The sequence below is a fragment of the Spermophilus citellus genome (assembly GCF_964194105.1).
Source record: "Spermophilus citellus genome assembly, chromosome: 4".
NCBI lineage: Eukaryota > Metazoa > Chordata > Mammalia > Rodentia > Sciuridae > Spermophilus > Spermophilus citellus.
In genome coordinates this window covers 20,309,498-20,453,583 of record NC_138185.1, presented here as the reverse complement: position 1 = coordinate 20,453,583, position 144,086 = coordinate 20,309,498, and the positions used below count along the sequence as shown (strand labels likewise).

Sequence of the window (144,086 nt, the reverse complement as noted above, 5' to 3'; positions counted from 1 at the left end):
TACATCTGCCTGATTCACCACTGTATTTTAGCACTAGTTCAGTGGCTGCCACAGTAGAAAGAATGAATGAGTTCTACCCATGTACTTCTTTGTACCAGAGGGTACTGTATGGAGTGAATAGTAGTTAAATAAGTATTAGGTATTGTATGGAGTGAATATTAACTTTAGGTAAACATGTTTTGATGTTGTGCTACAAGTGTGCAGCATGTTAGGTATAGATAATATTAACTTTAGGTAAACATGTTTTGATGTTGTGCTACAAGTGTGCAGCATGTTAGGTATAGATAATATTAACTTTAGGTAAACATGTTTTGATGTTGTGCTACAAGTGTGCAGTGTGTTAGGTATAGATAAGATAGTGATGAGTGCGAAGTGTGTTAGGTATGGATAAGGTAGTGAAAAACAAATGATGTAAAGGAAAAACCCCAATAAGATGTAAACAAGTTAGGCTTAGTATAAATATAAGGCACGGAGGACAGGCAGCACCTCTCAGGTCAGGCACTGACACCAGCCGCCTGATTGGTCCGTCCGGTCTCTGCTCCGCTGCTGCTGTGTGAGGACTGCTGTGAGAATAAACGAAGCATTGGAAAGACATCTCCGTGAGTGGGTGTGGTGTGTTCGCGTCGCCGGGGATTCTGGTCCGGGTAGGACACGGCCGGGGACCCGCCTGCGGTTGACCTCCGAGACCAAGGCCCGCTCCAGCTTCGGGAGCTGCTCGCGACAGGTGAGAAGGAGAGGAGTCCAGAGAGGCAGGCAGGGAATGAGTTCTTTACCAAACTTCGTCCTAAAAATGCATGGGATTGGCAGGCAGATAAAGCTCTTGAAGCAGTAGAGACCTGACCAGATTCACACAGCCTATCAAAGACAGGCTTGGGAATGGGCTCATGCCCCCAAATTCTCACAATAATGAATTCTGCCTGTGTCCTGGGCCAGGTGTGCCTCTTAGACATGGGCAATGCTGCCCTTGGCGCTGAGGAGGAGGGGGCCTCCCAGGAAGATTTCTGAGTTCACTGTCACAGTGGAGAAATCCAGAATTGACCTACACAACCACGAGGGAAATGAGGGTCATGGAGTGTGAGAACACCACATATTCTCTACCTGGGAGAAGTCCATGGGATTCTGAGACTCTGAGAATATTGGACATGTGGGGAGGAGCCTTGAGGTGCTGTGGCTGGGAGGACGCTAGACAAAGGGCTCAGGATGCATTCTTGAGGCCACACAGTCCTCTCCTGCCTCCTCCTCTTGCTCCCACTCTTCATGCACCCCCTCACTAGTGACCAGCCTTGGTTTTTGATTCTGAAAAATGGGTAGTCGTGGCTCCTCCCTTGTAACTCTGCTGTGAGAATTAAGCCAGAGGTCCCTGTGGGGTTTCTTTTTCTTTTTGTGGTCCTGGGGATTGAATCCAGGGTGCTGTACCACTGAGCAATAGCCCTAGCCCTGTGGTATTCTTCGTGAGGCAGAGAAATCGTGCTTTGTTTGACAAATTTAAGGTCTCCCTGTCCAGAAGAAATATAATGCAGGCTACATATGTAATTTTACATTTTCTAAGTCACCTTTAAAATTTTTTTTTAAAAATAAAAATAAATTTTAATTATGTATTTTTATTTAGCCCCATACTGTAACTAAAATATTATGGCAGCATGTAGCAATAGTTTAAAATTACAAATGAGATATCTACCATTCTTCTTCTTGTATGAAGTCTTTGGAATGTGGTGTGTTCACATTCACAGCATATTGCATTTCAAATTGGCTGTATTTTCAGGGTAGGGGAGCTCCACATGGCTTGTGGCCCCTGTTCTCATCAGCTCAGGTGTGAGACACTCTGGCTTTGGTAGTCCTTTGGAGCTAGAAGAGAAAAGCAAGCAGGAAGCCAAGAACATGTCCTTCCCATTGCCCCTGCTTCTGAGCCTGGACACCCTCCGAGGGGCTTGCCCTCCTGCCTAATTAGACTGAGGCCCCTTTGCCCTCGACTGGAGAGTAAGGCACAACTGCCCTCAGAAATCAGGGGATGGACAGAGCCACGATTCAAACCTACATTTTCTTTTGCATTACTCATCCCCATAATGCCAGGGAGGTCATCTTGGCTGGTCCATTTCTGCATTCCTAGTGCCTACAAGGAGGCTGAGCATCTAAGAAGAGTAGTCGAGGCTTGTTAATCATGGTGTGACAAGGATGTCAAAATGGATGTTTCAGCTGATGAAGCACAAGAAATTACTATTTGATAGGCAATAAAGAGTTGGATAGGCATGTGTGTGAGTGCGTGTGAGTGCGTGTGAGTGTGTGTGTGTGTGTGTGTGTGTGTGTGTGTGTGTTGTATACTGAGCAGGTACTTTACCACTGAGTTACACCTCCAGCCCTTGCAAGACTTGTTCTTACCCAATAATGGTCAGAAGAGTTACGAGACCACCCTGATGTTTTTGTAGGAACTGGAAAAAGACACTTCTGTTCAGCAAGTATAAAGAGACACTTGTAAATGATTACATACCAGAATAACTCCTGCATCGCATTAATGATGGATTTGGCTACAGCTGAGAAGGCAAAATTCTACCATCTGGGAATCTGTGACCTCATAGTGGCTGAGGGATCCTCAGGGCCTACAGCCCCTTCCCTTGAGGAGATGGAGTTGGGGCTGACTGGAGAGATTGTTCCAAGGAGGTGTTGCCTAGGGTCTAAATGAGAAGTCAGCAACTAGCCACATTGGGCCTACAGGAGCCCTAACCCTCTCCCCACACCACAAATGGAAACCATGCTGAATATCTTGCTGGGTCTATTCATTGTCCTGCTCTGCTTATTTATGATCCTCTGTTACTGTGCGTATCAGCAGCAATAGACTTGGTCTCCTGAAGTCTGGGACTAAAACATGATGGACACATTGGCCAGCCCAGTCGCCCAGGGCAATTCAGCTGCTCTTGATCTGCCCCGGAGACTACTATATATGTTTGTGTGGGTTTTGAACTGCACAATTTCTCGGAGCATTATTCACATCATAGTCTGTGGTTCAGAAGCAGCGATGCTGGAGGAGATTGACTGAGCTGATGACTCGGAACATCTTTGGCTACAGGGAAAGAAGATATTTTCCTAGTAAGCCCCCCTCAGTGCAGCAGAGTGACCCTCTATTACATATTTCAACGCATAAATAGTGAGACCTTTTAATAAAGACCCTTGAGCACTTTTCTCTCCAATTCATGAAGTCAAACAGAAGATAATTAAACCTGGTATAGTGAAACCTGGGCAGGGCCACTAGAAAAAGAGAAGGGTTTGCAAGCAGTGGGGAGATTTTCTGGGAAATACTGCCCTTCACTCCTCTGACACATTCTCGTTTCTCAAAGTTACTTTCTGAGAGTCAGTCGTTTCCACTCTTTCAGCAGCTCTGGGAGGAATCAGTCACCTCAGAGGTCTCAGAGGTCCCTGTGTCATCCTCAGAGAAAAGGAGAGTGAAACACTATCCCTGAAGCACCCATCTCCACTCCTCAGAATCTAGGGCACATAAGGGAATAATGGGAGTAGGTCCACGCCAGAATGTCCAGTGTCTGATGGGATTTAGTGCTATCTGCAGAAAGCTACTTTCTTGCATGCAGGCCAAGTTCCTTGAAATGTGGTCATACAATTGGACAAAGCAGGCTAAGCTGATGCTGATGCTGTCACTGCTTCTGTAATCTAGTAATCTAATCTATAAATGCCCCCTCCCTGTGGTGACTGGTCCAGAGGGCAGTGCTCATCCAGCTGGCTCCTGCTGGACACAGTGTCATGGGGATGGAGGGACTATTGTCTTATAAAGCACCAGAGGCACTGTGTGAAGCAGGTGTACCTGTCCAGCCCCTCTACCCTGAACTTTCTGGCAAAGCACCTGTCTGGCCTGCTCCACAGGACCTTTCTGACAAAGTATCTGTCTAGCATGTCACCACTGGATCTTCCCTGTAGTCATTTTTCAATAAACTTTCTGTCTCACATCCCAATTCTGTGTTTCTTCTTTGGACTCTTGGCAACCTATCCTCTCCCACTGGTGTAGTACAGCTGGGCTACACCTGTAGTCCATTATCTAACTTATCTTGAGGGTGTATTGGGAGGCGTTCAGTGTGTAAATGTCACCTCTCAGGGGCCCTGTGGCCTGAGCTTGGGATGCTCAGCCAGATCCTGGCTCCTGCCTGGTAAAGCTCACCCAGCAGGGCCTGCCCTGTGTGACGGTGGGCTTTGCAGGAGGGTGCCTGAAACCACTGAAAGGGAGGAGGGACAGTTATGTTAGTCAGCTATCCATTCCTGTAACGAAATACTTGACTGAAAGTATCAGCTTAGAAGGAGGATAGATTTATTTTGGCTGACAGTTTCAGAGGTTTCAGTCCATAGTCACTTACTCCCATTGATTCTGTGGCAAGGTAGTACATAGCTGCTCACCTTATGGTGGCCAGGAAGGAAGTGAGGGCAAGAGGGGAAAATCAAGAACAAAATATACCCTTCAAGGATAGGCACTCCAGTGACCCCTCCAAATAAACCCCACCTCCCAGTGTTTCCACCACTGCCCAATAGCCCAAGAAGCTATGGATCCATCTGTGGATCCATCCACTATGAATTTGTTCCCTCACGATCTAATCACTTCCCCAAGGCCCACCTCTGAACACTGCTGCATTGAGAATCAAGCCTTGAACACAAGAGCTTTGGGGGAGTCTTTAAGATCCAAACCTAGGGCTGGGGTTGTGGCTCAGCGGTAGAGCTCTCGCCTAGCACGTGTAAGGCCCTGGGTTCGATCCTCAGCACCACATAAAATAAAATAAAGATATTATGTCCATCTACAATTAAAAATAAATATTAAAAAAAGATCCCAACCTAATAACAGGCATCAGGGCTTGGGCATCAGAGCTTGGTGTGGTGAAGCACTCCTCTAATCCCAGCGGCTCAGGAGGCTGATACAGAAGGATGGCAAGTTCAAAGCCAGCTTCAGTAACTCAGTGAGGCCCTAAGCAACTCAACCTTGTCTCTAAATGAAACATAAAAAGGGCTGAGGATGTGGCTCAATGGTTAAGCACCCCTGGGTTCAATCCCTGGTACCAAAAAAAAAAAAAAGAAAGAAATTAACTAATTAATTAATTTAATATTATCAAATACATTTTCTGCATCTATTAAATTGCTCTTGGATTATGTTATGGGTTTGGTTTTTGACTCTGACACCTTCTTTTGGGAGAGACAACCTGCTGTAGGCCCTGATTATCTTTGTACATCCTTGCTGGCCATGCCCTGAATGCAAAGCCATGACTAGAGTTTATCTGGGCAGCTTCTTTTTTTTTTTTTTTTTTTTTTTTTTTTTTTTTTTTTTTTAAAGAGAGAGTGAGAGAGGAGAGAGAGAGAGAGAGAGAGAATTTTTAATATTTATTTTTTAGTTCTCGGCGGACACAACATCTTTTGTTGGTATGCGGTGCTGAGGATCGAACCTGGGCTGCACGCATGCCAGGCGAGCGCCCTACCGCTTGAGCCACATCCCCAGCCCCTGGGCAGCTTCTTAAGGTTGTGTTTTGCAATGTGCAACCTTGTAAGATAAGGTAAATGCACCTTGCAGACTAAAAACAGGCTTACTTCTGTTCCCCCAAAGCTCAGTGGTCCTCATCTAACAGCCTGTGTATGCATGCACCCATCATGGGCATTCAGCTGCGCCATAGGACTTGTAAGGCAAGAGGAACTGATGTGAACATCAAGCTCTGTCTTTTGCTTTTGCTATGAATAATAAAGTCCTTAGACTCTGACTTCGGAATTTCCTGCTCACTGCCAGTATCTATAAAACAGAAACAGGCTAACATGTCGGCTTGCAAGTAGAGTTAACTCTTAGACCATGTACGGTTCTGGACACACTAACTTCATGACCTTGGAGTAGTTAATTAATCTTTCTGAGCTTTTATTTTCTCATTGACAAAGGGGATGATAATAATAATGTTCGGGTGCCGGATGGTGGCATCACCAGAAGGCGCCGTCCTCGCGCGGCGCCTGGTGGGTGGCGACATCCCTCTGTAGCCTGTAAGCTCCGCCGGAGCGGCTGCAGGCGTTGGGCGTTCACCGAGGCGACAGGGCTGCTGTGCTGTAGGCGAACTTGTGCCAGAGAGCTCTTCCTGGACAGGGTCGAGAAGGTCTGTGCTGGTAGTGGAGGACTGTAAAGTATGTTTATTGTCTTTGCACAGCCTGAGGTTGCTGACTCTGGCAATTTGGTAAAAGAAAGAAAGAAAAAAATAAATCCCAGCATGAATAGCAGAAGGGGCTTTGGAGGAGTTACTTCACTGAAACCTGAAACTTGGGAAACTCCATTTTGAAAATGCCAGAGTGCCCATCCCAAATATTCTTGAAGACGCTGGAGTCAGGTTCAAGGACATTTGGCTCTCTTCTTTCTTCAAACCATGGTGGCAAGACATAATATTTCACTGGATTGGAGAATTGGAAGTTTTTCTCCTGGACAGCTGTCAAACCTGCAGTAGAACACATGCAGTGGAGGATCTCTAAAGGATCTTAAAGGAAAAGACTTTTAGGAATGAGTCCCAAAAACTCTTCCCATGGGATCAAACCTTTCTTTCTTCCACTTTTCTGGGAAATGAAAATCCAAAGTTTAAATAAATAATGACAAACAATAAAAACAAAAACAACCAAGTAATAATAATGTTCACCCTGTAGGATGGATGTCTTTGCCCATTTTAGGCTGCTATAACAAAATACTACAAAGTGGGTGGCTTATAGACAATAACAATTTATTTCCCCAAATTCTGAAAGCTGGGAATCTGCGATGGAGGCACAGTAGATTCTGACCTGTGGGGGCCCACTTCCTGGTTTACAGAGTAATGGCTTCTTCTCACCGTGTTCTCAAATGACCGAAGAGGGAAACAAGCTCTCCAGAGCCTCTTCTAAGGACACTAACCCTATTTATGAGGGCTCCACCCGCATGACCTGATTAAACCTAAACACCTTCCAAAGATCGCACCACCTAATACCATCATATTAGGCTATAGAGCTTCAACATATGAATTTGGGGAGCATTTGTCCATAACAAATGTTCCATGCGTGGTCGGTGAGTGCAATAATGGACGGAAGGAATAATGATTGGTTGCAAGGAAGCTTGAATGAGCGTCTTAGTGATCTTAGTGGTATGCTGATTAAATGAATTAAAATTCCTGAAATACTTGTGCTCAAAAATATTAGTCATTGATTGACATTATATTAATATTCTTTAATAGCATTGACAGAAGGCACTATACCAAAAGATACACTAGAGAAGAAGTGTTCATCTACTTCTATGATATTTACATCTTCAATAGTTTCACATTCGTACATTCCTAAATAGAAGTTACTTATCATTTCATGATTAGTTCCTACTTTTCCACTAGACTTTAGATTAAATATTCTTTCTTCAGAGAAGCCCTCCTGTTCACTAGGCTAAATAAGTCACCACTGATATTATATTATACCATTCTACCCACTTCCTTTGTGGCACTCATTATGATTTTTAATTATTGTATTTTCTAACTTGTTTATTATTCCTAGTAGGATATAACCAACAAAAAGTCTGTCTTCTTCGTTTCATTTTCAATGCTTAGTCCAGTCTTTGATAAAAAGTAGCTGTTCGCAGGGTTGGGGATGTGGCTCAAGCGGTAGCGCGCTCACCTGGCATGTGTGCGGCCCGGGTTCGATCCTCAGCATCACATACAAACAAAGATGTTGTGTCCGCCGAGAACTAAAAAAATAAATAAATAAATATTAAAAATTAAAAAAAAAAGGTAGCTGTTCAGTAAGTTTTCTGGATGAATGGAAGTCTAGATCAGTTGATGGATGAAAAGATGAATGAATGTATAGATGCATAGATATGTATAGTTATTTAAATGGATGGGAGGATGGGTGGCTCAATGGTATAGATGAATAATTGGATGGATAAGGAAGCTGATGTTCCATAAATACTTTCTGCATATGATGCAGATGCGTGGTCGGTGAGTGCAATAATGGACTGAAGGAATAATGATTGGCTGCAAGGAAGCTTGAATGAGTCTTAGTGGCTGATTGAATCTCAGCTCCGCTCAGCCAGGGGCGCTGCAGGGCCACTTGCTCAGCCGCCACTCTAGGCTGCGCTCGCGCGCGCAGCCGCAGTTCGGCCGGCACTGCGGGGCGTAGAGAGCGTCGCGTAACTGCTGCGGGATGCTTCTCAGCACTTTTCTGCACCTGGGTGCATTCCCTTCGGTAGCTCCGAGTGAGTCCCTGAGGGTGCGCGGTCCAGGCGTCATCTGTGCGAGGACCCCAGGTGGCCTCCAGGAGTCCTTGTCAACCCCGGGGAACCGAGGCCCCGGGGGTGGAGCAGCCGCCGGGTCAGCGCTAAGCAGGGGGTCCATCCTGCGCGCAGGGCCGGGGGCCTCCCGGGAAGAGGCCCTCGGTGGGCAGCGGGCTCCCTCGGCCGCCCCAAGCCAACTTCAGAGGCGCGCGGCCTCGGCTCCGTGTCGGTCTGCGCCCGGCCAGCGGCGCGCCGGTGGGCCCGGAGCTGGGCGGAGGACGCGCAGAGCCTCGGGTTTTTTTTGTTTTTTTTTAATATTTACTTTTTAGGTTTCGGTGGTCACATCATCTTTATTTTATTTTTATGTGGTGCTGAGGATCGAACCCAGCGCCCCTCGCATGCCAGGCGAGCGCGCTACCGCTTGAGCCACATCCCCAGCCCGCCCCGGGGTTTTTCACACCCGGTTCTCCGACTCATGGCATTCGTCTCATAGGGTCAATCTTTGTGTCACGATGAACGTTCCCCTCGACAACTTTTAAAAGCAAGAGCTAAAACCCATTTTGAAGACTGGTTGGTTGAAGTTTAAGTTAAGGACACTCTAAGGGCCCAGAGGGGCAGCGTCCGGACTCGCGTCCCTCTTCTCACTGAAAGCCCTTTCCCCGTGCTTTTTTCTGCCTAGGCCTCGCTGCTGTGCGCCTCTCTTGCAGACAGATGACAGCTCTTCCTTGGACGTTTTCACTGGTTCTGCAACACCCAGTGTCCCCTTCTCTCCGCACTCCCCGGTGGGCGCCCAGTGTCCAGGGGGAGGATGTCCCTGGGTAAGTGTTGCTACTCATGAGCACCTGGAAATGGGGGGTGCCTCCTATATTGCTTTTGTGGACACCAGTAGAGGGGAAGGTGATGGAGCTCTACCACGTTCTGAAAAACGGTGTGGCAAAGCCTGTGTGCAGATACCTGTGTAGGTATTGGGGTGGGGTACATGGCTGAGTTTGGGGACCAGAAAGACCTGGGTAGATCCTGGCTAAGTTTCCTCATTTTCCTGAGCTTTACTTTCTGTAAAGTAGGGAAGCTGCCAAAGCTCTGGCGGGTGAAGGGTTTGTCTGCTTTTGTTTTGCTTTTGAGCCTTTATGTCTGGCTACATGTAGATGCACAGTAATTGGGTGGATGAGTGAATGAATAATTTAGGCGTTTTGACCAGAAGTTGGTCTTCCCATGAACTTTTTTTCAATACTGTGCATTAAACCCAGGGTCTTGTACACTGAGCTATATACCAGGCTCTTTTCATTTTTTATTTTGAGACATGGTCTTGCAAAGTTGTCCAGACTTGCCTTAATCTTGACATCCTCCTGTCTAAGCCTCCCAAGTCACCAGGAATTACTGGCATATGGCACCATATCCAGCTTTTCCTGGGGCAGGTGAAGCTTATGTTGGAAGAGATAACTGCATAGTGCTTAGGGTTATTTGAGCTTGACACTTAGACAGTCAGCAAGACTTTATCCATTTGAGTCTCTTTGGCAGAGGATGGGTCCAGGTGATGAGGGAACCCTCTAGAACCTCTACAGTGTTATCAGAGTTTGCACAAAAATGATCTGAAAAGTTCTCTATGGAAGATGATTATTTGCCCCTGTGGAATTGTCAACTTCTTTCCTTGTTCATGAGGAAATGGTGTAGTTCATAGATTAGTACAACAGCCCACATTTGTTAAACAGCTAGTTACTGTGCTAGAAGCTCTCCATATGCTTACAAGGATGAGTTTGACTAGGTGACATTTAGGTGACTCATCTGGTACTTCTTGTTTATTGGAAAGGTGGTACCTTAGTGCAGAGGGGCCTGTGAGAAGTGTCTCCATCCTGCCAGAAAATAGCTGGATGAGAGTGCTCCAAAGATGAGGTCTGTCCCCTGGAGGTCTGGGGCTTTGGTTCCCCAGGCATCACATATTCTGGGAAACAGATGGAAGTGAGATGAAGGGGGATTCTTGCTGGCTCCCAGTTTTATCCTTCCTGGGGTTTTTGATATGCATCTGGTTGTTGCTCTGCCTGCTTGGGTTCAGAATCTTCAGGGATCCCTTCTTTGGTGTATTGGCAGCAGAACATTTACATGAACAGCAGGAAGGGTTTTGGTATCATGCTAATCTGTACCCACATCTCAGTTGCTTCACTTCTGCCTCCTATCTTTGGGAGCTTCTCTTATCTTCAGTTTAGTTCCCCAGAAAGCAGGAATACAGTGAACCAGTTGTTCGAGGAGCACAAGTCCCTGTCTTTCACAACCTAAGAACTCCATCAGTTTTCTTTAGAGGTGTCTTCCCTTTGCCTTACCTATCTGGGTCATGATGAAGGAATTTTTGTAGTATTAGAAACATTTGCTGGGTTCTTGTGCTCAGCTGGGCTGGCTGCTCCTGGCTTCTGCCTTAGTCTCCTTTTATGGCAAGCCTTCTGTCCTTTTCTGCCCCTGTATTCGTAAGTGATCATGGGGTGTTCATGTCATGGTCTTTGGTAGTGCAGGTAGAGGAAATGTGGAAAGAACTGTCCTGTGTTTGGAAGGTCTTACCCTGGCCTTCTGCTTCTGGCAGCTTTCCCACACTCCTTCTCAGTTTTGCTCATACCTTGGACTCCAGGGCATTGGCAGCTGCAATGTGTGTGTTACTACTGCTATTGGGAACAGTCTATGTGTGTTGTTGAAGTTCCTTTCAGCAGCCAATAGAGTCACTGCCAGGCAGCCCGGAACACTCCCACAAACCTGCTTTGGCATTCATTTCAGCCTGTTGCTGGTTACATAGTCAGTATTGATTGCCTTGCCTTTGACCATCTATTTGTCTCCCTCTTTAGAGTTAACTCTTATTTGTGAAGAAATGGTGTGCTTGCCAACATTTTTAGGATGCCTCGTGTCTGGTAGCTACTGTGCCAAACTGTTTCCTGGTGCTTACCATGTCCTGCTGTGAGCAGTGACACCTGGGTGCCCATCAGTGCTCCTTTTCTCTTGCAGATGAGTCCACTGTGTACAGAGGCATCATGGGAGTTGTCATTGTCAGGAACATTCTACACCCCAGGAATCTTGAGGTAAGATTTCTGGTTCATTTTCTGATCTCTTGTATCGGATACAGCCCTGTTCCCAGGGGCTCTGGGTGATGATGTAGGGGAGCTGAGAGGTGAGATAAAGGTGGTACCATGGGTCCCCAAATCTACCACCCACCCAACCAATTCTAGATCACACCTGACCCTTCACATACCTTCAGTGGCTGCTGAGGGGAAAGCCTCCAAGGTCCCACGTGTGGAATGAGAGGTCTCTGGGACATCTGCCCTCTCTACCTGGGCACCAGCAACAGCATACTGTAATGATAAATGGGTGGCGTGAGAATCCCTTCTGCTGCTGTCTCAGGCACTCTACCACTGAGCTATACCTCCATCCCTTTTGTATTTTGAGATAGAGACTTACTAAGTTGCTAAGGCTGGCCTTGAACTTAGGATCCTCCTTGCCCCAGCCTTCCAAATTGCTAGGATTAAAGGCATGCATCTCTGCATCAAACAGAACCTAATTTTTTTATTTGAAAAAATGAAGTGGTGACAGAAATGACTTTTGTTGTACTTGAAACCCCATGATTCTGACCATTACAACCCTAACATTTTTCCACTGTTTATGTCCAAAGTGACTTCTCTTTGATTCTCCTGGGCAAGGAGTTTGTATGAGGTTTCTCTAGAAAAGAACGGTCATGGTTGGGTCCTGTGTATGGCCGGCTGGGCTATTTTCATGAATTTTCCCTGTACTATGCCATAGGCTACTAGCATCTGCTGCTCTTCCTGGACCTGTCTCTGCCTGTGTGTGTACCTGCATTCAAAAGTGATCACGGGCTGCCTGTGCTCTGATCATCCATAATGCAGGGAGAGGAATTGCTGAAAGCCATTTCCCGTGTTTGGAGGGTCCAGTCTGTCCCTCTCAAATGCTGGTGCTTTCACACACTCTCGCTTCTTTCCTGCCAACATATTCTGATCTCAGGGATGCTGGGGGCCGCTGAATAAGAATCAATGATGGGAGACATTATGGCTTAGCCTCCTGTTATCAGAGACCAAACTACATCTGCATCAAGGTTTAGATACTTTAGATGTTCAAAGGAACCAGGATGAATGATGTATAATGAATAACTGTAATATTAAATGACACGTGTTTGTGGCCACAGAATTTTCAAAGGGAAGCAGTCTTTTGTAAGCGTAAGGCTAGGCAGGCAGTGTGCTGGGCAGTAGGAACATACCCCAGGGAGTAGGGAGCAGCATGAGGAAGACTTAGAGGTTGAGTTGAGCGAAAGCTCCTGTCCCACCAAGGAGACAGATGTACAGGCCAGTAGTGATAGCAGGGAGGGATAGACTTTTTGATTGTTCTCTAGTATTGAGGTTCCTTTTTCATTTGGCGCGAAAAAAACCTGGTAGCTCATATCTAATGGATTGGGTACATTCTTATTGATGTCAGCATGAAGAAAAATGGGGTAACCATTTAGCCATTGGAAACCAAACACTTGGGGTAGGGATAAGGATGTAGCTAGTGTACAGCACTTGCCTAGTATATGTGAGATCCTGGGTTCCATCTCTATCACCACCAAAAGAAAACAAAAGAAAAAGAAAAAGCACTTCATTAACCTCCCCTTTCTGTGGCCCTCTCCTCACTCTAGGGATGCTTCCTTGGATCTGGAGATTGTGGAAAGAAGGCCCAAGGGATAGAGGCACTGACCCTTTCAGGATGGTGACATGGGGTGCCAGCTCTCTTTATGGTGATTTATTGCCAAGAAGCCAAGTCAACCTGTGTTTCTGAGATTGAGATAGAAATTCTAAGCCGCTGGCCTGGACTAACTTTCTCTTGGTCTGTGGTGTTGATTGTGGACACTGGCACAGCAGAAAGTGAAGTGTGATGTTGCCACGTGACACATTGTCAGACCTTGCCACTGTTGCCTCAGCACAACGTGGAAACTTTTACTCTGTATGATCAGGGCAAGGAAAGCCCTGGATTCTGGGGACTTGGGGTTCATAGGTGGAAACCCTTCAGCTGGCTCTGCCTCTCCTCAGCAGTGCCACGGATCCCTGGATGGGAAGACTGGTGTCCATCTCATGTGTGGCCAGCTTCTGTGTCTTCTTGCCTATTCCTGTTTTAACTGTTTAGATCTAAAAAAAATGCTAATGACGTTTTCTATGCTGTGTCCTTGTCCTTTTACCTCAATAAATTTTGAAACATGCCCTGCTGCTTGTTCTTTGCTTTTCATTTATTTGTTTGCTAATAGCTCTGTGCACCAGCCAGGCTGAGTGTAGAGAAGGTGGGTCACAGGAGCAGATCTTCTGGTTTCATTCATTGAGAATTACCCCTTGGCACACTCTCAAGGTTTGCCCTGGGGACTATGAGATGGGATGTAGGATTTTTCCTAGAGATTGAATAATCCTATGTGCTTCTAGGAGCTCACACGTAGAAGTTAGAATTGAGTTGGCTGAGGGAAGGGGTGTAGGCCTATAATCCTAGCACCTCTAAAGATCAAGGTAGGAGGATGCCAAGTTTGAGGACAGCCTTAGCAATCTAGGAAGACCCTCAGCAACTTAATAAGACCCTGTCTCTACATAAAAATTAAAGGGCTGGGGCTGTAGCTCAGTGGCAGAGTGCATGTCTAACATGTGCAAGACACTGGGTTCTATCCTTAGCACCACATAAAAATATAAAAAAAAAAATAAAGCCATTCTGTCCATTTACAACTACATTTTTTTTTTAATTAAAAGGACTGGGGATGTGTCTCTGTTAAAACAACTCCAGGTTCTATTCCCAGTACCATAAAAAAAAAAAAAAAAAAAAAAAAAAAAAGAAAAAAAGTTGAAGAAAATAGTTAACTGATAAATTATTTTTAACAATTTTTTTCTTTGGTACTGGGGCCTTGCTATTGCTAAGGCTGGCCTCAAATTTGCAACCTCCTTATCTCAGCCTCCTGAGTCACTGGGATTATGGGTGTGTGCCACTGTGCCCAGAGGGGTCGGGGCTTTGGGAGGGAAGATGATAGTGGGGTGGACATAGCAAAAAGGCAGGGCCAAAGATCTGGAGGAAGGCAGTGGTGCTCTGAGCCCTAGGTGATGAAAGTACACCAGGATCTGGAGTGAACTTAGGGGGATGGTTTTGAGCAGAGGTGGGAGTAGAGTACACAAGGAGAGTCCCTCGGAGGACTCTGGAAGCATAGTAGGCAAATGCCGGTGTTGGGATTTCTATTTATCACCAGGTCTATTTGCTCTTTGGGGATTATGTTCAGTAGCAACAATGCGCTCAGCATGTGTGTGTATAACCACCTGTGAGCACATGATCTGTCTTCACTTTTCAGGTGAGGTCCATACAAAGGAACACTCCCAAAGGCGTGACAGAGAGGGGAGAGTCCATTGGTTTATTTCTTCAATTGAAACTGAACTCACTGTGACGGGCTGAGGGGAAACCAAGCCCTCAGACACCTCAAGGCCAGCAGGCGCATTCTTAGGACTGAAGAGCACTCTGCCAATCACTTCTTTTTTTGTACTAAGTATTGAACCCAGGGGTACTTTACCACTGACCTACACCTTGAGTCTTTTTTTTTTTTGAGACATCCCACTAAGTTGCTGAGGCTGGCCTCAAATTTGTGACCCTTCTGCCTCAGCCTCCCAAGTTGCTGGATTATAGGCTCTGCCAGCCGTTTCTGGCAGAGGTCCATATCTCTATGTTGCCCTCCACCATAATTCTTACCCAAGGGCCATTTGTCATCTCCCTTTTGCTCTCTGAAAGATCCACCCTGCCCCAATCCCTTATGATCAATTTCGAGCTACCATGGTCCTTGTCCTGTCCCCCACCCCCACATTTCTGAGTCCACTGACTAGTTTTAGTGATGTTTTACTGTTGGTTCCTTGATGTTGGTAGCCCCCTCTTTCTTTAACAGACTGACTATTCCCTCATGGCTGAGTAGCTCCCTTCAGCAATTGAGAGCAGGTTCTACTTCCCTCCCCTTTTGTGTCTCTGTGCCTCTCTCATCATAGTTTTCCTGACTCCTGATCCTGGGGTCTCTGATGCCCTGCTTAGCCTCTGCTCCACAGGAGAGGACAGTGATGGAGCACTGGGAAGGAAAGAAAGAGATGAGATTGCTCTGACTGGTGGAGAGGAGTAGGGCGATGGGGAGCCTCAGGGGTCTGGGACATGATCATTTAGGTGGCTTGGCCCACAGTTGCCAAAATTTACTTCTTAGGAAGGAAACTGATTTGTGAAGGGTTCACAGACTGCCTTCTCTTTTTGCATCCTAGTGACTCCATAGATCACAGGCGAGGTCTCCTCACTGCTTGTAGTCTGCCTGTGCACTCTCACCTCACACAGCCCTCCCCACAAGAATCCTAGCCCCAACCTCTACTACTTACAGGTCCTCAAAATGTTCTTTTCCTGCTATGCACCTGAGAGTCATTTCCCACTTCAGAAAGCCACTCAGCTGTCACTTCCTTAGCTACACCTCCACCCAGATTGACTCTGTCCTTCCATTCATTCATATCAAGTGTCAATTATGTGCAGGTAAAATTCTAGGAACTGATACACAACACAATCAAAGGAGCAAATCCCTGTTTTCATAGTACTTACATTTTGGAGAACAGCGACATATCATAAAATAAGGTACTAAAATATGTAGTATATTAAAGAAGTACTAAGGGAAAAAATTATAGGGAAACAAGATAGGAAGTATTTGGTTAAGTTGGCGGAGTGACCTTTTGCACTGAGGAGACAGGAAGGCCTCGTCCGGGAGGAGTGATTTGAGTGAGGGCTCTCGCCCCTGAGCATTGACTGCAGCCTACGTAAGCTACAAACTATCACACTGGCTATGGTTTAGATATTAGGTGTCCCCAAAAAACTCATGTGTGAAACAATGTGAGATGGTTTAGAGATGAAATGATTGGATTATCAGAGCCTTAACCCAATCAATGCATTAACCCACTGATTAACTGGGTGGTAACTGTAGAAAGTAGGTGTGGCTGGACATGTGGGTTACAGAGGCATGCCTTTGAGGTATATATTTTGTACCTGGTGAGTGGAGTCTCTCTCTGCTTCCTGGTGCCGTGTTCCCAGCTACTTTCCTACACCACACTCTTCCTCCATGATATTCTGCCTTGACTTGGACTCTAAGGAATGGGAATCAGCCATCTATGGACTGAGACCTTGTAAACTGTGAGCCCCCAAATAAACTTTTCCTCCTCCTAAATTGTCCTCATTGGGTCTTTTGGTTGCAGCAGTGACCAAACTGACTACAACAACTGGGGATGCTAGAGAGCTCTCTCTACCAGGCCCAGTGACCTTTGGAGGCAGGAGGTGTCTGAGGCCATTGCAAGGCTCCTCCTGTTTTTGACCATCTGTCGGCTTGAGGTGAAGTTGACATCCAGATGAGACCAAGATCAACAAGTCAGCACTGCACTCAGGGCCAGGTTCCCCCTCTTGACTCTGCTTGCCCCTTGCCCGCGATCATAAGTTCAGTAATTGGTAAAGCACAGTCACCCGAGGGCAGCCATTGATAGACCTAACCCATGACCTTGGTTCAAAACCAATAGCAGTAGCCGGGAATGGTGGCACATGCCTGAAAGCCCAGCAACTTGGGAGGCCGAGGCAGGAAGATCACAAGTTCGAGGCCAACCTCAGCAATTGAGCAGGGCCTAAAGCAACTTAGTGAGACTCTGTCTCAAAAAAGTAAAAAGGGCTGGGGATATAGCTCAGTGGTAAAGCACCTCTCGATTCAATCCCTGGTACCAAAAGCAACAACATAAATAAATAAATAAATAAAACCTAAACCAACAACAGTGATAACCAAGATTCCTTGTGGGGGAGCTTCTCATAGGTCATGAACCTAACTGTTTACAGGAACAGAAACAGGAAGACATAGAGGGTCGGCACCCAGGAGTTCGGAGCATTGAGCTCCTATTTCAGGTGAGAGAACTGTTTCTAGAAGTCTTACAGGTGGAAAATACTTCAACTTCCAAAGCACATTCGTACTCCACAAGGTCTGGCTGTGGGCAGCACTCAGACTTCCACAAAGCTCAGGTTCAGTCTTCTCTGAATTTCTGTCTTTTTTTTTTAATGAGAAATCTTGATGTTTACCACCACTGTGCCCAATACTAGAGGGAGCACAGTGACACTCATTACAGCCAACAGACACGCCAGCATAGTGCCTGACAGCTGGAAAGTGCCTATCAGCACTCAGGAATGGGAATGAGGCCAGTGGCAGCCTGGACAACATGGAACAGGAGTAGTTTTTGTAAGTCCTTTGGCCTCCAGGGCTACAAATGCCATGTCACCAGAATGCCCTACTTGGCCTGCATTGGGAAACCACCTAATGAAATCATAAGAACCTGGTATGGCCACTTAATTGCCGTGAGGCCTGAAGTACGTTCTTTTGCCTCCCTGAACCTCAGTTTCTGGCTCTGTAATTTGACCACAGAATAGCACTTACTCCAAATAGCAAGGATTAAATCAGATGATGCATGTTAAATGCATGATAAGGTACCTGCTTCATGCCTCAATAAATGTCAGCTATTTTTATCTGATGAGCATATATCCCAGTGGGGCTCGTGTTAATCATCACTATCACTGGTTGAACTTTTATTAAATGCCATGCACTGTATTAAGCCCACATATATAATTACCTCATTTAATCTTCATACCACAGTGGGGTAGATTTAATTATCTTCCATTTTACAAATAAGGAAGTCCAGACAGGGAAATGAAGGGACCTGCCTCACACCTAATACCAGTTTTCCGTTTCCTGGTATATTAGTGAAAACTGTTGCAGCCCGATTTCATAAAAAGCATGAGTATAACAGGCTTCAGAAGCTTCTTTGTACTGGGAAACTGGAAATTGGATATTTTACTAGTCCTTCCATTGGCTTCAAATTATTGCCTGTTATCCTGTCTTCCTAAAAGATTCTCCATCTAGAGGTCCTGCAGATTGAACTTGTGACCCTGACATGTATAGGGTCAATAGCCAACACCCAAATATCAAGTGTCCTTCTAACAACTGTTGTCTGAAGCAGGAGTCATCCCAGGTCTTTAGAACTGGAGGAAATCTGAGAAGGGTATTACTGAGGTGGCCCAAGAATCAGAATTAACGTCAAGAAAAGTCATGATCCTACCTGGGAATTACTGCTGGGTACCAGAAACCTATGTGAAGCAGCTGGTGGGAGATGACATGACAGAATCAAGACAGGAAGATGGAGAGCTAGACTGAAGGCTCATTTGTCCATCCAAAGATATACGTATTAGGCATGGTGCAGGGAATAGAGATATGGTGATGAACAAGTAAGTTTCTGCCCACAAGAGGGTCACATGTATGCAGATAAGTTCTGTTGATTCACACATCAGGTATTAATAGATGAGTCACTATGCATTGAGCTCTGATGCACAGTGGGCATCAGCGGGGCATACAGCTCTGAACAAAGCAGATGAGGGTTCTTAAAAACTGTTATAGTCTAGAACTATGTTGTCCAATAGAACCAATATGAGCCTCAGTACCACAAAACAAACAACAACAACAAAAAAAAACACATTGTTTTCTGTGGTAACTACATTTGAAATGAAAATAAGCAGAGGAAATAAATTTTTAGTAATGTATTTTAGTTAGCCAACTATATCAAAAATATCATTTCAACATGTAGTTTATATTAAGAATTATTCTCACATGTGGTGGCACACACCTGTAATCCCAGCTACTCTAGAAGCTGAGGCAACTTCTTAAGGTCAGCCTCAGCTTAAGGTCAGCCTCAGCAACTTATCAAAACCCTGTGCTAGTCATCTTTTCCTCACTATAAACAACATACCTGACAAGAACAACTTAGAAGATGAAAAGTTAATTTGGGTTCATGGTTTCAGAGGTTTCAGACCATGATCATCTGGCCCCATGGCTCTGAGCCTGAGGTAAAGCAGGAGGGCTTGGTAGAGGAAAGCTGCTTAGTTCCTGGCAGTCAGGGGGCAGAGAGAGAAATGAGGAGAAAAGATATAGTCCAAGGGTACACACCCAGTGACCTACCTCCTTCAGTCGTGCTCTACTTGCCTACACTTAGCACTCAGCAATCCATTCAAATTACTAATCCATCAAATGGATTAATCCACTAATAAAGTTACATTCTCATAATCTAATCATCTCACCTCTGAACATTCCTGGATTGCCTAACATGAGATTTTGGGGGGATACTAAAGATCTCAAAATTAAAATTTAGGATGTAACTCAGTGGTAGAGTGCCCTGGGTTTAATCCCTAGTACTACTACTGCTACTACTAGTAATAATAACAACAACAATACCAACAACAACTAAATAAAACTGCAGCCAGGCATGGTAGCAAAGTCTGTAATACCAGAGACTAAAGAAACCAAGATGGGAAGATCGCAAGTTTGAGGCCAGCCTGGGCAACATAGCAGGACCCTGTCTCAAAATAAAAAATAAAAAGAGCTGGAGATGTGGCCCAGTGGTAGAAGGATTGCATAGTGAATCTTTGGGGTCCATTCCAATACTATAAACCAGCCAACCAACCTCTGCAGGTACACTGCCCCCAAGCAGAAGGTATGTGTGAATTGGGCCTTTTTTACTTGAAAGGGTGTTTTCTGGGACACGAGTGAGCACCCAGTGAGAGCCCAAGCTGGCAATTAGGACTACCTGGAAAATGGTGCCCTTAATAGTGGAAGAGGTGGGCTCAGGGGAGTTTAAGAAGGCCATAGGCAAGAGGGGATGACAATAGTGAGGGCAGTCCAAGGGTTTGCATGGGCTAGGGCAATTTTTTTTTTTTTAGCATGGTTCCTTTCAGTTCCTGTCAAGTCCAGACACCAACCCTTCAAGTTTTTTTTTAATTATAAAATATTTCATTCCTGATTAATTTCATACTTATCATCACAGGAAGTTACATTGTTTAGAACTCATTATTCCAGCAGTATAGATATTCTTGATTTTATACTTCCCTAGACTTTATTCAATGCTGGATATGTCATTAGTCATGACAGTTTATCATCTGGTTGATAACTTTTTCTCAAAGATTGTTACTATGCCTCGCTGATGAGAACTATAAATATAAGTCTTACCCAGAGTATGCAGGAAAATGTGAATAATTTATTTTCTAGTCATGCTAAATTTACCATTTGGGCTTTTGTTTTATAAACATAAAGCAACACATTTTCCAACCATGTGTTAACTATTCAGGCCAGATTGTTTATTTTTGGTACTGGGGAATTAACCCACGGGTGCTTTATCACTGAGCTACATCCCAAATTCTTTTTATCTTGAGACAGAGTCTTGCTAAATTTCTGAGGTTGGCCTTAGACTTTCGATCCTCCTGCCTCAGGCTCCAGAATCACTGAAATTACAGGCATTGGCCCCCATGCCTGGTTCTGGTTTGTGATGGCTTTAGATGCTGATTTTTGCTGCAGCCAGCAGGGAGCAATACAAGGGGCCTGTGAGCAGAGTGGGAAGAGCAGTCTCCATTTGTCTCTTTTTCCTAGCCTGAAGACAATGACAGAACAATGTCACTGCATCAGTTGGAGGTGTGACAGTACATGTGGGAAGTACCTGTGGTACTATGGAATGATATATCAAAAATCTTGGGGCTGGGGATATGGCTGAAGCGGTAGTGTGCTCGCCTGGCATGCGCGGGGCTCTGGATTCGATTCTCAGCACCACATAAAAATAAAAGATGTTGTGTCCACCAAAAATTAAAAAATAAATATTAAAAAATTCTCTCTCTCTCTAAAAAAAAATCTTCCAAGGATATCATGAACAGAATATGTATGTCCCTGCCCTGCCCCAAATTCGTATGTTGAAGTCTCATACCCAGGTAATGATTTAGATAAAGGCATAAGGTTGGAGCTCTGATGATGGATTTGGTGTCCTTATTAAGAAGAAACAACAGAGCATCTCTGAACCATGTGAAGGCATAGCAAGAAGGCAAACCAGGAAGAGGGTCTTCACCAGGAGTCAAATCATCTGGCACCTGGAGCTTGGACTTTTAGCCTCCAAGACTGTGAGAAACAAACTACCTAGTCTGTGGCATTTTGTCATAGGTTAGACTGGGTGGGGCCAGAAGAATTAACCTGGGTCCCATGTAAAACACCTCAATCCTGTCCAAGGCATGCCCACTGTTGAGTCAAGGACCTCCCATTAGGCTCCACCTCTTTAAAGTCCATGCCATCTTGCTTTAGGGTCCAGCCATCAAAGAGACTTGGGAGACTGAGGCAGGAGGATCCCAAGTTTGAGGGCAGCCTGGGTAACTTAGCAAGATCTTGTTTCAAAATAAAAAGGGCTGGGAATGTACCTCAGATGTAAAGTGCCCCTAGATTTAATGCCCAGTAACCCCGCCTCCCCACACACAGAGGGGTCCACACCAACTCCCAACACCGCCATCCTAAAGATCAACTCTCCAACATATGAACCTTTGGGGGACACACTTAAACTGTATACAAACTGTAGCACTAAGCCAGGGTGGTTCTCTACAGTTACAGAAAAAGGAAAAAAAAAAACAAAAAACAAAACCAAATTGGCTACAGGCCTTCTTCACATGCAGCTGTTCAGTTAACATTTTCTCAATTATGGCTCTTGAAATGATCCATTTACCACTACTTGTATGATTTACCCCAAAACTTAATGGCTAAAACAATTACAATACTTATTTCACTCATGAATCTGCTCCATGGAATGAGTTCAACAGGGTCAGCTTATTTCTGTTCCTTTTGGTGTATGTGTGGGGAGGGACTTGAAGTCTGGGGCCTGGGATCATCTGAAGTCTTCCTTATGCAGATCTCTGGCCATGGATGCTGTCAGTTGAGATTTAGCTAGGGCTGTTGGCTGGAACCTCTGTCTGGGATCTTTGCATGGCCTGGGCTTCCTCCCAACATGGTGGCTGGGTCCCTAGAGTCAGCATTGTGATGGGGAGCAAGTTAAGTGGAAGCCTTCTTCTCTTAATGACCTATCCCGCAAAATCACATAGCTTCAATTCTGTCTAACCAGTCAACTAGTCACAAAGGGAGGGAACAATGTTTCCACCTCTCAGTGGGAAAAGTGTCAGTGACATTGCAGTAAGGATTGTGGGGTGGGTCACACTGATTGCTGTGGCCATTTTTGAGAGCTTGTTTGGAGGTTCTAGCAGGGGAGCGCAGCTACTCGTATACCCTTGACCGAAGACCGGTCCTCCTCTATCCGGGAAGGTCGTCCTCTTCGACCGAGCGCGCAGCTTCGGGAGGGACGCACATGGAGCGGTGAGGGAGGAAGGGGACACCCGCCTAGCCAGCCAGATCAGCCGAATCAACCCTGGCGATCAATGGGGTGACAGATGTTGCAGCCACATCGCCCTCACATCCTGCTGTGGCCATTTTTGGAGAACATCTGTCACAAAAGTTTACACCACTGCTTCTCCTTTATCCAATGCAATGCCTTTCAAACACACTTTACAAAGTGACACTTTGACATTACAGTTTTAGGCAAAGATACTCCCCAATTTGTTGTACATCTCTGGCCAGTAATCATGCTTTGGAACAAAAGCATGTACAGCATTTCATATATCTTGTAGTTTGTTGTATATGTACACTTTTCTATGTTTCAAAGTGTTTGGATGTTTAGTCTTTAATTTTCCCTCAAGGCTTGTGTATATGCATGTGCATGTTATCTTTATATTAGTTTAAGCAAATCCCTCAGAAGTTTTAAAAAATTAATAAAGAGTACAGGGGGGAAAATCACCTTTTAAAGAACTACTCAGTTGCATCTCTTCTCCACCAACCCCCACCTGTGTTAAATCTGTCTTTCTGGTCAGTGCCATCAGTTTTTATACCTTACATTTTATGTAAAAGCCAGATTTAAAGCAAAATAATTTATTGGTTATATAATTTTGTTGCCTTGTTGCATTGACTTTTTTTGTTGCTGTTAAAAATATTTAGGTACTCCTGAGCAAAAGAACAAAGCTAGAGGTAGTACGATACCTGGCTTAAAACATCCTACAAACTAAGTACCAGATAAAGACACTTCAAAGAAAGAAAACTACAGACCAATATCCCTAATGAATTTAGATGCAAAAATCCTCAATAAAATTCTGTCAAATCGGATACAAAAACATATCAAAAAGATCGTGCACCATGACTAAGTGGGATTCATCCCTGGGATGCAAGGCTGATTCAATATACAGAAATCAATAAATGTAATTCACCACATCAATAGACTTAAAGATAAGAACCATATGATCATCTCGATAGATGCTGAAAAAGCATTCAACAAAATACAGCATCCCTTTATGTTCAAAACTCTAGATAAATTAGGGATAACAGGAAATTACCTCAAAATGGTAAAAGCTATATACGCTAAGCCTCAGGCCAGCATCATTCTAAATGGAGAAAAATTGAAGGCATTCCCTTTAAAATCTGAAACAAGACAGGGATGCCCTCTCTCACCACTTCTATTCAACATAGTTCTTGAAACACTAGCAATTAGACGAAAGAAATTAAAGGCATAAATATAGGAAAAGAAGAACTTAAATTAGCACTATTTGCTGATGATATGATCCTATACCTAGCAGTCCCAAAAAATTCAACCAAGAAACTTCTAGAACTAGTAAATGAATTCAGCAAAGTGGCAGGATATAAAATCAGTACCAATAAATCAAAGGTATTCCTGTATATCAGTGACAAATTCTCTGAAATGGAAATGAGGACAACTACTCCATTTACAATATCCTCAAAAAAATAAAATACCTGGGAATCAACTTAACAAAAGAGGTGAAAGAGCTATACAATGAAAACTACAGAACCCTGAAGAAAGAAATAGAAGAAGACCTTAGAAGATGGAAGGATTTACCTTGCTCATGGATTGGTAGAATTAATATTATTAAGATGGCCATACTACCAAAAGCACTTTACAGATTCAATGCAATTCCCATCAAAATCCCAATGACATTCCTTGCAGAAATAGAAAAAGCAATCATGAAATTCATCTGGAAAAACAAGAGACCCAGAATAGCTAAAGTAATTCTAAGCAGGAAGAGTGAAATTGGTGGTATCACGATTCCAGATTTTAAACTATACTATAGAGCAATAGTAACAAAAACAGCATAGTACTGGCACCAAAACAGGCTGGTAGACCAATGGTACAAAATAGAGGACACAGAGACAAATCCACAAAATTATAACTACCTTATATTAGACAAAGGTGTTAAAACCATGAAATGAAGAAAGGATAGCATCTTCAACAAATGGTGCTGGGAGAACTGGAAATCTATATGCAACAAAATGAAATTGAATCCCTTTCTCTCACCATGCACAAAAATCAACTCCATTGATCAAGGAGCTAGGAATCAGACCAGAGACTCTGCGTCTAATAGAAAATAAAGTCGGTCCTAATCTTCATCACGTGGGGGCAGGCCCCAAATTTCTTAATAAGACACCTATAGCACAAGAGTTAAAACCAAAAATCAACAAATGGGACGAATTCAAACTAAAAAGTTTTTTCTCAGCAAGAGAAATAATATGCGAGGTGAATAGGGAGCCTAGGGGCTGGGGATGTGGCTCAAGCAGTAGCGCGCTCGCCTGGCATGCGTGCGGCCCGGGTTCGATCCTCAGCACCACATACAAACAAAGATGTTGTGTCCGCCGAGAACTAAAAAATAAATATTAAAAAATTCTCTCTCTCTCTCTCTCCTCTCTCACTCTCTCTTTTTAAAAAAAAAAAAAGAATAGGGAGCCTACATCCTGAGAACAAATTTTTACCCCTCAAACATCAGATAGAGCTCTAATCTCTAGAGTATACAAAGAACTCAAAAAGTTAAACAACAAAAAAGCAAATAACCCAATCAACAAATGGGACAAGGACTTGAACAGAAACTTCTCAGAAGAGGATATACAATCAATCAACAAATACATGAAAAAATGCTCACCATCTCTAGCAATCAGAGAAATGCAAATTAAAACTACTCTAAAATACCATCTCACTCCAATAAGAATAGCAGCCGTTATGAAGTCAAACAACAATAAGTGCTGGAGAGGATGGGGGGCGGGAAAGGTACACTCATACATTGCTGGTGGGACTGCAAAGTGGTGCAGCCAATTTGGAAAGCAGTATGAAGATTCCTTGGAAAGCTGGGAATGGAACCACCATTTGACCCAGCTATTCCCCTTCTCGGACTATACCCAAAAGACCTAAGAAGAGCATACTACAGGGACACAGCCACATCAATGTTTATAGCAGTACAATTCACAATAGCTAGAATGTGGAACCAACCTAGATGCCCTACAATAGATGTAAGGATTTAAAAAATGTGGCATTTATACACAATGGAATATTACTCAGCACTAAAAAATAATAAAATCATGGCATTTGCAGGCAAATGGATGGCATTAGAGCAGATTATGCTAAGTGAAGCTAGCCAATCCCTAAAAAACAAATGCCGAATGTCTTCTCTGATATAAGGGGGGTGACTCAAAATGGGATAGGGAGGAAGAGCATGAGAAGAAGACTACCACTAAATAGGGAAGAGAGGTGGAAGGGAAAAAGAGGGAGTTGCACGGAAGATGGAAGGAGAACCTCATTGTTATACGGAATACATATATGATGTTGTAATGAGAAAAAGAAAAAAAAAGTGTGTCACATTAGATTGGATACAGAGAAAGGATGGGAGAGGAGGGGAGGAGTAGGGAGTATAGGAAGGGCAGCAGAATAGACAATGTGATTGATGTATGTACATTCCATGTATATATTATATGTCAAATTACATTCTACTGTCATGTATGACTAAAAAAATAAATAAAAATTAAAAAAAGAAACTAAAATGAGATACCATCTTCCCCTAATTAGAATGGCTACTATCAAAAGGACTAAAGATAACAAGGGCTGATGAGATTTGAAAAAGAGGAACTCTCATCAACTGTTAGTGGGAATGTAGATTTGTACTGCCATTATGGAGAACAGTATCACAGTTCCTCAAAAAACTAGAAATAGAACTACTATGTGATCCAGAAATCAGTTATGTTTTTTTTTTTTTTTTAAGAGAGTGAGGGAGGAGAGAGAGAGAGAGAGAGAGAGAGAGAGAGAGAGAGAGAATTTTCAATATTTATTTCTAGTCCTCGGCAGACACAACATCTTTGTTGGTATGTGGTGCTGAGGATCGAACCCGGGCCGCACGCATGCCAGGCGAGCGTGCTACCGCTTGAGCCACATCCCCAGCCCATCAGTTATGTTTCAGAGACATTTACATTCATGTGTTTACTGCAGCACTGTTCACAATAGCCAGGAATCAGCCTAGGTGTCCACAGATGGATGAATGGATAAAAAAGTGATACACACACACACACACACACACACACACACACAATGGTATAAAAATGATATTGCCAGGTGTGATAGTACACACCTGTAATCCCAGTAATTCAGGGGTCTGAGACAGGAGGATTGCAAGTTCAAGGCTGGCCTCAGCAACTTCATGAGATCCTGTCTCAAAATAAAAAATTAAAAAGGTCTAGGAGTATAGCTCAGTGGTAAAGTACCCATGGGTTCAATCACCAGTACCAGGGGAAAAGATTGAAATTCTGTCATTTATAGCAACGTGAATGGAACTGAAGGTCATTATGTTGAGTGAAATAAGCCAGGTACAGAAAGACAAATACTGCATGTTCTCACTTGTGACAGTTTAAAAGTTGATCTTGATGTAGATAAAGGTAAGGGGAGAGGGGCATGAAGAAAGAATTGCATAGGAGGAATAACATCTAGTGTTCTGTAGCACAGTGGGATAACTATTGTTGTCAATAATTGAATATTTCACAATACCTAGAAGAGAGGATTTTGAATGTCATTGTCTGTATGTCTGAGGTGACAGTTACACCAATTACCAGCTTTGATCATCACTCATTGTGTACATGTTTGAAATGTCATACTATACCATATATATATAATTATTGTGTGAATTAAAAAGAAACATTTTAACAAAGATGATAAAAACTAAGTGCTATTATTTTAAGTAGAAAAAATCAATTCAAAATCATATCTATTATGGTAAGCATAATTATGAATGCATATAAAAATGACCATGGGAAAAAATAGATGATTGTGAGTAGGATAATAATGTGTGGGATTTTAAAATTTCTATTATTTTTTAGAGTATTATTTGTGAAATAAAAACAATAATAAAACAAAAATCCTAGGTGTTTAGGTTGGAATTGAACACACAACTTTTCTCATTTAAATCAGTAAAAATGTACACCATTCCATTCAAAAGCTGCCCATAAGGCAGGATTTCAGGAATTAATTAAAGCCACAATGTGGGGGGATGGAGGTATTTTCATAATCTCAAAGGCTTTTAAACATTTAAAGCTTCTCTCCTCTGTATCTGTCACTCTTCCAATTCCCATCTCCTGTTTCTCTTCTAATCTATTACAGGTGTTCATTATTCATTGTTAAGAATGTGTCTGGTTGCAAGTAATAGAAAACTCCAGAAACAGAAAACTATGGCATAAAAAAGATTCTCCCCTCATAAAACGGAAAGGTAATACAGGGTTTGCACTGGTGCCTGGGTATGCCCTTTTGTCTTTCTTTTCTACCTTTCTTAGTACAGTCCACTCATGGTCTCCAAATGCCTGTTGCATCTCCGTTCGAACAGTGAAGTAGGCAGAAGGAGAAGGACACAGATTTCCCAATACTCCCCTTTTATTCTAGGTTTCCCTGGGCCTATATAAGTCTATATCTTATTGTGCAGGACTCTGTCTCACTGCCACACTTGCAGGGAGCTTGGTGACTACATGCTTTGCTTTTTAGCCTCTGTAGTGTAGAAAGGGAAAGGAGGGGTGGCTGGAATAGATATTTTGTGAGTTTCCTAAAGTATGTGTCACATTGTATTTAAATGTTTGATCCACAATGTGTCCTGGCACATTCTTACCCCTTTTTCCTCTTCATTTCTGTAGCTACTTTCCTGGGCTTGAGGAATTGCTCTCCTGTTTTATCCGTTCTGGGGGAATACCAGTTCCTTTGCCACTCCTTTCAGAGGGTGAGGAGTTGCATTTTCTTTCTCTCTTTGCTCTTTTCAGACAAGCATGCCTTCAGCACTACTCAACATCCTGATCCCTCCCCCTCCGAATATTCAAGGTCAGTCTCAAGGCTAGCCCTTCCGTGAATTTCATCATTCCTCCCTCCTCTTTTCTCTCTGCCCAAGTTTCCCCCTTTACACACACACAAGGTACTTGGGCTAACCTCATTACTGGTATTATTTTCTTCGTTGAAGTCGAAACCAATTATTTAAAGTGGTAGTTAGTCTGCAAAACGTCTGGTGCATGGCAGGTGCTCAAATCAGCATTTCTTGCTATTAAAAGTCTTATCTCCCATATCAAACTCAGTTACTTAATGAGAGGCTCTGAACTGATGTCTGATTCATCTTTTTAACCCATACCAGGCCTGGCTAGAACGCTGCTCTTAACTAACGCTGTGCCTGTCTAATAAGACGCCGGGCAAAAGGCATAATTTCAAAGAAAGAATGCTGAAACGGTGGGATGTGAGAAATTTCTGCAGCGTGAGTGGCAGCCAGGATCTTTCAGAGAAGCCCTTTACTCCTCCGCACTGGTAGTAGGCTTGAGTCTAGATTGTCGTATGAGTCATTGGGACACAGGTGGAGTGGCTCCCCGGCTGCACAGAGGTACCGGCATCCGTCACTTCACTTATCGCTCTCCACTGGAGCCGGAAAGGGAGGAGTGAACATGCCTCGCGCGGCCCTCTGGGATGGCTGCGCACGCGCAGCTTCCGGATCCATGTCTCGGGAATTATTTGACACCACCGGCTCGGCCCCTCAGAAGTCTCTGATCAGGCGCACCGCGCAAGCGCAGTGTCCCATTTGGCTGGGGAGTTATTTGACGCCGCCGCCCCTGGCAGTCGGAAGTTGCCTGAGCACAGCCCCGCCGGCCGGCCCGACCGGCCTTCGTCGTCCCCAGGCGCCCTGGGAGAGTCACCGACTGGGGTACTGACTGACCGCCTGAGGACGGCCGGCCGGGGCGGTGAAAGAGCAGGCCTAATGGCGCGGGTCGCGTGAGGCGGAAAGCTGAGTGCGGCCGGCGGCGGCGCCCGCCCCAGCGATGCGGGCCCCGCCCGTCGCCTCAGGTAACCGGGCTGTCGGCCCCGCGGCGGCTAGACCCTCCCCTCCCATTTTCTCCTCTTCCCTTTGGCGGTCGCTGGACTGCTGAGGCTTGTTTCTGGGCTCTGGGTGCTCCAGGCGCCTGACCTTCGGAAGCGCATCTCCGAATTTTGAGGGAAGCCACCGGGGTAGGGTACCTTGGCCCCAGGGTCGGCGGCTTCTCTCTGGTCTGTGCAAACCCAAGCTGGCCCTTGGGAGCTGCCCTGGCCGGGCGAAGCTCTCTCCTGGGCAACCCGCGGGAGGGGGCGGGTCTGGAGCCTGGAAGACAACTCCGCGAAGAATTTGGTCCAGCGGAAGGGTTGGCGGAGTTGCTGCCGCCCAGTGGGGATGATGCTGCCCATTGCACGGTGACGCTGGGATGAGGAAGAGTTGGTGATGAGAGTAAACAGCTAATCCTTTTCAGCGCTTGCTGTCCTGCAGGCTTTGTGCCAGGACGTACGTTCTGCACATCTAAGTTCACAACAACCCCTTGAGGTGATGGGTGTTATCCCCATTTTATTGGCGAGGTAACTGAGGCCCTGAGCTGTTAGGTGACTTAGGTTCCCAAGGTCACATAGCTGGTAATTTGAATCCAAGCCGTCTGGCTCCAGAGTCAAGTTCTTAACAATTAGGTCAGTGGCTGTCCAACTTTGCTGCATGGTAAAATCACCTGGGAAGCTTTGAAAGATTTTTGATTCCCATATAACACCCCAGACAAATTAAATCAGAATGTCTAGGTGGTGGAAGTCAGCTGTCATTATTTTTGGAAGTTCCCCCTGTGATTCACGTGTTCAGCAGAGTTTGGACCACAACAGTAGGTAATTCTGCATCTCAAAAGCTGCATCAGTGTTTCTCTAGCTTAAGTGTGCAAGAGAAATGTCTGGGCACTTGTTAAAAGTACAAGTTCCATCCATAGGGATCTTTTCAATAGGCCCACTGGCTTCTATTACACCTGTGATAGGCTATTGGGGGTGGGAAGTAACTTTCTTTGCAGGAATTCTGAGTCACCTGGGCCTTTAAAATGAGTACATCTCCTGTAAAATTGTTGGTTTGCAATTTCCTAAGTAATGCAATACTCATTGGTATGGTGTTTCTAACCTTTTGGTCTTCTTTGCATATGCTGTTCCTCTCCCTGGCCAGTCCTCTAAGCTTTCTCAACACTCTATCCAAACACACACTTCTGCTCTCTCATACATACAATACACATATCCTTTTCTTACTGTCTCTAGCTGTGTAACTACCACATTTCCTTCAAGATACCTCTGCCCCAACCCCCACTCACCTTTGTTTTTTCAGTCTCCTCTTTAGCACCATCATAATGGAATTTACCAGTTATTTTCTACAATGTTAGTTTTGTCCCTTCTATTGGATTATGAGTAACTTGAGGGCAGGGACCATATTTTCTCCATCTCTGTATTCCTTCCAGTGCTTTACATAGATACTCATAAAACTTTTAATGCAATATTTAAGTCTCTTTTATGCTGTTGATAAACTTTATGCTGCAAATAGAATTTTCTCTGTTTTTATTTTTATAAAGGAACTTGGTAGTTTGTAGTGTTTGAAGTTTTTTTTTTTTTCCTCCTTTTTTATCTGTCTAGCAGTCTAACAAACACATTGAGTTCTTACCAATGGCAAGGCACTGTAGGACTAATCGTGTGCAATCAACAGCGGTTGGTTTTTAATGTCTCATTTTATCATACTCAGATACAATCAATTCTATGATGGAAACCTTTCTTTTACTCTTAGGCTTTTGCAAGTGTTTCCCCTCTCATTGTCCAGAAAAATGTTTAGTTGTCATACACTGAATACTGTTGCCTTGTTGGTATTAGTAAATGCAAGTAAATGAAATTGCAGTTGGTTGTAGTTCATTCTACTCACTAGCAGAGAAAACTTAAGAACTACTTAAGAATTGACAAATTCAGCATTGCAGAATTCTGAACTGCCATAGCCCTACATGTTTACAAGTTTTAAAGAAAACAGACTAGTAATTCGGTTTGGACTTGGTTTTGGTTAATCTTAAAACCATGTAAGGTTTATAAAGTAGGTGAGTATGTTTGTGAAGATCATTATTAGAGTTTGGGGGCAATAAAATTTTTTGTACCAGTTAAATATGGTGAAATATGTAGACTGAATAAAAATATACACTTCATATAATGACATTCTTTACAGTGTAAAGGTTTTTTTTTTTTTTTTTTTGGTGTGTGTGTGTGTGTGTGTGTGTGTGTGTGTGTATGTGGTGCTAGGGACTGAACCCAGCGCTTTGTGTATGTGAGGAAAGTACTCTACCAACTGAGCTATATCCCTAGCCCTACAGTGTAAAGATTTTTATGGGATAATTTTTCTTGGTTCACTTAAGTACTGTTTGCTCAGTTTTTAGGCTAAGGTTAATACAGAAACTGACGGGATAATTCATGTTAAGTCCAGGTACTCAAGAAACTTGTTCTTATTTTTTTGATCGCATGACCAGAGTATCCAGTTCTGGTGGTAGCACATGGAAGAAGCTCAGTCTTTTCATCTGAGGTTTAAGTCTCTAAAATAAAGATGAAAAATTCTACATGTTCATGGAAAGATTGAAAGTGACTGTAACTGAAAGATTGAAAGTGACTGGTAACCTGAGAACTGTGGATTCCTTTCAATTTGGGGTATACATCAGTGTCAGCAGGTGTCTTCCCTGACATATATAAGGCCTTTTGGATAGAATACATGATTTCTTTTGGTACAGGATGACTAAAATTTTAGTATTAGAGTCTGTAGCATTTATTTCTAACTTTAATAGATGAAGAAATGAAGTAAGTATCTTGCTCAAGGTGGCATGGTTTGCTTCTAGCACATCCAGAATAGAAAGCAGGCCTTCTTCCTTTGGGTACAGTGTCCCCTTCCATGACCCCTTCCTCCACCAGAGGTTGTCTTGTTTGTTGTTAGATTTGAGTGCCTTTGTATTGGAAGTGGGGAAAATGGACAGAGTAGTCTGCTATATTTGAGATATCCAGTTAGATAGGTAGGTAGCAAATGCTTGGTGTATGATATGCACTTTGCTATGTAAACTGGGATACTAAGAGATGTGAGACAAAATTCCTTTCCTCAGAAAGACTAGTCCAGGTGCTGGAGTTGTAGCTCAGCAGTAGAGCACTTGCCTCATACGTGTGAGGCACTGGATTCGATTCCTAGTACCATATATAAATAAGCAAATAAAATAAAGGTTCGTCAACAACTTAAAAAATAGTTTTTAAAAAAGACGGTAGTCTAGTCAGAGTTGTAATAAAAATAAAAGTATAGTATCTAAAGCACCTCTGTGAAACAGAATTTTCTGTTCAGATTGAACTGTATCTACATCTGGTGTGTCCAACATGGTCATCACTAGCCACATGTGATATGTGAAATATGACTGGTGCAACTAAGGAATTAAATTTAAGGAACTGAATTTTTAATTAAATAGTTTCCTATTCCTATAGATACTATGTTGGACAGAGTAAGTCTGAGGTTTCAAAGAGGAGAGCTGCTGGCTGTGGTGGTACCGGCCTTAATCCCAGTGACTCAGGAGCCTGAGGAAGGAGGATTGCAAGTTTGAGGCCAACTACAGCGATTTAGTGAGAACTAAATAAAAAATAAAAGGACTAGGGATGTAGTTCAGTAGTAAAGGACTTCTGGTTCAATCCTAGTACTCCACCCCCATCCCCCCAAAAAAAAGGCTGGTAAATGGGGGCATGTGGGGTCTAAATATTTTCTTTGGGTAGACTAGAAAAAGCTATCTTTGGGGAGACATGTAAACAGAACCTGTCTTTTCTTCCTTTAACTTGAGTGTTGGATAAGATCTTTAATAGAATCTGGTACATAGGTGATTGCATTTTTTTCCAAGTTGATTGATGTTTGCCTTGTGGGGTCAGTGGGACTGTAGAAGAGATTATGAACTGCGGTCCTTTTGCGTTTATTAGTCATTAAGTTATATGGATGAACTTGAATTCACCTGTGTGCCTTAGAATCTAGCACATTTCATTTATTTGCTCAGTGTTTTGGCACCCTATACCTTGTTTTTCTCAAGAGAAGCAGGCATACCTTATAATGTGTACCTTGCATTTGTATGTCCCTGAGTATATTGACTTAGGTTGCTTATTTGATCTTCTTCTCTAAGTCACTTTAGGTAGGTATTCTCCCTGTTTTACAGATGAAGAAACTATGAAAAAGAAATGCCAAGTGACTTGTCCAAGGTCGTATAAGGAATGGAGTCAGACAAAAGGAAGAAGCATTGGACTTTGAACAAGAGTTGGAGTTTCTTGTTCTAGCTCTATTGTTATTTGATGTAACCCTGAGAAAGTCATAGCCGTAACTTTTTTTTCTTACCTAGTGGCTATTGCAATAAAATGAAGTAATATGTGAAAGTTCTTTGAAAACAACCAGTTATACAAAGGTACATGAGATTTCCTGTAGGTTTCTTTTGTATTATGCTGCTTTCACTACTCATCACATCAGTTATTGTATTAATACTGCATTATGGTGTCTTATTGATTTCTCTCTCATCCTGAGTATGAAAACTTCTGGGCAGCCATTGTGCCCTGTTTATATCTCCATACCTACATCTTAGGACAAACTGGATGCATAGAAAACATTTAGTAAGTGTTTAATGAAATAACTGATATGTGGATTTACCTCATAGAGTTTTAAAAAATTGTTCTCTGTAGTTAAACTTGAAGCTGCTTGGGAATAGGGATGTTTATTTACTATTATATTCTTTGTGCTTGGTGCATAGAATGCATGTAATAAATAGTGGTTGTATCAATTGATATAATTAATGTCAGGCTGTGGTCTTAGTATGTCCACCAGTGTATTGATTATTATGGTAATTTGTTATTTAGACTAAACTTACATGTAACTCTGAGGAGGTACTTACAAGCTGTAAGCTGTTCCCCGGCACACAGTCACCTGATAATAGAAACTTGCAGAAGGAAAACCTAGAATGGGTAGATATGGAGTTGAGAAGGAAATTAATGAATCTGTAGGGGAGCAATATCATCTTCCTGTATTCACTTTTGGAACACTAAAGGTGGCGACTTCTCTGCTAGCAGCTCAGGTTGACAGCAGATAGTCTGTGGGAGGAGATTTATCATTTGACTTCAGTTATGTCTTCATATATCTCACCACAGTGACCAACTCTGCCCTTCCCCTCAGTGTACTAGCCACATTAGAGTTTGCTGTTCTATTGTCTCTTCAGCTTATCTTGGACACTTTTGTCAAATTACTTTAATGGAAATTCATTTCCTGTTGTATCATTCCTATGGTAAAATTAAACTTTTATTCTCTGCCTCCAGTTTGTTCCTATATATTTATTTTTCTTTTTTTCAGCATTGATTTTTTTATTTACAGGTTTGTGACTTGACAGCCCATCCCTGACCTAGGCCCTGCTTCTTCTACAAAAGCAATCTGAAATGGGGCTTCTCAGTTGGCATGGGGGAGCCAGCACGCTATCTAGGCCCAGCCAAAGAACCTGGGGGAATAGTAGCTTTGAAACTCAAGCCACAGTCATTGGAAGGGAGGGAAGGAGGGCAGGACTTCTAGTTCAAATGGGCAGTGTGCTGATGAAGTAGACAAGGAGGCTTATGAGGTCTGTTCACCTTCCTGAGCCAGGGCCCCAAAGCTGGGGGAAGGAGTGGCAGAGCTGGGGAAGGGACAAGTCAAAAGGGTTTTGGAGTTAGGTGAGGCCAGATTAGGTCTTTCAAGCCCAGTAACCTCTCAGGACTCTATGTCTAGGAATACACCTCCACAGCCATACTTAAAACCATACCCACCCACACCCACTCTACGTGCATAGAGGTCTGCAACAGCATTGAACCACCCTGGATTCCTAGGATGTCTCTGAATTGGTACCTAGCCCATGGGTCCATGGCAGGTGGAACTGCCAAGGGATGGATCATCTGCATTGTTGCTGATTGGCCCCTCACAGACAACGATCCAACTGATGTACACATTCACTGATTCTGACAGACATGTGATGTCATCTAGAATTCCTCTGGGAATGCTATAGAAGAAATGACTCCAGTGTTGTGGTCATGGTCCATTTTAACATCATGAAACTTAAGTGGTTGCAAAGGGTCAGGTGAACTGGGTCTCCAGGGTGTCTTCTTGGAGTTTGGCATCTGATTTGACTTTCTGCATCCCATGTCTATAGCTGGGTGAACCTGTACTCATCTCCCCTTCTATACATTTTTCTCCCATTGAGTTCTAGAAAGGTAAATGTAAGTGATATTGCTGGGTTGTAAATGGTATTACTGAGTCAGGTTACCTGACATTGTCATCTCTTGCTGTATACTGATAAACATTCTTGCTATCCTTGATTGAATGCTTAAAAAATGGCATATCATTCTGAGGTTCCTTACAAATGTGCCATTTTATTAACACAGTTGGTCTGCTAGCAGACCCAGGGTAAATGGATCAAGGCACGGCAGGATCCTACCATGGTGCTGTCCCAAGAGGTGGATATGGATATGTATATCCTTGCCCAGGAGAGCCTTGGCTGTGCGGCCGTTCTGGCTCCTAAAAGTGATGATGTTCTCTGAGATCTCATATGTGTGTCTTTGGATAGCCTCAGCTGGTACAGCAAGAGGAGGTTCTTATTTGTATATTTAAGAGTAGGCTGGTGGGCTGGGGTTGCAGCTCAGTAGTAGAGCATTTGCCTGGCACATGTGAGGTGCTGTGTTTGATCCTTGGCAGCACATAAAAATAAGTAAATAAATAATATAAAGGTATTTTTGTCCATCTACAACCAAAAACAAATTAAAAAAAAAAAAAAGTAGGCTGGCAATTGCAAAACTGGGCTAAGTGAATTCACCCTACTAAATCTGTTACACCACACTCTGCCCTCATCCTTTTATCTCCCCAATAGCAACAAAAATGAAGTTATAGGACCTGCATAGTTGAGATGTAAGCTTGGCTCCTGTGGCAAAGATGGGTCAGGGTGACTTCCAGGGTTCTTACTATGTCCTCCAGTACTGTTGTGCAGGTCTTCCTTTTCTTTTCTGAAATACTCATTTTATTTTCAGGGCAGCAGCGTGTCATCCATAATGTGTGACTCTCTTTCCTCCCTCCTGAAGAATTATACTAATTCCATTACCAAAAGCAATGTGTGCATTTTATCTCAGATCAGAGGCATAAACTAAACCATAGAAGTTGTTTTTAAGCTCACATGTGGATTTAAAGAAAAAAATTTTTTGTAGTTGTAGATGGACAGAATGCCTTTATTTTTTTTTAAAGAGAGTGAAAGAGGAGAGAGAGGAGAGAGAGAGAGAATTTTTAATATTTTATTTTTTAGTTCTCGGCGGACACAACATCTTTGTTGGTATGTGGTGCTGAGGATTGAACCCGGGCCGCACGCATGCCAGGCGAGCGCGCTACCGCTTGAGCCACATCCCCAGCCCAGAATGCCTTTATTTTATTTGTTTATTTTTATGTGATGCTAAGGATCAAACCCATTGCCTCACATGTGCTAGGCAAGCACTCTACCACTGAGATACAGCCCAGCCCCATTGTGGAATTTTTTAAAAAAGAACTTGAATTTAGTTTCTAGTTTTTCAAGAGAAGGATATTTCACAGAAATATTCAAATTCCTGTGTGTCTTGAAAAATTAAATTATCTTTTCTAGTTGGATTATCATTTACTGAATAGTAGCTGTGCCTTTTAATCAGAGCTTGTATACTCCATTTTGTCATAGTGCCACCCTACCCACTTTACTGCTTACTACACTTAGTTCTTTCTTTCTTTATTTTAATTAGGTATATATGACAGCAGAATGCATTTTGATTCATTTTACACAGTTGTAGCACAACTTTTCATTTCTCTGGTTGTACACCATATGTGCAGTTATACATGTACCTAGGGTAATGATGTCCATCTCACTCTACCATCTTTCCTGTCCCCAACCCCTCTCTGCCTTTGCCCAATCATACTTCCTCCACTTTTCCCATGCCCTCCCCCTGCATTATGGATCAGCATCCATTTATCAGAGAGAACATTTGGACTTTGATTTTTTTGGGATTGGCTTATTTTGCTTAGCATGATATTCTCTAACTCCATCTTACACTTAGTTCTTTAACTGGTGGTTTTCAGTCTTCACAGATCTAATACTTGGTAATGATTTCTGGTTTTTAATCATGAAATTAATAGATAATGTCTAATGTACTGTCTTCCAGAATTTTTAAGAAATCAATGGAACTCTATTACAAATGAAAAACATAAATTATTGCCTTTCTAATACAATTAGAATTTCAGCAAAAATACTCAGGGACAACTATACAAAAGAACATAATAAAGTTGCCAGATGCTCATATGTATAAGTTGAGAAGTAAGAAAGTATATGATACTTTTTCTGAAGTTTGACATTTTGAAGTACAGGCTAAAGAAGTATACATGTAGTTCCTGTGATTGTGTTTCTGACAACAGTGTGTGGTATTAGCAATTTATTCCATGAGTGGCATGGCCATTGGGGATAGAATTTTCCTAGAATGATAAATTATTACTAGACAATTTAATGTATTAAAATTTATATTGTATTTATATGTAAAATTGAATTGAATTTTGATACTTAGTTAAGAACAGTGATTTTTCTGGCAGATGTTTAAAAGTCATGTGAGATGTAGTATAATTGCTCATTGTGCAGGACTGCCTCATGCATTGCAGGATGTCTGGATTTCCTGAATGCCTGAAAATACCAACAGCCCACCCAGTCATTGTGTTTACCCGAACACACTTAATATTCTCACAGTGCCTCCTTGAGGGCAGGGTTTTTCTATTAAATATTATTGACCTTACGTTTTGAGTATGTTCTTATTCCTAAACAGAGTTAAGTTGTACTGCTTGTTTTGCTAGTTTAATAGGTACAAAAAAAAAATACCTTAAAGTTACTTTACTTTGAACTTCTTTGATTTCTTTATGTTTGCTTCTGATGTTTATTTTTCCTTTCATTGTTTTGTTAAAAATATTTTTAGTTGTAGCTGGTTGCAATACCTTTATTTTGTTTATTAATTTTATGTGGTGCTGGGGATCGAACCCAGGGCCTCGCACATGCTAGGCAAGTGCTCTACCACTGAGCTACAACCCCAGCCCCCCTTTCATTGTTTTACTTAATATGCTTGTGACCATAGTCCAGTTCTTTGTCTTAATGTATTTTTTTTCTTTTTAGTATTTTGTTAAAATATAGCATCTGTTTTTCTGATATGTACCTTTCAACATTTCAATATTGGGTGCCTGTGACTACTTTTTCATTGTAGTCTTTCTCTAACTTTCTATTTACAGGTTTCTTGAGAGCATTTATTTCAGCTGGGTTGGTAGTGCATGCCTGTAATTCCCAAGGCTTGGGAGGCTGAGGCAGGAGGGTTGCAAGTTCAAAACCAGTCTAAGCAACTTAGCAAGACCCTGTCTCTAAATAAAATATAAAAAGGAATGTAGCTCGGTGGTTAATCATCCCAGGCTTCAATCCTTGATACCAAAAAAACCTCCCCAAAACCCCAAAACAGCATTTATTTCATTTTCTTACATTTAGTCATTTAAAAATTACTGTTTAGAGAATGGAAATGTATTACATTTAAAAACTTTAAAAATGTTTCGAGTAGGGTAGAATTTAAGAGCTATTAATTCTGCTTTGATTGGTCTTTTGTAGAGTTTTTAAAAGAATGATACTCCATTCTTCAGATTTGGAGGAGTGGTAGCCATTTCTTTTCTTTTACAGTACTGGAAATTAAATCTAGGGGCTTATACATTATAGGCAAGCACTCAACTGCTGAGCTACATCCCTATGCCTAGTAGCTGTTTCTTAAAAATGCATATTCATAGACTCAAGCCTAAACCTACAGAACCAAAATTTTCTAGAAATGGTGCCCAAAAATCTACATTTCAACTAGAGTCTTCTAGATGATTCTTGTGTGTACAGTGGAGTTTAAAAGCTAGTTTAGCTTTTTCAATCCCCAAAAACCAAAGACTGAATGTTTTCTCTGATAAATGGATGCTAATCCATAATGGGGAGGGGCATGGGATGAGTGGAGGAATTTTGGATTGGGCAAAAGAGGGGGGCATGGGGATAGGAAAGATGATGGAATGAGACGGACATCATTATCCTAGGTAAATGTATGATTGTACAAATGGTGGGACCCTACTTCAAGTATAACCAGAGAAGTAAAAAATTGTGCTCCATTTGTGTACAATGAATTGAAGAGCATTCTGCTGTCATGTATAACTGATTAGAACAAATAAAATTTAAAAAATATTTTTATTAGTTATTGATGGACTTTTCACATGCTAGGCAAGCACTCTACCACTGAGCCACAACCCCCCAGAATAAATAAATTTTAAAAAATAAAAAAGGAAATATATTCTCAATCCCTCTAATAAGATTTCTCCAGGAAATATAATATTTGCCATTTGTTTTACATTTTTTAGCCTCTATGTTAATGCAAATAAATAAATTAATTAAAAATGTAAAAGAGCTAGTTTGGCTTTTTATTTTATTTATTTTTTCCCTCTTAAATTTTTCTCCAATAATGTATTGTTTGAAATAGATAAATATTAATTATTCTTTTAATATTTGGAAATCATTCAGCATTTATTTTTACTAATAATTATCTTAAAACAAGTTGATATTTTTCAATTTTTATTTGTATGTGACATGTGAGCTTGAGACATACATTAGTGGAATAGAGGGAATATTGTGCTGATATCTTCCTTTTCTCCCATTGGTAAACCTTGACATGGTCTAACATTTATTAATTATCCACTGTGTGTCAGGGACTTCTCAAGAATTCAAGAGTTAAGGTTCCCACTCAGAAAAGCCTAATGTTAGCCAGGTGCAGTGGCACATGCCTGTAATCCCAGTGGCTTGGGAGGCTGAGAAAGGAGAATTGTGAGTTCAAAGCTAGCTTCAACAATAGTGAGGCACTAAACAATTCAGTGAGACCCTGACTCTAACTAAATAAAATACAAAATAGGGCTGGAGATGTGACTCAGTGGTTGAGTGCCCCTGAGTTCAATCCCAATACAAAAAAATAATAATAATAATAATTTTTTCCCAATTTAAAATAATCAACAATAAATAAAATATTGCTTAGAATTCTAATTAAAATTCTAATTCTATCACCTTTTACTGTTAATGTCTATAAACACTCCAAGCTGTAGCCACAAGTAACTACTGATGATTGCTCAAACCCAACAAATTCTTTCACACCCTATGTAACTAACTGTTCATACTACTCCTGCTAATTGAAAAGCCATCCCTGAGTTGGGATTAGTGCCTCTTTGTTGCTGAAGCTGGCTTTGAACTCGTGATCCTTCTGTCTCAACCTCCCGAGCAAAATTATAAATTTTATATGAAAGAATAATTAACTGCCTTGACTAACTAATAAACTTGAAAAAAAGAACAGAGTAGAAGGGATTTCCTTTCAAGATATTGAAATGTGGGCTGGGGATGTGGCTCAAGCGGTAGCGCGCTCGCCTGGCGTGTGTGCGGCCCGGGTTCGATCCTCAGCACCACATACCAACAAAGATGTTGTGTCCGCCGAGAACTAAAAAATAAATATTAAAAAAAAATTCTCTCTCTCTCTCTCTCACTCTCTCTTTAAAAAAAAACCTTAATTAAAAAAAGAAAAGATATTGAAATGTTTTATGTTCTTGGCATAGTTGAACAGAATAGTCATAGATTCCAGTATAAATGAGAATTTAATATATGACAAAATTGGCATTTCAGTTCAGTGAGATAAGGACATATTTTTAATATATGATACTGGCACACCTGTGTATTGAGAAAAAAAATAAAATTGAGCCTTTCCTATACTTGTAGGAAAGTAAATTCTATCACTTGTAGAAGTAAATTCCATATGAATATAAAACTAAAATGTGATAAACCCCTTGATGTCTTGCAGGGAAATCTAGGACATTACATGTACTCATTAGGGTGATGTTTTCAAACTTCTTTACCACGACTAATAATATGAAATGTATTTTACACTGTGACCCAGAACGTAACACATTTGTAAAAAAATGAAACAAGTTTCACAGAACATTGCTTGCCTTTACTATGTGTGATGCCCTTGATGTATGTCCTCTTCCATATTTTTAAAAGTAGAAATATTGCCCATTTTATTTATTTCATGATCCACAGTTTGAAAAACATTGGTAGAGGGCGTAGGGAGTAGAAACCTTTAGAACCAGAAATTGGGGGCTGGGGTTGTCGCTCAGTGGTAGAGTGCTTGCCTAGCACGCTTGAGGCTCTAGATTCAATCCTCAGCAATTTTATTTATTTATTTTACATAAAAATAAATCAAATGAAGGTATTGTGTCCAACTACAACTTAAAACAAAAATCCAGAAGTTGTAAAATAAAAGTAAATACTTGGCTAGAACAATGAAATTTTTACCTCATACCTATCAAATTAGCAAATTTATAAATAATGCTGATTCCTAGCAGGAAAAGATTCATTGATTCCTAATGTATATGGGAGTTGCTACAGCTTTTTTGGGGAGCAGTCTGGCAAAACCTTTTCACATTAAAAATATATTTACCTAGGGCTGGGGATGTGGCTCAAGTGGTAGCGCGCTCACCTGGCATGCGTGCGGCCCGGGTCCGATCCTCAGCACCACATACAAACAAAGATGTTGTGTCCACCGAAAACTAAAAAATAAAATAAATATTAAAAATTCTCTCTCTCTCTCTTTTAAAAAAAATATATATATTTACCCTTTGATCTAACAGTTTTACTCTTTGAGAACCTATTCCATAGAAATAGAAAGGCTACTCTTAAAGATACATGAACAAACATGTTTATTACATCATCATTTTCAGATGACAAAAGAATAAAAGGAAATGATGCAAATGTACATTATTAGAAACTGGTTGAATAATTTATGCTACACCCATACTATTGACTGTTACACAGCCAGCAAAAAAATCTTATTAGTTGGTAGAATATTCATGAAATATTTACTATTGAATGGAGAAAATAAAATTAAATACCAAAAAAGTATATAATCCTTAGATGTGTGTGATATAAATTATTTTAATGTGTTTGAGGTAGGGTGGAGCAAGATATAGGAGAAAGTATTAAGTTAACATGATCATCCAGGGAAGTAAATTATTTGGACAGGGAATAAAGCCAAAATAAAAATGAAAGGGTGAAAAACTACACTAAAAAATCCCTGTAATAAAATATCCTTGTGCATTTATATAAGAGACTATGTATTGTATATGTACATTATACTGTATATATGTTATATGTATATTGTATGACATCCATATACGTGTGTGTATATATGTGTTAATAAAGAAGAAAAATGTGTGGGAATAAGTTATCTTCTGATAATGATGGCTGCCAATCAGAGCTTTCCTTTTTTCCCCATTTCTAAGAATGCTTATTTCAGGGACGTACCAGGATATTCTTAGGAGAATTCCTTATAAGTCATAAGGAACCTGAAGCAATTTCAGTTGTCAGACACATCCACTCTTCCATTAAATTATAGGTACCTTGTTAGATAGTGGTCTTTTCCTCCTGCCTTTTAATTTGCAGGGACAGATTCAGAGGAAGGCAATCAGAAGATCCTCATATGGTTGCTAGGCCCGGAGTTTCTTAGACTCCAAAAGAAGCTGAGTAGTTGAGTAGGATGATAGAGGAGAGAGAAAGTGATGGGTTTCTGTATATGGAACAAAGAAAGAAAGGTAGTTTGGAACTAGACTGTGAATGACATTGTCAGGCTAAGGAGTTTGATTTTCATTCTGTAGACTAAAGATTTGCAAATGCCATATGCTCTTGAAAAAACACTAATATTTAGTGAGCTGGAATGAAGTTTTGCAGGATAAAAATTAAACAATGCTAGTCTCTTCTCACTTTGAAGATAGCTTAAGGGGTAGAACTTTATATATATATATATATATATATATATATATATATATATATATATTTTTAGTTGTTGATGGACCTTTATTTTATTTATTTGTATGTAGTGCTGAGAATCGAACCTAGTGCCTCAGGCATACTAGGCAAGCACGTTACCACTGAGCCACAACCCCAGTCCCAAAGGGCTAGAGCTTTTTTTTAATATATATATCTTTATGTATTTTTATGTGGTGCTGAGGATTGAACCTAGTGCCTCACAGGTGCGAGGTGGGCACTCTACCACTGAGCTACAGTCCTAGCCCCCCAAAGGGGTAGAACTTTTAAAAGATTCATTGTACCTGTGTATTTTGTTTTTTTGTTTTTTTTTTCTTTTTTTCTTTTTTTTTTTTTTAATTTTTTATTGGTTGTTCACAACATTACAAAGCTCTTGACATATCATATTTCATACATTAGATTGAAGTGGGTTATGAACCCCCAATTTTACCCCAAATGCAGATTGCAGAATCACATCGGTTACACATCCACAATTTTACATAATGCCCTATTAGTAATTGTTGTATTCTGCTACCTTTCCTATCCCCTACTCTCCCCCCTCCCCTCCCCATCCAACTTCTCTCTCTACCCCATCTACTGTAGTTCATTTCTCTCCTTGTTTATTTTCCCATTCCCCTCACAACCTCTTATATGTAATTTTGTATAGCAATGAGGGTCTCCCTCCATTTCCATGCAATTTCCCTTTTCTCTCCCTTTCCCTCCCATCTCATGTCTCTGTTTAAAGTTAATCTTTTCTTCCTGCTCTCCCTCCCTACTCTGTTCATAGTTGCTCTCATTATATCAAAGAAGACATTTGTACCTGTGTATTTTGCTTAAACTGTGGACTGAGTAAACATTCAGAAAAGGTGATAGAAATGAGTTGAAAAGGACTCAACATTCTCAATTCTCTGAGTATGATTTCTATGGTTCTAGTATTTACATTGCATTCATACAGGTATGTTTTCTGCAACTAAAATTCCTCATTTGTATGGCCAACTTAGATATAACTTCATGGAGAGCAAACAGCATGTGCAGAAGCAGTACCAGCCTGGGGAGAATGTATAGGATAGGGGGAGGCAGTATGTGCCATGTGTATTGGAGCCCAGCAGTTTTAGGTTCAGTATCCAGCTCTACCCTGTTAGAGCTCTGGAGCTTCATGTAAGAAGCAGACTTATCTATGCTATTGACTTTTTCATCTGTGAAATAGGCATAACATTATTGCATATTCATAAGGTTGTTTTGATGATTGCATGAGTAAAATGTAGTAAATATATAATAAGTGGCTGCCTTTAAAATGTTTTCTAAAGAATACTGTGAATTCCAGATATCTGTTACTGGAAATTTGAGTGATTTTCTTTCAAGAAATGAATTATTCTCAAAGAATTTGAAAGTCTAATTTGAGGATGTTGGTAGAAAATTGCAGGGGTATGTTTTTAGTGCATAATAGGAGCAGTTGTCTCTCCTTTATGGAGAGATGTTCCAAGACCTCTAGTGCATGTCTGAATCCTTGGGTAGTACTGAACCCTACAGGCTGGTATAGGCTCCACACTTTCTGGCACAAACATGTTGCTATTAGAGCACATTTTTCTGTTTATGTTTTTTATCCACAAATTTAATGCCTTTTCTGTCTTTACTAAGTACTTCTCACTTACTATGGCAGTAGCCTTTGCAGTTTGAGATCCAACAGTAAGACTAATATGAATTTCTTTTTCTTTCACAGTTTCATTGATAGACATGTCATTCTAATTATAGAGCTTAGTAACCTCAGCACAGGATTTTTTTCTCTTTTTCGGTCAAGAACTTTCCTTTTTTCACTCAAAGTGATCATTTCATGGCTTACCTTTGGCATATCTGTGTTGCTAACACCACTACTCTTGCACTTTGGGACCATTATTAGGTAAAATAGAGGTTACTTGAACATAGCATTGTATACCATGACAATTAGATAATGAAGATGGCTTCTAAGTGACCAGTGGGACGGGTAACACATACAGTGTGGATATACTAGATAAGTGGATGGTTTACAGCCCAAGCAGGATGGGCTGGGATGGCTCAAGATTTTATCATGCTACTTAGGGTACCATGGTTTCTGAAAATTTTCATTTAATATTTTTGGACCACAGTTGACTCTGGGTAACTGAAACTGGAAAGTGAAACCATGGACAAATGGGGGCTGTGTTGCTCAAAACTGTTAACTAAAAAATCTGGGTCTGAGTGAAATCTTTTTGTCTCCTTTCCTATTTTTTTAAAAATTTTTTTATTTGAGAGAGAGAGAATTTTTTAATATTTATTTTTTGGTTCTCTGCGGACACAACATCTTTCTTTGTATGTGGTGCTGAGGATCGAACCCGGGCCACACGCATGCCAGGCGAGCACGCTACCACTTGAGCCACATCCCCAGCCCCTGTCTCCTTTCCTCTTTAGAGTACTTCATTCTCCGCACTCCGCTTCATGTTGTAAGGGTCCCAGAGCTGATCATTTTATTCCCCTGCACAGTGGCCATTTTCTCCAGGGCTTCTGAGGATTTTTTGGAGAAGTGCTCAGACAGCTGCTTCTCAGGGGTCTGCCTTCCTATTTCATCTTATCATGAGGTCATTTTGTGATATTCCCCAAACATTTAGATATTATTTTTTTCTGTTTTCTAGCTATTGTATGTTTATGGCCTTTTTAAACATCTTGTCACCTAGAGTAAATTTTTTACTAATTTGCAGTAGTATAATTTGACATGCATTTCTGTTTTGTCTTTTCAGGTGCCATTTGGTTAGTACTTTAGCGGCACGATGTACTCTGAGTGGAGGTCCCTGCATTTGGTGATTCAGAATGATCAGGGTCATACCAGTGTGCTGCACAGCTATCCAGAGAGCGTTGGGCGAGAGGTTGCAAATGCAGTGGTTCGTCCTCTTGGGCAGGCATTAGGCACCCCTTCAGTGGCTGGTAGTGAGAGTTTGTTAAAAACTGACAAAGAAGTAAGTGTTGATTCATTTCCTTCTATTATGTAAAAATATAAATTTGCTACTGAAAAGTTTATTTATTGTTGATTTTTAAATGAAGTTCTGCCCAATGTTCTGTGACTTCTCAGTTTTGATCTTTTTGAGATTGAGGGGTGGGGTTTGGAGTTTGTAGAGATTATAAGGAATGGATTTTACCTTTCATTACTGGGGCTTTCAGCTAGCCATGCCCAATTCTCCACTTGAGTTAAGTGCCCAAGACAGAGACTTGAATGTTAGATTCTTTCCCCTAATTTCTATTTCTGGGTGTTTTTGGAAGCCCTCATCCCTACCTCCAGATACCCCCTGATTAAAAGCCCATTTTACATCAAATTTTCAGGCTACATGTATGGCTGAGTTTGAGCTCTTCCATCTTCTCAGTCCCTGCCTGGCTTCCAGCTTTAAGAGTGCCATAGAAACTGGGTGTGGTGGTGCACACCTATAATCCCAGAGACTCTCGAGGGTGAGGCAGGAGGATTGCAAGTTCAAGGCCAGCCTCAGCAATTTAGCGAGACCCTATCTCTAGTAAGATATTTAGTGAGACCCTATCTCTAGTAATATAACTGAGTAGTAAATCACCTCTAGGTTCAATTCCCAGGACCAAAAAAGAAAAAGAAAAAAAAAAAAAAGACAAGAGTGCTATAGAGCAGATGAGCTCTTCATGTTGTAAGCCCAAGTCATGCTTGCCATTTCTAAAGATAAAGGACTCTTGGAGTAGTTCACCTTGGAGCTTGTCCTCTGTTCTTGGGTGTAGGAGATTGGATTAACCTCAGTGGAAAGTGATAAAGGAGTCCCAAGAATGGCCAATTCTGTAGGACCTTGCTAGTATGAGATTTAGCTAAGATGTGCAATTAAAACTTTGTCTCCTTGAGGAAACTCATGCAACCTTCAGGCTTTAGGTGTACCAAACCCTTTACCAGTTTCTTAGATCCTTTTTTCCTCTGTATTTTTTGTTTTGTTTTTGGTACCAGGATTGACCCTAGGGGTGCTTAACCATTGAACCACACCCCCGACCCTTTTTTTATATTTTATTCAGAGACAGAGTCTTACTGAGTTGAGAAGTACCTTGGTAATCTGCTCAGGCTGGCTTTGAACTTGTGATCATCCTATCTCAGCCTCTGGAGTTGCTGGGATTACAAGTGTGCACTACCGCACCTGGCACCTCCTTACTTTTTGATCTTTCATCAAGGACAGATTAGACTTGGATATGAGGTGAAAGCTTGCGGCTCTAGAGGCAGTTTGTTGATACTCTTGGCCATAGACCACTAAAGGGTGAAGTCCCTCAGTTAGAGGAGCATTTTTCTCTCACCAAAGGCTCCTAGACTTACCCCTTAGCACAGGCCCTGGCACACTCCTCTGGTTGTGGCTATGACCCCTTGCTACCTTCCCATGGGAAGAGATGGCATCTGGGTAGATAGAGGCTCCCTAGTGTAGCCCTTGTTTATTCTCCTTTCCTACCCTCTAGAGGAGATGAGAATAGTTCTTGAATACTGTATCTTCTAGAATTATACAATTCAACTACTGTGTGAAGATATTACCAAAGATGTCTTCTCCTTTTTCTTTTTATCTGATATTTAGTGACCTGCAACTTCCTTTAAGATCTCTTGTGTTGCTAAAACCTGACACACCACTCCTAATTTGTCAGCCACTCCTAATTTGTCACAGCTTCACTATGTTGCTCTAGACCTTAACATTTATTGCTGTTAAACCATATATTTTCTACTCTGAGCCTTTGTAGTTTTTGAGTTTAAAACATGTTATACACATACATATCTTTTCATATTTAACTTTAATTTTAGTTTTAAGTCTTTTCGAATCCTGAATTTCTGTCCAAAAAGCTGGCCACTGTTTTTATGTTTATGATAGCTACATATGATCAACATGTAATCTGTTGTTAAATTAAAATTTGGGAGCAGGGGCTGAGGTCATAGCTCAGTGGTAGAGCTCTTGCTTAGCATGTATAAGGCCCTGGGTTCTATCTCTAGTACTGAAGAAAAAAAAATATTGGCAGGGCCTTTGGCATACCACTGGATGGAACCTTTTTTTGAAATATCTTGGTGTAGTAATCCATTGTGATTCTCTCTTGATATCTTGACTAGTTGTACATCCAGGTATTTCATTATCTTATGGGATATATGTCTCCATCTTGTCATAAGGAAATTTCTTGCTAAAGCCCAGATACCCCTGTACCAGAGAAAGATATTAATTAATTAAGAATAGCTTCAAATTTCTAGTTAGAAGACCAGGATTCGAGTTTTTTTTTTTTAATATTTATTTTTTTAGTTAACACCTTTATTTCACGTGTTTATTTTTGTATGTGGTGCTGAGGATCGAACCCAGGGTCTCGCACGTGTGAGGCGAGCGCTTTACTGCTGAGCCACAACCCCAGCCCAGGGTTCAAGTTTTTAGTTTCACCATTTACCAAACAGTGATGGACTAAATTGCTTAAACTTGCTAAACTAAAGTTTTCTTTCCTCTCTCTCTCTCTCTCTCTTTTTTTTTTCTTTCTTTTTGGTACTGGGGGATTGAACCCTGGGGTGCTTTACCACTGAGGTATGTCCCCAGCCCTTTTCTTTCTTTTTTTTTTTTTTTAAATATTTTGTTTTTTAGTTGTAGTTGGGCATAATACCTTTATTTTATTTTATTTTATTTTATGTAGTGCTGAGGATCGAATCCAGCACCACGCATGTGCTAGGTGAGTGCTCTACCACTGAGCTACAACCCCAGCCCCCACTTTTTCTTTTTTATCTTGAGACAGGGTCTTGCTAAATTGCTGAGGGTCTCTCTAATTTGCTGAGGCTGGCCTGGAACTTGCAGTTTTCCTGCCTTAGCCTCCTAGGTCAATGGGATTACCTGTGTACCTTACTATGCCCCGTTTCAGTTTTCTTATGTATAAACTGAGAACAATTACCCTTTCACACAGGGTTAATATGATAGTTAGATGATTTTTATGCAAGTGGTTTATAAATTGCAAGGACTTTACAGTTGTTAGCTCACAGGAATCCTAATTAGTAAAGGAATGAAGCTTGTCTGGCATGACTTGATTTTTTTTTTGAGCAGATTGGTTCTTAGTGATTATATTCCCTTTTTATAAGTGTTCACTGATCACCTACTTAAATTGGTCCTAGAATTTTGTTTGGGATTCCCTTAAATATTAAAGTCTGTAGTGTCTGGAATATAGTATCCTATTCTTTTCCGAATTGGGGTATTTCTCCTTTCTCAGAGCATTGCATCCACTCTTTATGACTGAAAACGATATTTTACCAGTCTCTTGGGCAATTTTAGCCCTTAGTATATAATTCAGGGGGGTCAGGAGGCTGGGACTCCTTTAGTACAGCCAAGTGCCTTGTTAAGATCTTACCCTCAAAATGAATCTAGTTTTTGTGTGTAACTATAATGCTCCAATAAAAATGTTTTAAAAAGATCTTACCCAACTCCAGTCCCTTCACACCTACCCATTTTAAGTATTGTTTTCTTTGGCAGAGAAGACGGTTGTAAAACAAGAGCCCTTTTCCTTCCTGTCATTTGCTCCTATTACTGTTGTATAATCTGGAGATGGAATGAGATTGAATTTATGTATCTGATTTCATAAATGATACATATTCCTGTTGCAAATTAAATAGAGAAAAAAATCTAAAATTTTCTATTTTTGTGCTTCCAGTATTTATGGAAAATTGAAATGACTTTATTTCACAGAAGGAACAGTAATAATGTATAAAGGGTAAAAATAATTTATTTTCAGAGCCAGTTGCAGTGGCGGATTCCTGTAATCCCAGCGACTTGAGAGGCTGAGGCAGGAGGAATGTGAGTTCAAAGCCAGCCTCAGCAACTTATCGAGACCCTGTCTCTAAATAAAACATAAAAAGGGATGGAGATGTGGCTGAGTGGTTAAGTGCCCCTTTGTTCAATCTCCGGTACAAAAAAAAAAAAAAATTTCTTCTGAAATCCTTTGGCTTGGGAAATGTTATATGTCTGACACCTGAAAATTGTATTGTCTAGAATAAATTTGATATATATATTGAGATAAGTATAATATCAATTTAGAGGTTTTTGGCAATAAAAAAGCTTATTATTTTAATCTCCTGAGATATAGATAGGGATATATAATAATTCTATATGGATATTTTCTTTTGTTTAGGTAAAATGGACCATGGAAGTAATTTGCTATGGACTGACCCTTCCACTGGATGGAGAGACTGTAAAATATTGTGTTGATGTGTATACAGACTGGATTATGGCTTTAGTGTTGCCGAAAGATTCTATTCCATTGCCAGTTATTAAAGAGCCTAATCTATATATTCAAAGTATACTAAAACACTTACAAAATCTTTTTGTACCAAGGTAAGATGTACCCGTCTATCTGGCTTATTATTTAGATCATAACAAAACATTCATAAATGTTACTTTATTATATATAGAAGCTGATTTCATCATTAGTTCTTTGACCATTGACTTATTCATTCAGTTAAAGAGTATATTAATATGAATCAGAAAGATGGGCTTATATAATGTTTACCAGGAGTTATAAATAGTTGTGTGTTCATTTTAAATGATTTTGGCTTTTCTTCTAAGATCTGATAACTGTTAAATATAGTGCTCAAAAAAACATACTTTTGCCTGCCATAAGGCTTGTCTCCACTTGAGCTAAAGGCAACTAAGCCTTCTACCTTAAGTGAATCTTCCCTGTTAGAAGATGAAGCTTAGAGAAAAAAAGAAAGAAAGCTTGAAATTATTATAGCCAAATTTATGATGGGCCTAAAGATTACTCTTGAAAATTTGTTACTATTTTTTTCCTATCTTCTAAGGAAAAGGTCTTAAATATCAAAATTTAGAATATCTGCCTTGTTTGTGCTTACATTTTTTTTCCTGATTGTGAAACTATTATGTCTGCTGGGGTTGAAGGTACAGCTTAGTGGTGAAGTGCTTGCTTAGCACGTGCAAAGCCCTGGGTCCCATCCTTACTGCATGTATGCGCGCGCACGCGCACACACACACACACACACACACACACAGTTATTATATATCCTTATAATAGATTCTGGGAAATAAAGAAGAGAATGGAGAAGAAGCTTTAGTTGCCTGACTATTTGTGAGTGTCTGTTTTCAGATATGTTTTATGTCTGAAAGGGGCAGTGAGGTTTTTCTCCTTTTGGAAAAGTTCTAGTTGGGAGAACCAGAACTTTGGTCTGTCAGATAATGAAGGACTTTGAATCACTCAAAAACCAACTTTCTGAATTTTAACTTCCTAAATTTAGAATGAAATTTGCTTTGGAAAATCCAAATTAAAGAAGACAAGTCTTGACTGTGTGTAGTCTTCCACCTTAATCTTCCAAGTCTCTGGGTGCACACCCAGAGACTTGGAAGACTAAGATGGGGAATTGCAAGTTCAAGGCCAACCTCAACAACTTAGTGAGAGCCTCAGCAACTTATCAAGACCCTATCTCAAAATAAAATAAAATAAAATAAAAAAGACTGGGCCTATACCACAATGGTAAGGAGCCCTGCGTTCAATCCCTAGTACCCACCCCACCCTACCCCTGCAGGAACAAAACAAAACAAAAAACAAGTCTCCATTAAGGACTTTGGTAATAGATTCAGGTCTAAAATTTTTACCTGTTAGGAAGTACAAGTTGTAATCTGGCCCTTAACTAGATTAGCTGCTGCTAATTCTGTGAGTACTGCTGTTTAGTCAGACTCATAAAGTAAACATTCATTTAAGACTCCTTAAAGATCTGTCCCATCATCATCTTCCCTTTGTCTTCTTCCTTTTCCTTCTATCACCTCGTTGTCCACATCTCACTTTTATTGCTTCATTTTAATTTCAGTCTTGCAATGAGAAGCCTTCCCAGTTTCCAGCCTACTGGCTCACAGTAAACACACCCCCTCTGAATTTGTAGGGTACTTCCTGTATTACTCTTGTATCTCAGTGTTTTGTTGCTTATCCTTTAAAATGTGTTTCCTTTTTCCATCTAACCAGCTTGAGAGCAGAAACCAAGTTGTCTATATTTTGGGTTTTCTACTGTACCAGATGCAGTACTAGTACTATATTAGGTGTGTATCAAAAGCCTGTTTCTTGTGTTTATTGACTACAAATGGAAGTAATAACAAGAAATGTCTCAAGAGTAATTAGCAAGTTGTAGGCAAGTAGGTTCTTTTAAAATGTTATAGTTTTTAATCTTTCTTTCTTTAAAAAATATTTTTAGCAGTAGATGGACATAATAACTTTATTTATTTTTATGTGGTGCTGAGGATCAACCCCAGTGCCTCCCACTGCTAGGCAAGTGCTGTATCACTGAGCCACAACCCCAGCCTAGTTTTAATCTTTCTTATTATCCCATTTAGAAGACCAATTTACTGAATTTTTTTCTTTGCCTATGGGATGATCTTATGAGTAGTATTGGTACTCTTTCTTTGTACCTTTACCATTTTTCAGTGCTTAGTTACTTTGAACTGCTGGGGGAAAAAAATCAAAAAACAAAAACTAATGGTCTTTGAGTTAATTGGGCTTTGTGTTTACTTTTCTTTTTGAGAAACATGACTGCTTTATTAATTGTTCTACTATTTGGTAATTGTTTTCTCCAAAGTATGTATGCATAAGATTAATCCATTCTGAAAAGGCACTGAACTGAGTTAGAATTCTCCTGGCCAATAAAGTTATATAAAGATTAGTTGAATATTTTATAGTGTAAATTTTGGGAGTTATGATCTAATCTTGGAAGTGTCAGTTTTAAAAAATTCAGAGCAAATTTGTCGTTTTACTTAATTGTTTTTACATAAACTGACTCTCAAAATATGGGAAACTGTCTTTACCATTTTGTTAGAAACCCAAGTCAGAGTAGATGTACCCTTTTCTCTTTTGCCCTTCAGTTTATTTGTTTGTTTTTCAAAATTAGTGAAAAGTAAGCCATCTTTAAAGTTGATGAGGGTTTTAATAGCTCAAGTGTACTGTGTTTTAAGAAATGTAAGGATATTCTAAAGCAATGGTCAGCAAACTTTTTTTTTTTTTTTTTTTTTTTTTTTGTGAAGAGCTGGGTATTAATATCTTCAGCTTTGCAGGCCATGTGGTGTTGGAACTAGTCAACCCTGCTAGTGCAGCAGGAAAGCAGCCATAGACTACATAAACAAAGGAGCATGGCTCTGTTCCAGTAGAACTTATGAAAGCACAGGGTAGGCCAAATTTAACCTATTGGCCATAGTTTCCTGGCTTCTGTTCTAAAATAGTTTTACTTAATACCGCAAGTTACATTTAAGAATATTGGAGGAAAGAAAAATCTCTGGTGTTTAGACTTTCTGCTCACTTTATTATATAAAGATTACTTTGTTTCTCCTAGCATTAGGAATTTGGATCCTGCTCCTGAATTTAGGCCTTTTTTGTGTGTGTGGTGCTGGGGATTGAACCCAAATGTAGGCCTTTTGAATGAAACTAACATACAGAAGAGCATTTATTTCCTTTCCTGCTACTGGAAAGGTACCTGGAAATAGTGAATAAGCCTCAAGTACCAGTGGAGGCATGCAGTATATTACTGCTAGTTTGGAAGAGTCAGCCACAGGACCACTAGTGGTATTTTTATTTCTTATTGTGGACTTCCTCTTCTATGACTAGGTAAGGTTTGGGCTATTATGTAATTTTGTTTTGTTTTGTTTTTGGTACTGGGGGTTGAACCCAGGGCTTCTTTACCACTAAACTTCATCCTAGCCCTTTTTAGTTTTTATTTTGATTCAGGGTCTCACTAAATTGCCAAGGCTAGCCTTGAACTCAGCCTCGTGAGTCTGTGGGATTACAGGTGTGCACCACCATGCCTGGCTTACTATGTAATATTTTGTTCTTCCTCAAATAAGCCACTGCAACAAAGATGAACTTGAGCCTCATGAATTTAAATGGACTGGATTCACCTCCAGCTGAATGTGGGATATTTCCTTGCTTTTTTGAGCTCTTGGCCCTTCCTAGGTGATTGTCTTTTCATTTTGCTTTAGGTTTGTTTTTTTTAAGAGAAAATTTAGTGGTGTCATTTGATTGCAATGTAACTCCAGGGTAAGTGACCAGTTATCTGGGTAATGATCTGGAATCTGGGATTCTCTATTCTATTGTAACTCCAGGGTAAGTGACCAGTTATCTGGGTAATGATCTGGAATCTGGGATTCTCTATTCTATTGTTGAGGAAGGAAAGAAGCACTCTTTTTTCCCCCCCCTTTGGGGAATTTCTTGAGGAGGCTCTGAAATTCCCTACCCTGAATCAGACATATTTCTGTCAGTTCTTTGTGACAAATCACAATATACAGAAACTTGGTTTCAGGGTTTTTGTTATTGTTGTTGTTGTTTTAAAGTAATATTGTAGATTCTGTCTTGGAATTGAAATGAGAAATCTGGAGGTCAGCTCACTATTTGCTTATTTGCTCCTATTCTCAAAATTCTCAGGTGATCCACCTTGGGAAATGGGGTGAGGGACTGGGATTTGGTGTTTTTTTTTTTTTTTTTTTTTTTGTGGTGGGATCAAACCCAGGGCCTTGTGCATGTAAAGCAAGCATTCTGCCAACTGAACTATATCCCTAGCCCCCTGGGGTTTGGACTTTTATCCTCCTCTTTAATCCCAGACACAATAATTTATTTTATAGATTGATCTCCTTCCCTTGAAAAAATATAATTATGCAGACCAAGGAGAATTTTAAAACTGTTATTCTTTGGAGCTCCCATCATTGTTATTAGAGCAGGTACTCATCTCTGAGACAATGCTTACGTACCCCACCAATTTTGGACATTCCAATGGACCTCCCAGGCTCTTCCCTAGCAGACATTAGTATTAGAGGGCCTGTGAACACTGTAAATCACATGCAGAATCCTTGTGATTGTGTATGTATGTTTTTTTTTTTTTTTAAAGCACAAGGGCCTTTGTGCTTTAGTTAAGCAGCAAGAGTTGCTGTAGGTATTTACTTATTTATCCAAACTTGAGTGCTGCTTTTATGTACCAGGCACATTTTAGACATAGAGAATCTAGACGTAAGGTTTGCATTCTAGTATTCCCCTTTTTCTTGGAAGCTTTCTAAATTCTCAGGGAGTGGAAGGTTGTGATCCCAGAGTACTAACTGTGTAATTTAAATGAATTAGCTTTAAACCAAGGAGGGTATGCCTAGCACTGTCTGCTGATGCCCTCAGGGAGCCTCATTGGACTAGCTTGCTGTGTCTGTAAGCTGCCTGTCCTTCAGCTTTTGCTGTCTCTTCCAGGCTTGTCAGTGATGTCTGTCTGTCTTCTTCAGACAGGAACATGGCTCCAGTCAGACCCGACTATGCTTACAGGTCCTGAGAGCCATTCAGAAACTGGCTCGTGAGTCATCCATAATGGCCCGAGAAACCTGGGAAGTCTTACTGTTGTTTCTTCTGCAGATCAATGACATACTTCTGGCCCCACCAACTGTTCAAGGTTTGTTTTTGGTTTTTTTTTCCTCATTTATTTATGAGCTCCAAATATCGTTCACATTTAAACTCAATAAGTGATAGACTCATTGGGGATTAAAATTTTGGCATGACAGTTAGCAAACCATGATTTACTGTTCTTAGAAAGGAAACCTTCAAAGGCATAGTATGGCTAATGAAAGTTAATTTTACCTTCAGTGATAATTTTGTTCATATAGAAAAGAACTCAGTGAATTTTGCACATTTGGGAAGGCTAGGACAGAAACTATTATTAGTGTGTTAGAACAGAGCTTATATAGGAAACAATGAATTAATTAAATTAAAGCCTATAGATAATTACCTGATGGCATAGTAGTTATCGAAGTCAACTCTGAAAACTTCACAGTGACAGAAGATAATTTGTTCAGCGAATGAAACTTCTAGAGTCTTAAGTGTTTTATATGAAAGTGTGACAATATGCCATTCATTAGTTAGCCATTAAAAAAACCTCTGGTTTTATAAAACTTTGGAGTACTTTTCAGAAGCCCTGCTTTGTAGGTTAAAGCACAGTGTACACAAACTATAAGTTCATGTTCTAGTTCCAGAATCTTATTTATCTTATTTATCTGTGTACTTTCCTTACTAATGTGTATCTTATTTGTATCTTATTTATCTGTGTACTTTCCTTACTAATGTGCACAAATATGCCTTTGTTGTCATATAGATGTAGGGTCTAGGGAAACATCTAAAAGAAATCATGGAATTTTAATGTGGGAAGGGATCCCAGTATAGGAATACTATGTCTGGTGTGGACAGTGGTGTCCAGTCATTAATTTATTAGCTCTCTGCTATTCACTCTCCATGCTTTTGATCTCAACAGTATGAGGCATACAATTCATCTCCTTCTGGGTTCTTTGTTCTTGGAACTTTGGTTTTATTCTTTTGAAATATGCATCTTTATTATTTCCTATACTAGTACCAACTTTGCCTTTTGGAGCTATGCAGAGTAAAGTCTACCATGGTTGTTCTGTTTGATCCCAGGGCTCAGAACAGAAAAACAGCTCTGTTTTCATGGTTAAGGTTCTGTACTATCCAGTCCCGGTCGTTTTGCTTCTTCTTTGTCTCTTTCTCCCTTAAAGGGTAGCTTTCAAACACCTGGGAACATCATATGGCAGTCTTTGGAGTTAGGAAGACCCGTGTATTTGTTTTGATTCCTTTTCTTATTGGCTGCATGAGCTTGGACAAATTACTTAAACTTCCTGAACCCAAGTTTTCTCATCTTCAAAAATGGGTATGGTTAATAATTGGTAATAGGTATTATGAATACTTATTCTGCAGAAATAATTTGAGGATTTTGTCAGGTCTTGAGTATGGATTACTTGGCACAGAAATTAACTTCTAGTACTCACTGTAAGCACTCATTCTTTCCATTCTCTTTTGTGTGCCTATATCTCTTTTGCTGGAAGATTAAGATCTTCAGTAAAAACTAGCAGGGCAATTTTGAAAACTCTTCGGAGTAATTTGTTGGTGTTATCTATGATTTCCTTTATAGGAGCGCCCAATAGTTACTTCTACAAAATAGAGAAAATTAAATAGTTATTTGTAAATTAATATTTAACATTGTAGTTATTTTAAATTAGTCTTCCCAAATCCATCAATTAAAGATTTTGTTGTAAAAATAAGTGTGCCAAAGATATGTTCTCTTTTTGTTGGTCAGGTGGCATTGCTGAGAATCTAGCAGAGAAGTTGATTGGTGTTCTCTTTGAAGTTTGGTTACTAGCTTGTACTCGGTGTTTTCCAACACCTCCTTATTGGAAAACAGCCAAGGAGATGGTGGCTAATTGGAGGCACCACCCAGCAGTGGTGGAGCAGTGGAGCAAGGTCATCTGTGCACTGACTTCCAGGTATGTCACTGTCTTCGTTCATCTGTCTGTCCTTCTCTTTGCTTCTGCACCTTTCTGGGATTCATGGAATATACTTTAAAAGTCTAGATCTGTTATCATTGTGCTTTAGATATAAATTTGAGCTGATTTAAAAAACATGTATCAGTTTGGCTAGTGCACATCTATTCTAAAAAATCAGAATAATCAAGTATTTTTGAGAACCAGATAAATTCTGAACCCATTTGTTCCCCTCTCCTCATCAGTCACATGCTTTATGTTTTTTGGGCACTGGGTATTGAACCCATGGGTACTTTACCACTGAGCTACACCCCCAGCCCTTTTTATTTTTTATTTTGAAACAGAGTCTCCTTAAGTTGCTTAGGGTCTTACTGAGTTGCTAAGGCTGATCTTGATCTTGTTGTGATCTTTCTGCCTCAGCCTCTTGACCAAATTGTCCTCTTAAGTCTGATTATTAAAATATGCATGGTCATAATTTTTAAGGAAAAAAACTATAGAAAAACATGACAGAAGGTTTTACCAGAAATTCTACTAAGTATAAATTCATATGTATATATTTTTATGTTGTTTTACAGAAATGGGACCAAACTACATGCTTCTTTGTAACCAAAGTAGACAGTGTTTTTATGATAATAATTTTGCCTTTCTACATTTATATATATGTTACTCTCACTATTCTGTGAGCAAACTGTTTTCATTTTTTCAGACTTGTTTTTTTTTTTTATTTCAACTGTACATATTTTAACACATAACTTTAGAAGATGAGGGTTCTTTCAAAAGCATAACTACAATACCATTATCATACCTTAAAAGGTTGACTGTTCTTTAAAATCAGCTAGCCATTGTTCCAGTTTTGTTGTATTTTTTTCTTTTCACAGTCAATTTCATTGAATTAGAACACAAAATTCAGACATTGCATTTAGTTGACATGTTTATTAAATTTTAAACTATAGGTTTCCATTTATTTTTATTTCTTTGCAAGTTTTTATTCTTATTTTATATTATGAGGGATTGAACCCAGATGAGTTTTACCTCTGGTCTACATCCCCAGCCCTTTTAATTTTTATTTTAAGATAGGTTCTGCTAAGTTGCTGAGGCTTGCCTCAAACTTGAGATTCTCCTGCCTCAGCCTTCTGAGTCGCTGGGATTATAGGGATGCACCAGCACACCTGGCTCTTTGCAGTTTTCTTAATTAAAGAAACTGGATTGTTTGTCTTATTTACTGTTTCACTTTCTAGATTTTTCCAGTTATGTTGTCATCATGTTAATTAACATGCTTCACTTCTCCTGTATTTCTTGTATACTGGTAAATCTAGAGACTTGATCTGATTTATTTTGATGGGGGCAAGAGGTGGGAACAGATTACTTTGTAAGTGTGTTAAGAATCAGAAGGCAGACTGGTTTTTCTTTGAGTTAATTTAACATTATAACTTAAAGATGGTGGAATGAGATGGACATCATTATCCTAGGTACAAGTATGACTGCACATATGGTGTGATCTATATTGTGTACAACCAGAGAAATAAAAAGTTGTGCTGCAGTTATGTACAATGAATCAAAATGCATTCTGCTGTCATATATACCTAATTAAAAAAGACACACACAAAAAAATTATATCTTTATCATTGTTTAAACCAAAAGATGAAGTTTTGGAATATTCTGTAGATTCTGGTATATCATGGTAAATGTCAATATTGTAAATATGCATTTAAATAATACTTTTGTTTATAAAAGCAATATATGCTTATGATAGAAAATTTATAAAATGTAGGGGGAAATATCATTTAAAGATAACCAATATTACTACTTTAATGTATTTTAAAATCATTCAGTGTTATTCTTTAGTATTGTTATCTACTTTTTTCATTTGATGTTGGATTCTTTTTACTTTAATTATATGTACTTTTTTATTCTTAAATAATTCTTGAGATTGCATTTTAATGGTTTTATAGTTTTCCATCATATAATTGGAATTATAATTAATGTAATAATTCCTTTTTTTGGAAAAGTGTGTTCCATTATTTTATTTTAGAAATATTATTGATGTGAATACTTTATATAGTATTCGTGTGTATTCTGATTATTTTATTAAGCCATAATCCCTAGATATAAAATAATGGAGTCAAAGGGCTTTGAAATGTATTAATATATTTAGAATTTTACTATTTTACTATTAAATTAAATAGCTGAGTTGTTGAATTGAGTGACTTTGATGGTATACATTATAAAAGTTTATCATATTCTAAACTTCTAAATAATGAGATTCTAAACTTCTTGTAAAGTTGTTAATATGAATTATGGCTTAATTGTATTGAAGAATTTACAGTGAGATGGATATTTCAAAAATAACTTAATAATTTGTACTATAATTTGCCTTATATAATTAACTCTATTATAAATTATAAATGTAATTACACACTATATAAATAACTACATAATTTATTACTTATAAGTGACATATAATGTAATTAGTAACAAATTAATAATTTTAAAAAGTATGTAGTTTTTGGTACTGGGGATTAAACCCAGGGTACTTTACCACTGCTGCCCTCTACCCAGGGCAAATTCCCTATCCCTTTTTATTTTGAGACAGGGTCTCACTAGATTGCAGACCTTGAACTTGCTATACTCCTGCCTCAGCCTCCCAAGAAGCTGGAATTATAGGTGTGCGCCACCACATTTGGCAATTTGAACATTTAAAATAAAAGTTTAAAAAATCTTTTTAAAAACTGGAAATCCCTTCCAGTGTGTCTGTTTTGTAAACGAGAGTTTTCATATATATTGTTCAGTTAGATAAAGTACATGTTTTGTTTATTTTCTCATCATATTCCCATGCTTGAATATATTTTTCATTCTGTAAAGAAATGGACTTAGTGAAGTGTTTTTTTTTTTTAATTTTCTAGATTGCTACGCTTTACATATGGTCCTTCATTTCCTCCATTTAAAATTCCTGATGAAGATGCTAGTCTGATCCCTCCAGAAATGGATAATGAGTGTGTTGCCCAGACATGGTTTCGATTTTTACATATGTTAAGGTATTGTTATTTTGTTATTTCATGTGTTCTTTACCCAGTAAGTGTCATAGGGTAGGAACCTGTTCTCTCTCTCTCTAAACATTTTAGTTGTAGATGGACACAATACCTTTATTTTATTCATTTATTTTTATGTGTGAGGTGTTAAGGATGGAACCCAGTGCCTCACATTTGTTAGGCAAGTGCTCTACCATAGAGCTACAACCCTGCCCTGTCATCACTCTTGCTGGAGTTCAGAATGTAAATGCTAAGTGCAGTCCATCAAATGGAGCCAGATTGTTCATTAAGCACATCTATAGCTTATGCCTCCTGCTCTTTCCATCCTGCTCTTGGTTTACACTCTAGGAACTTGTACCTTGTGGTAACTGTAGCACCTGTTCTTTTGCCTATTGCCACAGCCTGGATGAGATATATTTCCCAGGACTTGGGTCATGTTCTGTAGGGACTGGAGACTCCCTTACTCCTTTCTCAAACCAGCACTGACTAGTAAGTCTGGCTCTGAGTGCCTTCATCTAGTAACCTTGTTTAAATAACTCTGAGAATATTTTTTTGTTGTTGTTTATTCACTAAGAAATATGGTTTAAACGTTCACAGAAGACTATACCCCTACTTCTTGCTTTTCCTTTCTCTATTAATTCTCCAGTTCAGTTCCATCGTTTCCTACCTATCCCTCTTCTACCCTCATCCATGTGTTCTGTGGAACTTTTACTGCATTATAAACTATCTAATTCTTTATTCATCTGGTCCCTTGTCATGGAAGTGGAGAACCTATAGAAACTTAGATTGAGGAATAAATATACCACTTGTGGTGACTTTGAAATAATTATTATGTCTTCAGAGGTCTGGTTTTAGTAATAAGTGAATGATTAGTGTTTGAAATAAATATGTATATATTTCCATTTATATATGAGAGTGTATGTAAAGGATTTATAAACTCAAAATTATGATTGCAACCTGTTTTAATGTACCTGGATTAATTTTGTTGAAATATTCACAGAATTGAAAACTTGGAATTTTTAAACTTTTTTCTCTATTTCCTCTTTCTAGATTGAGCATCTTCATTTTTATACAAATTTTATACCCTTTTACTAAGGAGGAATGTGAACCATTTTTTCTGTCATTTCTTTCTGGTTTGAGGTTATCATTTATGTTTTTTAGTTTGGTTTTGAATGTCTTTCCTTTTGTCATTTCTGTCTCCTTTAAAATTAACATTTTCTGTGTTACTGTTCTTTTTTTTTTTTTTTTTTTTTTTTTTTTTGGTACCAGGGGTTGAACTCACAGATACTTGACCCCTGAGCCACATCTTCAGCCCTGTTTTGTATTTTATTTACAGACAGGATCTCACTGAGTTGCTTAACGCCTTGCTTTTGCCGAGGCTGGCTTTGATCCTCCTGCCTCAGCCTCCCAAGCCACTGTGTTCTGTGTTCTTTTATCAGACAGATAATCTACTATAATTTCTTCTAATTTTGTTTCCTTTGTAACACTAGTTCCTTTTTATACACTAGCATCAGTCTGTAGGTCGCATATTATTCCATTAATCATTTATTCTAATACCAGATTCATACTTTGGATTATTTTAACTTCATAATTTTTCCTGTTATTTAGTAGGCCTAATATATTTTTCTTTTTTCCCTTTTCATAATTTTTTGTATTCCTTCTTGCTTGTTTAACATGTCAGATGCATTTTAGAGTCTGATTATCAAATTATAAAATATGGTAGGCCTTCTGTATCTGTGGGTTTCATCTTTATGGGTTCAACTAGTCAGGAATTAAAAATATTTGAAAAAAATGTGTCTGTACTGAAAACCTATAGATTTTTTCCTTGTCATTATTTCCTTAACAATATAGTATAACAACCAATTACAAAGTGTTCATGTTGTATTAGGTATTATAAGTAATCTAGAGAGGATTTAAAGTATGTAGGAGGATGTGTGTAGGTTATCGGCAATTACTATGCATTTTATATATGAGACTTGAGCAACCAAATGTTTTGGTATCTATGTGGGGTCCTGGAACCAATCCCCCATAGATAAGAAGGGACTGGACAAGAAAACAGAAAAAACACAGCTGTTTGTGATTTGGATTGTGTATTATTAGGGTAAGGAAAATGTTCTGCTTTAGCAAATGAGCCTGCAATTTTTTCATATGGTTTTGTGGTGGGATGGGGGGCTTTGCTCACATAGTTATTCAGGGACCTGGCCTGGCAGAGGCTCTGCCTTTTTTAACACGTGACTGCATTAGCACCCAGTACTATAGGCAGCAGCTTATGTGTCTGGCTAGCAGATGGGGAAGAGAGAGCAATGAAAATTGTGTGGGAGGCTTTATTGAGCTAGGCCTTAAAGTGATACGAATCACTGCTACTTCTATACCACAGGCCCAGAATTCAGACACATACCACACTTAATTGTAAGAGAACATAGGAGGAAAGGGGAAAGTGGTGGATCACTAACCAGATTGTGCCCCAAACGAAAATTGTATTAATTCTTTATTTACATTTAGGAAAAGCTGTTATCCTCCCTTCACCCCCAGGACTGGAGAATAAACCAAGTAGCATTCAACCATTGAACAACATCCCCAGTCCTTTGTATTTTTTTTTTTATTTTGAAACAGGGTCTAACTAAGTTGACAAGGCTAGCTCAAACTTGTGATCCTCCTGCATTTGTCTCCTAAGTAGTAGAGGCTAGTGACACCACACCTGGCTTAATACTTTCTTATGTTCAACCTGCCTTTCTAAGAGCATGCATTTTTCTATTTTAGAATCCTTCTGTGTGTATGTGCATGCATGTATGTGTGCATGCATGTATGTGTCCTGGGTATTTAACCTAGGGCCTTGCTCATGCACTCTACCACTGAGCTACTGCATCCCTGGCCTCTTTTTAGAATCTTACATATCTATCTTTTCTTTTCTTCTCCCTCCCTCCCTCCCTCCCTCCTTCCTTCCTTCCTTCCTTCCTTCCTTCCTTTCCTTTCCTTTCCTTTCCTTTCCTTTCCTTTCCTTTCCTTTCCTTTCCTTTCCTTTCCTTTCCTTTTTTTCTTTCCTTTCTTTCCTTTCTTTCTTTCCTTCCTTCCTTCCTCCCTTCCCTTCCCTTCCCTCCCTTCCCTTCCTTCCTTCCCTTCCTTCCTTCCCTTCCTTCCTTCCCTTCCTTCCTTCCCTTCCTTCCTTCCCTTCCTTCCTTTCCTTCCTTTCCTTAGTACTGGGGAATGAACTCTACCACTGATTACCTCCTCAACCATTTTAATTTTTTTGTCTTGAACAGGGTCTTGCCAAGTTGCTGAGTTTGGCTTCAAACTTGTGATTCTCTTACTTCAGCCTCCTGAGTCACTGGAATGTAGACTTTCACTACCATGCTTGGCTAAAATTTTACATATCTTACAGAGGTGTTTTGTAGTTTTCTTCACAAAGGTTTACATATTTCCTTTGTCATTATTCATAGGTATTTATTGCTGATGTGAAAAGCTAACTTTTTATGCTATTATACCTTCTAGATGGCTATTGCTGTGTAAAGAATCTTTTTTACGTAATTATACTTTTGTTTACTACTTATGGACATTTAAAAGAATTCTAAATTAATTTCACTGATTGTTTTGAAATTTCTAAGTAAAAGGGACACATATCTGCAAATAAGTATGTTTTCTAGTAAATTATCCTTGAGTATATGATGAATTAGAAGTGCTTTAGATGCAGTAAGACCTGGATTTGAGTTCAACTTTTTTTTTTTTTTTTTTTAGTGTGTGTGTGTGAGTTAGTCTGTGGTTTTTTTTTTTTTTTTTTTTTGGTAGATGGACACAGTATCTTTATTTAATTTATTTATTTTTAGATGGTGCTGAGGATCGAACCCAGTGCCTCACACGTGCTAGGCAGGCATTCTACCACTGAGCCACAACCACAACCCAGTGCCTTTTTAACCCATAAAGTGAGGATAATCTTAGTACCCATAGTGTTTTAAGAATTGAGGAAGAAAAAGTTTGCAAATAGTATAACACCTAGTAACACGGCAGGTGCTTAAACAGTTGGTATTGTAATTATTCTGTATATTTTTTTCATATATTTTTCAGAACTTCTAGAATACTGTTGAGCTGGGAGTGGTGGCATACACCTCATCCCAACAGCTTGGGAGGTTGAGACAGGAGGATTGCAAGTTCAAGCCAGCCTCAGCAATTTAGTGAGGCTGTAAGCAACTTAGATCCTATCTCAAAATAAACAAACAAAAAAAGGACTGGAGATATAACTTAGTGGTAAAATGCCCCTGGGTTAAATTCCTAGTACCTAAAAAATAAAATAGAATACTGTTGAATTAAGATGTTGCTGTTTTGATACCTTCTTTTGTTCCAGTTTTCACTGGAATGTCTCTAATACATAGAATTTTGAATAGAGTGTTGGTTGTTGATATTAGATGATTTTTTTAAGCCCCTGGTATCCTATGCATTTAAAAAATTTTAAAAATAAATAAATTCAGGAATAGCATTGAATTTTTCAAATCATATTTTGGGGTCCATTTAAGCAATTTCTCTTCTTTGACCTATTGACATGATGTATCATATTAATTAATTTTCCAATGTTGAGCCATCCATCCTTCGTTCTGAGAGGACAGTTCTTGATTATGGCATGCTTTTATTTTAATGTCCTTCTGAATTGTATCTAGTACTATTTTTGATTAATCTATATTTTGGTAACTAAAAAAATAGAAAAATCTCTCTCTTATGTTCAGTTGTGTGAAAGTTATATACGTTCTTTAAGAATTTGAAATAAATGACCAGCGAAACTCTAGTCCTGGAATCTTTTCTTACAGAGAATTCTTTGGCATTCTTTTTTCATTTGTTCATTCTTAATTGATCTCTCAGCCTTTATCTTTCTGCTTGATATTGTGTCAAATTATTTTTATTGATTAGGCTACACTGGCTGTAGGTTTCATCTGGATAGATGCCTTTTGGATAAATTTTTACCTCCCTGCCTAAATGAGTTGTGGGTAGGCGGGAAGTAGATCTGTGAGGATTACCCAGAAGGGGCTTGTACGGTCATTTGCAAATTTCCTAGAAAGAGGGTTAATTTTGTCTAGTATGATAATGTTTTACTTTTTCCAGAAAGTAAACCAACCAAACAAAAATGTTTCCAATTGATTTTGCTAGTACTATTCTCAAATGCTTGTTCTTTGACTTGTTTGTACATGATCACCTGCCCTTCAGGCCCTACCTGGAAATTTTGTTTTCAGTAAATTTAGGTGGAATCTGGGTGTTTTTTTTTTTTTAAACAAGTTTCTCAAATGTGTCAAGTACACAGTACATTGGTAACTACAGGAATGCAGTTTTTGTTATGTCTTCCATATCTCTGTTACCCATTTTCATTTCATTTTATTTATTTTCTTGAATTTGAGTCCAAATAAAATCATTTCTGGCTTACATATGAAAGAGCTTGTATAAGCCTTTCCTCTTCCCAGTTTTCAGTATCTAATAGACCTGAATATAGCAGAGCTATACTGGACTTGAGGTATAGTCCACTCTAATTGTTTCTGAACAGATGAACTACAAGCCCCAGCAGGGAGTGCTGCTAGAGACTTCTTACCTCCTCTGCCTGTCATGAAGGACTGTGGTCTTGTGGATATAGTATGCTAGCATTAGAAGCCCATTTTCCATGTACATAGTTCCCCTTCCCCCTTAGAGTTACTTGAAGTTAAGAGTCTTTTTTGGGGGGCGGGTGGGTACAAAAACTCAGGGGCACTTGATTACTGATTTACATTCCCAGCCCTATTTTGTATTTTAGTTAGAGACAGAGTCTCACTCAGTTGCTTAGCACCTCACTTTATCTGAGACTAGCTTTGAACTCACAATCCTCCTGACTCAGCCTCCTGAGCTGCTGGAATTACAAGCCAGATGTATGACACCATATGTGCTAGGCAAGCACTTCACCACTGAGCTACAACCCTAGTCGTCCAGAAGGACTTTTTAATCAATAGCTAGGTAGAACATTTCAGATGGAAATCTAAATTTGCTTTTGTTTTTGTTACCTGGGGTTGAGCCCAATAGTACTTAACCACTGAGCTCCATTCCCCAGTCCATTTTTGTATTTTATTTAGAGAGAGGGTTTTGCTGAGTTGCTTAGGGCTTTGCTAAGTTGCTTCACACATGCTAGGCTGGCTTTGAACTTGTGATCCTCCTGCCTCAGCCTCCCAAACTGCTGGGATTACAGGTATGCATCACCATGCCTGGCTTATCTATCTATCTATCTATCTATCTATCTATCTATCTATCTATCTATTTGTCCTTGGATATTTTTTTATTATATGTGGTGCCGAGTATCAAACCCATTGCCTCACACATGCTAGGCAAGCACTCTACCACTGAGCTAATTTTAAAAAAAATTTTTAGTTGTAGTTGGATACAATACCTTTATTTTATTCATTTATTTATATGCGGTGCTGAGGATCAAACCTGGGGCTTCACACATGCTGGGCATCTGCTCTACCGCCTAGCCACAACCCCAGCCCACTAATATTTTTAAAAATATTTTTTATTGAGAATTTTTACATCTATTTTCATCAGGGATATGGATCTGTAGTTTTCTATTTTGTTGTATCTCTGTAGATTTTTTGAGTCCAGAGACTTTGCAATCATATGAGCCAATAACTTCTAATTTAGGTCATTTGGGGATAGGTTTTTTTTTTTCCCCCTTGGTGCCAGTGATTTAATCAAGGGACACTCAACTCAACCAATGAGCCACATCCCCAGTCCTTTTTAATATTTTATTTAGAAACAAGGTCTTGCTGAGTTGCTGAGGCTGGCTTTGAACTCTGCTAGGATCATAGGCGTGCACTATTACACCCAGCCTAGGTTTGTTTTTTAAAGGAGATACTTGAAATTATTTGTACATAAAATATAATCAAGCCCAAAGTCATTTTTTTAAACTCTGTGGCTTTAGTACGTACACATAAACACAATTTAAAACTAACACTAAACTTGATTTTTAAAATTGAAAATACTGGGGCTGGGGTTGTGGCTCAGTGGTAGAGTGCTCGCCTAGCATGCATGAGGCTCTGGGTTCGATCCTCTGCACCACATAAAAACAAACTAATGTATCCACCTAAAACTAAAGATACATACATAAATATTTTTAAAAAAATTGAAAATGCTGGGCTGGGGATTTGGTTCAAGTGGTAGCGCGTCGCCTAGCATGCGTGAAACACTGGGTTTGATTCTCAGCACCACATAAAAACAAAATAAAGATATTGTGTCCACCTAAAGCTAAAAAATAAATATTAAAAAAATTGAAAATGCTGATATTAAAATCAAAAGTTTTCCTTGAGATTCTTGTAGACTTATTTATAGCTTTAGTATTCCATTGCTAAATTCCAAACACTTTAGGAAAAAATCCATGTGTACTCTTTAAAAACTTAAAATTATTTAGCCTCTCATTCTATGAATAGGGTGAGTTCATATAAAAAACTGTAGATCTTCTGTAGAGAAACATTCATGTTTGAATCCCTAGCTTGTAGAATCAGTCTCTCCTAGTCAAAGGAAACAGGCACAAATAGCCTTGCTTTTAAATTGGATTGCATGCATTTTATTGCTATAGAAATTTCTCAATGTATAATTAACTTTTCTCTCTTTTTTGATAGTAATCCCGTGGATTTGAGTAACCCAGCCATTATAAGCTCTACTCCCAAATTTCAGGAACAGTTCTTGAATGTGAGCGGAATGCCGCAAGAATTAAATCAGTATCCCTGCCTTAAGCATCTGCCTCAAATATTTTTTCGTGCCATGCGTGGAATCAGCTGTCTTGTGGATGCATTCTTAGGTGAATTTTGCATATGTTGCTAGATGTTCAAAGAGTTTTGTTTAGATAACTGTAGAGTCTAATCCTAGAAGCTATTATGGAAAACCCAAAGAATTTCATGACAGATATCAAACTTGGAAAAATTATTTGCATCAGTATAATAGCTGAGAGTTATTAATTGTCTTTATATAAATAGATAAAATAGTATGCTAAGAAAAAGAATAAAACCTGGTAGATAAATGGACAAAGGATACAGACAAATGATTTGCAAAAGAGAAAAGTGTTTATTCTCACTAATTATTCAAGAAAATACATGTTAATATGCACTAAAGATCATTCTCATTATATAGCATTAGAAACCAAATTATACCTAAGTTTATATATGTATATATATAATTTATTCCCCCAGTACTGAGAATTGAAACCAGGTCCTTACACATGGTAAGCAAGCGCTATCACTAAGCTACATCCCAAGCCCATTTTAAAACATTTTATTTATTTATTTTATTATTTTGACCCACTGTTTTAAAGTGTTTTTCACATTTTGTATTTATGAAAAGTCAAGATTTTTTAACCCATTGAAAAGCAGTGATATTTAATAGCTGTTATGTTCTAAAACACTTGTTATATATACTTGTGATTATATTACACAGTTAATAGAGTAGTTCTGATTAAGCTTAGCTGCAAAATAACACCAGCAATTCTAGTGGTTTAAATACAGTAGTTTATTTTCATACATGTAAAATCAGGGATAGGCACTTCAGGGCTGTAGTAGTAGTTCTAGCACAGTTAGGGATTGAAGGCCCTTCTGCCTGGTGGCTCTTCATCCTTTGTGCACTGCCTGATGGGCCATAATTATTGAGTGATTCCAACTATACTGTCCAAGAATGAAGAAGGAAGGAGAGTCTGTACCTGATGTCCTTTTAAGGAGATTTCTTAGAAGACTTGCTTAACAGGTTCCTACTTCTCTGTGGTTAGAACATGGCCACATCTATCTGCGAGGGAAGCTTGAAAATGTAGTCATTTATTGTGGATAGCTCTGTCCAGCTAAATTGGTATTCTATTACTCAGGAAGAAAGGATATTCTAGCAGTCTCTGCTACAGTGTCCCAAACCTTCACAAATGTTATTTGCAGATTTTTGATCACATAGTTTTTTTTTTGTTTGTTTGTTTGTTAGTGCTAGGGTATGAACCAATGGCTTCACACATGCTAGGCAAGTGCTCTACCATTGATCACATACTTTGAACTCTGAGGAATAATTCCATTTTTTTTTTAAGGCATTTCTAGACCTCGATCAGACAGTGCTCCTCCAACACCTGTGAATAGGTTAAGCATGCCTCAGAGTACTGCTGTCAATACCACCCCACCACATAACCGGAGGCACCGGGCTGTTACTGTGAATAAGGCCACCATGAAGACAAGCACAGTAAGAATTTCCATCACCATTGTTATGTTATATAAAGTTGACTTTTAAATCTGCCATTCTTTTAAAAAAGACCTGCCATTTTCTCATGTTTTTCATGGGTGTGGGTATATTCTTATGTTCTTCCGATAGGTCAGTACTGCTCATGCCTCAAAAGTCCAGCATCAGACATCCTCAACCTCTCCTCTGTCAAGTCCAAATCAGACTAGTTCAGAACCCCGGCCATTGCCTGCCCCTAGGAGACCAAAGGTTAACAGCATCTTGAATCTCTTTGGATCATGGTTATTTGACGCAGCATTTGTTCACTGTAAACTTCATAATGGGATAAACAGAGACAGCAGCATGACTGGTAAATATTTTTCAAGAAATATGTTATCATTTTTTTCCTTTCCTTTTTTTTTTTCTTTTTTATCTTTCCTACCTGCAAGATTAATATGTATCTTGAAAAGCAGTCTGTTTCTGACCAAGCAGTATCTGTACTTAACCCCTTCCAGCTGAAGTAATAGAAACTTTGGAAGTTTTCTCATTGTCTTTTTTATATATGTTCTGTGATGTTTGGCCCTTTTTTTAGACACACTTCAGGTTAGCCATTTTTTCTCAAAACAAATTCCTTTCTGTAGGTGACTTGGAAGTTCCCTTCATGTCAGCCAGGATAATAATATTTATGTGAAGAGTTAAAGATTTTGACTTGAAATTTACTCAAAGAAGTGTTTTTTTAGATTTTTGACAGCCATTCAATCATTAGTATATATAAATATCAGAAAATTTCTGCTTCACAGTAGACTATAACCACTCAGGTTTTAGTCTTGAGAACTTTCTTTCAAGTGTATGTTTTCAAAAAGAGTGATCTGCTCCATAATTTAAGACTGGTAGAGAATTAATAACCCTGATATTCTTCATTTAGATCTTATTATAGAAATTAAACTGTCTAGATAAAATCTAGTTTATTTTTGTCATCTTACCATTACACTTGGAAGTAGTAGCATAGGGTTCAGGATGAATGAGTACGTTAGTGCAGAATATTTTGAATATTTATGATATATCTTGTACAATAATAGCTGGCATTTATTGAGCTGCTATTACTATCTGCTAACACTATGAGTATGTATTCATAAGTGTTTGGTTATTCAGTAAGAAAGGCCTTTTCCACTGGGGTTGGAAATGAATTGAAATTTTTAAAAAAGATGCCTGATTGCATTAGTTTTTGCATCTCTAAGGAGAACATTAATTCCAGGATAAGACTAATATAATGGCCATAAGGGTTTCTGTTTTCTCTCAAAAATACATTGATAGCTATCATGTATCATCTGGAGGTGAAGGTCTGTGTCTATGAATAGTGTATACTTATGATTATTTTGGAGATACTTAACAATTTTTTAAAAATAATTTTAAAAAATTTAAAGATTTTTCAGTAATATAATTTGAGATTGTGTGAGTGAATTGAGGGATTCCTTTGCCTAATTTATTTTGTTCAAATTTAGGCTTTGTATTCTGTCATTTCCATATTATAATTTTATTCATAAGTTTGAAAGTAGGGTTTACTTATGGATAAATAAATGTGCTTACTTATGACTAAGTGAAAAATAATTTAAATTTACTTTGGGTTCTGTTTGCTTTATGTTCATGTGCCTAATATCTTGAGTTTCCCGAACCATGTTTCTTAATTTTTATGGTATTGTGTAGTCAGTCAGTCATTTTACAAATTTTTGTTGAGATGTAATTCTTACAATGTAACTTGGGTTTAGAGCTGTTGACACTGAAATCCGTGAATGTAGCATGGCTCAACATGCAACGTTGTTGGAGGGCTTGCTTAAAGGAAACTTACAGTTTTCTATCTCTAGGACGTTTGTAACAGCTTTGCTCACTCTCTTGTACCAAAAGATGGAAATCAGAATTCAGTTCATATGTGAGCAGCTTCTTTTAACATTTTCACTGGTGGAGAAAGGATAGAAGCTGTTCTCCTCCTAACTGTGTTCAGAGATGATAAAGCTGTTACATTACCCAGGAGATATGAGATGTCCAAATAGTTGGAGGGGTTGTGGAGTACCATTGGGTGCCAGTCTCCAGGTGTTGGTGGGTGGTGGGGGGCTTGGATATATTTAACTGTTTTCTAAGTACTGGCTGCCATCAAGGAATTCTGCCATGCAGTTCACCTTTAACTTAAAGTGTTTGCTTCTTTGCACTGGTTAACTTTAGATTTACCTGATTTACTTAGATTTATCACTGTGCTTGTAAAAGTAACATTGAGCTGGGAAGGGTTAATGAACTATAATTTTTAATGCACGTTTTGCACAGTTCAAAACCTCAATTCTTTGTAGTTGTGTGATTTCCTTTGTTCATTGTTTTGCATGATACAAAAAAAATCATAATTTTGGATCTGAATGCACAATTTCCTATGTTTTTGAACTAGCTTGTGGTATTGTAAATCTTTAAATTTAACTTTTTGAAAGCTAAAAAGCTTCTTAACTTATTGTAAAATTTCACCATCTTTAAAGTATTCTATAATTACTGCTGTCCTTTGATTTGTTTCCATTTATTTCTATTATCTTGCAGCATCTTTTATCCAAATTCTTCTTTCTTATAAATCTTGTAAGTAGGAACCAGAAGCTTCTCCTTAATTGCAGTCATGTTTTTATTTTTTTCATAATTCCATTAAAAATTTTGATTGTCATTGTCTCTTGTAGTTTTTGCACTTGGGAAGAAAAATACTTTTCTGTGTTTTGAATGGGGAAGATTGTTGGCAAAAGCAAATTAATCTGCCTGAATCAGTCCCATTATTTCTGTATACTAGTCTGGTCATGTCATGAATTCCAGGACTTTGCACTAACTGTGTTTTGGCTTTTTTTTTTTTTTTTTTTAAAGCTGTAAGCTTATTTTTATACAGATTTAGTGTTTGATTTGTATGCATTCTGCATGTAGTGTTTTTCAAATGTATTATTGCTGGATAGCTTATTCAGGTCTAAAAATGGCTCATGGGAAGTTGCATAAAGATTTATGCTTGACTCTGCATTCTATTAAGCCTATTATTACAAAATAATTTAAACACTTTATGTAGAGTAATAAAAGGTTTCAGAGTGATATTTCAATACACTATGAAATCTTTTGGCAAAATAAAAGCAACTTTCGAAGGGCTTCTGTTTCAGTGACAATGAATGACCATGATAATCTTTCTTATCAATCCAATTTTCTGATTTATCAACCTCAAGTTAGTTGCTGTCTGTGGTTGTTAAAATTCATTTTCATTTTGCTTGGTTGGGCAATTCTCTGATGTGTGTTTTGGAGTTGGGTGGACGGTGGGAATGCTCTCTCTTCCTCCCTACCCCTTTTCTGATTCTTACTTTGCCCTCCCTAAAGTATACAAACTGGCATGGGGTTGCCCCTGTAATTAGGATGTCCATCTGGGTTAATATAAATTGAAGTAGCTTTTTTTCTTAATGTTTAATTGAGCATCATTCTATAGGGAGAGGAAAGAATAGAAAATAAATAATAGAAAAGCCAAATTCTGTTTATATGTCTGTATGTGATACAGATATATACAAATGTATTCTTCTGACCAAAAATCAGTTGAAAATGCTTTTTGTAGAATCTGTTAAACTGACAATGCCACCATAAAATTAATTGTTACCTATTTTCAAGGAAGATTTCAAGAGAGCCCTTTAAAAAAAATTAAGACATAGTTGCTGAAAAAAAAAAAACATTATTGGATTCTATTCAAGTAGCTATTTAATGACACCAATATTTGATCTTTGTGTCCAGGGTCCCATGAGCCTATTTAGCATGTTGATAAATATAATAAAACCCTCCTTTTCTCTCCCCAGCCATTACAACACAAGCTAGCATGGAGTTTCGACGGAAAGGGTCACAAATGTCCACAGACACCATGGTTACCAATCCTATGTTTGATGCAAGTGAATTTCCTGATAACTATGAAGCAGGAAGAGCTGAGGCATGTGGGACACTGTGTAGAATTTTTTGTAGCAAGAAGACTGGAGAAGAGATTCTGCCAGCTTATTTATCCAGGTCTTAGAATTTTTTTGTTTGTTTATTTTCTGTCTACATATATAGTTTTGAAGTGAAACTTTGTTGTAGCATTTTGGTAGGCTGAATTGATAAGTAAATGTAGTTCTAAAATACCTGCAAATGTGTGCATGTAATTGAAATTTGCTTGAATTCTTCCACTTTACTTGCCTCATCGGTTTTGATAAAGACCTCTAAGACTCTTGATTTTAGAAATGTTATTTGAGTTGTATGGAGAAGTTTAGAAGGACCACCATGATTTGCTAACAAGTTTTTAACATAGTGTTAGATACTGTAGACAGTTCAGAAGTAAGTCAGCTGTAAATTCTTCCTTCAAGGAGCTTATTTTCTGGAGTGAACAAAGCTATATAAACAAGTAACAGTGATTCAATAGGAAAAGGAAGTTTGATAGGACAGAGGCACAGGTAAAGACTGTGGGCATTCAGAGGTAGAAGCAATACATATTTACCCTAGGGAACTCAGGAAACTGAGTTTTGGAAGATTGATGATCATGCTGGACTTACAAAGAATAAACAATATTTAGACTGCTAGGAAGTTGGGTTGAATCATCTTATCCAAGTCTCTGGCTCCATTTGTCTTTGTGAATGGCTTTGCCATTCATTCAGCTGCTCAGGCCAGGAAGTAGGAGTCATTTCAAACTCTTTTCCCTATGTATCTTAAGTTATTCCTCCTGCCTTTCAGCTCTTGTGCCTTTGTGTAACTTAACCCTCTTTCTAATCTCTTTCTCCACTCTTTTCTCTACCATGACACTTCAGATTTTTTTTTTTACTATAAAAGAAAAACTTTTTTTTTCTTTTTTTTATTGGTTGTTAACACTTCAGATTTTGTCACTTTTCTCCTTAATGAACTTATAATAGCCTCCTCTTTTTCTTGACTGTGCTTCGCTTTCCTTAGCTGATGACTCACACAGCTGCTGGAGTGAGGTTAATATCAACTAGAGCCTTTAGATATCTGTGTACCTGCTAGAAAGAATTAAACTGATTCTGTCAAAGGGAATCAAGTACAGAAAATTTGGCATGAAAAAGCAAGAAACTACCTATGGGTATCATTGGCTTTGAGCTCTAAGCAAAAACCCTCTCAATCTGATTTAAGCAAAAGGGAGAGTTATGAGAAGCTAGTGATACTTGTTAAACTTGAGATCAGGAAGTGCAGCAAGGCCTTACAAAGAGCAAGAACCAAGGACTGTAAAGTGTTCAAGTCTTCACAGTCTTCAGGAACTACTTCATTTTTCTCTTCTCTGCAGATCATATTCTTATAATGTAGGATGCGTCACAATTTCCATAACCTTGGTCTAGGTTTATAGCAGTTAATTAGCATCTCTCAATTTCAGGTTCATGGGAAAGACGATCTGATTAAATAGATGTCTATATCTGGTACATTCAGCTATATCTGCAAGGGTGCTGGGGCTCACCTCCTCTGGTGGGGTTCCCATTTCTCAGGAGAGAGACCATGAAATGGAGAGATGTCCTAAATGATATCAATAGCAGTAAAGGGGGAATGCTATGACCATGAGCTTTCTGTTTGGCCTGTAAACTGGATGATGGTAGTATGATAAAAAGACAGATTTGTGAAAAGACAGATGATAAATTTAGTTTTGAACCTAGAAATTTGAAAAATATCCTGTGGGATATTTATCAACAAATAATATATATTAAGTCCCTACTTTTTGCCAGATATTATGCATAGGAATAGACATGTTCTGTGCTTGGATATCCAGTAAGATTTTGGCTGATAGATCTGGAGCTAATTTGGGAGGTGTAGGCTAGACCTGATCTGATTACATTCAGTGGCTTACAAAGCATTTAAAATTGGGCTAGTAGAAGAGAGTTTAGAGAACTGGTGTTGGTAGGACAGATAGGACTGCCACTCTTAGGGGCAGCTAGAAGAGAATCTTCTAAAGGAAATAGCTTTAGAGGTCAGAAGAAAAAGGAGCAATTAAGGATTGAATGATTTCAAAAGGTGGAGGAAGTGAAGACTTAAACATGTCTCCTGGATTTGGCAGTTGAGAGGCCATTGATTGTTTGCTAGTATGGTTTTAGTTTGGTACTAGGGAAAGAAGTTAGATTGTACTGGCTTGAGCAAGTAGATGAGGAAGTTGTTTCCAAAGTTTTGCAGAGAAGAGGAAAATGCCTCACAGTAGTCGAAGAGTGTACTGATATAGTTACTCTTAAATGACAAGAGATTGAGTACTTAGTGAGTTGATTAGGGCTTGGGATGGAGTAAAAGTAAGATATATTTAGGTATATCCTAAAAGGAATCTTATTCAGAATGACCGTCATGATGAATGCAGGCTTTAATGAGGTTTCTTCTTTCATTATTCCCCTAGAGAAATGAAGGATAGGGGAATGATACAAACATATATTTACTTCCCAGGAACTATGAGAAGCTGGAATTTCACTGCCATGGAATTTGATTTAGTAATTCCACTAGTTTGTTGACACATACTTTAGTCATTTGTTTTATTTTGTTTTGTTGCCTTATTTGCAAGCACCTATGACTTTGAGTTATAAGGTTTATAACTGTAAGAAGGGATAATAGATATGAATCTTTTTTTCTTCTATGGGAAAGATTATTTGGCTCTTAAGTATATGTGATTTTGAATTGTTTGTATTCTAGTTAATACCTTTTAAAGGACAGAAATAGTAAAGAGTGGAAAAAGACTTTCAGATGATTATATAAAAATGTTAATAATTATGAAAACCTTTGATCAGCAGTTTGTTTAAAATTTCTTTCTTGCTTCCCTAGATTTTACATGCTTTTAATTCAAGGTTTGCAGATAAATGATTATATATGCCATCCTGTCTTGGCCAGCGTTATTCTAAACTCCCCTCCTTTGTTCTGCTGTGACTTGAAAGGGATTGATGTTGTGGTTCCTTACTTTATTTCAGCTCTTGAAACCATTTTGCCTGACAGGTAAGCTGTCATTCTCTACTACTATATTAGTTGTCTGGTTTGGTGTTTCCTTCTGTTTCTTAATTTATCCTGTTCAGTTGTCTTCATAGTCCAAGGAGATGCTGGTCAGTTAAATGAGTATAGAGCATCAAACCCATCTCCTTCCTAGATGCTTCCAATTCTGATTTATCCATGGTCTGTTAAATCCTTTTTGGCTTGGTCTCAAGGATCAGAGCAAACCCAGCCAGAGGTCCTATCTTTGTAGAACAGGCCTTACATTTTAAATAAAGAAATCAGCCAATCAGTTAAATTCTAGTTTAATAACTGTTTATCATAGAAGTACACATTCACACACACGATTGTGAATGTGAATATATATTTAGCAGTTGCTAATAATGCACTTTAGTTAAAAAATGCTAATAGCTTTTTATTTTTTGGCAGAGAACTCTCAAAATTCAAAAGCTATGTAAATCCAACAGAACTAAGAAGATCCTCCATTAACATCCTACTTTCTTTGTTGCCCCTCCCTCATCATTTTGGTACAGTCAAATCTGAGGTAACATTTTATTAGAGTTTTTTATATTCTATATTGTGTTGTGTGTTGATTTAAGTCAAACTATATTTAAAAAATGGAACAGGGGCTTTAAAAAAACAAAACAAATGCCTCAAGTTAATTCATGTAAATTACTGAAGGTATTTTGTTCTGATGTTTCTTGTGTGGGACTGCCAGCATGCCGTGGCCTACATTTCAAGTGGCTATAGGTTAATAAAATCTGACAACATCTATCAAGGGAATTATTGACAGACTTAGCATAGTGGCTAGCATTAGATTGCAAGCCTTGTTCAATGATCTTTTGGTCTTCTCTAGAAAGACATAATACATATAACAGCTGATGTTAAATATTGCTTGTTTTTTCCATAGGTGGTCCTGGAAGGAAAGTTTAGTAATGATGACAGCTCTTCTTATGATAAACCGATAACTTTTCTGTCCCTGAAGTTGAGACTTGTGAATATACTAATAGGTGCCTTGCAAACAGAAACGGACCCCAACAACACCCAAATGATACTAGGTTTGTGTTCACGTATTTTTTTTAAGTGCAATCCCAGGTACAGTTGATCTTAAGCACATTTAGGAAGCAGAAGTCAGTGATAGGAAGCTAAGCCTATGCAGTTCTACTTATTATTCTGAATCAGAGGCAGAGTTTATTTGCTTTTTGATATAAAAATATTTAAAAAGTTTAGATGAGGGAAGGAAAGCCTTTCAGTCATCTTGGTTGGTCATTTTATTTGTGCTTTGTGTTTTTCTTTCTCCCTGTTTCTCTCCTTCTCTTTCTTCTTCTCCCTTCTTTTTTCTTCTTTCTCTTCCTCCTTCCCATTACTTACATGTGAAAAAATTCAGGGTTGGAAGCCAAGCAGAACCCTGCTGGGAAGAAATTGTGGAGTAGCTCTTTTTGGGCATCTTCTCTTTTCCATGTTGTTTCCTGTTGTCTCTGAATTGTACTAATTCTATCTTAGATGGCTTCACATTATTATGGCCACTGCCACGAGGATTCATATTTTAGATCCTTTTTACTTCTCCATTTGATGACTATACCCATTTCTTACCATGCCTCTGGTATTGAGAGAGAGGAAATCAAAAGGACAGAGAAGATATAATAGAGGGAAATGGGGGTCAGATTATGTCTTGAAGGTCAGGACTTACATAGGCAAAAATATGGTTTTAATTCCAAGACAGGAAATGACGTGGCCAACTCATTTTGTTGATGACAGGAGTGGGAGGGAGAGAGTACTCAGGAAATCTAGTACATTAGGTATTGAAAAGGTAGAATAAATAGGAAAGAATCAGTCATTTTGGAAAGGAGTTGAATGAACAGAGGTTCTTACATACCCTCTTTTATGTTATTGTTGACAAAGTTTTAGACAGTTGGAAAAAAGGAAAGGAGAAAAATACAAAGTAAGAGAATTCTGCCACTTAAATTGTGTATTTTGCAGTTGCACGTAAATTTTATCTGATAGAAAAAAAATTTGAGCCAGGATGTGGGAAATATAGTGTTTATCATGCAGGGAATTGTCAGAAATAAAACAATGTATAAAATGTTTAGTCCAGTGCAAAAATGGCTATTGTTATGATTGAGCTGTAACCCTTTGGACATTAGAAGTGGACTCTGCCTTGGGCCTGTTAGGAACACTCTGAATAGAATGCCCAGTACTTAGTCTCATCCTAGACCATTCTGATACCATCATTCTCTTCTAGCTAGACATAAACAATGGTCACTTAAAACCAACATTCATCTTAGTTCCTTGTCCTCCTTAGTACCGTTGATCTTTCCTCTTTCCCTATTCCAGCCATTTTCCTATGATTCTATTCTGGATTTTTTTTTTTTTTTAAGTACTGGGAATTGAAGCCAGGGGTGCTCTACCATTGTGTTATAACCTTAGGCCTTTTAAATTTATTTTGAGACAGGACATGCTAAGTTGCTCAGGCTTGGGATCCTCCTGAGAGGTAACAGCTTCCCAAATCACTAGGATTACAGATTGTGCTACCACCATGTCTGCCATGATCTTATTCTAGATCTTACATCATTGAAAACTAAATCATTGCTTTCTTGATTTCAAATGTTCCATTTCTTATTGCCCTCTATCCTTTCATTTTGTGCACTTTACTCAAACACTGGCAATTTTCTCTCACAGGGATTAGCAAACTACAGCTCATGGGCCAAATCTGGGCTGCTATTTTTAAAAAATTTATTCTAATTTGTTATATATGAAAGCAGAATGCATTACATATAGAGCACAATTTTTTATATCTCTGGTTGTACACAAAGTAGAGTCACAATATTCGTGTCTTCATACATGTACTAAGGGTAATGATGTCCATGTCATTCTACTGTCTTTTCTACCCCCACGCCCCTCTCTTCCCCTCCCACCCCTTTTCCCTATATAGAGTTCATCTAATCCTCCATGCTCCCCCACCAACCCCATTATGAATCAGCATCCTTATATCAGAGAAAACATTGGGCATTTGTTTTTTTGCGATTAGCTAACTTCACTTAGCATAATATTGTTCAACTCCATCCATGCCATAATTTTATTCTCTTTTAATGCTGAGTAATATTTCATTGTGTATATATAACACATTTTCTTTATCCACTCATCTATTGAGGGGCATCTAAGTTGGCCCACAATTTAGCTATTGTGAATTGACTGCTATAAACATTGATGTGGCTGTGTCCCTGTATTATGCTGTTTTTAAGTCTTTTGGGTATAGACTGAGGAGTGGGATAGCTGGGTCAAATGGTGGTTCCATTCCCAGTTTCCCAAGGATTCTCCATACTGCTTTCCATATTGGCTATACCAATTTGCAGTCCCACCAGCAATGTGTGAGTGTGCCTTTTTCCCCTACATCCTCGCCAACACTTATTGTTGTTTGTATTCTTAATAGCTGCCATTCTGACTGGAGTGAGATGAAATCTTAGAATAGTTTTGATTTGCATTTCTCTAATTGCTTGAGATGTTGAACATTTTTTTCATATATTTGTTGATTGATTGTATAACATCTTCTGAGAATTGTCTGTTCAGTTCCTTGGCCCATTTATTGATTGGGTTCTTTGTGTTTTTTTTTTTTTTTTTTTTTTGGTGTTAAGATTTTTGAGTTCTTTATATATCCTAGAGATTAGTGCTCTATCTGATGTGTATGTGGTAAAAATTTCCTCCCAAAATGTAGGCTTGGGCTGCTATTTTTGTAGTAGAATTTATTGGAACACAGTAGTACTTGTTTTGTCTGTGGCTGCTTTTGTGATACAATAGGAAAATTAAATGATTGTAACAGAGACTATATGGTACACAATCTGAAATATTTACTTCCTAGCCTTTTATGGAAAGGGCATGTCACCTCCTGCTTCAGCCTTTAATCCATTGGCCCTACTTTTTTCCACTGTCTCTCACTTCACCTCTTTCCTCCTTACCCAGCTTAGATTCCATGTCCCTTAACATTTATAAACTTCAACTCTGCTTAACTGCCTGCTTATTTCACATTAGTACCTTAGTGGTTGAACAGTCCTAGAAGAAAATAATCAGAATAGGGCTTTCTGATTAGCCTTCTCAGATTTATGACTATAAATCTCAGGTAGCTCTTAACTTTGATAGTTTTACCACATTTCCTGAGTAAGTTCACTTTTCTATTTGTCTCACCTCATCTCCAGCCTTTTGCTTATTTCTTACACTTAGCTAATGACCTTGCTGCTTATTTCAGCAAAAATGCATTGGATGAGAATTTGCTCAAGCTGGATGTAGTGGCGTATGCATGTATAAGAGGCTAAGGCAGGAAAGTAGTGAGCTCAAGGCCAGTCCTAACTTAGTGAGACCCTGTTTCAAATAAGAGAGAGAATTATCTCATATTAATTATTTCTACCAACTACCTGCAACATATCCAAAATTTATTCTTTGTTTTTTCATTACAAATACTTGAGTTCTGTTATGTTTTATGTGCCGTGCACCATCCTTGACTCTGGGATCCAGCAGGGAACAAAATAAACAAAAATCATTCTAGTGAGTACAAGGAGCAAACAATAAATAAGATCATGTATTATGTGGGAAGGGAAAACATAGTAGTGAATGGAGATAGAGAAGGGCCGTTTTGTGTGAGTGCCACATGGCAGATCAGAGGGGGCAGTTCAGTTAGAGATAGAGTGTCATGCAGATACCTGGGATGAAGAGTATGCCAAACAGAGGGAAAAGCAGTGGCAAACAATCTGGAAGCAGCCTGTGTTTGAGCCAAGTGAGGATGCCAGTGTAGCCATAGTGAAGAGAGCAAAGGTGCAGGTAGTAGGGATATAGACAGACGTAGCTTCAGCTTGCTGGACTGTCGCTTCACTTGTTGCTCTCACCTTCTCAAGGCTACTCTCTTTTTTTTTTTTTTTAAGAGAGAGAGAGAGAGAGAATTTTTAATATTTATTTTTTAGTTCTCGGCGGACACAACATCTTTGTTTGTATGTGGTGCTGAGGATCGAACCCGGGCCGCACGCATGCCAGGCGAGCGTGCTACCGCTTGAGCCACATCCCCAGCCCAAACCTATTTTAAAGTGGATTAAACTTTTTTTTTTTTTTTAAAGAAAGAGTGAGAGAGAGGGAGAGAGTGGGAGAGAGAGAGAGAGAATTTTAATATTTATTTTTTAGTATTTGGTGGACACAACATCTTAGTTTGTATGTGGTGCTGAGGATCGAACCTGGGCCGCACGCATGCTAGGCGAGCGCACTACCGCTTGAGCCACATCCCCAGCCCTCAAGGCTACTCTCAAGTGCTACTACTCTCACCTTCTTTCCTATCTGATCAGTTTCTCCCCTTTCACTAGATTATTTATACTGGCATACAAATATGCCCTGTTATTATCTCCCTGGATGCCTTACCTCTTCTAGCTGTTCCCCCATTCTCTTCTACCTTTGAAATCAAAACTGGTTTTCTGTACCCAATTTTCTTGGCCTCTCATGTTTTTTGTTTAGATCACTATGGTAAGGCTTTTGTCCTGACGATTCCTCTGAATCGATTTATATCAAAGTTCCCAATGATCTCCATCTTGCCAGAATTGATGATCAAATTGCTGTCATAATCTTACCAGCACTTGGCTTGATTGACCACTGTCTCCTTCTAGTAACACTTTTTTCTTGTAACCCCTATCATATCATACTAACCTGGTTTTAATTTTATCTTTATTTTAATTTTATCTTCCTTCTCTGTGTCCTTTGCTAGCTCTTTTTCTACTACCAGTGAACTAAGTTGGAAACTCTAAAGCTCTGTCCTTGCCCCTATTATTCTAGGTGGTCTCATTAATCCTATAGCTTCAAATATCTCATATCTCATATATATATATATATGATATATATATATATATATATCACATATCACATACATACGCGCGCGCACACATTCTTCAGCCTAAATATATCCTTTCAATTCAGTGTGTTCCTAGCTGCCTACTTAACATCAGCACCTATATATCTGAAAGATAGGCAACTCGGGCCTATCTTGCCTACCTCTCACATCTTTGCCCTAAATCTGTTCCTCACCAGTCTGCTTACTCAATTCAGTAAATGACTTCCTCTGTTATACCTAATTACTCAATTAAGACTCACCTGTCTTTAATTTTTCACTTTTCCTCATTACTACACATCTAGGTCTTCTTCTGTCCATACTATATTCAAAATACATCCCAATCAATCTTACCATCTCACTCCTAGAAACTGTGACTGAGCTTATCATATTTTATTTATTTATTTATTTATTTTTATTGGTTGTTCACAACATTACAAAGCTCTTGACATATCATATTTCATACATTAGATTGAAGTGGGTTATGAACTCCCAATTTTACCCCAAATGCAGATTGCAGAATCACGTCGGTTACACATCCACAATTTTACATAATTCCCTATTAGTAATTGTTGTATTCTGCTACCTTTCCTATCCCCTACTATCCTCCCTCCCCTCCCCTCCCATCTTCTCTCTCTACCCCATCTACTGTAATTCATTTCTCTCCTTGTTTATTTTCCCATTCCCCTCACAACCTGTTATATGTAATTTTGTATAGCAATGAGGGTCTCCCTTCATTTCCATGCAATTTCCCTTTTCTCTCCCTTTCCCTCCCATCTCATGTCTCTGTTTAAAGTTAATCTTTTCTTCCTGCTCTTCCTCCCTACTCTGTTCATAGTTGCTCTCATTATATGAAAGAAGACATTTGGTATTTGTTTTTTTAGGGATTGGCTAGCTTCACTAAGTATAATCTGCTCTAGTGCCATCCATTTCCCTGCAAATTCCATGATTTTTTCATTTTTTTAGTGCTGCGTAATATCATATTTACATAATTTAATTATCAGAGCCTTCTGCCTGGTCTCTCTGCTTCCTTTCGTGTCCTGCTAGATGTATCTTCGCCACTTAATCTGGAATCATTGTTCTAAAGGAAAAGCTAGATAAGGCCAGTCTCCGTGCCACTGGCTGCCCATTACACTTAGAGTAAACTCTAAGTTTCTTACCCATCTACAGAAACCTATATTTAAAAACCACAACCTGGTTTTAAAAATATTCCATATTCATTGTAATGTCATGTGTAGCTAATAAAAAAAAAGATTTAAAAAAATTCCATATTTTTCTCAGTTTGTGTTACCCTTGAAGATGGTAATTGAGATGCTAGCACCTGCCCTTTCATGACAGTTATAAAACATCTGACAGTAGGCATGTTTTTATACAAAGAAAAGTTTTGATTTTTGAATTAATTTAAAAAAAAAGGATTTTAAAACGTTGGGGGCAAATCAGAATTGGGTGATTTCTTCTTATCTTTGCTGACCAGTCAACAGATTTATTAGTAATTTTTGGAGAAGTTTAGGAAATGCAGCCAAAATCATATTCTTATCTCTGCTCTTAATCATGAACCATTTTAGTGTTCTTATCACTTATTTTATATAAAATACTTTTTTTCTATTGCAGGGGCAATGTTAAATATTGTTCAAGATTCTGCACTCTTAGAAGCCATTGGTTGCCAAATGGAGATGGTAAGAAATACACAACATGTAATATATATATTTTTTACAACATGTAATCGTATCAGAGATGATTAACTTCTGATTTTGTCTAAATTATCTTCCAGAATATCTGTCCTTGTAATTTTAAAGGTATTTTGTTTGTAAATGCAGCTCATTGAGTTAGAAGGGTCATATTTTAAAATATCATATATTTTTATGTTTTCTTACCTCTTGGTCTGTCATCTTCTATACATCAGTTCCCTAGGAGATTCTGCATGACAGAAACTCCGGCTAAATCTAGTTTTTATTCCTGGAAAGTACCTATTTAAAGCTCTTACTTTTTTGCTATTGTGATTAAGCAGCTTAAATAATCTAGGAAAGGCCTCCTACTCCATAATTTTTGCTATCCCTAGTTGATCTAAATGTAAAAACTATTTATTTATTTATTTATTTTTGTCTTTTACTTTTTTCATTTTTAAAAATTTTATTTGTGTAATAACTATTTATAATCTCTTTATAGTTCCTGCAGATCAAAGTTTACAGGTCCCCCAGAGTACTAATGTTTTAAATCAAAAAAACTTCCTGGAGATTTTCAGTACCTCTTGTTTTCCTCTTCAAGTTGTATGATCCTTATACTGGAATAAAGGCTGAGGAGTAGAGGAATTAATAGAGTATACTGGGGTGAGCTGGGTGGATATAGGCGGATGATCAAATTATTATCAGGGAAATTACATTCATGTCTCAGTAGATGTTTAATAATAATTTACTGACCCAGTAGCAAAATATGAAAAAAAATTTACTGATTTGGATATAATGAATTATATTTTTATGGGAAAAAGTGAAGGAAATCTATTATTTTTGGTTTATAATATAATTTGAAAGTTGCTGCTCTTTGCTCAAGTGTTGTTTTGTTTGTTTTAAGATTATATTCCTATTTTGAAGTTTTGCTTGGGAGGCATGTAGAGTATTATCTTTAAGGACCTAAAGTCATTAGCTAGCAAGGTCTAGTGAAGATGAAAAAGTTTTAAGACTGGCCCTTTGTAAACAGCAGCAAAAAAGCATTTCTGTCAAACTGAATGCTGTCAAGTTGTCAAACCCTTCATACCCTTTAGCAGATGGTGTCTGTGAGAAATACCACAGCAGTTTTAATTCCCTCATCATTTGTGCTGTTTGTTGTCACATTCCGTTTTATCAATAGAGTTTTTAATAATTAACCTCTTTTTATACCTGTAAACTGATGGAATCCCCAAATACTTGACTGATGTTCATTTGACTAGGGTGGTGGAGAAAATAACCTGAAGAGTCATAGTCGCACTAATAGTGGTATTAGTTCAGCAAGTGGTGGAAGCACAGAGCCCACAACTCCTGACAGTGAGAGACCTGCTCAAGCTCTCCTGAGGGATTATGGTAAGCTATTTTTTTTAATTGGAGTTTTACAGAATTTCTTTAATTCTTAGATTTATTTAAGAAAAACTAAAACAAAATTTAAATATTCAGATTTTTAAAACAAACAACTAAAATATAAAATGTTATGTACATAAGTATAAGAAAGAGGATACTAGTCTAAAAAACAAATAACTTATACAGCTTTTAGTGGTTGTATTCGGAGTAGTTCATTAGATTTCATAGATGATTATAATGCGTGATCGGGATTCTGTCCATGTGCTGGTGATACAGGGTCAAGATATGGGCCCTGCCTGAGATCTCACATGCTAATGGCAGAGATGTCTAGTCAATCTGTTACTGCAGTGTGGTAAGGGAAGTGATGGAGCATGCAGTAGTGGGAAAACTTACGTACCCTATTATATCCTGTACCCTAGTTTAGGTACATTGGTCACAAATTTTAAGCAAGGGTAAGGAAACATTTTTGCCTTTCCAAATTCTACATTTGCCAGCAGAGCATCCTATTTTTTCCATGTCCTTTATCTTGGAAGTTACTTTATAGATTCATTGAATTTGTGGTATATAACTTTATGGTTCTACACACAAATACTAACAGTGTATTGAATCTGTGAGTGTTCATCCAACAAGATTAGGATTATATTTAGTTTCTTGGATGTGAGTTTAGTTTTATAATCTTCTGGAAAATTCATGAGCTAGAGTCATGAGTTCATGGGACATGTTTCTGTGATTTGTTTACAATAAGTATCCTTGAGCATGTCAGATACATAAAGTCATTATTTGGATAATCAGTACAATCAAATATTATATTTATAAAAAAGTTATTTAAATTGTTACCTTATTCATTGTGTATGTAGATCTAGGTATACTCTATGTTGAAATTTTATTTATTTTTCATGCTTTCTAAAATAACTTAAAAGATATTTTTACTTTACTGCATGTGTTCTAATATAAATGTTTGAAGTGATTATTGTTTGTTTCAGCATTTTGAACTGGTGTTAGTGATCTCTGCTTGTAATGTCATAAAATATTTTTACTAAGAAATCCGGATTTGTGTTAGTGTCGCATGAATGTCTCTATTTAATGATCATTCCTTTTTCTGTTGTCACTGCCCTCTTTCTGATAGGATCGACAGGTATAATGTCCCTAAAGCTTCCTTTGTAAATTCAATTTAATTTGTCCTAATTTTAATTTCTCCTAAGGTACTATTAGCTAAGTAGTAATTACTTTTAAATATAAAATTGGAAGCCAAATGTAGTGGCTTGATTATTTATTTTTTTAGAAGTATTAAAGTAGTCTTAGAGAGTTAAATGTTAAAGTGGGTTTGAAAAGGCATTGCATGTGATTTTTGATTGTTTGAACCCTGCAAGAAATTTTAACAGATGCCTTACAGTATTTTCCAGCATCTGAGGGGGCTGTAAAAGTTGAATGTTTCCTCTGTAAAATTCCACGAAAATACTTGATGGCCTTTTCATTATTATTTTTGAAAATGTAATACTCTATGTGTTGTTAATTTAGAAATTTTAAGCCTTAACATTTTATAAGATGATACTGACACTGTCAGGTCCATGATTGTCTGTGTGAAAGTTTGTGGGCTGGGACTAGAAACTGCCCTGACCCAGCTTGCGTGCCCTGTGCACTGTGTGTCAGGCGTGGAGCTCAGGCCAGCGGGGCGGGGAACATAGCGCTGTGTGGGTGCCCGTCGTGCTCACTGTGACTGCTGTGGTCTGTGCCTGGTGGAATGCTGTGCTTCTCGTTACTAATGCTTAGTTGTTTTCCCTCCCTGTGGGATGTGGCATTGGGGTTATATCCTAGCTCTTAATACAGATTCAGCTGCTGGGCTCCTGATTCGCAGCATTCATCTCGTCACCCAAAGACTCAATTCCCAGTGGCGGCAAGACATGAGCATATCACTGGCAGCTCTAGAGCTCCTCTCTGGCCTGGCAAAGGTGAGGAGGATAGTCCTTTTATTTTAGCCCAACAATCTTGGGCCCTGGCTCTTTTTTTCTATATCTTTGACCCCTCTGATGTGGGTATTGCAGTGTTGGACATACTCAAACATAATTTATATCCAAGGTTTGCAACATTGAACCTCCAAGTGAATTTTTCAAAATGAACTGTACTTTAAAACAATATTCAAAGAATGTATTTCTGTTAAATTACAGAAAACATTTAAATATTTGCTATTTATTTATTTGTTCATAATAATAGGATGGCTTGGTTTTATAAAGAGTGATTATCCAAAAGTATGCCAGTTGGGATTATCTGTGACTACTGTCTTCCATTTATTAGAGATAAGTGAAAATCAATTACATGTTCAAATTTCTTTCACAGTTATTTGGTTTTGTGGAATCTTAGTGCTGGGTGACCAATCCCACTTCTCTAATTTTTTTTTTTTGAGGTGATATTCACTAACATAAAATTAACCATTTTGAAAGGAACAATTCAGCAGCTGATAGTACATTTAGAGTGTCGTGCAACCAATACCTGTAGTTCCAAATTGTTTTCATTGCTCCAAAAGAAAACTCTTTATCTTGCAAGTGGTTGCTTTCTTGTCCTTCTGACCATCCTGACAACCACCAATCTGCATTTTTATCTCCATGTATCTACCTTTTCTAAACATTTCATATAAATGAAAGTTTATAATATATGACCTTTCATGTTGGCCTTTTCACTTAACATAATTTTTTAAGTCTCATTCCTCTTGTAGTGTCTACCAGAAATTCATTTCTTCTATGGTCAAATAATACTGTGCTGAGTGTATATACCACAGTTTGTTTATCCATTCATCAGTTGATGGATATTTGAGCTATTTGTGTCTTTAAACTAACGTCAGTAGTACTGCTGTGAACATGTGTCTACATGTATTTGCTTGAATAACAATTTTCATTTCTTTGGAGTATACACTGAAGAGTAAAACTGCTGGGCATATGGTAATTCTGTGTTTAACTTTTTGGCCAACTGCCATATTGTTTTCCACACCTCCTAAATTACTGGCAGGTACAGGGGTTCCAATTTATTCATATCCTTACGAGTATCTAAATGAAATGGGCAAGATTATCTTGCATCTAAGACCTGGTGTTGTGAGAATTAAATGAGAGGAACTATATAAAGTACTTTGTGAGCAAAAGCCGATATGCAGATTTTGTCATTAAAGTCTTCGTTTTATGCCGCAGTCTTGGCTGGGCACTGAATCACGCGCCACCACACACCTTGTAGATTCAAACAGCAATCTTTATTCCCTAACTCACACCGGCCTCTACACACGTTCTGGGGAAATCCCAGTTCTGCCGCCGCCCAATTCACCTACTCCACGAGGTTTTCTTTTCCAATACTTTCTGAATCTCAGAGAACTCAATGGGAACTCAAGGATCGGGTGTGCCTGAGGCAGCAGGATATGCCCTAGCCCGCCCCCCCCCCCCCCCCCCCCCCCCCCCGCAGGGTACACCTTAAACCTGGAACTTCCCTAAGCCCAAGAACGCCTTAAACCCAAATTATCCTAAACTGGGATACTTCCTAAAACCTGCAGGATACACCCTAAACCTGGATCCACCCTCGTCCTTGAGCAGGGTCACCTTTCTCAAACACACATGCAATGTCACAGCGAATATCCAAGGCAAGTCCATTTAACATGGGGTATGCTGGCAAGGAAATTTCGATGCGTCATTCCTACTTGGCAATGGCCCTCAGCAGTTTTACAGATGAGAGGGTGTGATTTATAAACCATGAGAGAAAATAGGCAATTTACAAGAAAACCTAATGTGTTCTCACCACCACTTAGAGTTTACATAACAGTTTTATGAGGAGCAGTTGCTGATACAAAAAGTAAGAACAACCATTCATGAGACATGCAGAACTGAACTATCTGAGAGCAGATACTGTTTCTTGTGACCTTTGGTGTACTTTCAGTAGTAAGAAATAATTAGCCTTAGATGGAGCATTGCTCCAAATCTATCTACCAAATTATAAAGGGCTAACAGTACCAATTTCATGATTTAAAGTACAGTAAAGCTAGTAATCCAAACAGTTTGGTGTTGGAATAGGTTGAACCAATCAATAGAGAATTCAGAAGTACACTCACACTAAGTAGTCATCTAATTTTCATAACCAAGATGTAAAGGTAATTCAAAGGAAAAGAATAGTAAGAGTCTTTTAAACCATTGGTACTGGAATAATTATTCATCTTAAAAAAACACCCTTGTTTGTGTGTGTATATGTGTGTATGTGTGAGATGCTGGGGATTGAACATGGGACAGCTCTACCATTGAGCTTCACTCCCAACCCTTTTTTATTTTTGAGTTAGAGTCTCTCTAAGTTCTTCAGGCTGGTCTTGAATTTGCAATCCTCCTGCCTTAGTAACCTAAGTCATTGGCTCATCTGCAAAAAAAAAAAAATCTTTGTTTTATAACTTATACTTTGTGCAAAGGTTAACTCAAAATGAATTTTAAACCTACATGTAAAGCCTAAAGTCTGAAATTTCTAGACGAAAACATAGAAGTTCCTTGTAACCTTGGGTTATACAAACATTTCTTATATATTACACTATTGAAGGAAAAAAAGCTGATAAATTAGGATTCATCAAAATTTAAAAACTACTGTTCTTCTAAAATACTTCAGATAACAGGTCATAGAGTGGAAGAAAATCTTTACAAAGCTCATGTTTTTTTTTGTTTTTTTTTTTGTTTTTTTTTTAAGAGAGAGTGAGAGAGAGGGGGACAGAAAGAGAGAGAGAATTTTAATATTTATTTATTTTTTCTTAGTTCTCAGCGGACACAACATCTTTGTTTGTATGTGGTGCTGAGGATCGAACCCGGGCCGCACGCACGCCAGGCGAGCGCGCTACCGCTTGAGCCACATCCCCAGCCCACAAAGCTTATGTTTAATGATGGATTTATATCCAGATTACATAAAGAACTCTCAAAACTCAATAATAGCCTTTCCTTTTGACAGTTTGTGACAACAGTGTGATGGTGCAAATTTCCAAAAAGAGGAAATTGTCATATGATGGTGTATCTTCACAGCTGAGTTGAGTGAGTTTCTCACTAGAAGTTTACTGAAGATGGCTATTCTGCAGTGAGGTCCAAGTGATCAACCAGCACAGCAATTATTATCTTAGCCTCTAGGATGCAAACCGTTCTTGTGAGAAGGAAACCGTTCTTGCAAATTGACAAATGTAATTCAGAAGAGATTTGGCTTCCCTGAGGGCAAGTAAAACTTTTTGCTGTAAGGGTAGCCTGCTAGAGTCTATGTTACAAAGTTGTAGAAGGGTTTACCATGCAGACCTACTGCAGGTCCTTGTGAAGAATGAGTCAAGGGCAACAAGGTCATAGTTCAGGGCAGCTTGCTCCTTTTTTTTTTTTTTTTTAATTATTGTTTGTTTGGTACCAGAGATTGAACCCAAGGGCATTTAGCCACTGAGCTACATCCTCAGCCCTTTTTATTTTGAGACGGGGTCTTGCTAAATTACTTAGGACCTAATTAAGTTACTAAGGCTGGCTCTGAACTCACAATTCTCCTGCTTCAGCCTCCTGAGTTTCTGGGATTAGAGGTGTGCTCCACTGTGCCCAACTCATGTCAGGGCAACTTTTAAGGATGAACTGAATCCATGAACTTTGTGGATAGTCCACGTAGGGGCCCTTATTAACTGCTATGTTAGTTAGCTTTTTGTAGCTGTGACCAAGATCTGACAAGAACAACTTAGAGGAAGAAAAGTTTATTTTGGCTCATGGTTTTAGAGGTTCAGTCCATGGTCAGTCAACTCCATAGTCTGGAACTGAAGTACAGCAGAACCTCATGGCAGAAGGATATAGTGGAAGAAAACTGCTCATATCTGACAACCAGGAAGTATGTGCGCGCGCGCGCGCACACACACACACACACACACACACACACAGAATCCAAGGAGTCAGGGATAGTATAATTCCCAAGAACACACTCCCAGTGACCTACCTCCTCTATCTGCCTACAGTTACCACCTATTAATTCATTCAAATTTTTAATCCAGGAAATGGATTGGGTAGACTATGTTAAATTCTTATAACCCAGTTATCTCACCACTGAGCATCTGTGTATTGTGTTACACATGAGCTTTTGGAGGACTCCTAATATGCAAACCATACCAGCCGCTATGTTGGTACTTACGCTTACTGGGCGCTGTTCAGATAGGGTGTGCTCAGCGTTAAAGTGAAGGTCATGCTGTGCTGGGACCAAGCAGTAATTGGCAGTAAGAAGCCCCTGTCTGATTGACCACTGAAAATCGTGGACCTGAAAGATGAGATGCACTCGACCACCTCATCTTTGGATGGGAGGTTAGGAAGCTAGAGCCATCTGCTATGCCCCAGCCACCGCAGAAGAGGGTCTCCTTGGCAGCTGGATCTGGAGTTTGAATATTACTTCAGAAAGACCTTAATAAAACCTTTTAAAAAGACAAGACAACACCAAGAAAACTCTGTCAATAATAAAACAAGCAACTCAGTTAAATTAGAATAGACATTGTACTAAAGAAGATATGCAAATAAGCCTATGAGAAGATGTTTAGTATTATTAGGGAAATACAAATAAAACCACAGTAAGTTACCATTACAGACTTATTTGTATGGCAAACAATATAGACCATACCAAATATTGGTGAGGAATATGAAAGAACTATTGATGGGAATGTTAACTGGATAATAATTTTGGAAAACAGCTTGGCAGTTTCTTAAAAAGATTAACATATCTATCTATGATTGAGTCATTCCCTCCCACTATAGGAGCATATATCCATTCAAAGATTTGCACAGGAGTTCATAGCAGTTTTATTTGTAATGTCCAGAACTTGGAAACAAATGTCTGTTAATAGGTAGCTAGGATATTCATGAAGTGGAATACTATTCAACAATAAAAAGGAATAAAAAATAGATACATACAAAAATGTAGATAAATTTGAAAATAACTGCTTAGTAGAAGGGAAAAGCTGCAAAGCACACAATGAATGATTTTATTTCTATAAACTCCAGAAAGTGCAAGCTAATCTATAGTGACAGCAGATCAGTGGTGGGTTAGGGAAGGGGGCAAAGAGGAATGGGAGGAAGATTACAAAGGTGCATGAGGAGATTTTGGGGTGATATATGTTTGACTATCTTGATTATGGATATAGTTCACAGATTTGTCCTTATGTCAGAATTGATCAGATTGTACACTTTAAATAGGTGCAGTATAAACATACCTCTGAACAACTATACCAAACTGGTGCAGAGCACAGAGCATTTCTGTGAGGTTACATTATGGGGCTTGAAGATGTGCATGTTCCCTTGCCACCTATTCTTTCAGTCACTGGCAATGAGGAGTAGATGGACACAAATGAATTGAATTTAGGCATGAAAACCCATGCTAAAGTGAAATACCATTTAGGCTTTGAAAACTGCCTCTATTTTTATAGAGTGTGATTAGTACATCTGAATTATTTCATGTTGTTTCTCTGTCTAAATAATATTTATAAAACAAGGCCTTCTGTGGCATATCACATTCTCAGATAGGCTCAGCCTCAACAAAGATGCTTTGAAATTGGTACAGTGGTTCCTTGTTAATGTCTTTTGTTCCCCAAATGAACATGCTCAGGTGAAGGTGATGGTTGACTCAGGAGACCGGAAGCGAGCCATCAGTTCTGTGTGCAGCTACATTGTGTACCAGTGCAGTCGGCCAGCTCCTTTTCACTCCCGGGATCTGCACTCCATGATAGTGGCAGCTTTTCAGTGTCTGTGTGTCTGGCTGACAGAGCACCCTGATATGCTTGATGAAAAGGTGAGTTTATTCAATTTTAAAACATTAAGTAGAAACAGAAATGTATGTCGGCCAATGCCTTGTATAAGAGAATATATAAATTTAAATACAATGTCACACTTTTAATATACTTGTTAGATTTTAATAGAACTCTTCTTATTTTGAGCACAACATATAGACTGTTGTCATACTTCTAGTTGGTTGCAAAGTAACCCACAGAGAAGTTCTTTTAAAAAGGAGACTTGCCTGATTTATCTGACCTATCAATATTGTTCTTACTGAAAGGTTAGTATCCTGGAAATAGCTAGTAAACACTTTGAGCACCTATTACCAAAACAGGAAGGGCAATTGATTTCCTAGCCTGGAATGCTAGAGCACAGCACAGCTTATCTGTAAAGATTGCTTTTATCTAAAAGTTTTACTTCACAGATATTTTTTTCACTTTTCAGTAGACACATATATCTAGTGTAGTTTCCATGCCATTAGTCCTTATAGGAAAGCAGGCATTATAAGAATTCAGTGAAAGTAAAAGAAGAGCTATCACAGTTAGTTTTTATAGAGATCTTTATATAATTTAAAAATATTATTGTTGATAAAATCGAAGTCACTTTTCTGCACACCTATAATCCTTTTGACTCAAGAGGCCAAGGCAGGAAGATTGCAAGTTTGAGATCAGCCTTAGCAATTTAACGAGACCCTGTCCCAAAATTAAAAATAAAAAGGACTGGAGATATAACTCAGTGGTAAAATCACCTGGATTCAATTCCTAGTACCCTCCCCCCACAATAAAATCTTAGTCATAATTCATTGGATTCGTCAAAGGGGAATGAAGGGGAAAGGTAGGGATGGGAATAGGAAAAAACAGTAGAATGAATCGGACATAACTTTCCCATGTTCATATGTGAACAGCTTGGTGTGCTAGTGCACAACTATAATCCAAGTGACTCAGGAGGCTGAAGTACGAGGATCACAAGTTCAAGACCAGCCCTGTGGATGTAGCTCGATGATAGAATGCCCTGAGGTTCAGTTCCCATTACTGCCCTCACTGCCCCCCAAAAAAGTTGATCACTCATTAACTTCCCTTTGATATATTAGATAATCTGATATGTCTTAAGCTATCCAAAGTTTTGAGTTACTATTCTCTTTCATGTTTTATGATCCATGATAATTTTTAAGAAATTATGACTGATACAATTGAATTGAATTGAATTTTAATTAGTATCTACTCTCTAAACCTGCAAATTTAGTTTTTCGAAGAGAAATTTGGAGGAGAGGTATAAGATTTATTATGTTACTATGATATTAATTTTTACCTATTAAAGAAAATTAGAACCTGAAGCTCCACCACCAAAATACAACCACTGTTAGCATTTTTATATACTCCTTGTTTTCTCATAAGAAAGGTGTATTATAAAAATTGTTCTGCCTTTCCTGCTCTTAGGACTGTCTTAAGGAAGTACTGGAGATTGTGGAACTGGGTATCTCAGGAAGTAAGTCCAAGAACAGTGAGCAAGAGGTCAAGTACAAAGGAGATAAGGAGCCAAACCCTGCATCTATGAGGGTAAAGGATGCTGCTGAAGCCACCCTGACATGGTATGAAAGTGACTGCCAAGGACTGAGCCTGGAAATTAGATAGGGTTAGCAGTGATCCCTGCCTGTTTCATCTCTTCCACAGTTGTTCAGCTCCTTTAGGATACTTTCTCCAAAAATAAAATGGAAAGGGAGATATATATATATATATAAATATATTAGATATATATATATATATAAATATATTAAATATATATATATATATTAAACCTGTGTTTTAGATCAAAAGAAACCAGGAACTTGGGGTGAAGAGTTTGGGTCCTTGTTTTTCTATACTGGTTGATGTTAATTCGTGTCAGGTCATGTTGGAGCTAGAATGGACCTTGGAGAGACTTATTCTCCCCCCTCAGTTTGATAGCTGAGTCCAGAGAGGAGAGGTGTCTGTCTATGGTCACAGCATCAGATCTCCTGCTCCCCAGTTCCATGGTCATGATCTCTGCTCTATCATTTATATTATGTCATAGGTTCATCCAGCCAGGATTTATTAACTTCCTATAAAGAACTGACAGTGGATTGCAAAGATAAATCAGATTCAGTTACTACTGGATAGTAGGGAGGATAAATTATGAACACAAATTGCTGTAATATTAGGTGGGTACTTAGTGTTCCAAGAGAAGAGGTACAAAGAAAGTGCTGGGGTGTTGGAAAGAAGAAATGAGTACTTCCTGATATTGGGAAATCAAAGCAACATCCCTAGGGAAAATGACATGGAAACTGACTCTGAGCTGTCAGCCAGATTATGGGGCAGTTAAGAAGGTGCCAAGATGGCTGTGTCAGTGTTTTGGTAGTAAAGGAATAAAGAAAAAGGCTGGTGGTGCAGATCATTAAGTGGGGAAGATTACATGGAGTCACAGGAGTGATGAATAGAAGGGGCTTAGAAAAGGACAGGTATGAAGTGAAGATCTAGAAAAATGTAAAAGTAGGAAGAAGGAATGTCTAGCCAGTGTGGGGTGGCTTGTTTTGGTCTTAGTAAAGTGGCAAGTAAGACTGTTTGAAGATTTGTATGTAAATCAACCCCTCCCCAAATCCCAGCAGGCTAGGCAGACACCATAGTACATGCCTGTAATCCCATTGACTCAGAGAGCTGAGGCAGAAGGATTGCAAATTTGAGGTCAGCCTTGACATTTAGCAAGACACCCATCAACTTAGCAAGATGCTGTCTTTAACTAGAACTGGGGATATAGCTCAGTGGTGAAGCATCTCTGAGTTAAGTTCTCAGTACTTAAAATAAAAATATAAATGAATAAATAAATAAATAAAACAAGATCCCAGCAGCCTTTGGGTGTTTGTGGTCTTACTTGGGGTATGTATAGTGAAGTTGGATTTGTTTTTGTTCCTCCTGAGCTTAGGTCATTCAGTAAATTTTAAACAGGATGCTTGCTTTAGCTAAATCTTGGTCTTTTTATATAATGCTGGACTTCCAGTGACTTCCTCTGTGGAGGTTTTGCTAATAGCTAGAAGATCATAAAAATGTGAGTGCAGCTAAAGCTTATGTAGATAATAATAGGAGTTCAGAGAAGAGCCTTGGGTAACCTTAAAGTGTCACAGAATTAGGCATGTGCCTTGCAGAGGAAAAGGATATGGGAAGAAATGGGAAGGGCATCTCTCATTGGAAGTTCTTCATGATACTAATAAGTTTGCTGCATCCTAGCCTGGGTGGGATTTTCCTTTGAGAGCATGATTACCAGTGAGAATTGGATACGTGCTCAGGGTAAGTGGAGCACTGGGTGCTTCTCCCCAATCTAGACAGCAGTTATTTAGATAGCTCATCTCTTTTTCTTCTTCTCTCCTGTCTCTGCTGGAAGCTCCACCAGTGGTTTCTCTGGTTGCCAGTCTTGAAGAAGATACAGAATTATTCTGTTATCATGGAAAATGCCCACAGCCAAATCTCTCTATTCTGTCATGGTTGCTGCTTTGTCAGTATCATCACTATTTCTGGTTATATAAACACAGAATTTGACTTTTTCTCTGATTTATCTCTCATTCCTCACATGAGGCCAGCAGTTGAATCCAACAGACTTGACTTTTGTAAAATATTCTCTCTGCCCCCTCTAGTCTCAGATAGCATCCTACTCCAGGCCGTCTTTTCTTCTTGCCTGGTTTTCTTGTTTTCAGTATCATAATCCTTTCTGTTTATCTTGCCAAACTCCTCATCTGTAAGCATAGTTTTTATTCTGTAGCTTGAGTGATTGAAAATCTTAAGTAGGTATCTTTTCTGCCATGTTGTCTGAATTTCAAGAGGACTAATCTTTCTCATTACTGCTTCCCAGCACACCCCTGCCATGGTCGTGTTACTTGTGAACTGGGCATGCTCTTACATGCTTATGCTCCTCTCCTGAACTTCAGGCTCTCTCTCTTCCCTTGGCCACATCCTCCACTATTCAATGCTTACATCAAATCTAGCTACCTTCCTTCAACCTTTGGGTTATTCTTCTGAAGGAAGACTGCTTTTTGCACCTCTGTGCTCTCTGTCTGACCCTATCACACAGCATGGAATTCTATATTGTCATCATTATTCCAGTTATATTTGATACATACTACTGTTGTTGCCCCAGTCTGGGTAGAGGCCAGATTTCTGTCTTCAGTAATTTAATGAGTTTGTCCTGTGTGTTCTAATCAAAATCATTGATAAAAATATTGAAGAGACAGACTCACAAAGCATATCAGCAGATAATTTCCTTAAGGTTCACATGGATTTTTAAATCATAGCTACAAGTTTATCATGACACACTGTCAAATACTGTGATTGCAGGGATAATTGCTCACTTTTCCAGTCAAGTTACTGTCAAAAGAGAAAATGTGGGTAGGCTGGTATGGTTGCATCTCAGTGATCTATTCCTTTTTTAGGACCTATTTGATAATATCTTAGGTTCTTACATGGAACACAAGCTCAGTTGGCCTGTATGCTTTGTGTAATCCATCTTTGTCCAGTTTTAGAACCAAAGCCATGTTTTCTCATTAATGATTTCCTGATACTTCACCTGTTTTCCCCAAATTAGTAGAGGCCTGAACTGATCAATTCTCTTGGTCCTTGGAATTCTTAAGATAGTCCTTCTTGGGGGTAGGGGTTGTGGCTCAGTGGTAGAATGCTTGCCTTTCACATGTAAGGCACTAGGTTCAATCCCCAGCACCACATATAAATAAATAAAGGCATTGTGTCCATCTACAACTAAAACAATAAAAAAAAAAAAGATAGTCCTTCTAGGATGTGAGAGAATGGAAGGAAAACATCTGTTGAGCCACATTGTCTTCCATTGTCAGGGATCTTTGGGTTCTAGCCTTAGAATGAGAGGAGAGGCCACTCAGCTCATGTTGGAGTGATAAAAGGTCAGATGACATTAGAACCGCAGGATAGAGCCTTTATATTTTAATTACAAGATACTTTTCCCTGAGCTTCAATTTCTTATTATAAATGGGAAAAACAATGATACCTATCTCAGGGTTGTTAAGATACTACATGAAACAATGTATATACAGTGCCTAGAACATTACTTTCCACAGAGTAAGAGCTATGTTCAGTTATTGTTATTTTTTCATTGAGTACTTGTAGAAATCTCTATAAATGTTTCTGAATATTAAGACTTGATCAGTTGAATTCCAGCTTATAGAAAATTTTTCCATATAGTTTTTGATTTAGTAATTACATTAGTTCTGTGAGATGTAACTATTAGTGCCTCAAGTTTCCTATCTGTAACATGAGTATGTATCTACTCCTGCTCACACAGGGAGAAAGCAGCAGCTCTTGGTTTCTGTTATCTATCTCTTCTGAGCCTGAGTTTTGTTATCAGAAAAGTGAGGGGGTTTGGCTGATCTTTAGCCCTTTTCTAGGCCTATAATACTTAGCTAGAATAGTCCTGAAGCCTGGAGCATACAGGTAGAATTAAAAAATCTTTGGGAGTTTCATGATTTGGAAGTGTGGTTAGTATGTTCCTGGGGTAGCAAATTCTGAGAGAAATCAGTTTTCAAGAGATTTTATTGGAAAGTCCTCTTTGTATAAATCCCTATGGGGGAATGGAGAAAGCAGGACTAGGCAAAGGAGGAACTGAACTGGGATGCAATTGCAGCAAAATACTTTGGAACTCACTTGGCCCTTCAGCGTTCTCTCAAGCTGAGATGAGGGGGCATGGACTCTATAACCCTGAGTCAACTATTCGTTGGACTGGAGCTCATGAAGGAGTGTTTCTTACTGGCCAAGGGCAAGTCCTAGAAAGCGACTCAGCTGAGAGCTGTGGCCACATCTCCCTGCAACTGGTGGAATGGGCCTTTCAATCTTAGAGGGCACAATCTGGACAGCACACCATGATATTCACCACAGGGAGCAAATCTGACCTGTAAAGAGGAAGGCCATGGCCACTTACAATTCAGAGGAGCAGAAGGACACATGGATGTGTGAAGAAAACTTTACAAATTTGTTTTGGGAATTAACTGTTCTCTATTTCATTCTCCATAGTATTATGCAGTTGCTTGGTGCATTTCCTTCACCCAGTGGTCCTGCCTCTCCTTGTAGTCTGGTGAATGAGACCACTCTGATCAAATACTCCAGGCTGCCAACTATCAACAAGCATAGTTTCCGGTACTTTGTCTTGGATAACAGTGTTATCCTAGCAATGCTGGAGCAACCTCTTGGAAATGAGCAGAGTAAGTTGTAGCACTTTCAGACTTCTCTAGTGCTAAATCAATGTGTTTGTCATTTCTGTGAGCAAAGGAAAAGACTGAATTCTAAGTATTTATGCGTTTGTCAGAAGGATTTAGAACTATGTGGCAATAACACCTGAGAAATAAATTTTTTTAAAAAGTAAATTTAAAAAAAATAAGAGAAACTGAACAGGTTTGACTCTACATTTGAAATAAAAGAAGAAAATAAAGAGGATCTGAGAGTTGGGGTTTGTGGCTTAGTGGCAGAGTACTTGCCTAGCACTCGTGAGGCACTGGGCTCAAGCCTCAGCACCACATAAAAATTAATTAAACAAAGACATTGTGTCCATCTACAACTAAAAAAAAAAAAAAAAAAGGATCTGGGTTATAAGGAAGCCCCTCCTGAATTCTTTTTTTTTAAATATATATATATATATATATATATATATATAGTTGTAAATGGGCCTTTATTTTATTTATTTATACATGGTGCTGAGAATCCAACCCAGGGCCTCACATATGCTAGGCGAGCACTCTATACCACTGAGCCACAACCCCAGCCCCCTCTCCTGAGTTTCCACACATATATTCTCTGTCCCTGAACTTTTGCCAGAGGAAACAGTGCCTGCCTGGGCTGGGCAGCTGTACACGGAGCCATGACTATAACACCAACACTGCAGACACCCAATCTACTTCATGAATTGTTGTTCCCAACATTAGAAAGTTAGAGTATTAGTTAGGATAGCATTTCCCAAAGATGTGTGTGTACCACAGGAGGTAAGTGAGATGATGTTGGTTAAAGCATTGGTGAACATTATTTTATGTCTTTTTAAAGATGTGTTTGTTTTTCTTTAATTTTTAATTTGTTTTAATTAGTTATACATGACAGTGGACTGCATTTATGCACTTTGATATATATATATATATAGATAGATAGATAGATAGATAGATAGATAGATAGATATAGATATATAGATGGGATATAATTTATCATTTTTCTGCATGTGCATGTTGTGGAATCACATTGGTCATGCAGTCACATCTATACATAAGGCAGTAATGTCTGTTTCGTTTTATTATCCTTTATCTCCACATCTCCTCCCCTTCTCTCCCTTCAGTTCTCTCTACCTAATCTAAGGTAACTCTCTTCTTCTCTAGTGCCCCCCCCCCCTTATTGTGAATTAGCATCCACATATTAGAGAAAACATTTGGTCTTTGATTTTTTGGGGATTGGCTTATTTTGCTTAACATGATATTCTCCAACTTCATGCATTTACTGGCAAATGCCGTAATTTCCTTCTTTAAAGCTGAGTAATATTCCATTGAATATATATATATACCACATTTTTAAAGATATGTTTTAAAGATACATAATTAGCACACCAAGTTTCATGGTTTTTCCATTTAAAGTAGAGATTTACAGTTTCCTTTTTCATTAAATTTAAGTTAAAAATTAGGAGTGGTTGGTACAAAGTAAGCTCATAGTACTCATTATACTTGGGTATGGCAGAAACCACAAAGGGAATACACAAAGGATTGAAGTTTAGGAAACACTGAGCTAGGACTTTGGTTATGAGAAGTTCTGCAGTTGTTTAAAAAAAAAAAAAAGTTGTTTTTTAAAAAAATGATTTGTTGTCTGAAATAAAAACTTTACACAAACATTTTATTCTAGATGATTTTTTCCCCTCTGTCACTGTGCTGGTCCGGGGGATGTCTGGAAGACTTGCTTGGGCACAACAGCTTTGCCTTTTACCCAGAGGAGCAAAAGCAAACCAGAAGGTATCCATCACAAGTTACAGGGAAGTGACTGCTGAGGAGTATGGGGGTGGGGTGGGGGGGTTAAAGGTTAAATAGCATTCCAACAAAAATCAATGATATAATCAATATTCTGATCCCTGTCCAGGTCCTCAGTCAGTGGGTTCACATCATAATTGCTTTAGGAACCTGGAATTCCAGGTCTACAGAATTAGTTTTTAAAGGCATCTTTAAGGCAGTTGTATTTTCCAAAAGCTTTCCAGGTGATTCAGACTTCCACTTAGGAATAATAAAGACTACTATTCTGAGCCATTGAAACCTACTAGGGAACAGCCAATTCCTATCAGTCCCAATTTACATTTACAATTCCCAGGGTTTTCTATTCAATTTAAAATAAAATAAAAGATACATACGATAAAAAAAAATTGCCAGACTTTTGATATATATATATAGCAATAGGACTTAGTTTCAAAATGTTTTACCTGATTTATTACATGTAATTGGTAATAAATTGTATTTAATACAATCTTTTATGACATTTATAATTGGATAATAAGGAAAAAAATTAAATCAACTATACTCTCCAGAGGGAGATAGCTCCAGGTAATGTTTTAGTGAATTTCCTTTCAATCTCTTTCTATAAATAGTTACACTTAAATAGGACTAAAGTCATTTGGTATACTGCTTTTTTCATGTATTACTTGGAAGATTGTACTTATATTACTGAGAATTATACCCATAAAATTGGAGCATGTGCCTAAAATCATATAACATCCTAGATGACTCTTAGATGAACTGTTTGTTACCCTGTGATGAGCAGATCACATTCTGTCAGCAGCTCTGTAAGCCTTTAAGATTGAAGCAGAAGGGAATCAGGAAGGGAACTAAAATTTATTGTAGCTCAATATATACCATGTATACATTCATGCAAGGTTTTAGAGCCTTGAAGACCTAGATTTGGTACCCATACTTTCCTAATTAAGCCACTTAAGGTTCTAATTGAACTCACTTTCTAGAGATGCCCCCAGGGAACTGAACTTCTACTTTATTATATGGAGTGATTTGAGAGTTCTTGGAGAAGAAGGAAGTTTGAGTCTTAAAGTTCTGAAATGTCTCACTCTTTGGCTTATCACTGAATGTGGGAGATTCAGGCTTGGGCTATAGAGGTCTACAGCCCATTCATCAGTCATAAAATATACAATATCTACAATGGACAATTTTAGAAAAATAAAATAAAAATGAGTTTGCAGGTATGCAGGCTGCCTGTCTTTACCCTCAGTTGTATCATTTGTGGATTCTCTGTGAGTTTTTATGACATATAATCCTAAGGAAACACAGGTATCAAAGCAAAACAGGGAAATGCATGTCATTACAGATGGGTATTAGATCATATGCAAGAAACATAACATTCTTTGTATTATTTTAACAGCTATTTGTGCCTGAACCTCGCCCAGTTCCTAAAAATGATGTTGGATTTAAGTATACTGTGAAACATCGGCCATTTCCTGAAGAGGTGGACAAGATACCTTTTGTGAAAGCAGACCTGAGTATTCCGGATTTGCATGAAATTGTCACTGAAGAAGTAAGATAAATTACTTCTAGCAGTTGTTAAGGGTGTCGATATGAACATTCATGGGGGAGTGCATCTTTTAAAATATAAAATTAAGGATTTAAGGATAGAACCCAGGGTCTTTCATATGCTAGGTAAGTGGTTACCACTGAACTTTGTTCTCAACCCTGAACATTCTTAAATGACTTTTGCGTTTAAGACTGACTTTAGTGTTATGGGTGGTGATTCATAAGATGGCTTGGGTCTCTGATATCCAGGAGGCAAGACAAATGTAAATTGGGACTGATAGGAATTGGCTGTTCCCTAGTAGGTTTCAATGGTTCAGTGATAAGATTGGACACTGGTACTGGAGGATTTTTGGAGAAGGGGAACCAGTTCAGAGACCAACTGATAATCCAAGAGGAAAAGGAAGGATTGTCACTGAAAGAAGTTTAATATATATTGTGTATTGTGAAGGTAGATTCAAGCAATCTTGGGTTAATGAGGAAAGGGAAGGAGCCAAGTAGTTTTAGGTCTTGAGCTTGAGTGATAAAGAGATATTGGTGTAACATACAGAAATACGGGTGTTAGGAAGAAGATAGGTTTGGGAGGATGGGAAAAGTTTTAGTTTAAGATTAATTTAGATAATTAGACTAAGTAACTGGTCTCTTAAATCAAGAGAGAAGAACCTTGGGTCTCAAGAAGTAAGTGACAGAGGTATTTTAGGTAAGAAAACAAATGGGTAGAAATGGAGGAAAGGCTACTCTGTCAATGCTGGAGAGATCAAGGAGAAGGAGGAATAATATAAAATCCTGAATTTTGGCATGAAAATGTAGGTGACCTTTGAGAAAAGCTTCAAAGGTGTGTGAGGTGGGATGCAGAAATTGAGGGGTTGGGGATTGAATGGTTAATGAGGGTGAGGCAGTGAATATAAATTACATTATTAACACAAAAAGGGAGGGTATAGAATGGGTAAGATCATGAAGAAATTACTGAGCTAAGGAAAGGCCAAAATGGGAGGAGTATTTCGTGCTTATGGAGAAGGCATGAGGAGAAGGCATGGAGATTTAAGCTTAGTTGGGAAACAGAAGCCAGAAGTGGCATGGAAAAATATGAGGAGGGGTTAAATGTCCCTTGGTGATAGTGAGACACAACCTCAGGGAGTGCAGGAAGGAAATTTAGGATTAAGAGTGGGAATTTCAGAGTTACAGCCTTTAAAGTAGGTTACATCTATGGTTCAAGATATGCTGATAGGTGGTAAGTTGTAAAGTTTGAGGAGGTTGTTGAGTTAAGCCAGAAGGTTAGAAGGATTGTTACTCACCAGAGGATGGAAATTTAAAATAGGATTGATCAGAAGGGAAGGAAGGGGTCAAGGAATCCATGTGGATAAGATTTTTAAAAATGAGACCAGCTGGGCATGGTGGTGCTTGCCCGTAATTTCAGTTCCTGAGGAGGCTGAGGCAGGAGGATGGCAAGTTTGAGCCCAAATCCTGTTTCAAAATAGAATTTAAAAAGGACTGGGATGTAACTCACTGCTTGCCTAGCATGTGTAAGGCCTTGGGTTCAGTTCCTAGTACTGGGGGGCACCTAGGAGACACTCAAAATAACAAGAACATAAGATGATGCCAGGCGTGGTGGCACATGCCTGTAATCCCAGTGACTCTGGAGGCTGAGGCAGGAGGATCACGAGTTCAAGCCAGCCTGAGCAAAAGTGAGGTGCTAAGCAACTCAGTGAGATCCTGCCTCTAAATGAAATACAAAATAGGTCTGGGGATGTGGCTCAGTGATTGAGTGCCCCTTAGTTCAATCCTTGGCACCCCCTTCCCCTCCCCACCCACAGAAAAAGATAAGGTGCAGGATGAAGATAGATAGTGATCTGGAAGTGGAGGTAGAAGCAACAATTCTGTCCCTTTTCCTGCCTATTTGAAGAGGAGCAGAGATGGAATGATATTATTTACAGCCAGGAGATGAAGGAGCAATTATGAGGCATTGGGGAAGTGTTTTTGGTGTAGTTTTAACTTTGTAACATGTTTGCTTAATTATATGCTCTATTTTGAACTGAAATACAATATTGATCATTGAAAATTATCTTCATTTTCTTTGTTACTTTTAACTTTATTTAAAATTAAGAGTAACCCGATTATTTTTATAATAGTTCTTCCAAACCGAAATATTTGCTTTATTTCAGTTAGAAGAGAGACATGAAAAATTAAGGAGTGGCATGGCCCAGCAGATTGCTTATGAGATACACCTTGAGCAGCAGAGTGAGGGAGAACTGCAGAAGAGAAGCTTTCCTGACCCCATTACGGATTGCAAGCCCCCACCACCTGCCCAGGAATTTCAAACAGCCCGCCTTTTCCTCTCACATTTTGGATTTTTGTCTTTAGAGGCATTGAAGGTAATTTTCATGAAGTTTAATCAATAAGTATATTCATAAGTTAATATTCAGCTTGTGATAACTATAATATTTTTATGAAGATAGAAGAAAAAAATTTAAGACTAATTACAGACTTACACTGCATGAAAGTAGATGAAATTCAATAGAGAGTGAAATTCAGTAGGTTATATAGCATGAGCTCCAGGACAATTCACCCCCTCATCTCATTCAGAGTTCTAAGGGGACAACTTTGATAAAATACCTAGCTCTGAGTTTCCTTGGTCAATACAGGACCCATGTTGCACATATAAGTGAAATCTACAGATAATTAGAAAAGGAATGTTAAAAATCTTCCCATAGTCAACTTTATTATGGTAAGTATGGGTTATAATTGTTTCAGTTCATTTATGTTACTTTTAAAAAGAATAAGGCTAATTCTATAATATGTAAGCCACGTTCTTCTTGTGTCGTATGGTTGGTTAAGGTCAGACTTCTAGGTTTATGTCCTGGTATCACTGCTTGTCAGCTATGTGGTCTTGAATGACTGGCTTTCTCAGTTCCTTACTTGTAAGGTGGGAATGATAATAGTATCCATCTCTTCAAATGAAGATTAACACATGTAAAATTCTTCAGGTAGTACTTAACACAAAGTAAGCCAACTCTAAGATAAATATTGCCTTTATTCTTAATTCCATTATTTTTAAACAATTTATCTTTAAATAGTATTTAAATCATCTTTAAAATACTATCCTTGTTTTTTAGATACAGAAATAAGCTTTAAAATGTGTAATAACTTGTTTAAAGGTAGATTGGGAGTTTATTCTAAGGCCTGTTTGTTTTGAAAAGTACAACTGAAGATTGTGAGGCAAGATATTATTTATTGCCAAGGTTGTCCTCTGCTCTTACACCTCCCTAGCAACTATCGGGCCACAGGCCATTTAACTTTTCTAGGAAAGCAGGACGACATTACTGTGTGATTTTTGGATTTTAGCATGAAGAGAGAAAATATTTTACCACTGTAGAAAACTGAGTTTGTGATGGTGAATATGAACATAAAGTCTCTTAAAATGCAGAATAAAAGAGCAGAAAGAGGAAAATAATAAGAAATACAGTGGTAAACAGGGAAGGCAAGAAGCACAGATCCAGCATACAAATGACTAGTGATATTCCTAGTAGGAAAAACTGAACAGAGTAGAGCAGTAAATAAAAATATGGTAGAAGAAAATCATTATATCTTGTGATGAGGACTCCTAATAGCCCTTCCCCTGAGATTGTGATTTTTCCATTCATGCTTTCTATATTGAAATTTTTAAGCTTTCAAGAAAATTTTCAGCTAGGCGTGGTGGCACACACCTGTCATCCCAACTCCTTGGGAAGCTGAGGTAGGAGTATCACAAGTTCAAGATCAGCCTGGGCAACTTAACCCTATTTCAAAATAAAATAATAGGAGCTGAAAATGTAGCTCAGTGGTAGAGCACTTGCGTAGCATGCTTGAGGCCTTAAGTTTAATCCCCAGCTCTGCAAAAAAAATAATAATAATAACAGTTTTCTTCTGTATGTGAACATAGGGAAAAGTCAAGAAAGGCACCTGGTTTATTTTATGAATGTTAGCATATTTCTAATTATAAACATGACAGCACATACAGAAACAAACAAGTACAAATTAGTCTTACTTATGAATATGTGTATAAAAGTATATAAGTGAATGCTGGCTAAATTTTGAATTAATAACATGTTAAGTGAATGATCTTGCCAGGCACAGTGGCACATGCCTATAATCCCAGTGACAAGGGAGGCCGAGGCAGGAGGATCTTGAGTTCAAAGCCAGCCTCAGCAATGGCGAGGCACCAAGCAACTCAGTGATACCTGTCTCTAAATAAAATACAAAATAGGACTGGGGATATGGCCCAATGGTTAAGTACCCCTGAGTTTTATCCCTGTACCAAAAAAAAAAAGTGAATGATCTTCCATGACCAAAATTTATCCTAGCAGCTCAAAGAGAAATAATTCTTGCAAAATATTAGTAAAATTTTTAAGAAAACCACTGATTCTGTAGGCAGATCAGTTAATAAAAATGCATCAGTGTTTAATACACTAACATTCTGATTAAAAAAAAATATATAGGACTATTAGTGTAGGTCCTTATTAAAGATCTCTCTGAAGGGAGCCCAGGAGCAAACTGGAGGCACCTTTTATAAAAATCAGAAGTAATGTCTTCTTTGATTACTATTTAACAACAAGGAATTAAAAAAAAAATTTTTAGTTTTTGATGGAACTTTATTTATTTATTTATATATGATACTGACAATCGAACCCAGTGCCTCACACATGATAGGCAAGTGCTTTACCACTGAGTCACAAACCCAGCCAATGAGGAATTTTTAATGAATGAATCTTTTAAAACTTTTTGGTCTTAAGTAATTATAAATTAATAGGAAATTGTAAAATAAAAGTGCAGGGAGATCTTCCCCGAGGACAGTATCATATTTAACTATAGTACAGTATGAAAATGAAGAAAGCTAATAAAATATTAAAAGAAACTAAATAAGAGGTAAAAATCATGGTCTGGAGCTGTATCTCAGTGGTAGAGCATATGCCTAGCACATGTGAGGCACTGAGTTCAATCCTCAGCACCACCTAGAAATAAATAGGGGTATTGTGTGTATCAGCAACTTAAAAAAATTTTTTTAAAAAGTTAAAAATCATTGGAAACAAAGAGACAGTTTGCGCTTGATATGACTTCTAATTAGACAATCATAAGGGAATCAATATAATATTTAAAATAAATGAAAATTAAGATTCCCACATAAAAATATATAAACTAGGAGGAAATATACAATGACTACCTATAATATCCAGTTAAAAATACACTGCAGGGCTGGGGATGTGGCTCAAGCGGTAATGCGCTTGCCTGGCATGCGCGGGGCACTGGGTTTGATCCTCAGCATCACATACAAATAAAATAAAGATGTTGTGTCCACCGAAAACCAAAAAATAAATATTAAAAAAAAATTATCTCTCTCTCTCTCTCTTAAAAAAAAAAAAAATACAGTACAGCTGGGCACCGTGGCGCACACCTATAATTCCAGCGGCTCTGAGGCAGAGGCAGGAGGATCACAAGTTCAAAGCCAGCCTCAGCAACCTGAGTTCAATCCCTGGTCTCCCCCGCCCCTTGCAAAAAAATACAATGCAAAAATATCCATTTTCAGCTGTGACAGACAAAAGTTGCCTTAAAAAACTATGTACAAGATCTAAAAGAAACTTTTAAAAAATTAAGATATATAAAGTATGTACATGTTATGTTCCTAAATTAGAAGATCATTCAAAAGAACAAATAGAACACACCTTACTTTTTTGGGGGCGGTTCTAGGGATTGAACTCGGGGGCACTTTACTACTGAGCCACATCCCCAGCCCTTTTTTGTATTTTATTTAGACATAGGTGTTACTGAGTTGCTTAACACCTTACTGAGGCTGGCTTTCAACTCTCAATCATCCTGTCTCAGCCTCCCAAGCTGCTGGGACTACAGGCATGCGCCACTGTGCCCATCTCACATCTTACTTTTCAAAAAAGTATAAGAACACTTTGCTCACAAGATGTAACATGGTGCAGTTCCACAATTCCTTATCTGTGATTTCAAAGTAAAAACTAGATTTTTTTTTTTTTAGTATGTTTGTAACAAATTCATCTAGTGGCAAAATCTACCCTGAATTAACACAAAGTTTTTGGAATCATTACTTATTTCACTTGGTATGAACACTGTCCTGTTTGAGTGCAGAATTATTAATATCCTTGATTATAAAGTGTTGTCCAAACCCTTGCTAGGAACATTATATAACAGACTAAGCAGACCAGGCTCACAATCTTTACCAATGTGAAAAAGTAATCCTTGCCATCCCTGGATGATGCTCTTCTGAAAAATATTATGGTTCACAGGACCTTGTTTGGTAAGGTAAGATGAAGATCTCAAAGAAGATAAGGGATTAGGGTGAAAACAAAACACAAAATGCATTTTAACAAAAATTAACAGATTTTGCTTTTTAGAGTTTCAGGTTTATAGAATGTTTGAGCAAAAAGTTTAAAGAGTTTCCATATTCTTCCCCATACCCGACTCCAGTTTCCCCCTTTAACATCTTTCATCAATGTGGTACATTTGTTACATCGATGAACCTTTATTGATATATTATTAATTAAAGTCTATAGTTTACATTACTCTTTGTTGTATAGGTCTATGGATTACGACAAATGCATAAATGTATAATGAAAGTCCACCATTATAGTATTACATGAATAATTTCACTGCTCGAAAATTCCATTATGCTCCACCTATCACTTGCTCTCCAAGCCCCTGGCAAACACTGATCTTTGTACTGTTTCCCTATAGTTTTGGCTTTTCCCGAATGTCATGTAGTTGGAATCATATATACATACAGGCTTTTTTTACTTAGCAATATGCATTTAAAGTTCCTCCATGTCTCCTTGTAACTTGATAACTCATTTCTTTGTATTGCCAAGTAATATTCCACTGTATGGATGTACCATAGTTTGTTTATCCAGTCACCTATTGAAAGACATCTTGGTTACTTACAAGTTTTGACAATTATGAATAAAGCTGTTATAAACATTCTGTGTAGGGTTTTGTGTAGATTTGCATTTTTAAGTAATTTGGGTAATAACCAAGGCATTTAATTACTGCATTGTATGTAAGACTGTGTTAATCTTTTTAAGAAACTGCAAAATTGTCTTCCAAAGTAACTGTATCATTTTGCATTTCTACTGTCAGTGAGAGGAAACACCTTTTTAAGCAGTACTAGAAAGCATGATATTATAGAGAAAATAGAATCCAAAATTATATACACACTGTAATTTCAGTGTATTTGCGGGGGATACTGGGGATTGAACTCAGGGGCACTCAACCACTGATTCACACCCTCAGCCCTATTTTGTATTTTATTTAGAGACAGGCTATCACTGAGTTGCTTGGTGTCTTGCTAAGTTGCTGAGGCTGGCTTTGAACTCATGATCCTCCTGCCTCAGCCTCCTGACCTACTGGGATTACAGGCATGTGCCACCGTGCACAGCTCAATTATCCTTTTTTAAAAACTTGTTCCAATTAGTTACACATGACAGCAGGATGCATTTCAATTCATTGTACAAGAATGGGGTACAACTTTTCATTTCTCTGATTATATGTGATGTAGAGACATGTCAGTCCTATAATCAATCATGCATGTATCTAGGGTAATGATGTCTCTCTCATTCCAGCATTTTTCCTACCCTCATACCCCGTCCCCTCACTTCTCTCTGCCCAATCCAAAGTTCCTCCATTCTTCCCCTGCACCCCACCCACCATGTGCGCCATTATGGATCAGCATTCATATATCAGGGAGAGCATTTGGCCTTTGGTTTTTTGGGGGATTGGCTTATTTCCCTTAGCATGGGATATTCTCCAACATCAATTTACCTGCAAATGCCATAATTTTATTCTCTTTTAATGCTGAGTAATATTCCATTTTGTATATATACCACAATTTCTTGATCTATTCAACTTTTGAAGGGCATCTAAGTTTAACTATTGTGAATTGAGCTGCTATAAATACTGAAATGACTGCATCACTGTAGTATGCTGATTTTTAAATCCTTTGGGTATAAACTGAGGAGTGGGATAGCTGGTAGTTCCATTCAAAGTTTTCTAAGGCCTCGCCATACTGTTTTCCATATTGGTTGCATCAATTTGCAGTCTCACCAGCAATGAATGAGCATACCTTTTCCCCCACATCCTTGCCAACACTTAATGTTGCTTGTATTTTTGATAACTGCCATTCTGACTGAAGTGAGATGAAATCTTAAAGCAGTTTTTTTTTTTTTTTTTTTTTTTTCCGGGGCTGAGGATCAAACCCAGGGACTTTTGCATGCAAGGCAAGCACTCTACCAACTGAGCTATATCCCCAGCCCTTAAAGTAGTTTTGATTTACATTTCTTTAGTTACTAGAGATGTTGAACATTTTTTTCATATATTTATTGATTGATTGTATATCTTCTTCTGAAATGTGTCTGTGACAACAAAAAAAAGCGATTAAAGAACTGGAAGGAAGTATTTTTAAAATGTTAAATAATTTCTTTAGGATTATGGCTGTGTTTATTCCTGACACTTTAAATGTTTTAATTTAATGTTTATTCAACCAAAAGCAAATCTTACTTTATAATTAGAATAATGATACAGAGATAATACTTTCTCTTTTTTTTTCCTTTGATGGTAGGAACCTGCAAATAGTCGTCTACCTCCTCACCTTATTGCACTTGATTCCACGATACCTGGGTTTTTTGATGACATCGGGTATCTGGATCTCTTGCCATGTCGTCCTTTTGACACAGTTTTTATTTTCTATATGAAGCCAGGTCAGAAAACAAACCAAGAGGTAAGAATTCTGAATTATTTTTCTTTTTGGCAACATTTTGTGCTATAAATACATAAGATTTACATAAAAGGTTTGTCCTTATCCTTGGTAAGAAATGAAGACTCTCTATGAACTAGTTCAGAAAGAATTAAAGAAATAGAAAGAATTAAAACTATGGTATTTAGTGTTCTGAGTCTTTTGACTCTCAAGGAGTGTAGTTTAGAGTAGAATTGTAGCATATCTTTCTTTCTCTTAACGAATTCATATTCATAGGCAAAATAAAATAAAATACATATTAGCTACAAAGAGCTCAGGCTAGCTAGACCAAGTGAGCAACAGGCTCCCCCCTTGAGGTTCCTTCCAGGTAAGCTCACAAACAAAAGGTATGCATAGTGCACAATGCAGGGAGTGATGCATGAGGTAAAGGATAAAAACAGTGTGTAGGGGCTGGGGATGTGGCTCAAGCGGTAGCGCGCCCGCCTGGCATGCGTGCGGCCCGGGTTCGATCCTCAGCACCACATACCAACAAAGATGTTGTGTCTGCCAAGAACTAAAAAAATAAATATTAAAAATTCTCTCTCTCTCTCTCTCTCTCTCTCTCTCTCTCTCTCTCTCCTCTCTCACTCTCTCTTTAAAAAAAAAAAAAAAAACAGTGTGTAGCAGAGGAGACTAGAAGGAAGATATAAGATAGGTGGGAATGTAAAAGTAAGAGCAAAATGGCAGAAGATTTGAATTTTGTATTGGAAATGAATATTTAAAACATGGAATGGGCAGTTACCAACTAATTAGGAAAGAGTCAAAGGAAGGTTTGTAAAATATAATACTCAGATGTGTGAGCGCACTATGACTGTATGATATATGACTTAGAATTTTACTATAATCAACTTAGGATTATTAACTAATAAAATCAGCACTTTTTTAGAAATTTACCAAAAGTCATACCAAAGTAAAAAAATGTTTGCTTGAGAAGCATTATTATAAATTTTGCACTGGTGATCTACTGGAAAAGAAGTTTTTGAGAAAGTTCTTCCTCATTTCATGTTATTGTTTCAGTAACTCTTTTTTTTTTTCTTAAAGAGAGAGTGAGAGAGGAGAAAGAGAGAGAGAGAATTTTTAATATTTATTTTTTAGTTTTCGGCGGACACAACATCTTTGTGCTACCGCTTGAGCCACATCCCCAGCCCCATCAGTAACTCTTATATTAAGTGTCTGTTCTCTGTTAGGTCCCAGGTTACACTGGAAAATAAATGCTACAAGGCTTCTGGCTTTCTAAAACTGTTGTCTAGACAGGACAATTAAATAAGCACCCATTGTAAAGTATACTAATGGGGCATTAAAATATGTCTTAGGAGCCTTAACAGGAAAACATAACCTGATTTTTAAAAAACATCCTGGAAAATAGGACGTTAAGCAATATTTGAGGTGTTCATTAAAAAGGCAGAAACAGATTATGATAAGACAGTATTGCATCTTTATGGAATTCATTATGAATGCCAGTGTGCTTGGTGCTTGGGAGAAGATAAGTTAGTGACAGGCAGATATGAAAGTGGTGGACTCTAGTTTTTTAAAAGAATCTCAGTAAATTGGATTAATTACAGGAGCTGGGGATGTATTTTGAAAAGAGTCTCGTGTGTTGTTCACTTGAGAATATTGGAGCCATTTTTCTCCTACCTGTTAAAGGATACTTAAGCCCTTGAGGCAACTCCTAAACCAACCAGTTCAATTTCCTTAGGTTCTAGAGTCTGGGGTGACCAGGAAACAAGGAGTTTCTCAGGGGCTTCTTTGGAGTGGCTGAGACCTTGCTCTTCCTGGCCACAGGTGATTAATTTCTAACTGCCAGAAAGTCACCTGCAAGTTAAATTTGATTCACTTACTGCTTCTTAACTAAATTTTTCAGAAACTGTTAATTTAAAAGCTTTGCTTCTGTTTAATTGCAAAAACTAGAACTGGTTAGCCAATTAGTTTTTTGACAGAAGAATATGAAAGGATGTGGTTGAACTAAACGAGTACACTTCTGGAGACACTAGTTCTGTGTTTAAGAGGTAAATCTGGCAATGATACAATATATTGAGAAGCAATATGTGTAACTTCCCATATTTTTAACTTTCACAAGCGTCTACATGGTCTTGGCATATTAGCATTGTCTAAACGACATCAGTGATCTGGGGACTGGCTGCATCACAGTCATTGGGGGGAGTTTTTAAAAAATAGTGATTCTAGGATCTTGCTTTGGCTAATTTTGATGTATGTCTGGAAAATCTAATGGACTCATCTTTAACACAGTCCCCAGATGATTTTTATACACTGTTCCCCACCCCTTGTTTTATTTTTAATTTGAAGAAGAATTTCTTATTGTTTAGAACAGAGTGTTTTAACAATCGCCCTGTTGCCATCTTGGGTCAGATAATTCTTTGTTGTGGGGACTGACTTGTGTTTTATTTATTTTTTTAATATATATATATTTTTAGTTGTAGGTGGACACACAGTATCTTTATTTTTATGGGGTGCTGAGGATCAAACTCGGTGCCTCACGCATGCAAGGCAAGCTCTTTAATGCTGAGCTACAGCCCCAGCCCCTGACTTGTGTATTTTTAAACATTTAACAGTACCTGTGGCCTCTTCCCCTAGATTATTCTACTATAATCCCCAGCATTATTCTACTGGTTGAAACAACCAAATATGTCTTCAGATATTGCCAAATGTCCCCTGGAGGACAAAATCACCCCGAGATGAGAACTACTCTTTTAGAGCAAGAGATTCTCCTGAGATCAGTAGAAAGCCCCAGCGTTACACTGTTTGTTATTAGTGGGGAGGAGAGAATCTTTTGGTCACTTCATTTTTCCTGGAATGACTATATTCTTTCCTTTGGACTAAGAAAAGAGTATTCTCACATTTATTAATATACCTAATCTTTATTGAATTCTTTTTTTTTAAACATCTTTATTTGTATGTGGTGCTGAGGATCAAACCCAGGGCTGCATGCAAGCCAGGCGAGCACGCAACCGCTTGAGCCACATTTCCAGCCCTATTGAATTCTTAATAGGTTTTTACTTTTGTAGCATTTGTCAAGACTTGTGGTTAAATAACTACATAACTATATAATATTTCTGTAAATTAACCAGGTTATTAACTCTGTGCACAGCAAGGACATTGTGTCTTTTATTTATTTTTAACAAATATGTCAGACTCAATAATTGTTTCAGCAAGAATGGAGCTCAGGGCTTTACCTACATTATCTCGTTACCCTTCACTACCATTATTGTTATCCCCATTTTACAGATGAAGAAAGTGAGGCAAGTTAAGAAATTTAAGGCCCAGCCAATCCAAACATAACTCGAGCACTTATTTTTCACAACAGTGATGTATTCTCAAATTTTTTCTGAACTGGATTTTGATTTTTCAGAAACTTCAAAGCTAATCAGTTTTATGAATACTTATTTTAGTATGTTCTTATGTTTCCTACATGATAGCTGATGATGTTATATATTTCAGATTTTAAAGAATGTGGAGTCTTCCAGAAATGTTCAGCCACATTTCCTAGAATTTTTGCTCTCCCTTGGCTGGTCGGTAGATGTGGGCAAACACCCTGGCTGGACAGGACATGTTTCCACCAGTTGGTCGATTAACAGTTGTGATGATGGGGAAGGGTCTGAACAAGGTAAAACTCAATCATAATGGTCATTTGTTTCTTGTTTTGTTTCTCTTGATTCCCTGCCCACTTCCCGCCCTTTATTATGAATTTGTAGTTTTGTTTAAAAAAAGAAACAGTTGTATAAAAGAAAAGTCTCCTTCCTTCAATCTCAGTCCTCACAAAGAGTCATTTAGTATATATATTCTTCTAGACAGTTCTTGTGTATATTAAAGATATTTATATGCATAGTGGTAGGTGAATTAATACAGAATTAATCATTACAGTGCTGTAAGTTCCTTTTTGTAATGTGAGTAAACAAATTCAGTTTTCTATAAAAATACTATAATAAGTCTAGGGTATCTATAACAAACAATACAGTTTCCTAACAAGCAAGTTTTGTGTAATAAATACAGTTTTCTATTAACAGGTATGTTTTATAGTGGCTATTTAAAAAAAAAAAACAGTTAAAGGTTACATTCTTGGGACATTATATCAAAACCTTTGTAGTAAACAAGCTGACTCTCTCAGAAATTCTTGCCCATCTCTGCAAATTCTTCTGAGGAACTATAATCAGGATAACAAGAGCAGTATAAATTTAAACTTAAGACCTTTGCCCCACCTGGCTAATGCATTTTGTTCCTGGGCTCCTGAAGTCATTGGAAGGTTCTCTGTCTGAAGTGAGTAATTCCTATGTCGCGCTTTGAATTTTCTCAGTTCTTATGTCAACAAGATTATACTCTCTCAAGGTTTCTATTTATATATCATTGTGACTTGACCTCTAGTTTCTTCTAGTTTTTACCACAGTTGAAGCTATAATTTTAATTTCCATATACCCTTGAATATATGCTTGAGTATATCTGTACCCTCCCATAAGTAGAATTGATAAATCAAAGTATATGCATATTTTTTTCCATTTTATGGCATATCACTTGGGTGCTTATGGTTTTAAGTAACAGAAAACCTGACTCAAACTAGCTTAGATATTGAAGGTCCTTTTTTTTTGCCTCATGTAACTAAAAATTCCAGAGATTGGTTAAATTTTCTGTATCATTTGAATAGCATTTGTTTTATTTCTTTGTAATTTTCCTTTAGCTTTGTTTTTTATATCTTAGCTTTGTCTCTGAAGGCAGCTCAAAGATTTATATGGACATACTACACTAACCTGAAGAGAGAGTTTAGCTCTGTCTCAGAATCCCTTTACTCCCCCAATTTTTGCATTGCACAGTAATTAGACTACTTCAAACCCATCCCAGTGGCAAGAAAAATGGAATGAGCCTGATAGATAAGGTAGAGCTGGTATTTAGGTAAATCCCACCCATACTGCAGGCCTACTATAGAGTAGGGGCAGGTGGAGTAGATGTTGGGGCAATAACCACAGTGTCTACTGCAGTAGATAAAAGTGTCCAGCCTGTGTTTTAAGTGGTATTACTAGAACTCAGCCACATTTTACTTATGTATCGTCTGTGGCTACTTTCATTCTACAATGGAGAATTAAGTAAGTGTGGCAGAAACCATATAACCTGCAAAACATAAAATGTATGCTAACTGATCCTTCACTGGAAAAGTTTATTAACTTCTGGTCTAAATTTCTTGTTTGCCATATCTTCACTTGCATCTTCTAATCCATTATTTTCTATTTTTCTTTCTTTCCTGAGAATTGCTTGTTCATTTCCTCTGCCCAACTTTTTGTCAAGGTGTTGGACTTTTATGTTAGGACGTTGTGTTCATTTTAATTGAGAACAATCCTAGTTCTCTGGAGTGTTTCTTTTAATTCAGTCTTGCTGGCTAAGAGCAGATACTTTTACTAACTGCCTGGATATTTTTTACTGTATTATTGACCATTGGGGAATGTGGGACAGCAGCAGAGCCAAGAGCAGTTGAGAGAGACCAGGGACAAAAGTACCTTGAAGCAGGTGTCTGCATACACACACTCTGTCCCTGCTCCTTTCAGAGGGACTGTGGTGGTCTTCTTTTGATTATTTACTTGTCTTAAAGTTACTGCTCCCTCACTCTGCCTCATACATAGGAGATAAAGATCCTGCTAATCAGAAGTGGGTCTGCTATAGAGTAGTTTCAAAAACTTTGAAACTATGATTTTATGACTTAAAGTTAGTATAAAGACATGTAATGAACATTTGTAGTTTATTCATCTTACACACTAATTGGTTCTTGTTAGAAAAATACATTCCTCTAGTGTCACTTTATTAGCATTTCATGAAGCACAAAGATTGGTTTTCCACACTGTTCAAAGAAGTAATGTAGTGTTTCTTATTCCTAGATGAGGTAGTTTCCTCTGAAGATGCTGGGGCTAGCATTTTCAATGGACAAAAGAAGGTGCTGTATTATGCTGATGCCCTGACGGAAATAGCTTTTGTGGTTCCTTCTCCTGTGGAGTCCTTGAGTAAGAGCATTTTTTGGCATGGTTCTGTTTTAGTATCTATTTGTATATTCAATATTATTGCATTGGAAGAGATTTTGAAATTATCTAAGGCTCTCTCTAGCTTCTAAAGCATTATAACTATTAGATTATATACAGATACAAGATATTATCTTCCTATAACTTTCTGATAAGCCACATCCACAGCCCTTTTTATATTTTATTTTGAGACAGGGTCTCACTAAGTTGCTTAGGGCCTCACTAAATTGCTGAGGCTGGCTTTGAACTTGCAATCCTCCTGCATCAGCCTCCTAAGACGCTGGGATTACCTGGCTCTTGTCTTTCTTTCATAAAATTTAATCAATATGTAGATGGCTTGATTTCCAGTTTGTTCCTTGCAAATTATAAGTGAGCTCCTACCTCCTTTCCTAATCCCATGTGAGAGACTTTGTATGGAACCCCATAGAATCTTACAAGTAGAAGGATCTTATAATGGCACCAGGCTGATCTTCTGACACTGAGCTGGAAAAACTTGAGCAGCCTAGAAAAGGTGGCATAAGGATGACAGTGTTTCATACTTCTTAGTCTGAACTCACAATCTTATTTTGTGTAGAACCTTTGCATTTTGCATACTAAGCCTGTTTCTTCATGTCTGATCAGACAATAGGTGGAAAATGTCACCTTTCTGAGACATTTGTAGGGTGGGGTATCTATATTACACTTTCATAGTCTCATCTTCAGGCTAATGATTTTTGTTGGGCCCTAGTTTGGCAGCTTTCCAACTTTATACTTGGACCATTGATTTCTCACTCTGGGCCCCTCTCTGTTTATACCCTAGGATCAGTTACATTCCTGGCAGGAAGGGCCTTCCATGATTTGGGTCACTATCCTAGCAGCTGCTTGCCTTCCTAGCAAGACTCTGTCTGCCAACCTAATTATAGAAGCCAGGACCTGTTTCCAGTTGGCTGAGTACCTGCCTGTTTTCTCTGGCTGAGCCTGTTTGCCACCAGCAAGTTTCCCAGAGCTAGAGCCTTGTCATCCCACTATAGCTCCCACAGTTAGGTGTTTGTCTCCTGTCATGAAACATCCCCTATGCCTGTTGTGCCCCATTCCAATTCAAATTCTGTTTCTTGATTTTTTTCCCAATTTTTTTTCAAGTTTTGTTTTGCTTTTAACTCAGTGCTTGTCTCTCAACCAGATTGTTCGTTAATCTCAGAGACTAGTTCCTCTGTAGCTTTTGGATATCCTACTGTCTACTTGGCACTGTGCTCTATGAATATGTAATAAAAATTATTCAGAGAATAACAGATGCTTTTATTATATTCTACATCTGAAAAGTATCTTGTTTTCTAGTCTTCACTCTGTTGTCCCATAGATCAGGAGAACCAGCAAACTATAATGCACATGCCAAATTCAGCCAAGAATGGGTTTTACATTTTTAAAGGTTATCAATAAAATATAAAGAAGAATATGCAACAGCGACCTATGTGGTCAGCAAAGCCTAAAATATTATTACCTGATCCTCTACAGAAAACATTTGTCAGCCTTGCTTTAAAAATAGTGCTTGTTAAAAATGAAATTGTGGGGGCTAAGGTTGTGGCTCAGAGGTAAAGCGCTTGCCTAGCATGCATGGGGCACTGGGTTCGATCCTCGCACCACATAAAAATAAAATAAAAGTATTGTGTACACCTATAACTAAAAAATAAATATTTGAAAAAAAATAAAATTGTGGCTGGTACACATGTAATCCCAGAGATTTGGGAGGCTGAGAGGCGGGAGGATCACAAATTCAAAGTCAGCCTCAGCAACTTAGGCCCTAAGCAACATAGAAAGACGCTGTTTCTTTTCTTTCTTTTTTTTTTTTTATTATTGGTTGTTCAAAACATTACAAAGCTCTTGACATATCATATTTCATACATTTGATTCAAGTGGATTATGAACTCCCATTTTTACCCTGTATACAGATTGCAGAATCACATCGGTTACACATCCACTTTTTTACATACTGCCGTACTAGTGTATGTTGTATTCTGCTGCCCTTCCTATCCTCTACTATCCCTTCTCCCCTCCCCTCCCCTCCCATCTTCTCTCTCGAAAGACCCTGTTTCAAAATAAAAAATAAAATAAAGGTGGCTAAGGATGTGGCTCAATGGCTAAGTTCCCCTGGGTAAAGTCCCCCACACACACCAAAAAAAAAAAAAAAAAAAAGTATGGTATTTACAGGAAAATGGATGGAACTAGAGACCATAACGTTAAGCAAAATTGTCAAACTTAGAAGGTCAAGGGTTGTATATTTTCTCTCATATGCAGAAGCTAGAGAGGAAAAAGGAAAAGAAAGATGGGGGTGGATTTTGTAAAAGTCAAAGGGAGGTCAGTGGAGGAAAGGGACCAAGGAGAGTGAGGTGGGAAGTGCTGGGGAGTGATATTAGTCAAATTATATTGTTATATTGTGGGCATGTACAAATATGTAACCACAGATCCCATCGATATGTATAACTTTATGCACCAATAAAAAATGTGGAAGAAAATAGTGCTTGTTTAGGTAATTTAAGTAGACTAGTTAGCATAATTAAACTTTTGCTCCAAAGGAGTAGCAAGTATGATCATTGTTTTTTTTTCTTTACTCCATAGCTGATTCATTGGAAAGTAACATATCAGACCAGGATAGTGACTCAAACATGGATCTTATGCCAGGAATTCTGAAACAGCCATCCCTGACACTTGAGCTTTTCCCCAATCACACAGACAATCTTAATTGCTCACAGAGGGTAAGTCATTTTGTTGCTATCTCTCCAAAATTTGTGGTGAAATGGGCATAATTATTGAATCATGTCTGCAAAGTTTCTAACTTTAACCTAGAGAATAATTATAGGAGAGTACTGACTCATTAATAATTGAAATCTTTTAAATGAAATTCTCCTAATTATTTTTTTCTACTGTGCAACAAGTAATTCCTAAGACAGCCTTTGTTATTTTTCTTTATTTTGCCATGTTTGTTTCTTTTACCCATACCTTTTTCACTAAAGTATAACAGTAGCTGTACATTATTCACTAAAGGTATAACAGTAGCTGAACATTCCATATCTTTAAATCATGAAATGTTCAACTTTGAAGTGTGATCATGTAGAGATTTCTAACAAACAAACCAGGAATGGCACCACCTTATGACCCAGCTATCCCACTCCTTGGTGTGTTTTCTAAAGAACTATAATCAGCATACTATAGTGATATAGCCATATCAGTGTTTATAGCAGTACAGTTCACAGTAGCCAGGTTTTGGAGCAGCCAGATACCTGTCAATAGATGAATAGATAAAAGAAAATGTGATGTACAAAATAGACATGGAGACCAATGGAACAGAATAAAAGACACAGAGAAACTCACATCAATACAGTTATCTCATACTAAACAAAGGCACCATAAATATGCATTGGAGAAAAGATAGTCTCTTCAACAAATGGTGTTCAGAAAACTGTCAATCCATATGTAACAAAATGAAATTGAATCTCTACCTCTCACCCTGCACAAAACCCAACTCACAGTGGATCAAAGAGCTAGGGATCAGACCAGAGACCCTGCACCTACTAAAAGAAAATGTAGGCCCAACTCTCCACCATGTTGTTTAGGAACTGACTTCCTCAACAAGACTCCTAAAGCACAAAAAGTAAAATCAAGAATCAATAAATGGGGGGCTGGGGATGTGGCTCAAGCGGCAACGTGCTCGCCTGGCATGCGAGTGGCACTGGGTTTGATCATCAACACCACATAAAAATAAAAAATAAAGATATTGTGTCCACCTAAAAAAAACCCTAAAAAATAAATATTAAAAAAAAAAGAATAAATGGGATGGTATCAAATTAAAAAAGCTTCTTCACAGCAAAAGAAACAATAATGTGAAAGAGAGAGCCTAAAGAATGGGAGAAAATCTTTGCCACCTTGTACCTCAGGTAGAGCATTATTCTCCAGGATATATAAAGAACTCAAAAAACTCAACACCAAAAAAAAAAAAAAAAAAAACCAAAACAAATAACCCAATCAATAAATGAGCAAAGAAGCTAAACAGATGCTTCACAGAAGAAGAAATACAAGTGGTTAACAAATATATGAAAAAATGTTCAACATCTCTAGCAGTTAGAGAAATGCAGATTAAAAGCACGCTAAGATTCTATCTCACTCCAATTAGAATGGCAATCATCCAGAATACAAGTAAGAACAAATGTTGGCGAGGATGTAGGGGAATAGGTACACTCATATGTTGCTGGTGGGACTGCAAATTGATGCAAACACTCTGGAAAGCAGTATGGAAATTTCTTAGAAAACTTGGAATGGAGTACAGGGTTGTGGCTCAGTGGTAGAGGCTTGCTTAGCATGTGTCGGGCACTGGGTTCGATCCCCCACACCACATAAAAATAAACAAATAAAAATAAAGATAGTGTTTCCATCTACAACTAAAAAAAAAAAGTATTTAAAAAAGAAAGAAGGGGGCTGGGGATGTGGCTCAAGCGGTAGCGCGCTCCCCTGGTATGCGTGCGACCCAGGTTCGATCCTCAGCACCACATACCAACAAAGATGTTGTGTCCGCCGAGAACTAAAAAATAAATATTGAAAATTCTCTCTCTCTCCTCTCTCACTCTCTCTTTAAAAAATAAAATAAAATAAAATTGTTCACAAGCTTAAAACACTATTTCATCCCATTCTCCCTTTTAAAAAAATAAATAAATAAAATAAAAAAGAAAAAAGAAAGAAAAGAAAAAGAAAATTTGGAATAAAACCATCATTTGACCCAGTTATCCCAATCCTCGGCATATACCCAAAGGGCTTAAAATCAGCATGCTATAGTGACACGGACACATCAATGTTTATAACAGCTAAGCTATGGAACCAACTTGGGCGCCCTTTGACAGATAAATGGATAAAGAAATTGTGGTTTATATACACAATGGAATATTACTCAGCCATAAAGAAGAATGAAATTATGGCATTTGCAGGTAAATGGATGGAATTGGAAACTACCATACTAAGTGAAATAAGCCAATCTCAAAAAGCCAGAGGCTGAATGTTCTCTCTCATTTGCAGATACTAACCATATGGGGAAGGGGGATAAAAAAGAGTAGAAGTTCATTGGATTAGACAAAGGGGAATGAAGGGAAAGGTGGGTAGATAGGAGTAGTAAAATGAATTGGACGTAACTTTCCTATATTTATATGTGGATACATGACCATTGTAACTACACATCATGTACAACCATAAGAATAGGAAATTATACTCCATGTGTGTATAGTATGTCAAAATACACTCTATCGTCATGTATATCTAAAAAGAACAAATAAAAATGCCTTGCCCAGTCACCTTCCATCTGCCACTGTGGACCTCTGAACTTCTCTGATCCTGATTACCCATAACTGTCCATACCCTACCTGATACAGAACAAGGGCTTTGGGTTACTTCCCCCAACTTCTCCCTCTTTCAACAGGAAGTAGTTTGGAGATGTTGTCACCCATTTTTCCATAGAAATGGAATATAGAAATTGATAGGAAATATAATAATGATCCACTTTATTTTTTATTGATTTTATTATTTTTTAAAATACACTGCAGTGGAATGTATTAAAATTCTTATTACACATATAGAGCACAATTTTTCATATCCACTTTATGTTTTGAATATAGCCCTTGCTGCTGTGCCACTGCAACTTATTATTTTAAAAAAATATTATTTTTTATTTTTTAGGTGGACACAATATCTTTATTTTATATTTATGTGGTGCTGAGGATCAAACCCAGTGCCTCACATGTGCTAGGCAAGAGCTTTATCACTGAGCCACAAATTAGTTGCTGCAACTTATTTTTAAAATGGACCTTTCTTTCTCTTTCTCTTTTTTCTGCTCCTCCCTAATCTCTCCCCCTCCCTAATCTCAGGGGAAATAGGATTACCCCATTCCTGCTGATGGGTAGATAAACCTTCTTCTCCTTTTTCTCTAAATAAATAAATAAATAAATAAATAAAGGAACCAGTTTTAAAAATGAAGAAAAAAATGTGGTACACACACACACACAGTGGAGTTTAAATCATAAAGAAGGATGGAATTATGGCATTTGCTGCTAAATGAATGGAACTGGAGAATATCATGCTAAATGACATAAGCCAGATTCACAAACTTAAGGGTTGAATGTTTCCTCTCAGATATCATAAAGATCAGATATCATAAAGATACAAGGAAGATCAGTGGAATAAAAGGAAATTGAAAGGGAGAGGAGAGAAAATGTGAAATGAATTTGACAAAATTATGCTACTTTCATGTATAAATACAGTGAATTTCACCTTTGTGTGTATACATAAAGCACCACTCAAAAATAGACAAGTAAACAAGTGAAAGGAAGACCAGAAAAATAGAGGAAAGAGAATGGAGGGAGGGAGGAGGAGAGGCGGGAAAGGGGAAGATACCTTGGATTGAAATGGAGTAAATCTAATTTTGATTTTTATCATAATAAGCCCAACTATTATTTGTAACTATAATGCATTAATTAAAAAAGTGTGACTATATAAAAATGGCAACACTTTGGAGAATAACTTAGTATAGCAGTCCTGCTTATCTGCTATCTCACTTTTTTAAAAATACTTTTTTTAGTTGTAGATGGACACAGTACTTGTATTCATTTTTAGGTGGTGCTGAGGATTGAACCCAGTGCCCCACACATTCCAGGCAAGTGCTCTACCACTAAGTCAAAACCTCAGCCCCTGCTATTTCACTTTCTACCAATTTGTCGGCCATGTTCAACCAAGTTCCAAAATATTAAATGGAAAGTTCTAAAAATAAATCGTTCATAAGTTTTAAATTATACACTATTCTGTATAGCTTGGTGATTTCTCATGTGGTCCTACTTTATCCTGTACAGGAGGTGACCCATCCTTTTGGACAGCATATCTACACTGCATATGCTATCTGTTAGTATTCTTGGTCATGGCATTGGGGCATTGCAATGCTTGTGTTCAAGTAACTCTTATTACAAAGGAACTTAATGCTACATCATACTACTTTTGTTCCTCTCATCATGTTGGTACTATATCATCTTACATCATCACAGAAAGAAGGATATGGATATAATATAATGTTATCTTGTGTGAGAGAGAATATATTTATACATATTTTATTATTGTATATTATAATTCTATTTTATTATTAGTTATTGTTAATAACTCAGTGTCCTAATTTATAAACTGAACTTTATCATGTTATGAGTGTATAGGAAAAACATAGTATATGTAGCAATCAGTACTAACTGGTTTCAAGCATCCACTGGCTAGGGAGGTTTTGAACATATCCCCTGTAGACAAGGGGAGATTGCAGTATGTGAATAAATACACTGTTTGTGGTACAACAGCCCCTGCTAAAAGAAAAGAGGTTTTTGTTTCTATACTTTCTCTTTCTTTTCCAACAGATGTTATTTCCTTCTATATTTTCCCTCATGTAATCTCTTAATTTTTACTGAAAAATGACCAAGTAAGTGGTAGCAAGAGTCTAGGACCAGATCATGAGTACAAGAAGATTAATTTAGAACAATTAATTTAAAAGATGAAAGAAGTATAAACTTGACTGAAGTTATTCTGCAATTTTACAGGATTTTAGTTTGGCTCCTTCCATGGTGAAAATTGTCAACATAGGCATCTGATTTAAAAGGAATATGGGAGGGGTCCTACCTTTAAAATTGATTTAGGAAAAACCATCAAGTTATATAGTAGACTCCCTGAGGTACCAGTCTTGATTTTGCATATCCAGAGTTTTAAAGTTTTCCAGAGTACAATTTTGAGAGGATCAAGTGGTAGTAAAGTGTGGCAGCCCGAGCAAATATCAAGGTTAGCTGCCGGAGTACTCATTTTCTGAATGCCATTGCAGTTCAGCCTTCAAACCCAGAGAATGATGACTCTTAAAGCACCATGTGTTTATTTACCATTTACACTGTAGACTACTTACAAACTCAGAAAAGGAAAATCAAATGGTTATTTCAATAAACACAGAAAAGCAGCTAACAAAACAGTATCACCCATTTATGAGAAAATTTCTCAGTGAACTATTAATAGAAGCAAGCTTCCTTAACCTGATACGGAGCATTGACTAAGAACCTACAGCTAACATTATACTTAACACATTGTACATTATCCTTGAATGCTTTTCCCCCTGAGATGAAGGACAGGTAAGGCAAGTTCCTATGATTTCTGTTTAAGGGTCTTATACAGAGAAATAAGTCTAGAAAAAGAAATAAAATGCATAAAAATTGGAAAACAAGAAGTGAAACTACATGTACTGCAGATGACATGATCATGTATGTAGAAAGTGTTAAAAGAATCTATTTTAAAAAAATATTTATTTTTTAGTTATAGGTGGACACAATGTCTTTATTTTACTTTATGTGGTGCTAAGGATCGAACCCAGTACCTCACTCATGCTAGGTGAGCACTCTACCTCTGGAACCACAACTCCAGCCCAAAGAATGTATTTTTTGCATCTGTTAGAACTATTGAATGAGTGTAGTATGTTGGGGAAGATTTTAAGATGACCTCAAGTGACCATTGCCCTTGTAGAATGTCCTACCCTTATGTGTAGTGGAACCTGTGAATATGATGGGATATCCCATAATCAAGCTGCATTACTTGACAAAGGGATTTTGTGGGTGTAATTAAGGTTATTTTGAGTTAGCCAAATGGTAGATGACCCACACAGACCTGACCTCTCAGGAGCCCTTTATATCTAGGGTTAGAGATCAGAAATGGAGAAAATTAAAGTTAAAGAAAATTAAATGCCATGCTGCTAAGAAAATAGTCCCTGAATGTACTGGATTGGTTTGGGAGAAATCTTGGAACAGTCATTTTCTGTGAATGCAGAGTAGAAGCACAAGTCTGGGGGGCTTGCCATGAACTCTGGCCATTTGGTGAAGACATATTTCTGTGCTAATAAAACAGTTTAAATTTTAAAACTTAACTTACGTATGGGATTTCCCTTTTCTATATGTGGACTTGGTATAGGGCTTTAGCACAACCAGCTTGCTGCATGCCCTAACAGTGGGTTAGCTCAGAATGCCAGTTTGCCAAGGGAGAGCCCCATAGTCCTATTAACCTTGGAGAGAAATGTAAAGCCAGTTGGGTGGCAGGAAAGCCAGAGTACATTGTTCTTGATAGGAAAGTCCCAAGAATTCTTTTTGCCGATAAGGAAAAGGACTAGGCCTAAATTGCTAGGAAACATCTGGTCTGAAAACTAGGAATAACTTGCTGATATGGGACATTTTAGTGTTTCCAGGCAAAGTAGTGATACTGCTCTGATGGAGAAAGCATCCTTTTTCTGGTTATAATATAGACTCAGATCCCTTTAAGCCCCCTTTAATACATAGCAAAATTAGCAATAAGGTAGGTATGCAAACTAAAATTGTTCAGTATTCCTTGTCTCTTTTCCTTTGACAATTTCAGGACTTCATTTCCACTTTCTAGGTTAAGACTGATTAAAAAAAAAAAAAAAGAAGAAGAAGAAGCCAAAGAAGTGTTTTCTGGCAAATGTATTTTGCATTTTTTTTCCTGAAGTGATTTCATGACCTGATACTTACATTGTAAGCTGAATATCTTACATAAATGTATGACTGGGTAGTTTTATGAAGTCTGCACTTTTTCTCTCCTCTTCTTCATATAGCTCAGTCCCAGTTCCAGAATGAAGAAGCTGCCTCAGGGTCGCCCTGTGCCTCCTCTTGGACCTGAGACAAGAGTTTCTGTGGTCTGGGTAGAACGCTATGATGATATAGGTATTGTATAAGGACGTTGTCCATAAATAAAATAACAGAATGACAGTGACCTGCCAAATGTCTGAAGGAAGTGGGAGCAGAGGCATGTTGTAGTGGCCAAGAGCAGGGATTAGAATCCAGCAAGCCTGGGTTTGTGTCTCATCTCCACTGCTTAGTTGCATTAACTTTGAGATTGATCATCTGTAAAATGGAGATAATCATGCCACTTATTTCACAGTTGTAAAGATTCTATGAGACTAGTTGATAGAAAACTTTTAACTATTCCTATTTGTATCAGAGTTAATGTCCCAATCTTCCCAGGACCTCTGGAGAAGGGAAGGGGAAGGATTTCATACACAATATTTCCATGTGCTCTGTCTAGTTTTAATATAAAGGTTAATTTGTCTTTAAGTGTCCTACTACGGATGTTTTTTTGTTGTTTTTATGTAAGCAACATGAGAGCGTTAGAAATGCATACTTACCTTAGAATCCCAGAGTTTGTGGGAAACTACAGTAGTTGCTTTCCAGCCAAACCCTCACAGACCATGGATCATGTTCTGAAAATCCTTCACTTTAGATGAACTTAACTGAAGTATTTCTTGAGGGAGGGTTTTTTTTTTTTTTTTCTTCCATCTAGGGGAATCATTAGGATTACATAGGAGAGCATGGTCTGTATATTTGTTGTCTGCCTGTGTAAAGAGATTAGAAAATTGGATTTCTTATTGTTTGGGGAAAATGAGAGGGATATTAATTTTAATGTTATTATTTCTTTGCAGAAAATTTTCCTCTTTCAGATCTGATGACAGAGATCAGTACTGGTGTGGAAACTACTGCAAATAGTAGCACTTCTCTGAGGTACTTTTTTTTTTTTATTTGCTTGAAGCTTATCAGCATGTCTGTTTTTTATGTCAGTTGTAGCTTAATAAAGAAGGAATTATAGGGCCTGGAGTTATAGCTCAGCAGTAGAGTGCTTGCTTTGTACGTGAGGCACTGCATTGGATTCCCAGCACCACATTAAATAAGCAAATAAAATAAAGGTCCATCAACAACTAAAAAGAGATTTTTTTTAAAGAAGGAATATAAAACAAAAAGATTAAAGGCAAAAAATAAAAATAAAGAATCAAAAGTTTGTACATACATGCACAAGGTTATCAAATTTGTGAGAATTTTTAAAAAATACTTTATTGAGGTATGAATGATACATAAAAAGTTGTACACATTTTAAATTTAAGTAAACAATTCAGTATAGTTAACTTTAGCCACTGTATTGTACAGTTGATTTCTAGGACTTATTTATCCTGCATGATGGAAACGTTTTACCATTTCATTAATATCCCTGTTCCCTCTCTCTCCATCCCCATTCTACTCTCTGCTTTTATTGATTTGATTATTTTAGATTCATCATGTAAGTGGTGTCATGTAAAATTTGTCTTTTGATTGGCTGGTTTATTTCACTTGGCATAATGTTCTCCAGATTCATCCAAGTTACTATAACTGGCAGAATTTCTTTCTTTTTAAAGCTGAAAAATATTCTGTTGTATATATATGTGGTATATTCTTAATCCATTCATCTCTTGAGGACATCCAACATGCTTCCATGTCTTGGCTGTTGTGAATAATGGTGCAATGAACATGCAAGTGCAAATAAACCGCTTTGAGGTCCTCTTATATATCCAGAAGCAGGATTGCTGGTTCACATGGTAGTTCTGTTTTTAATTTTTTGAGGAATTGCCTTAATGATTTCCATAGTGGCTGCATTAATTTACATTCCCATTAATAGTGTACACGGATTCCTTATTCCCTATATCATCACCACACTTAGCCTTATTTATTTGTTCTTTTAAATGGTCATTCTAACTGGTATGAAGTGATATTTCATTGTGGTTTTAATTTGAGTTTCCCTGATAATCAGTGATGTTGAGCACTGAATTTTTAAATAATATAATTAATTCCTGTTTTACATTTGCCTATAGTAAAAGGAAAAATGGAAAAGAGGCAGCAATTAAGTATTAATGAAGGGGCTGGGGTTACAGAGCACTTGCCCAGCATGGTTGAGGACTTGGGTTTGATCCTCAGCACCGCATAAAAACAAATAAATAAAATAAAGGTTAAATTCTTAAAGTATTAATGAAGACTGTGTTAATAATTAAGACAGAAATGATGGAGTTAAATTGGAAAAATAATCATTCTGGATAATAGCAGTTAAAATATCCTAATCTAATGAGCTATTTAACGGGAAAGTATTTTGAAGTAAAATGTAATACTAATTTTGTTATTATGTTAAAATTTCTGTCTTACCTGCCCATTTACAAAAAGAATAAGAAGAGAATATGATTTTAAGATAATAACGTGTTGTTTGATCTTTATAACTTTCAAGACATTTTGCTTGTTGGTTTTTGGTTTACAACTCCAAGTTATAATTATCATCCCTGTTTTACCAGTAGGATAAAATATGCCCACAGAGGTAATTCCTCAGCCCCATGCACTCAGTAAATGCAGAAGAAGGGATCCAAACCCAGGCTTTCCCTCAGTTGCTAATCTCATCTCTACATCACAGAGCTGTCCCCAAACTTAGTATTTTAACTTCAGTTCCTTCTGTTTACATCATCTGATACTAATTGCATGTAAGATGAACTTATTCTAACATTGTTAGATTATTATTGAAGAAAATCTGTAGATGTTTGTTCATTTGTTTGTTTGTGGTATTGGAAATTAAACCCAGGGGTACTCTATGCTTGAACTACATCCCCAACCCTTTTTATTTTTTATTTTGAGACAGGGTCCCAGTGAGACAGTTGCTTGTTCTGGTCTCTAACTTGGCAATCCTCTCTCACCTTCCCAAGTAGTTTATTTTAACACTATCATTTAATTTTTTTTTCTAAAAAAGGAAGTCATTCTTAAAAGTTTCATGATTTTCATGTTGAAGTAATCTTTTTTTTTTATTGATTATTTAAGGCATTACATAGTTCATGATATATCATCTTTCATACATTTGACTCAAATTGTGTTTTGAACTCCCATTTTCACCCCAAATACAGATTGCAGAATCACATCTGTTACATATTCACATTTTTACATAATGCCATATTAGTGACTGTTGTATTCTGCTACCTTTCCTATCCCCTACTATCCCCCCTCCCCTCCCCTCCCCTCCCATCTTCCCTCTCTACCTCCCCTGCTGTTGTTCAATTCTCTCCCTCTTTTTCCTTCCCCCTTGCCCCTCATAACCTCTTATAATTTTATGTATCATTGAAGGTCTCCTACCATTTCCATGTGCTTTCCCTTCTCTCCCCGTTTCTCTCCCCCCATTCGTCTTTGTTTACTGTAGTCTTTTCCTCATGCTCTTCCTTCCTGTTCTGTTCTTAGTTGTTCTCATTATATCAAAGCAGACATTTGGCATTTGTTTTTAAAGCATGCAATGGAGGAAGGATAGCATCTTCAACAAATGGTGCTGGGAAAATTGGAAATCCATATGCAACAAATTGAAGTAATCTTAAACAAATTACAGATTTCATAACATTCTAAATATATCAGTATGTATTCCTTAAAAACACTTTTCAGATAGCTAATGATAACATTATCCCAATATAAGTTAATAATACTCACATTTCTCCACATTCCCTAAAAATTTCTTTACAACTGGTTTATTCAATTCAGAATTCATTCCACGACTATGCATCTGGTGTTAACTCCTTCCATCTCTTTTACTCTGAAACAACCTCCTTTTTATTCTTCATGATGGTGATTTCCTGAAGAGACTATGGGATAGTTGTCATAAGGATGGCATTTCTGTAGCTAGTTGGAAGTAGACCTTTAACTGACTTATACTGTTTTGTGGTTTTAATCTTTTTAGGTCAAAAGTTTTAATAAGGGGCTGGGGACGTGGCTCGGGCAGTAGCGTGCTCTCCTGGCATGCATGCGGCCTGGGTTCGATCCTCAGCACCACATACAAACAAAGATGTTGTGTCTGTCGAAAACTAAAAAATAAATAAATAAATAAATAAATAAATTCTCTCTCTCTTAAAAAAAAAAGTTGTAATAAGATATGGCTGTAAAATTTGTATTTTATTGGTAGATTAGCAAAGTTTAGAATTCAGTTTGAGGACAGAATTACTCTAGTATTTATTATTTTTTAAATGTTTTGAAAAATTAACTCAGTATTTCTTTTGCTAAACTCACTTTGCCTCTTTTTTTTTTTTTTTGGTTGTTCACAACATTACAAAGCTCTTGACATATCATATTTCATACATTAGATTGAAGTGGGTTATGAACCCCCATTTTTACCCCAAATGCAGATTGCAGAATCACGTTGGTTACACATCCACAATTTTACATAATGCCCTATTAGTCACTTTGCCTCTATAGAAAGAAAATGTGTTATAAAGAAAAAAGCCACCAGCTTAGAGCATCACATAATAACATGAGTACCTCCAGATGGGTTGGCCTATCCATGATGTGTGATATGTGACTTACTCGTTCAGAGGTGCAGTTGCTGACCTTAGCATCTGCCAGTCAGTCAGTGGCTCTAACAGTTTTGGCCCTGCCAAGATGTGGCCATTTATCACCTCAGCTGAAGAGGCCACTTGCCACCAGTTCAGACTGATGACCCTCCCAACCTCTTCTCTTGACTTCCAGAATTTCCACACTGAGCTTCAGCTGTTCCTCATTTGCTCTGAGGTATATCCTCCACTGTGCTGGAATTCCCTGCACTCTGGCAAGTACATTATGTTCCCTACAAAAGGGAGAGCTAAGTAGAAGTCCCATAGCTTGCTGCTGGATTCGCAGCTTCCTACAATAGATTCTTGGCTTTTCTATCTTGTCTCCCCAGTGGTTTTCTAAGCATTCTTCTCAACCTTTGTTGACATAAAAAGCCTGACTCCAGAAATGAGCACTTAGAGCTAAGTGTTATGGATACAGCAATATGGCCTCCCAGAAAGAGGATTGTCAGCAACAGCATAGGAGATGCGGGCTGTTCTGATGCTATATATGGGGGACTTTAGTTCTTATGTGTCTGAGCTGAAAAGACTTTTCTTTTCTTAAGATCTACAAATCTTGAAAAAGAAGTTCCAGTTATCTTCATACACCCTTTAAACACTGGATTGTTCCGGATAAAAATCCAAGGAGCCACTGGAAAATTTAACATGGTCATCCCTCTTGTGGATGGGATGATAGTCAGCCGGCGAGCACTCGGTAAGGTCTTCATGTGCGTTGAAGGACTGAGGTTTCATTCCTTCGTTCTTTTAAAACTTTTTTGGGTACTGGGGATCGAAGTCAGGGGCACTCAACCACTGAGCCACATCTGCAGCCCTATTTTGTATTTTATTTAGAGACAAGGTCTCACTGAGTTGCTTAGCGCCTTATCATTGCTAAGGCTGGCTTTGAACTCTCAATCCTCCTGTCTCAGCCTCCAGAGCCGCTGGGATTACAAGTATGCACCATCATACCCAGCTCTTTTAACACTTTTATAAACCAAAAAGTAGTAAAAATAAGGAAAAGATACTATTACTTTCTAGAGTCTATATGTAGAAAATGCTACTGTTCTTGTTAAAAAGGAAGCACATTTTATTCTGTTTTAAACTGTCTTTAGTAAGTACAAATGGGACTTCACAAACTTTGAATATTAGTCAAGGAAGATATCTGTTTGCAAGCCAGGGCAGGAAATGGATTGTCAAACCAGATTTTGATTCTGCGTTCCCTCCTCATTGTCATTCTTGTGCGGGTTTGTTCTTAGTGCTGTGCCTGTCTCTCTGGGATGGGAAGTTACGCGAATGGAATGAGGTAGTGAGGAGGAGGGACAGGTCCTCTGAGAGGTCACCTGACAACTGGCTGTTGACAATTATTTTAACCTCTGTTTTCAAGGCTTTCTGGTGAGGCAGACTGTAATAAACATTTGTAGAAGAAAGAGACTGGAAAGTGACTCCTACAGCCCACCACATGTCCGTCGGAAACAGAAAATCACCGACATCGTCAACAAGTATCGAAACAAGCAGTTGGAGCCAGAGTTTTATACTTCACTTTTCCAGGAGGTTGGACTCAAGAGCTGCAGTTCTTAGACCACTGTCTGTCTAGGACAGTTGAACTCCAGTGTGGGGACTGTAATATCAAAGCAAGACAGTTTGATAGGTGATCACTGTAAAAATAAACAAATCACTCCCCAAGAGCTTGCTGTTTAATCACCGGAATAGAAGAAACACATTGTAAACCCATTGGATAGAAGACTTTTGGCTTTCTAGTGAAATGGGCTCCCAGACACAATCATATTCCTGCTGGTAATGACGATAAACATTTTAGCCATAAACTTTCTTTTAAAAGTGACAATTTTAGTTAAATATAAGCCTTTTGAGGAGAAAGGTTTTTAATGCATCTCAGTTAAACACATGTATTGGTAGTATCAGCAAATTTGCAAATTAGAAGTTGAAGATAGTTTTATACCTCACTTTTTAGGAGGTTGTATTCAAAATCAAAATCTGTCTCACAATCTTCCAGGACACTTACAGGCTTGTGCTGACAGAATGGAGGAGAAGGAAAGGAGTCTCAGCCTTCTGCTCACTTATAGGTCCATTTGTCATCCAACTGTCAAACTGACAAAAAGAAAAGAACATAAATGTCTTTGGCTCAGAAAAGAAGTCTGACATTAACATATTCCATATTTTCTCTCCATATTTAAACAAGCTGCCATGCTCATCACTACACAGATCTATCTGAAGGCCTTAGTTCCTGAGTGGACAGATTACAATGGAGGCTCAGCCTTGTCCTCTAATGGAGATACTAATGAAGTTTGTGGGGTTTCAAAGCTGTCAGACAGCAGTGATGCCTCTACTCTCCATTATTTGTGTCCAGCTTGGCGACAAAATAACAGCTTAAATATTTGTGATTCTTGATTACATATCAAGAAATATAAATTCACAGCAGGGTTGAAAATTATTTAGTTTCATCCATTATCTCTTATTTCAGGACCAAGCAGCAAACCGTAATAGTTGATGAAGGATTCTCATTTGGGGTCAGGAAGTAGCCTCTTAATGCTACTACTTCAGGTCTCTTCTGGAAAGCTCGTGGATTGCATCATGATTGGCAAATGTTAGTGGCTACCTTCTTGGGCAGATGCTGTTAAAAATGGCTGTCTTGCTGTCAGGACTTTGCAGCTAAAGGCCCAGCAAATCCCTGCCAGGGTATTGGAAATATTTCTGTTAACTCGCTGCTACTTTTCTGCCAGGGATAAAACTTTGGAGGTGGCCAAACCCAGATGCAGACCATCCTTACAAGGATTCCTGTTATAGTGCTATAGTATATACCATTCATTTCTCCTTTTTTCGTGTGTGCTTTCTTCTTTAGCAAGATTATTTTGTATGAAGAAAAATAAGTGACATTTGAAGTACAAAGAATAGTGATCAGAGTTGTTCAAGGATATTTTTCCACTTGCACTCTAATGTTATTAGGTTCTGTAGGTCAGGGCTACACTGGCCTGTTTGGCTTGGTGTTTCAGTCATTTTCTTAGAGGGTCAGGGGTAGTGTAGGACCTAATTCCTTGCCAGACAGCTATCCCAGAAGTATGCATTTTGCCACCTCTGAGCAAGAAATGTGGGCATAGCAGCTCTTGGTCACAAGTTGGCCACACCCTTTTCTTCCTTTTTGTAAGCTCAGGTAAAGTTACCCTTCCCCGCCTACTTCTATTACTCTAGTTTCTATTCAGGGTATAATATTATTTAATAATTGGTTTTCTTTTTGAGCTGGGCAATAAGTTGATGTTTCCAGATGTTATGGGAGGAGGGGAGGAATGTGTGATAATGATTTAGTGATTTATACTCTAAAAATGATTTAGTAGCTCCAGCAAGAATAAGGTAAGGCTTAATAACTTTAAAGGAAATATCAGATTGATATTTCATGGGAAAATGATCCCTTGTTCTGGTTGAAGTGAACAAAGAAGGCCATAAATGAGTGTGTAACTTAGAACATTCCAGAGGTTAAAAATAACTGCTGTTGATGTACTTCCTCAGTGATTCTTCAGATAAATCTTTTACTTTTGTCATAGTTTAAATGTCAGAACAATATACAGTATGTGTGTGTTGAGGATGGACTTGCCGATTCTTAAGATAGCTCTAGTTTCTGGCCACTCTTTAGAATTCTAATGATTTTGGCAAGTGAATACATTTTGCAGTCTGGGAGACTTGGTGGTCCCCCAGGGAAGGAGTTGTGACCTTCCCCCCACCGGGGTATACAGAGCCAACATGCTGTCTGATCCACATACCTCACCAAGTGCTGGTTCCTTCTGCTCAAAATTTCATCTGTCTAAAAAGGGAGTGTGGTATGAACCCTTGGACCTTTCACTAGTATGACTTGGGATTCATGGTCACTAAGGTCACCCAATTGCCTGTATTAAAAATCACTTTGAGCCGGGCGTGGTGATGCACACCTGTAATCCCAGCAACTTGGGAGGTTGAGACAGGAGGATCACGAGTTCAAAGCCAGCCTTGGCAAAGGTGAGGTACTAAGCAACTCGGTGAGATCCTGTCTCTAAAGTACAAAATAGGGCTGGGGATGTGTGTGTGGCTCAGTAGTCGAGTGCCCCTGAGTTCAATCCCTGGTTACCCCCCAAAAAAAAAATCACTTTGAGTAGAATATTGCCAGAGGAACATATTTAATACCTGGTAATAATCTTTAGTAGTCCACTTTGGCTACATGTGCTGGGGGTGGATGCATGTGGCATTCTGGGAAGAAGAAAGCACTGCTCAAGAGACAAGTGAGTCACTCCTCATGCTCCCTTCTGAAGTTTCAGGAAGGTGGGGGCTTTGCTCCTCTTTGGGAGCATTAAGGACAAAGGAGGGGTCTTACCTTTCTAACCCTTTCCATGTCTAGCCACCTCTCCCTTTCATCCAGGGCTTTCTCCTAAGACCCTTTCCTGTCCTTTGGAATAATACAAGGCAAGAGCTGTTCCCCTCCCTAGCCACACACACACACTCGTGTTTTCCTTGGCTTCCAGGTCCTCTTTTTCAAGACAGTCCTTCTCTGCTCTCATTTATGTATACAAAATACCTATGCCGTTGGCCAGTAATGTCCGTTGCCCACCGGTTGTGTGCGCAAGGTGTTCATGAACAGTTCCTTCTTACATGTGCTGGGGAAGCATTTGTCAGGCTCTGCAGACTGATTTCTAGAGACAGTCTTTGAGAGTATTTATTTCTGTTGAAAAGTAGAGCTTCACCTAAAGCGAGAGTCGGTCTTTTGCAAAGACCTGTTTTTTGGTAGATGTTGACATAAATACTGGACACTCCTGCTGGTGATAATTCTCATTCAGCATTGTAAGACCCATTCAGATTATAGCTTCCTAAAAAGATTGATGTGTATGTTTACACAAACTGATATTGGAGCCAGCTGGTCTGCTTCAGGGCTCCCAACATCCTCTTCCTGAGGTGGAGAGATTGGAGGGATCCTTTGGATGGTGTGGAGTCAGACCATGGTCTCTCAGCAGCTAACAAAGCCATGCACTGTGTGGTGTTCTTCTCAGAATATTGACCCTTGTTCTTCAGACACTTTTCATTTTTTAATGGTGAGGGAAAAAGGTGTAATTTGGGATTCCACAGTGCCTTGCATATAGTAGGCGCCCAATAAATATTTGTTGAAGCAAACCAAGTTTCCCAAGTCCTTGTCTCCTGCAGTGACCAAGACATCTTTTTCTGAAGGGCTTGGCAGTCGTGGCTAAAAACTAAGCAGTATCATTATTTGCTTGAAACCATATATACTATTTGTATGAATTTCGGTATGTTGCCAAGACATGATCTTTTTCTTATTGTATTTTCTGTAAATACTTCTGGCACTGAACTGTAAAGTAAAGGCGAGATGTAAATATAAAGGTGTACCTGTGTCCCCTCGCCTCCTGTGTTTGATCTTCGTCAGCTAGGGAAGAAGGTCTAGAGGTCTGTTTGTATTTATGCCGATCTTTGTCCAGAAGAAATCCATGGAATACTGAATGTAATACATTTAGTTAATTAAATTTTAAGGAGATTCTTATCTAATAACTGTGTGTGCTTTTGGTTACAGGCTGGGGTCTTGTGTAATTTTACTCTTTCCAGGGGGTCTGCTTGTCTTTGATAGCCCTTCATAATTTAGATGTGTGGACTTTCAACCTTGGTTTAAGTAGAGTTTTGTGAATGACTCAGATTAGTTTTAAAAGAAAAGCACTTGGCTGTCTATGATGGAAGTGTCTTCTATTGCTGAGAGGCCAGGATTTGCTGAAGGTGGATGTCTCTTAGTCCTGGGATATTCTACTTGCAGAAAAATCTGGGCAATCTGGAAATAGGGAAGACACAGAAGGTCTTCCCCTGCCCCCATTTCTCCTTCACACAGGGTTGGCTGCAGGGTTCCATGAGGTCAGATTAGTGCCTCATTGTCTAGATCTCACCATTAGAGGCTTATGGTACATTCCTCTGGCCATAGCTGCCCCAACAGCACAGATTCCCCAAGCTGCCCTGCTCTGCCCTCCTACCACAGGACTTCTGTCTGAATTGGTAGCCAGGAAAGCTGACTATACAGTGGCCCCTATTTTGGTGTCTGGGAAGATTTCATAGCCAGACGTGTGTTAAGTCCCTTTGAACTTGGCTGCTCGGCTCTCTGACCCACCCTCTTTAGAGGTGTGGGCCTAGAATCACCCCAGCCTCAACCACCCTGCTTCTGACCTTGTATCCAGGCACAGCCTGTCTGGGCTCTGCTCTTGGATGCATGTTCAAATACCATTTTCTCAGACCTTTTTTGGGGAATTGTCATCCCACAGTAAGGCTGAGCTCCCTCTAAACCATTGGCCCTCCAAGCACCATCTCTCCCCTCCCCTGCTCTATTTTTTTCCCTATGGCTGGACTGGTTTCCTTTCTTTCTGGACTGGCATCTGCTTCCACATCTCCCCCATGTCACTCCATATGTCTATGTCCCACTTCTCAGCCTCAAATGACTCTGCCTGACTTTCAAACCTCTGCTCTTGAGCCATGAAATGCTGTGGTCTCCAAGTCTGACTCAGGATCACTCTGGGCTTGGTGTGTTGATACCAAGTTCAGACTCAGTGGGTGATTTGCACCTAGGAATTGGTGTGTTTAATAAGTACTTTCCATGCTGGCAGTGACTGAGTGGGTGCTCCGTGGACCCTCTTAAAGAGGACTACACACCAGCCAATTCTGAATGGATTGTCCCATGTCCCAGACCTTCTGCCCAGGCTGCCAATCTATCCACAGTCCCTCCCCCTGTCCTGGGGGCTGATGAGTCCTGGGAAGCCCAGCGCCTCCTTCTGCCACAGTCAGATTTATTAAATACTTCACAAGTAGATAAACAACAAAGAGGCGGGAGAAGATAAGAAGGGCACCTAAGAGTGTTCTGCCCACTTGATAAGGGAAGGAGCCTTAGAAGTCTCCCTGAAAACCCTAACAGGGACAAGTGCAAAAGCTTCCACATAAATCCCCTTTATTCAGGGGCTAAAGTTTTTAAATGGCATCCCAGTGACCTAATCCAGCTTGACAGATTATATTTAGTCGAGGTTTTAACAAGGTTGATCCAACATTTTAAATTTGGGAGATTTCAAATAAAATATAGACTTTTTGTTTTCATGGAAAAGGGAAATGCTGGGCCTGCATTTCCCATGTAGTAGTGATTGGCTGGAGCGCCTACAGCTGTTTGCCGCACAAGACATTAAGCTCCCTCAATCTGCCACCATCCCCCATGCCCTCAGTGTGGGTGTGTGCATGTGCAGTTGAAGATGGGACCTGGGGACCTGGCTGGATCCTGATGGGATCTGTACCTCCAGATATGTGAACACCCACCTGTGGCTGGTTTTTGTCACATCATCTAGTTTTCTTAGAATTATTCACTCCCATCTAATTAAAAAAAAGGATCAGAGTGTTGTCACATGGACCCAGTAGCTGCCAAACTGGGATTCAACCCAGCCTGCAGGCCTGGAAGGCAGGCTTCTATTCTCAGCCAGACTGTCTCACTGTCCCATTCCTACCAGGCTGCCAAACCAGCCCTCCCTCAGGGCTTCTTCCCCAAAGGCTCAGCCTAAAGGACACTGTGACTTCCTTGTTACATCACCGCTCAGTCACAATTGGATTGAGCACAGCATGGCCCCAGCCTGCCAGGTCCCAGGGGCAGCCCTGCCAGCCCCCCAGGCTGGCCAGCATAGACTCTCATGCACCATGAAGTACCCTCTGGTGCCCCTGGTGAATAACCTCACATTCTCTTTCCTGGTGTTCTGGCTCTGCCTGCCCGTGGGTTTGCTGCTGTTCTTGTTGATCATCTGGTTGCGCTTCTTACTTAACCAAGGTGAGCTTCTTACCCACCAAGCTGGCCCCTGACCTTGGAGCTGGGCAGGGTGTCAAATAGATGTTCTGAAACAACTGCAGAAAAAGGTGTTTTGCTTAGACACCTTAAGTGTGGTTCAGATACAAGCAGTCAATAGTAAGAGAAAAGGATTGATTTGATAGTTTAGGACTTCTTAACCTAGAGTTCAAGAGTGAATCCCTGTTTGTGAAGCAGTATGTTATATACAGGTCTGAATCCCCTCAGGGCTGCCGAATGCATATGGGTTCTTTGGTATAAGTTAGAAAGAGGTGGCTCAATGGGGTATAGCAAGCATTGACATTTTTCAGGTACTAGAGACCATTAATACTGTTTTCTGCAGAGACCACACCTCAGAGAAGATCTGGGTTTTCTGGGATACAGGATCATGGAAGCTGACACATTCATCCTGATATTGGCAGGCCACTAAGAGGAGCAAGAGGCAGGGCAAAGTCAGCCGTGAGGGGAGCTGGGGCAGGTCGACTGGGATAGTACCAGGCCATGTGGCAGGAGCTATGCTTCTGCTCCTCAGGCATCCTATCGAGTTCCCCCTCCACCCAAGGGTTTTTTCCTGGGAATCTCTTGACTCTCTCCCTCCTGCCCTTCAACTCTAAGACTGTTAGCCAGCTGAGCAGAGGGTGGTGCCAGCTCTGGTCACATGCTATTAAGACAACCTGAGCAATTCACCCACCCATACCTACCCCACGTTTCACATAGGGATGGTCATTGTGTAATTATTAGGAGTTCCAGGTAAGAGCCTATGAAATCCTCTAGCTTTCAGAAAGTGTTCCCAGGATGGACCACAGGGGCACAACTTGGGCACTGGGCCTGGTGACTAGGGAGTCACAAGGCTTGGTCATGTGCACTGGCTATAGAAGCTGTGTCTGAAGTCTGGGAGACTTGAGTTCCAATTTCAGTCTTGTCCCTTAAAGAGCTCTTAATAGTAACTAGCCTTTTTGAACACTAGGTACTAAGGCTTTGCTAAACACTTGACATGCATCCTCTCATCTAATCCCCAGAATAACCCTGTGAAGTAATCCTTACTTTACAGTTGAGGAAACTGAGGCTTGGAGAGAAGCAACCTGCCCAGGTCATGATGCACCTGAGAGTGCAAACTTCAATTTTCTGTTCTGCCATCTACTAGCTGTGTAATTCTGGGCAAGTCCTGTCTGAGCCTCATTATATCTCATCTACAGAATAGAGATGATGACAGGACCTGCCCTTTGGGGTTGTCCTGCATGTCAAGAGCTTACATGGCAGGGTACTTAGTGCAGATATACACATGGCACATCATAGGTGCTTATAGGCTGAGAAAATATTCCAGTCAAGCTGGTTTAGTCATTGTTGTTTTCACTGTGGGAGGAAGTAGCTTCTCTGGGGGGGACACCTGACCTTTCACCACATAGCATTTTTTTTTTCAAAGAGAGAGTGATAGAGTGATAGAGGGGGAGAGAGAGAGAGAGAGAGAGAGAGAGAGAGAGAGAATTTTTTAATATTTATTTTTTAGTTATCGGCAGACACAACATCTTTGTTGGTATGTGGTGCTGAGGATCGAACCCAGGCCGCACGCATGCCAGGCGAGCGCGCTACCGCTTGAGCCACATCCCCAGCCCCTCACCACATAGCATTTTGAAATAAGTCCTTTGTAAATTTTTCAGTGAAGAGAAACCCTCATCAAAGTGAGGCAGGCAGGCAGTCCTCTCAGGGTGCTGGTCTTCTTGGAACTCTTGGTATTGGTACATGTGTTTTGCTTCTGCTAGGGACTGGCCCAAACCCAGAATATTGGAGCTGCAGGCTCAGGACACCCAGGCCTGCAGTTTTTTATTCTCTGTCTTGCTTCATTGGAATCAGTTTGTCCCGGAACCCCATATGATAAGCAGGTGACAAGAACCACTCCGATCCCTCCTCCCTCCTCCCTCTCCCCACACCCTGCACTCCTGTCTGGTTCAGCAGGGTGGGGGGGGGTGTTCAGGTCCCAAAGGTGAGAGGAAAATGCCTTCAGGAAGCTGGGGGATGGGGAGGAGAGGGGAACTGCCTGGAGAGACAGGTGTTTAGACAAAAAAAAAAAAAAATCAGATGGGCAACTCTGCTCCTGGGGAACTGGCCAGAGGGGACACTGCCAACCTCTGGCCATGACATGGGAAGAGAGGCCCAGCTAGTGGAAGGTGCTTTTCTGTGGACTTTCTTCCTTGTAATTTGAAAGGAGTTTGCAATCTGAAAAGAAGAAGGGAAACATCAGAGATGGATTTGGGCTGAGACAGACTGTGCCTGGAGGGTCCTGCCCACCCACATGATGGTCTTTGGAGCAAGATGTTGGAAGCTTCCTCTGAATTCCCTGACTTCACCACAAGTGCACCCAGTGGAACTCCACATGACTGTGGAGCTGGGAGGCTGAATCTGAATCCAGTACTACGCCGTCTGGCTGTGAGCCCCAAGTCATTTCACCTCCATGAGTCTTTCTTATCTGTAAAATATGAAAAATACTACAGGTCAACCATCCCCAAGTTAAAAATCTGAAATCAAAAATGAGACAGAGCATTTGGGACTTTGGGTTTTCAGATTAGGGATGCTCAACTGTTAACTATAAAAATATTCCAAAACCAGAGGGGAAAAAAATCCCAAGTCTGAAACATTTCTGTTTCCTTTGAATAAGGGACACTTAGTCTTCAGGAAGTTGATAAGAGGGTCAACTGAGAAATTGCGTGCAAAATACTCGGCACAAAATACTCAGGCAATATTCTTTTGAGCATATACTGTCTCTAGTCAACAACAGTCACTTCAAGCCATCTTACTGAATTTAAGTCAGTCACTTGCCGACATAATTGAACACCCGTGGAGGTCCTGTGCTGTTTATATGTCTTAACCTCAGTTAACCCTCTTCATGGAAGATGCTCTTATTATGCCCATTTTATAGATAGGGACATTAGGCTGTTTTTTTTTTTTTGTTGTTGTTGTTGTTGTTGTTGTTGTTTCTTCCTATTTCCTCTTCTTGGTCACACTCTGCTCTATTCATCCTCCTTTACTTCTCCACCAAGGACAGAACACAAGACTATAGTAAGGAAGATAGTCTTCCAATCCCCTCTTCTTTCTCATCTGGCTTTCTTGAGATGAGCCAAATTTAGCAAACTCATGCATACACCTAATAACTTGCAGGTTTTCAAAAATAGCGGGAAGGGGTGCAATATTTATTTAAAGACAGATCTTCCATATACATTTTTCTGCAACTTACTTGTAACATACCCGGACATCCTGCAAGTTGAATGAGACAGATAGAATGCAGTCATTTGAAAAGCTTCATGATGAATCACGTCTCTGCAGGGTGAGAGTGCCAGTCTCAGCCACCAGACCTCTATGATGGCTGTGCATCGGGTTCCAGGGGTTCTTTTATTTGTGTGCGTGTTTCATCACAAAATATCGCTGCGATGGGCATCAAACATAACACACAGGTATTTGATGAGTGAACTTGTGGAGAAATGGAGGCTGGGTGTGTATCTTCTCAGTGCCTGCTCCCTGACAGTAGGTCATTTGGCACCTCTAGGTCCTTCCCTTTCTGGTCCGTGGATATGGCTGCTTTCTGAGTCATAGAACAACCTTCTTTCTGGGTCCTGGTCATTGGAGGTTCTCTTTGTGAGGCCTCAGGACTGGCCCAGATGTCACAATTCTGCCTGGATCTCCTGGCCTCAGATAAGGTTGTAGGGATCCCAGGCCTGGCAGGGGAATCCTTTGGGGCTAGGGTGGGAGACAGGAGGTGACCACCCCAGAGGCCTTGTTTTGGACCTTCACAGATTCAGAGGAAAATGCTTCAGATTTATATCTCAACTGGGAGCCCTGGAGCCAAGGGCCAGCTGAGTTTTGCTGGAAGGGGCCACTCCATGACCCAGAAGAGGAGGGGCTCTGCTGGTCAGCCTGCTCTACCAGGTAAGGCTGTTCTAGAGGCTGGGGGCTGCATCAGGAGCCCCTGGCCTGCTCAAAGCCTTGAGCACCCAGGATGTTGGAGCAGGCTGTCCCCTGCTCTCACCATACTGGAGCTCTGGCCCCTCAGGGCGCACCATGCTGCAGCACTGGCTTTCTCCACGGTGACAGAGCTCACTGTCTCTGCCGCGTGGGAGGACCAGCCACTGCTGCCACAAGGAATTTCCTCACAGTGGCCCCCACTCTTACCCCATGACCTCATCTCCCATCACTCTCCTCGGGGCCTTTGCACTGTCTATTCCCTCTGCCTGGAACCCTCCTCCCTCCACAACTGCTTCGGCACTTTCTCGCCTCCCAGGTCCCATGCTCCAATTTCACTTTTTCCAAAGGACTACCCTGACCCACCCTATGTGACCTTCCTCGCCCCCCTCCCTCTGCTCTATACTCCCCTTCCCCATGGCA

The 144,086-nt window shown here is 38.8% G+C and overlaps 2 protein-coding genes and 1 long non-coding RNA gene across 13 annotated transcripts in view; all 3 read left to right on the top strand.

Moving 5' to 3' along the window:
• The first annotated feature begins 8,096 nt into the window (after window positions 1–8,096).
• LOC308648405 lies at window positions 8,097–13,434 on the top strand. The gene is made up of 4 exons (XR_014021814.1): window positions 8,097–8,206; window positions 8,904–9,042; window positions 11,207–11,280; window positions 12,882–13,434. It is a non-coding gene; the product is annotated as an uncharacterized lncRNA (long non-coding RNA).
• Window positions 13,435–29,099: 15,665 nt separating this feature from the next.
• On the top strand, window positions 29,100–137,413 carry RALGAPB (Ral GTPase activating protein non-catalytic subunit beta). 10 transcript variants are annotated; one of them, XM_081293109.1, is made up of 31 exons: window positions 29,101–29,316; window positions 45,974–46,189; window positions 50,349–50,551; window positions 55,463–55,626; window positions 57,316–57,502; window positions 60,403–60,534; window positions 68,142–68,320; window positions 69,578–69,726; window positions 69,856–70,072; window positions 72,277–72,312; window positions 73,542–73,743; window positions 76,507–76,674; window positions 77,095–77,209; window positions 77,576–77,723; window positions 84,131–84,195; window positions 85,443–85,572; window positions 87,394–87,515; window positions 93,166–93,348; window positions 94,769–94,920; window positions 99,368–99,555; window positions 101,225–101,331; window positions 102,737–102,889; window positions 105,045–105,254; window positions 111,494–111,652; window positions 115,124–115,289; window positions 117,541–117,663; window positions 120,271–120,407; window positions 127,316–127,424; window positions 128,180–128,258; window positions 132,445–132,593; window positions 133,263–137,413. In XM_081293109.1, exons 2-31 carry the CDS (start codon window positions 46,004–46,006, stop codon window positions 133,454–133,456), a joined length of 4,512 nt encoding a protein of 1,503 aa, XP_081149235.1. In that variant the 5' UTR covers window positions 29,101–29,316; window positions 45,974–46,003; the 3' UTR covers window positions 133,457–137,413. The 10 variants fall into 10 exon arrangements, with proteins under 10 accessions (XP_081149239.1, XP_081149238.1, XP_081149235.1 ...); XM_081293107.1 differs by having other exon boundaries at window positions 87,382–87,515; XM_081293114.1 differs by lacking the exon at window positions 29,101–29,316 and adding an exon at window positions 48,870–48,905 and having other exon boundaries at window positions 46,098–46,189; window positions 87,382–87,515.
• Window positions 137,414–139,523: 2,110 nt separating this feature from the next.
• Window positions 139,524–144,086, top strand: part of ADIG (adipogenin) — a 6,188-nt gene continuing 1,625 nt past the window's right edge. For both annotated transcript variants that reach the window (XM_081291501.1, XM_081291500.1), the window contains exons 1-2: window positions 139,524–139,697; window positions 143,498–143,630. In XM_081291501.1, the coding sequence (XP_081147627.1) occupies window positions 139,571–139,697; window positions 143,498–143,630 (260 nt within the window). In that variant the 5' untranslated portion in view covers window positions 139,524–139,570. The remainder of the gene's footprint in view (window positions 139,698–143,497; window positions 143,631–144,086) is intronic.

Coding starts and splice junctions, on each gene's coding strand:
- RALGAPB (XM_081293107.1), top strand. CDS start 46,004: ATGTACTCTGAGTGGAGGTCCCTGCATTTGGTGATTCAGAATGATCAG. Junction 87,516..93,165: donor TCCTCTCTGGCCTGGCAAAG/GTGAGGAGGATA, acceptor GAACATGCTCAG/GTGAAGGTGATGGTTGACTC. Junction 115,290..117,540: donor TGGGGAAGGGTCTGAACAAG/GTAAAACTCAAT, acceptor TCTTATTCCTAG/ATGAGGTAGTTTCCTCTGAA.